Source organism: Columba livia, chromosome 5 (genome assembly GCF_036013475.1).
Source record: "Columba livia isolate bColLiv1 breed racing homer chromosome 5, bColLiv1.pat.W.v2, whole genome shotgun sequence".
NCBI classification, from domain to species: Eukaryota; Metazoa; Chordata; class Aves; order Columbiformes; family Columbidae; genus Columba; species Columba livia.
Window position 1 is genome coordinate 5,771,237 of NC_088606.1, and position 122,500 is coordinate 5,893,736.

Consider the following 122,500-nt stretch of genomic DNA (forward strand, 5'->3'; position numbering starts at 1 on the left):
TCTGCCTGAGAGATGGAGGGAGCCTTTTGTTGAAATACCTGCCTAGTGGTGACTGTGGGAGTTAGTTATCCACTGGTCACTGGGCTCACATTGAGATCCAGAAAAATCTTCTTTTCACTCGGAGTCTCCCAAGGAATTCTAATATTTTCTTGTTGGTTGAGTTAAATGGTTAATTGTTTTCATCCTTTGAAACTTTTTTTTTTTTTTTTTTTTTTTTTTACAAAAACAGAATTATATCTAAATTCTAGCTGCTGTTTCAGGTTTGTCACTTTACCTGACAATTTATTATAGGACAGGCTACTAAAAACCCCTCTTTTCCTTCCCAGGAGAATGAACTTCAGTAAGTCTCAGTGTGATATCTTTAGCTTGTGACAGAAGAGTAATTCACCTCAATTCTCTTTTATTTCTAGGGGGACCAGGCGCATGTGAACTGCTGTTGCATGGTAACATCTTGCCCAGCAGACCCTTGATTTGCTCTTAGCTCTTTATCTGTGAAATGAAATTGTGTCTGAAATCCATTTATGTGTTTAACTGGTGTTTGATGCCTCCTTTATGTTGAGGCATCCTAAGGCCATGGTACTGAGACTTCTGCCTGTGCCCATGCTTGAGACACCTGATGGCATAAATTTATAAAAAATAATGACAACAAAATTAAATATAAGGTTAACTTTCCGATATTTAGAGTGTCTATGTCTCAATATTTAGAGTATGTGTCTATATGTCTCTCAGTTTATGAAGCAAATGCAAAAGCAAGTATTTACTCGCAATCAGTTTAATGTTTTTTACTACCCCAACATTTGTCTTGCCAACATAATAATTTTCAGAAGTCAGTCTATTCCAGTAAGCTTGATTAATTATGCATTAACTCATCTGTCTGAAGCATCGTTCACTAAATGTGTGGTGGGGAATGCACTTTATCAGGCATGAGCTTTTTATTTGTGTGCATAGACACTATATTACTGGTCAATACGCAGAATTGTTTAAGGTTTGCTTTGTTACAGAAATACATGGTTATTTCATAGTTGTCTCCATGTGCCTTACCCTGATGCTAATCAGTGCTCCTAATGCTGTCTGTGGCAGGAAAATGCAGAGAGCCCTTGCTGTGCACCCTGTGGTGTCAGGACACGTCTCCTTGCCATACATCTCTGTGTGACCTTGGAGGATTGATTTGACATTAAATGTGTCCCTGTCAATATATGAAGATGAAAGTGGTGGCTGAAGGTGGTGAGATTTGCAGGGGAAGCAATCCTCTTTCCTTCTGAGATAAAAGGAAATATTGAGCTCCTGACTTTCACTTACATATCAAGTGTTTTGTACGTGCCATGGCACAGCCGGAATTTCGTTCCATGGTGGTATTGCCTGTCCTGCAGCCTTGTTGGTAAAGGAAATGTTCACCCCAGCTTTCACGGTGCTGGTGTAACTGTGAGAATGGTCAGGCTGCAGCCACTGACCCCAGTGCTGCCTTTCCGTCCCCTCTGCGGAGCCCTCAGACCGATGCAGCAGAGCTTAGAGAGCAAAATATTCTCCCATCATAGGTGGGAGAATGGGGAACTGGGATACAGTCAGGTTCTTTAAGAAGGTTATTCGGCTATTGAAGTGTCTGTATCTACCAGAAAACCCGTCTTCCATTCCCCTGATTCCCCAAAAGATTTTCATAATAGTGTAAGAACCTCTTCTCCTCATTTTATAAAGACCTGTATGCTGATGACAGCCTGAGTTTGGAACTGTGAAATCAGAAGTAAATGTTTCCTGGAAAACTGGCAAAAAGGTGGACTCTAAGGCTTAGTTCTTACTGCCTTCCAGGTATGTTTCCAGGATCTGGACATCCAACATGAGACAAAAACACCCAACATACTGTGGTCATGCCTGAAATATTTGAACAGGCATCTTGTGTGCATGTTGGCCTGAGCTTCAGCTCTTGGATTCCCCTTTGCCAATTCAGCCAGCTTGGAAGTAATGGTGTCATCCTGCTTTGGTGGGCTTACTCCATGCATGGTGGCTGGTGATTTGCTTCTGCTCTTCTCCCTCCTGCCTGAGTTAGTGACTCTTTTATCCCTTATACTGCTACACTAATTCCAGCCAAGAAATGCTGTCTGTCAAGGGAAGGAACAGAGCAGTCTCTGCATGTCCTGTAGAAATAGAGATAACATATCACTTTACCTTAATTATCTCACTCTTAGCTATTTCCAGCCATTAGTTTAAGAATTTAGATTAAATTCTTCATGAAACTCCTTATTATATGTCCTATGTACCAATAGCTGTTTGTGCAGTGTTGCCAGAGTACCCTTGATGTACAGACCTCATTGCTTGCAATGGCTCCAGCAGACTCCAGCTCTGGGGAATCTGAGAGCATAAACTCCAGTTTCCTTTCTTGTTTTTGCTGATAAGTAGTAAATGACCTATTCCAGCTTCTCAGACCTCCTGTTTGATAATGAGTTTGAAGGAGACCAGTGGCAGAGTTCTGCAGGTGGAGAAGCTTCTGTGCACTCAGAAAGTGTATAAAATGAAGAGCTCGTTCATCTAGGTGAGTGCCTTTTGAATTGTCCAGATCTTCCAGCTTTATAAAAGTTCAATCTTCAATGCCCTCTGGCTATCAAACAAGACAGAAGATAATTAACTCAACTAGTATTTCAAAAGTCCCTAAGTCTCCTGGACTGAATCTGCTCTTTTGTGCTGTATGATGTTGGCCTTAAGCATTTTCCAGTCGAGTAGAAAATGTCACTGTCTCACCTGCTGGCTATACTGTTAAACAAGCACTTTCTACCCAGGAACTTACACTGTCTTCCTTTTTCTCATTGGAATGAGCTTCCAGCAAAAGTATTTTGCTCTCCTGTTCCTAAATGTGTCTTCCAAATCCTCTCTGCTGTCACACTTAAGCATGGTGATAATTTCGTGACTTCCCATGGAGAAAGGGAAGGATGTCTGAATGTTGTGCAGCAAAATCTCTAATTTTATCTGACAGGTATGGAACACATTGTGGTTTTCATTTAACCTTGCAAGAGAATGACCTGTGTGAAAAACAGATTCAAGAGAAAGTTTTGCAAGTGGAAAGAACAGAGGTTGCCGTGTTCTGGCTTCATGTTGAGGCCATCTGGTTTCTGTGGCTAATAGGAAACGCTGTTGAGGGTAACAAAAGCACAGAGCTGGGGGTGTGGGACTGCAAAACCTCATGAGGTGTTGGGCAGGTAGCAAGTAACCCAAATAAACTCCATTCACTCTGTGCTCAGCATCAACCCAGCCAGCTGGGGAAGGTGCACTCGTACACTCGCCTCCTTTGGTTGCTCCAACAGTGTGAAAGGCCATAAAACTAATGGAATGTGACCACAAGACGTGGCCACATTGTGGGCTGCTTTTTTTTCCCTGTGTTGTGGAGCTCGTGCAGTGCGGACACCAGAAACAGACCCGTGACTGTTCCCCTCCCTTTTGAGGCTGAAACAGATGTTCTGAGCTGACACCGCAGACTTTGTACAGATCAGCACACTTTGCTGGGTCTCAAGCCACGGCTGAGCTCAGTTGCCATGCTTGTGCCATGACATACTTGTGTTTGCATCCTTTTGCTGTTTAATGCAGTGCTTGCAACTCCTTGGATCAAGTCCAGGAGCCCTGGACGTTGCTTTCTTCCCTCCCCTTGGAGCAAGAAGAGAAATCCCTGTGTCCAGGTAGTAACTGCAATGGGCGTTTGTGGCTGCTCATTCCCCATTGCAGATTTTTCTTGATGCTGAACTGAGAGTAAGAATTTAGTCTCTTGTCCTTGCTGCCTAGAGAAAACTCATAATTGAAAAAAAAAGAAGAAGAAAATGAGAGAGAAAAATATGGCGCTCTTGTGGGTGCTTCTTTGCTTCTTTTATTTAATTTTTATTTTGAAGATTTAGTTGGAAATGGAGGTTCTTTTAATACACTTGGCACTTAACTGGTGCCTGCCAGTTACATCTTTCCAATGCCGGCAGTCATTTTCCAAAACAAAAGCTTTTACCTTTTCCCTTATGGCTCTTCCCTGTTACAGTCAGTAAAAAATGAAATTGCAGAAAAGCTTTCTTGTCTTCCACACTGTGTTTGTTTTACATTTATATATAAGCTTATACAAACACATGCACTCAGAAACCGCCTAACGAAGCTGTTATCTGCATCTCTAGAATTTTAATCTTACAGCTACTGTGTAATTTGTAGCTGAGTATTATTTTATAATCCCCAAATCCCAGTGTATTGACTCTAATGTCATAAACATACCTATATTTTAGGTCATCGAGTGAAAAGCTACCAGCTTGTTACCCAACGACAACATTTTTATTCTGCACTGCTTCCCATCTGTTAATATCTGTTGTGAACTGACTGCTATAATAAACAAACTGTGCATTTTCTTAGGCCTGGCTTTATCTGCACCTCCCAAGGGATTTGAAGGAAGGATTCTGTACTGTAAACACTCATGGGCGATGGAGAGAAGAGGTGCTCCCCGGGCTGGGATCCCAGAGGTGGATAGCAACTGTAAAACTCCTAATGTCTCCAATAATTTCCAGAAAGGTGGCTGTTGCCCAGAGCTGATGTACCACACTAAGAAAATGCTGCTCCAAAAAGCCTTGCCAGCATCTGCTTAATTTTGGCACACTGTTGGATGCAACAACATCTCTGATTTATTCCTGGTGAAAAATACTTGACTCCCAGCAGGATGTGAGGGGACGAGCTGTGTGTGACCCCACTTCTCATGGGACATGGGCACCCAACGCCCAGAACAGCCCTGTGTTTGAGGTGCAGCACTCACCTAGTGCAATTCTTATTGAATAAATGATACTCATTGCACACGGACAGGCAGACAGCATGGCTCCAGACGGCAAATCTCTTCCAGGAGTCAAGCTCCCAGCCTCGTAAACATGGGATCTGTCAAGCCAGAGGACGTAAGACCTCCAGGCCATTATTAGCCAGTATGAAGCTTATAAAAGACTCTATAAACCAACCCATGATAAATAATTTCACAAGTAAAGCTGTGGCAGTGTAGAGCTTGTTTGGAGTTTGAAAGCTGCTGTAATGTGCTGCCAGGAGGATTAAATGCTATCACTGTATTTCAGGCGTTTTACAGTGTGCTGGGGAGTACATGTGTTTTTTGTTTGTTTGTTTGGTGAGGAGTTAGTGTAAGAACTTGGGAGAGCAGAGGAGGTCCCACATGTGCACAGTGTAAGGGGGAGCAGACTTTGGTGGCCCAGGGCTGACTGATGCTGTGGGACAACCTTGCAGAAAGTGACCTGGGCATGTTGTAATATCTACTTTATGTATATCTCTCAGCCAAAGCTTGAAGGCTGAAGATCTTTGGCATTGCATCAGGTGAAGGATTACCCATGGGGTGGTGAGCTGGGGAAACCTGCAGATGAGATTCGGAGTGGTGCTTGGCTGGTGGCTGACTCTACCATCCTTCTTCCTTCCCCAGCATGCAGAGGGTGATGTGATGCAGACCTTCATGCTGGGTTTTAACCTCTGGTTTCTAGCGATCCAGGGAGACTGAATGCAGCTTTATGGGACAGAGCTTAGCCCCATGGCTGGCAGCACACCTCTGACCGCACAGGTTAGCTGCAGAGATGACGGTGTCTTCAGTGGTGAGACCTGAGGTTTTATCACCACAGGCTCCTGGCAGCTGGAACCTGAGTTGGGTCCTAGAAGGAATAAGGGTAAGTTGTACTCCTTCTGTGACCCATCCCTCCTGGCTTTCTTCTTGTGGTGTTTTGCTGTGCTGCCTCCAAGGCAGTAAGTTATTGCCTTCCAGAACAGTCCTCAAAACAGTGTGAATCATTTTAGTATGACACGTGTTTTGTTTCCATGGTTGTTAGAGCTAGGTTCGCTTACATCCATCCTCCCCTGGCACAAAATGTTTCTGTTGTCTTTTCAACTTGTGTATTTATCTGGGCTCCTGCTACTGCTCAAAGATAAGAAGTGTTTTTAAAGGAAAATGTAACCAAGAGGTATGAAGCTCCCAGTTTAGAAACTAACAGGGCTATAAAATCAACATGTCATTCTTCAGAAAATGAGTAGATGTTTGAGTCAGGTGCAGTCCAGCTCATCATCCAAAGCTGTTGTCCTTGGCAATCAGATCACTTTCTCCATTTAAAATGCCAAACTGATTGGTTGGTTTGTTGCAAACACCCAACTCCTTGGGAGAAGACTCAGCTTGAAAAGCAGCAGTGGCAGATTCTGACCTACAGCTGGTGCAGAGGAGGAGGAGGCAATCTGGGAGAAGGCTGTTTCTCTTGATGAATAAAACCATTGCTTATTATACAGCTCTGCTTGGGCCTGTTCCAGATCCATTGAAGTAAATGGAAAATCTTCACTTGACACAAATGGGAGCTGGCCCAGGCTCCAGGGATTAAATAGTGTACAGGGTCTCAGGTGGATCTCTACACAGGAACAAATTCCGATCCTGTTGAGCCAGTTCCTGCTGAGATTATTTTACATTCTTGTAATTTGCTGACCTTGTGGTTTTACGTGTTGCCTTGTACTGTGTTGCTTGTGATCATCTGCCGTGGTCACAATGGACCTCATCCCACCATTAGTGACCCCCAAGTTGGTGCTGAGCTCTTAGGGCACCAGCTGTGACACCCATGGGGATGTGTTGGAGCCCTGCTCCAGAAGTGGAGAGAGTAACCTCATAGTTAAGAGCAGTGCAAGATGCCAACCTCTGGATAAGGCGATGTCTTTCTATGCGTTGCAGAAGATCCTGCTTCGCAACAACTGTGTCGCTGTGAGCAGCTCGCTGTGAAACACTGAGAGCTGGGACCAGGGAGAGACTGGGCTTTTTGCCTTTGCTTTTCTGCCTTTGCTGGGCCTGGCAGCTCTCCTAAGAGGCTCTACATAAACAGTAAATATCAAAAAGAGAGGTCACAGATATAGGAGAATATAGCTGGGAAATGGCTTCTGTCAAATGGAGCTGTCAAAAAAAAGCAGCTCATATTAGAGAAAATGGGCTGAAGAGCTTCTTGCTTTTCCCAATAGAAGTCCTTTCTGCAGGTTCTTCTTCCTGCTTCCCCATGTTTTCTTGACCTCTGGAATATTTTCCTTTTTTTCCTTCTGTTGGGAGGATTCCTTTTGCTTGACCCAGTACAACCAGCAGAGCCAAGATGATTTTTTCATTGTTCATCTTTCACTATAGCAGGGCTGAGGCTGGGGGCCAAACATGCTCCTGAGATCAGGACACCCTTCCCAAAGGCTCTGCCTTGAAGCACATTGTGACTTCAGCACCATATGAGGCATTTCCCCTTAGTCCCAAATATCTCTAGTTTCCAGCCTCCTGGGAGGAGCTCAGAAGAGCACCGGGTTGTCTGTCTGTCCAGGACAATCTGCATGACCTGCTATGCCATGTGCTGAGTAATCAACAGCCCTGCACACATGGTTGGTGCACAGGAGGAAGGTCTTTGGGGAGTTGTAAATACTGGTGACACCAGTTAGGAAACAGCTTTGTGGCAAGCATAGGTGGTTAAGGAGGTTCCCTATAAAGCAAACCTCACAGTGACTATAGAAGAGCATCAGCAGAAGACTAGAAGGAGCTACTTCAAGTCAGAGAAATCTCTGGTGGTTGGTGCTCCATGGAGAATTCCCAGAACATCTGTTGGCATGAGGAAGGGTGAGTGCCCTTCCCTGGACAGCGAGGGGTCATGAGAAGAGAAGAAAAACATCAGGATGTTATATTAAAAGCACATCTGTGCACAGTCTGGAATGGTAAATACATTTTCAGACTCCTCTCATAAAGCTGCAGTGTTTAAAAGTGCTGATAAAGTGCATTCCAATGTCCTTAAAGTATTGCAGTGCGCCACACACACTATGCAGTGTTTATACGAGGGACAGCCAGCTCTGCGAAGAACAGCGAGATGAATGGGCTTATACGTGTGAAGGGGAAAGATTTGTGGATTGTCACCAGAAAACAGGGTCCAGCTGGCTTGTGCTGTCCTGGCCCTGGAAACCCTTGGGCTCTGGATTGCACAGTGGCCAGGACAGGCTGTGAAGCTGCTGGCACAGCAGGGAGGGACAGAGCAGTGCTCAGCATCCTTCACTGCTGCCTCATGTTGTATGGGCCACTGTATGGTCCATAAGGTCAGCCCCTCTTTTTAATAGGGGGTATTCACAAATTTTTGTGACTGGTGCTGCTGCCATGTTTTTCTTGTAGGTTTATTAACCCTCTTTGTGCCACTGAATTTCTATCAGGGTCCCCTTCCTATTCCTCCAGGCTCTCTCTCCTTATGCAGTCATGAGCCTTGGATGGGGCGTTGTTGGTGTCAGAGGAGCTATTTTCTCTCCCCTGGCTCACAGAGAAACAGCCATTCTTCCCACCACATAAGAAAAGTTCCCCATTAATACTGTTCCTCAGAATAGAGAGCCTTTTTAGAGCAGTTTGAAAAAGCAGTTCGAAAACCCCGTTTGCAGCACAAAGCACGAGGTGAAGATGGATACTTGGGAAGGCAGCCGTGGAGTTGGTCCAACACCTTTCTGAGGCTGGGCCATGCTCTGGCTTTAGTGGAAATTGTGATTTATTACTAACCTCAACAATTTGCAGTACGGGGGCTGGGCAATGGCTGCTGAAGAGTTTATCACTTAAGAAAATATTTGAGATTTGAAATGCCTTGGACCGTGCAGTGTTGCAAAGTGTTTCTTACTGCTATTGTGCTATGACTGCCTAGTCAAGGTTCATCACATTAAATTGGTTGAAAATGACTGGAGCTGGAGGGAGAGAAAGCAATAGGAGAGGGGAATGAGCTGAATTCAAGAAGGTGATCGTGTTGGCAGGAGGGAGAGGAGAAAGCGCCAGGCATGAGGGGCAGCAGGAGGGATGGCCAAGGCTGGAGAGGGGAGAGGTTGCAGGAGAAATGGTGTAATGTCTTGGTCCTGCACAAGTGATGGTGTGGGAAGAAGTGAGAGAAGTGGTGAGGGCAGAGACTAGAGGCAAACAGAAGCCAAGAAGGGAGAAGTTTCAGACACAGGAGATGACGTGGACACAGTGGTTTCTTGTGACATAAGCTGCAAAAATGGCAGGCAAAAATGGCAGGCTTATGGTGCTCAGTTTCCCAGGTCTGACGTAAGTGGATAGAACTCCCTGGGGGCTTGTAACTCTTCATGTCTTGCACCTCTGGAACACACTTTCCTGGCTGCTGACATCTGTCATGCCACCTCGCGCTCATGGTGCCACCCCACCACCTGCCCAAATTCACTAACACGTCTGCTCCTGTGAAATGTATGAATCATAACTTCCACGCCATGGCTTTCTGCAAGATGGTGTTTCCAGAAATAGCATCCCACAAGCCAGGAGACGTGATATTGCCCTGATGGTGGTGGAGGCCCAAAGAGAGGGAGTAGAGAGGGAACGCAAAGAAAATAATCCACCCAACAGCACAGTGGGAGGAAAGAAAGCATTGTGCAGGATCCAGCCCTTCATTTGGATTTTTCTGGGCTCATAAGTTGAAACTATAAGAATTTCAGCGCATGATAAGGTTTGGAAATAGATCTTCTATTGGTGAAATAATCATTGAACTACAAAAACATATCCAGTGATGCTTCAGCCTAGAAGGGTTGTACCTGAAATGCTATTATATATTTCAACGTAACTTGCAGTGATTTCTAGTACGATACTTTTCTCCTGGTGTAGATTTCACCTTAGACCTTCCAGTAAGTACAGTATTCTTCTAACCAACTCTAACTCAATCAGATGTTTTATGGATTTATTTGTTATTTTAAATTATGTGAGAAGCAACTTCTGAGGTGTGGAAAAGCCATCACAACTGTGTAGATAGTGCCATATTTGTAATTTACTCTTAGTGTTTTGACTTCTTCCTCATCCACATGCTGTTGTTTATACTCCCTGTCCAGGTCTTCTAACACTTGCAAGCTATTTCCATGTGGAATGAACTTAGTTGAGTCCTAATGTACACTCTTATTTTTGGTTAATCAGTCTCACAGGTACCCATTAGAAGCAGAACTATGTTTACATTAATATTGTCACATATTAAAAAGGTCAGGACCTTAGAGTAAAATCTGAGCTGAGGTGAAATCAAAAGAGTGTACCCATCTAATCAGCTGCAATAAGTGTCTTGCATAAAACTGGTTCCGAAGATACTGTTTAGATGGTGCTGTATTATGCAGACAAAAGATCCTTTTTCACTGCAAGCAAAAAGTGTTATTTCATGAAGTCATTCTAATTTCCATAGGTTAAATACTCATCTAGGTTCTTTCATTTCACTGATTATATCCACTTTTCCAAGCAAGTCTTCACCTGATATGTTGCAGCAACACAGAAAAATATGTAATGTCACTGTGGCCTGTAACTAGGGCTTTACTGTCGAAACTTGCTCTTCTCCTGACATATAAATGCTGGTTTAGTATAGTACCACCAGGGATAGATTTAGTACATCAAATTCACCTGCCAAAACAATGAGGGAAAGAAAAAAAAAAGAGGTAGGAAAAAATGGAAAAGAGGTATGAAAGGGAAGATCATTTTTATTTTAATAGCTGCTATTTAACTCTCCTCACTCCCATCTACTTTTTGTTCTGCTGGCTTAAAAGCTGTATTATGTGAAATTAGCTAATAAAAGTTCCACATTTGCCAGATGTTCAGTTGAGTAAAGATTTTTGGAGGGTCACCCATTCACCCTCCCAAAGTCTCCTTCTTGGAGAAGCAGCCTTTCCCCTGCCATCCAAACCAAGGTCTTGGCTTGGTGCATCGTTTGATCAAATTCTAGCCTCAGTTTCTATAACTCTGATTTGACGGATGCATAGAGGATTGAAAGAACTGACCAGCCAGTGAGGCTGCAGCATTAGAAGTCTCTCTCATTTAATTCCTGCCAGATATTAATTAGTAGACTACCATCACATTAATTTCATAAAATGGACTCATAATAAACTGCAAGACAGTCTCTTTAGTGAAGGTCTGTGGTCAGATTGAAATGCTGGGAATTTCCGCAGCGTTTGCAAGTCTTTAGCAACAATGGGGAGACAGGGAAAGGGGCTGATAAAAACTCTTCTGGCTGTCATTATCAGGGATGTTTTGGCTGGCGGGGAAGCGGGGTGGTCCGAAGAAGCTGAGAGTTTCTTTCCTGCATGAAACATGGAGGTTTGGCTTTTGTGGTTTTGGTGTGAAATTAATCCACTTTTTCACAGCACATAGGTGACTTCAGAAGCCAGAGATGTAGTTTTGCCTTTCATCTAGTGCCTTTCGTGCTGTGCGGTGTCATTTGCAATAAGGCTGACTAAAGTTAGGATTACAATGTTAAATGTTTCCTGTATGATTTCAGAAATTCTGCTGCTTTGGTTTTGACTATTGCAAGAGAAATAATTTTCTATGTGCAGGAAGGGATTCAGATGCATAACGCAGAGGGAACTGGCTCACATAAAGGGGAAAGGGTGGACTAAGCACAGAATCACTTGAGAACCCAAGTCCAGCTTCCTGAAGTGGGTCTATCTCCTGTGAACATCCAAATTGTTGGAGGGGGACCAGAGGAGGCCACCAAGATGGTCGGAGGGATGGAACACCTCTGCTATGAGGACAGGCTGAGAAAGTTGGGATTGGAGAAGAGGAGGCTCTGGGGAGACCATATTGCTGCCATTCAGTGCCTAAAAGGGGTCAATAAAAAAGATGGGGATGGACTTTTTAGCAGGGCCTCTTGTGACAGGACAAGAGGTGAAGCTTTTAGACTAAAGGAGGGAACATTCAAGCCAGACATGAGGAAGAAATTTTTGACACTGAGGGTGGTGAGAGACTGTCCCAGGTTGGCCAGAGACATGGTGGATGCCCCATCCCTGGAGACATCCCAGGCCAGGCTGGATGGGGCTCTGAGCAACCTGATCTGGTGAAGATGTCCCTGCTCATGGCAGGGGTGGCACTGGATAAGCTTGGAAGGTCCCTTCCAACCTAAACTGTTCTATGATTCTACAACACAATTTTTGCATGGCTCTGATCCTTCGGCTTCCAGACTATCTGCCATTGACTTCAGCCAGGCAGGGACAATCAGGTGACTGTGGGGTGCAGGCAGTGCAAGTCATGTAACTACCTTTACACTATAATTTTGTAATGAAGTCTCAAAATGACAACAAAAGCCACCACAGATGTCCCTGAGCTAATCAGAGACCCATACAGCACATGTGGAGCTGCTTTGTTTGGAGTAACCTTGCTTGTTTTCTTGCTTAAGCCAATGATTTTGTGGGAGAGTGAGTGTTGTCTTCATCTGAAGCTCCTTCCCAGTATGCTGTCAGACATAGTTCTGACCATCTGACTTAAAAGGACCTGGAAGACAGAATGAAAATGCCCAGGAGGAAATAAATACTCCCCAGCATTACAAATGCCAAAGCAAAGTGTCAGCTCTACATGTGATAAAACCCACTTCTTTCATGCCATAATCTGTTGCTAATGGAAGTGGGGAAAACGTGCAAATTGTGTCCTCATCAAACATTTAGAAATAAAAATATAACAACTCTGAAGCTGGAGGAGACTTTCCGGATTATTCATCCTGTAGTGTTTGGTTCCTAAAAATGGCAAATGCCCGTGCTTTCTTGAGTACTAGGCAGTGGGCCATACTCCTAACTGGTATCAATCAGTAACAGCTCCATTCATGTGGATGGACCAGATTTAGCCCATCTGGACATTAATTTGTCTTTCTGACAAGATTTGAACACTCATTTTCACATGCTCAGGAGCTGAGGCTGCCAGCAGTTGTTTCTTTCCTTGGCAAACCTCTCCAGTGCTAGCAGAAACACTTTTTTTCCCTTTACGGCACTCACGTGCACAGCAGAAGGGCTTAGCTGCTGGTTGTAATGACCTCATATATTTTGGGAGCTCATCCTTTTATGAGGGTGGTGCCTGGGGTGCCGACAGATGGACTCTGCTCACCTCTCCTTTGAGAGATGTCCCAAGTCTTTCCCTACAGTGTCATTTTGAGCCATGTCTCTTTTATTTGTCTTTTTTCACTCCTCTTCATTACCTGCTGTTCACTCTGGGGTTCCCTGGGGCTTTCTTTTTATAAATTTGATTTGAAAGTAAAAATTGGAAATAGAAATCAGCGGTTCTGCGATTATAACAAGGAAGAAATTGTGTCCCAAAGGCTGGGTGGATGTGGTTTGACTCAAGCTCTTGATAAAAAGTTGGAAATTAAAACCATTCTCCCTGGATATCCCTTTGCAGGAGATGTCTACAAGGAAAAGGCTACCTGGCCCTCTTCCTGGAGGTAAGGCTCATCAGCAAAGCGGCACATGTGCTGATGGTCTGGAAAAATAGCAGGCATTGCTAGCAAGGTCACAGTGTACTCTTTTATTGAGAAAATTTAAACAAATATAGTTCTGTTCAACAGCCATATGGAAGGGAGCAACGTTTCCTTTGTAATGAGATTGAGGCTGATATTAAAGATAACCTTAAATGTGGCCTGAAAGCAAATCAAATCACTTGTCCCAGTTGTAAGGCAGCAAAGTGAACATTAGGGCAAAACCAGGTGGGAGAGTGATAATGGGGCTGTGGGTGCTGAAATTACCACATTCATGAGAGGAGCCAATTTCAGACTTGAGTGCACTCAGGCTGGCGGTGAGGGGATAGAAACAAGGTAGAAAATTCCAGATCAGAGCACAGAAAATGCCACATTGAACATCCAGTAGTAATGGCGGCTCTTGGGTGTATCAATCTGGGGAAGTGGCTGATGGCTGAAGGTAACAGGCAAGACAGGTCTGTATATAAGAAAGGGAGAGCCCATCAGTCTGACCCCAACTATGTGGACATAAATGAATGTTCAGGGAGAAAAATAAAGCGTGGTGATAAATAGGAAATCGGAGAGAAAGCAGCTTAGGTCTAGCAAAGGCGGGTTGTGTTGTATGAATCTGATATCTTTGATAAAATAATGTGTTTTTCTAGACATAGATTAGATCTATGTCATTTCCTAGCTGGATTCAGTGAAGTAATTGATAGACTGCCTTGTGAAAAAAGACTAGGTGAGCTGACAGGGTGAGAATAATACAGTTGGAGGTGAAGGGGTATAAAAAAATGTTTAAAAGAGAGAAATAGTGAATTTTGCTAAAAGGAGAATTTTGGAGTGTGGGAAGTAATTGCTGGGGAAGTCACTCAAGAGTTGGCCTTGAAATGAGCTCTAATTAGTTGCCAGTGAGCTTGTGACACCGTGGGCAGCATGAGGTGGGGAGATGTCCCTGACACAGAGTCCTGTGGGTGCAAAGTCACGGGACTTCCCATTGTAAAGGGACCGGCTCACTAGTTTGGATAGGCAAGGGGAAAAGAGATTAGTACAGTCCTGAAATATCAGGAATTCTGGTGTGAAAAACAGGTGGCTGGAGCTCTAGGATTCATAAGGGCAAAGAATGATGAAAAGAGCTGGGTTTGATTGGCTTGGAGAAGAGTTCAGACTGAGTGTGTGATAGGAAAGAAAAAACAGGGGCAGGAAAGGAATGACAGTGTTAATGAAGGACAATTGTGTCTACCTGGTCCGTAGTAACTTGTCCCTTGCTCAGTGAAGCAAACCAGCTGGGGAACCCGTGGTCCAGAGAAGACTGAAGTGTCCAGATAGTCTTCAAGTACCAAAAGTTGCTGCAGAAAGGAATTAATCAAAGTAGGCCTAACTTGCAACGCTGGAGATTTAGACTAAATGTTAGTCTCAACTTTCAATGTAAAGATCGTGAAATGGTGTGGTAGAACAGCAGAGAGGCTGTGGAATGTCCATCACTTGGGGTTCTTGAGACCTGTTTACACCACGTCAGAGAAGGCCTTACAGTAGTTTGGTGTTGCCAAAAAGGGTTTGGGGAGACATGTACTCACTCCACAAGTGTGTCTAGGCTTGAACACCAGCAAAGCAGGGTGAATATTAAAACTGTTGGACATAAGGAACAGGCAGACACAAATAGACCACCAGTATTTAAGGGGTTTTGCCCTTTAGAGAACTGAAACTGTTTTCTGGTGGAAGAGAATACCTGGGCTGGTTTTAAGTGGACCTTTTTAATGGATTTATATCCTGTGACTTGCTACAGCAACAGACAAGGAATGTGGTGTCTTGACTGGAGCTGGTGCACCTTGCTTGAGCCATTGCCTTCAGCAGTCATATTGTCAGGGCTGGATGTAGATTCTAAGACTATCTGAATAGTCTTGACTTTCATGCCACCTCTCAGAAGGCTTGGGCCATAAGAAGTCACTCCTGTCCTTTGGTAACAGTCCCCTGAGGGCTTTCCCCATAATGGAAGGCAATTAATTCAGTTGCCAGCCACAGTTCTGTTGTAGAGACTTCTTCACATCAAAGGTGTTTCTTCCAGTAGTTCTTCCTTTCCTGAGATGATTGGAATAAATTAAGAATTTTTAAACAGTATTTAGAATAATTTTTGTGGAGTTTTATTTGTTGTTTCAGGTATATTTTTTTTAATAGAAGTTCTTGATGTAGCAGAAAAGTAATATATGATCTTGGGCACACTAGGGAAAATCACTGCTGTGGTTCTCACTGCCTTTCAGGAAATCTGGATGGATGATTCCTGCCATTGCAGAGAATGCTTCCAGGCTATGAGTGCATATTTTCCTCTCAGATATTACAGGATTATTTTACACTTACATGACACTTTTATCCTGAAGGATGCTGGAGCATTTCACCAACTACATGCAGTGCTGCTGAAGAGACAGAAGGTGTTCTTGAGAGATCATCTTGTTTATGTGCCGGTCCCACAGATCCCCACTGAGATCCCTCCAGTGTGGTGTGCTCTCCAGATGGAGTGTCACCTAATAAGGGCTGAGCCCTGATGCAGCAAGCGCTGTGATATAATAAAAGGAAAGCTTTAAAATATTGCAGGTGATCACTATTGATCATTATCATTGAAGATTTTCAAAATTATGATGATCATTATAATTATCAAGGAAGATTTATGGTGATGATGTTCCCTCCAGACCATGAGAGGTGTCTCAGCTTAAGGCTTATGGGCTGCAAGTTCCTTGAAGCATCCTTCTTGTTTCCTTGAAGTATCCTTCTTTCTCAATGCTCATAGTTAAATTCACACCTAAGCCTGTTCTGTAATTTATGGCAATAGCCTCTTCTCTCCCCCTTGGATATTCCTGTGCTCAGTTATATCTTTGCCACCAAAGACACAACTTCCTTAATCTTTCTTCCTCTTTCATTAAATTCGCAGCTTTGGTAGATATTGTGGAATCTGGCCCTGTTTTCCACCCTGCAGACTTGCAAGGCAGCAACATCATTTAAGCACCATATGGTTCTCGACAAAGTCAGGTTTCACATCCAACCTAAACAATTTAATATTATCAAAAGCCCAAGCTCAGTGCAGCAATAACAACCCCTGCTTCCTCTCCCTGCATTGTATAACAAGAGGAAGAAAGCTCTCAAACCAAGCACTCTGCTATGATCTTGAACAGGGATGGCAGGGCTGGGGAAAAGCCTTTGTAGCACCCTCATTATGTTCACAGGACAACGAGCATCCACCTGGACCACAAAGGAAGTACAAACCCAGGTCTGTTTTCAATTACGATGCCTTAAAAATGCAGACCAGGTTTAGTTCCCATTGTTGCCATATATAATTAATTTATTTGATTTTTGAGTTTTAAAGAGGGAATGCTGCATGCCTCCAAGCTGCAGAACACTCTATTGTCTCTATTGTTTAATGTATATTTGGCTTTTTCTCTTTTAGGGGCTCGGATTCCAGTCCCCACTGAATTTGATGCACGCAAATATTTTCTGGCAGAGTTAATGAATTCAGCATGAGGACATGCTGGGTGGGGACAGGGAAGCTGGACTGAGTATTCATTCCTCAAGCCACACTGGTGATACAGTGATTAGAAAAGACCGAGGCTTCAACTTCCTTGCTTAATAGACTAAGAGGTCTCTGTAGATGATGAGTAATGCTGCATGGAGCCAAAATGGAACAGGAACCCTGAGACGGCTTTTGCTGCAGTACCTTGTAGCAATCAGAAATTATTATCCTTGTTGTGCTATGATGCTATCAGTTGGCTGTGGACTTTGCATTGAGTCACAGCACTCAGCATCCCAACAGGTCACAGACACTTGCATTGCATCTGAGGAACTGCAATTACGTGGCTGTGCTTGCATCCAGTGGGATCTCCATCGAGATCGGTACCATGAGGGCTCTTGCTATTCCCTCAGCCAAGAACAGGGCTTGCCTGGCCATGGGGATGCTCAGCCCAGGAGCTGAGTGTCCAGGTCATGTGCCGGCATCTCGGTACAAAATACATCCTGGTGAAGGGATGGGAGGGAGACATGTAGACCCGTCAGGTGCCATGTGTAGGTCTGTTCCATTTGCTTGTTGGGAGCATAGCTTTCTCCTCTTCATAGGAGAATAAGAAGAAAGAATAAATGCTGGTTTGATGTAAAAAAAAATATCCAGTTACAGATTAATTAGCATTTTAAAGAGCTGTGGGTGCTTTTTAGAAGAGAGAGAAATGTAGCTACCAGACCAGATTCAGACAGAAGTGATGATCTACAAGTGTTTTCTCAGTAACTGGAGGGCAAACATGTTGTTAGAGATGTTAGCAGTGGGGTGTCTGCTATCTGGGACTAAATAAATTATGTCTGCAAGCTGATGCTCCTTGTGAAGAGACAAAAGCACCCAGATGTAGCATTTCCTACCAAGATGCAACGTAGGATTTGCCGGGGAGAGGTTGTGTTCAGGTGAGATACAGCTCCTTAGCAAGAAAAGGATTACCCGTGCAGATTACAATCAGTTAACAAAACAGTCCTTTCTTACAAGGGCCTAACCCTGATATAGCAGGACAGGCACCGAGAAATAAGATGCAGGGGATGTTTTCTGTATTCTCTTTGTTGGAGTATGTGGATTGAATATGGGTTTTGTGATCTCAGCATCTCCATGTTGATATTGGGAAGGGCTCCCTGAGGAAATGGTGGAGAGCTTTTGGAGAAGACGTGAAGTCAAAACAGATTGCTACAGCCTGCAAAAAACGTAGCTCATTCATAACAAAATGCAAAATTCGGCCTCTGGGATGCAGGAGAAAATCAATAAAAAGTTCTTAATTCTGCTTGCTCAGCATCAATGTTTGTTTACTTTCTGCTGTGGAAAAAGGACTAACGAATGTTACTTTAAATGCAGCTAATTAGGTGTGGTCTTTCGAAAAATTCATATTGTGCCTTGATGAAATCTTCATACTGCCAACAATAAATCTGGTTGGACTATATCAGGAATATGTTGCTATCACATGGTTTACCAGCAATGTTTTTGTTAGTTGTAGCCTTTTGGCTGGAAAGCAGAAGGGACCTTTTACCCTGAAAACAACCACGGTCCTGTAACCCCAGCTGAACAGATCTGCTACTGATGTGCAACAGCACTGCTGAAGCCTTAGGAAATGCAGTATCGGATGATGAAAAGGAGCTGGTTGCCACACCAGATCCTGCCTTCCCCTCTGCCTTTGGCAGCTACAAAGAGGCAGGCACAGGGAATAACGTTTTTGCACTGGGCTGTGTTTGTGTTTGTGGTGAAAACGGAAACCGGTGAAGTTCAGTTGAGCTGGAGGATAGTCCTGCTAAATGCTTGGATTCAGAATCAGCAGAGGTGAGTGCACAGCAGACCAGATACCACAACTTCTCTTCCGGGTTGGGCAAAAAAAGCCCATTAAAGTGAATGGGAATAGCAATGAAGGGCTGAAACCTAAAAAAAAGTGCTCTATCCAATGTGGTTCCTGACCATGGCAGCTGTCAGAGGGGCTGAGGAGATGATGCCAGGAGGAGAGAGGTTTTGTGTCTGTGTGGAGCATGTGTGGAGCACAAGGGTAGTTGTGAGAGAGAGGGATGGGGCCAGAGGATCATAGAACAGTTTGGCTTGAAGGGACTTTCAGAGCTCATCCAGTGCCACCCCTGCCATGAGCAGGGACATCTTCACCAGCTCAGATTGCTCAGAGCCCCGTCCAGCCTGGCCTGGGATGTGTCCAGGGATGGTTCATCCACCACCTCTCTGGCCAACCTGGGCCAGAGTTTTACCAACCTCAGTGTAAAAAATTTCTTCCTCATGTCCAGCCTGAATCTCCGCTCCTTTAGCTTAACACCATTGTGCCTTGTCCTATCAAGAAAGAGGGAAATGTGACCCCGTACATTCATCCTTCCTGATTGCATCTACGATTTCCATTAATGGGAATGTAAGACATTTCATTACGTGGTTTGTTTGATCTAAACTTCACATTTAATCCCCCTTCTCGGAGACAGGGCAAGTGGTTTGTTTTCTCTGTTTCTCCCTACCCTGACGCCAGAGCCCACCTCAGAGATAACGCAGGGGCTGCTCACCTGCTGGAGCAGCTTGATGGCTCTTCCCAGGAAATGTGGCTGGAGACACAGTAGTAGTCCTCTTCCACCTCCTAACATCCTGCAGTGCTTGCTGCACCTCCTGCATCAGCCCTCAGCTGCTATTGGTGATGCCACATGTGCACAGCCTGGCTGTCCCTTCCCTGCATGCAGGGGAAAACCAGGAGGATGGGGGACCAGATTCCTAAATTATAAACAAGGAGGTAAAAGAATGATATAGGACGGCACAAAATCCAGTTTAAGCACACTAAAATGCATCTCATGGGAGCCAAAGATAAACTGGAACTGGACCTTGTCTGTGTTGGTGATAGAAACACCGGTGGGGATGTGGCTTCCCATGTTGGCCAAAAATTATGCAGAAAGTGATTCCACCTCAGCAGAAAATCTGCTGGAGATTGTAAAATAAAATAAAGAAAATAACTTCTTTGGGTAAGCACAGCTCAATTGAATGATCTGCTTCAGACATGCCAGCTTCTTGGAATGGAATGAAACGGCTTTTGTACTTTTAGATTTTGCTTTCCCAATTTAGATTAGGATCACATGTACCCCAAATTAGAGCTAGAAAGGAGAGTCTTGCATATAATTTTCTTTCTGAAATCAGGCTCCACTGAGGGTTTTTAGCATTTTGCTGATAATTCTTCTTTGCCAGCAGAACTAGACATGGAGCCTAAGCATGCCCTTATTAAACCCACTGGAAGTTTTGATGTGGATTTCAATGGCACCAGCATTTTTTCCCAAAGGGACCCTGAATTTTATTTTTCTTTATTTTTTTCTACAGCTCAGTCTTACAACTGTTTTCTGCTGGCTTTTGCTGATTTCCTTTGCAGGACCAGTAGCCCCAGAAATGGGCAAATAAACAGAAATGGTCCCCAAATCTTGCTGCCAACAGGGACAGTTAAAGAATCAGTTTAGTGCCTACATCTGGAATTTCTTTTACAGTAAATTGACTGGGATCAGGAAGCATTAGATACCAGCAAATTCCAGTTTGATTGCTAGCAGGTGCAAATGCAAATGACGAAAGCATCGTACCTGGACTTTGGCTCTGGATTTTGCCTTCCCAAAAATTCCTCATTAGGGTTTGACCCGTAGAAGAAAATTAGAAAATTACTGACTTTCAAGTTGGTTTCCTTTCTTGCTTTCAAAATGAAAGCGCTGGTTGGAAACATGTGTGCATGCAAGTCTGTTTGGAAGGAGGGCTGCGCCCCTTTAACCCAGCTCTTTTTTTTAACTCCTTGAAGGTGCCAAAAGACCCCCCAAGAGCTTTTGATCTTTGAAGCTGTTTTATTACAACACAAAAATTATAAGCACAAGGGAAAAAAAATATTTATTTAAAGAAGGGAAAATAGTGAACTCCTGGGTGAGACGGATAAATTAAAAGCTGGAAAATTAACCTCCAACCTGCTCTGTGAATTCTGGCAGACTGAATGTCTTCCTGTCCCATCCTGCTGGTCATTGTGTGCATCCAAACAAACCTACCTTGGCCCAAAGTGTCTCTTTTTTAGCCAGCCTTCCCTAGGTTTGGAGCTGGGTAAGCAAAGAGGCTCTGAATGTTTTTTTTGATCCAGTCTCACTGATTAGAAGTATGAGATCTGTTATGAACTGCCACACAGTGAAAGCCTGGGAAAGGGGTTGATGGAGATGTGTGGAGCATGGCTCTTGCTTGTGCTCCATCCCTCCTGGAGGACAGCCCAACAGGCGTCCAGGAGGATGTTGGGCAGCTGCAAAGCCACAAGGAAGTATCTCTTTACAGGGTGTGTCAGGAGGGGCACTTGCTGCACCATAAAACTATAGATGCCAAAGATTATAGATGGGTTTAAAGGGGATAGACATATTTACTGGAGACAAAACCACCAGTGTCCATCGTGGGGGGCCAGGTACAAACAGGGGTTTGGGAGATGGTCACCTGCCCAGCAGCAGACAGGTCCATGAGGCACACTGAAATACCCTGGAGAAGGGCTCTTTGTCCATACATTTCCCTAACACATCCTGGCTTCCCCTGAGATCCCTTGTCCTCCTTCCACAGGGACAAATAGGCATCTCTGTGAGATCGTCCTCCTTCCCTAATTTGATGTCTCTCTTTGAAGTATTGTTAGTGACAGAACTGGCTCCTCCTCAACCCTCTCTATGTCATTGCACGAAAAAAACCCTCTTTGCCAAGGGCTGTCCATGGTATTTCATCTTGCTCAGGGCAACAGATGAGAGAGTTTCCTTTACATGGCTTAGCTCTGATGCAGATCCCACAGTGTTCCCTGGCAAATTACTAAAGCATTAACCATGCTCATTTAATGCTATTGAGATGCAGATAAGATGTACTGTATTATGTATTGTATTCCCCTCTCAACCTCTCAGTGTTGCTGAGCATGTTTGTTAATGTCAAGGGCAGGTGTTTTTGTGTGATACCTGCTTAGTGGTATTTATGGTGGTATTTATACCAAAGCTGCAGTTAATGTCGTTGTCCTCTGTTTCGTTACACTCTTAGATTAAATTGCATGTCTGGCTCATCATTTATTCAATTATTAAAACATCTTAATGAAGGTTAACAGCACAGTGCAGCAGGGTTGTGCAGAACCAACACACATAAATCTGTCAGGTATTATGTCTGGAAAGGTGACTGAACTCCGCCTCCCAAAGTGCAGATGGGACGGATTGGAAGTGCATGCAAAATAGTGCCAGAAACACCGCTCTGAACATGATCCTTCTGAGAACCAGAGCTGGAGAAATGGAAAAAGGGTGATAACGGGTGTCCCTGGTTTCAGTTGCCAGGAAGCGCTGATCAGTAGCTTGGCATTTTGGATTTTTCTCTTGCTAATCTTGGGTGAACCCATCTGTGCTTTGAAACACCAACTCCAGAGCAGAAACTTCTCTGAATATGTCTGGTTAGGCTCTCCAGGGCTTTTTGGGAACACTGGGGCTCTGCATAGCCATGGAGAACTCTTTTCACGGACATGTAGACAGAGGAGAAGTTCTGCCTCTGCAAGGACGTGGAAGTGGTGAAGGTGGCATGGGTTGTTCTTAGCATGGACTCTGTGATGACATTGGGACTATTGCTGACCACCAGTAGAGAGAGACATCCCACAGCGCCTGTAGAGGAGCTCGGGGCTGCAGAAATTGTGTCCAAAGCCCTTATTCTCCTGGGGAAAAGGCTTCCAGTGCTGCAGGAAGGCCCTGGGCAGCAGCCTTGCCACAGCAGCTACTGTGATAGTGTTCATTTTGTTTTGTTCCCTTGCCAAATATGAGATAAAGCTTTGGAAAAAGCTAGAGGACTTCATTGTCATTTTACACAACATTGTTAAGTAGCGAGTTAAATTTCTAAATGGGTCTGGAGTCAGAGATATTCTGTAGCTTTCTCTGAGTTACCTACAGCTGACCTGTCACCTAATGCCTTGATCACAGGCTAAAGGGCCTGCTGGTTCAGTTCTGCTTCATCAAAACAAGGATGATATTTGTATTTCACAGCAAATATCCATGGCCATCACAAAACACTTAATTGACAGGTTTTCTCCCCCAGCCTTGGGTGAGAGCCATTAGATTCATGTGTCGTGCTGGAAGCAAACAGAAGTGTTTCTTGCTCAGCAGTCCATTGATGTGCTTGCCAATTGCAGCAACATTTATTGCCCAATAGTACAATAATTAATTGAATTGTTACCTTGTTAATTTTTTAATAAGCTCATTATGATCTATTAATGACTTTGGAGCCATAAAGGTTTTCCAGCCCAGGATATGCCAATATCTTGGGGAATTACTGCTGTATGAGCCGGTCTGAATGATCCTTAGTAAATCAAGCAATGCTACTCTACAATGTAGCTTGCACAGAGAAGGTTATTTAAGACTATACAGGTGTCTTAGACATGGAAGCACAAGTCAGCAGCAAAATTATTTCCTATCCTCTTCCAGAGGTGTTGCTGTGCCCTTTGTTCATTCCATTGGGTTTAATTATTTCATTCATTTCTCTTGAGATGAACTGATTTGTTCCAAAGCTCAAGTGCTCATAATGTCCTCATGCAGTTCAATAGCCATTCATTGATCTGCTTCATAGTTCTGCAAGCATTAGTCCTGCTAGTTCAAGGGTGGCCCTGCTGACATCATGAGTCCCCTCCCCAGAGGTAATTCATCACTCACTGCCTCATTCTCTACAGTTCATTTACACACTGCAGTGGCAGAGCCCAGGAAAAGGTCATGTGAAGAGAAAACACTCCCAAGTATAATGTTGGTATGGTTGTGAGGACACTTGCACTTATTTCTTCACTGCACATTTGCAGATCACTGGTTTTCCAATGATGCTGTCCCAGCTCAGACTGATGGAGAGGAAGACAGAGTCCTTCACCAGAAACTCTCTCACCTTTCACTGTGTTCAGTCAGGTTTGGGAAACCATAAAATAGACTTTTCAAGCATATACAGATCACTAGGGTAGAACGTTTACCCGGATTTAATGGGGAAGTAACACGAGTGTCATTGAGGCAAAGGAAAGCTCTACATCACCTCAGTTTAAGTCCCAAAGGCAATGCTCCATGACACTTCAAAAATATAAACAGTGTAGTGAGAATAAATAAAATATATGGGCTTTGCCGATGCAAATGAAAAGCAATTATCCCAAATCGCAGTCTTAATTTATAAGCAGTCAGTATAATTTGAGAAACTGAAATCTGATGTTGCTAAATCAAATTCCTGTAATTCCACTGGGCATTAAGCACATAATAAGATTACACTGTGCACTGAGCATGTCCTTGTTAAATCTGCTGGCTACTGCATTTTTATTGCTCTCCTGGGGGTTTATTGAGTTTACACTTCCATTAAAAGGTAATGTTTTCACAGTGTCTTTGGTACGTTGGCCACACAAGTTTGTTTGCAGCAGGCAGAATTGTTAAACCATATAATTTGCTTACATCCCTTGGTGGCTCAATTGGAAAAAAAAGGCAATTAAAAGACACCATGCAGTTGTATATAACCAATTTAAAAAAAAATAATAGTGAATCTACTGTACTGTAATCAGTAAGGAAAGGAAGCCATGCATAATGGTGAGGTTTAGCAGTGAGACAGCTAAATTGATGAGCTCTCCTGTTTAGATTTGGTTTTGAATGCCTGAATAGTGGTGCTAATAGATGATATCTGCGATTTATATACAAAAGTGACCTTGAGACTAGCTGGTCTCGAAATAATCAGGAAGAACGGGATTTCCTTGCAATAGGCTGTCTGTAATCTTGGAAAACGGATGAGAAGTCAGGGGATAAGGGGAGGACAACAGGTAACTTGGATATTGGCCAGTGAAAGTCCTGGGGAGCAGCACAGTATTTCCTAAGAAAGACTCAGAGACAAGATGTGTTATTCTAGAAGGAGTCAGAAAGCTAAGAAGAAATGTATTTCCTTCCAAAAAACCAATGCAAGACAAAATGAATGCAGCAGACACACCAAAGAGTTGCTGTTGCTGATGCACCCTGATTTGCACGCCTGCGAGCACTTGGCATGGGCATCATGGAGAACCACCTCAGCGTCCATCTACAGATGTGCTCTCCTGGCACTAAATTCCTTCCTGCTCTCCAACAGGGCTTGGTTTAAACTTTTGGGTGTAAAAGTCCCCAGGAAGATGCTTATCACTAATCAGGATAATGCTGGATAAGGTTAATAGACATCTTAATTTACATTTTAAATCTTTGCCATAGTGGCTGGGATGATTCCTGTGGCTGTGAATAGGAAGTGCAAAGCTGTGGGCTCAGATCTCTCCTAAGAAGTAACATCCTTTTATTCATTGGGAATTTACAGCATTGCTTAATGATCCTGTAATATTTAAATCTCAGTGATTTTGTAGGGACATCCTTTTTTCCCCTAGTAAGTTCACTTTCCAGAACACTTTTCTAGCCAAGGTTTCAAGAACTTCTCCAAGTCTGAATCAGGACACCTGGCTCTTGTAGCTGAATTTTGTCAGAAAAGAACTAGCCAAGTGTGCATTAATCTCTGGAATCAAGGAAATTCTGCTAAGCACGACTTATGATAGCTGCATGAGCAGAGTGGAGCCTGTGGAGACCTAGAAGGTCCCAAAATTTTGCTTTAGACCAGATCTGAACATTTCTCCAGCATGCTCTCACAGTTTCCAGCAGCTGACTCTTGGAAGATTTCTTGCCTTGCTTGGAAAAAAAACCCTATATAATTATATATGATTTCTGATGTGTATAGAAAGATTCCTGGAGTGAGTTTTTCCTGAATCTCTTCTTGCTTTGTACACCCACAGATACGGTGTTACAGGGCCAAGCACAGGTGAGGTCAGAGTCTGACTTGTGGGGTGTCCCGCAGCTCACTCCAAATTGTGTGGAAAACGTGATGGAGAGTCACTTATGCACTGAATGCTGCAGTTCTCTATGGGGACTCACTTTGCTCTGGATTTAATGGTTTGCAACCTGTAGGGTTTTCCTGTGTCTAAATCCAGGAGTGCTCTAGCCAGTCACCAGCTATTCCTTATATTTGAGAGTCAAAGCCAAGGTTTGCTTCAAGACTGGGCAAACCTGGAGGTTTCTGTTTGAAATGGTTGCAAACAGCCTGGTTTCTCAGTGCTAGGTGCACCAAGACTTTTACTAGAATTCTTCCATTATTTGAGATTTATTGCTGGCAATGGACAAGTTCCTTTGGGAGGGCCTCAACATGAGCTGTCAGTAATTCACCAGAAGTTTGGCATGGTTTTACCTGAGGGAACTCTAAACCAGCAAGCCTTCCCATGACAAATATCACAGAGGTCACGGAGCAATTAGGATTAGGGTTACAAATGTGTTTATCAGTGTCAGGATAATTATGTCTCCTAGATCTGTTAGATGGGCATCTTAAGACAGCTACTTTGGAAGACTTAGAGGGAGAGGGAAGAGCTTGAACCATAAACCACATGAGTGCTGTGTGTGCCACGCAGGCTCTCGCTTAACTGTTGATAACATATTGACATTGCCATGGTGGACTGAAAAAGGATTTTCGCTGTCTTTTTTGCTACAAAGACTAGAAAGTGTCTGAGGAAGCTAGGAGAAACTCAGAGCAAACAAAAGGAGGTGCATCTTCTCACAAGAGGCTCTTGTCTGTGGAACAGTCACAGTCCCTTGATCAGCTGTTGATACAGATGCTAAAAAACTGATGGAGGCTTCAGGGAATGCTAAACAAATTCATGCAAGAGAGATGCACCCAGAGTTGTTAACTGTACAGGAACTACATCTGCCTTGGGAAACCCTTCTGCTGAAAATGGCTGGAAGCTGGAGAAATATCAATAACGGCTTCCTTGAGCTTAGACTCTTTCCTAGCAACCGCCTCTTGGATTAGGCTGATCTTTATTCTGATGGTTGTGGCCAGCCTGATGGTTTGTTGTGCTACAGCTCCCTTTGCATATTTGTGCTTTGGGGGGTACAAAACAGGCCCTTGTTGTGTGCTCCTTTCCCCTCTGCCCCTTCACCCTGACATGCTGCATCTGATGTGTGGGATCAGAAGCAGGCAACCCTCTTGCATGGCCTTGTACACAGCACATCTCTCATCAGGAAAGAAGGTGCAAGGTGTGTGCTCAAAAAAACTGCCAGATAATTGTCCCAGAGGGAAGGTAGTTTTATTGATGACTCCAGTTCATCGTGTTAGCCATACCTCAGTTTATTCCTGCTCAGGGGCAGTGCTTTTCCTTTGAAAGAAAGAGACGTAGCCTTTCATGAGGACAGCACTTGTGCCTCTGTTCCATCAATGAAAGATTAGGATCTTGCATGTCTTTCAGTGCTGTAATCAATTTATTGCTTTATGGGAACCAGAGCTCCCCAGGAAAGTGTCATGGATTGTGTCATGGTGCACACTGCTTGCATGGAGACCTTTGATTCAGCTGGCAGACATAAAAAGAAGACAAAATGTGTTTAGCCAAAATATTCTGTAATGACTGCATGTGTGCAGCTGCAAAAAGAGCAACAGTAACTGAGCCAAGAGTGGAAATTACTGGCAGCAGGGTCTGCATTCATGTGTGCTTCATATTTTATTCCTGATTTATAATTTATTTAGCAGCTGTGCAATGTAGTTTGCTATGTCACTGTTACATTCCCACCTAACTGCTGTCCACCCTTCCCAGGGCTCACCTGACACCATGGCTGGTGACCTGCTCTTGACATTGACCTCTACTGCCCAAGAGTTTGGGAGGTGCATTTGATTATGCTCCAGGCATAAACATTTGGGATGATGTAGTGGCATAAGAACTTCCTTTCTATACCTTAGTCCTGATCTGGAGAAGCTGGAAACAGACTGGGAGCTCTGGAACACAGGCCAAAGCCAGAAAACCTCAAGGGAAGCTGTTTCAAGCTGCAGTCCAACTTGTACAACCCAGCCAGTAAATCCTTACCTCAAGGCTCAACAAAATTGTCCTGACAAGAGAGATATTCTCGTCAGTCTGTGTATTCCTCCTCCTCTCATCACCAGTGTGGCTGAGAACTTATTGACAGAGCTAAGGTCCATCACATGCTGGATTTCTACCTCTTTCACCCTCTCCTGCTGAGAGGGCTGGGGCAGGGCTACAGGCTGTGTTTTGCACTCAGGGCAGGTGGCATGGAAATGGTTAAAGCTGCTGGGGACACAGCCGCTTCTTTGCAGCTCAAATTATTTTTACAGAAACCATAAAAGCCGACTGGCCAGCAGAAGGACGAGGGAACACTTATATAAATATGTCCCTGGATTAAGTGGTGCTGCAGTCTGCTCTTCACATGCTGTGGACAGCTTGATATTAACACAGGAGCAGAGAGCAGTGAAGAAGCAGATCCTTGCTGTTTCCTAGTCTTCAAGTGGGTTTTTCCTTTATTTGTATAAGCAACTTTAATGACTGAGCTAATGTTCAGCTCCTGCTAGGCCAGAATGAATAGAATCATAGAATCACAGAATGCTTTGGGTTGGAAGGGACCTTCCAAGCTCATCTAGTTCAACCCCCTGCCATGAGCAGGGGCATCTTCACCAGCTCATGTTGCTCAGAGCCCCATCCAGCCTGGCCTGGGATGTCTCCAGGGATGGTTCATGCACCACCTCTCTGGCCAACCTGGGCCAGTATCAAAAATTTCTTCCTCAAGTCTGGCCTGAATCTCCCTCCTTTAGTTTAAAACCATCACCCCTTGTCCTATCATAACAAGCCCTGCTAAAAGGTATCTTCCCATCTATAAGCCCCTTTTAACTACTGTCCAAGCTTGGTCTCAGATTTTGCATCTCTGGAGGGTACACTGGTGAGAAATAAAGCCACAAGTGCAAGACACAAGACCTGGTCCTGTGCACTCTGAAGCCAAAGCTCCTTTTACTGTTTCCAGTGTGCATCTGCAGGAGCTCTGCACATTTATGACAGCATTTCACAGCATCCCTCTGCATCGTGTTTTCAATATTTTCTGCTTCTCCCTCTGCTCCTGCAAACTGCGGAGCTGCTGCCTCTTACACTGAGCTCTAGTGTTTAGGAAGGTGTGACTTCTGTGGAAGTTGCGAGTTTTTGTTGTTAAGTCTTTTTTCTCTCTTTCCTTTGTGATGACAGAGGGATTCTTGCAAATATAGTACAGGTTTATTTTAAAGGTTGAAACAGAAAAGTGCAGTAGTACATTGTACAAAGAATGAGAAGCAGATCCCAACTGTACTATTCATTTGCCTTATATATGGCTCTTTCTGGATACTTTTCTTGCCCTTTTCACAAGTTTTGCTTTAATATCCTCCCATGGAGAAATTCTTCCCCATAGATACAGACCATCAGGACATCACCTTTAAACCCCAGTAGATGGTTTTCAGGCCAATATATCCTGCTTCTATCCGAGGTTTTGTCCATGCTCTCCTATGTTCCACTGCTAGTAAGCATGAGGGGAAGGAGGATAACGTCTGGTATACCAATTACTAGTGCTCCAAATAACTTCTAGGAGAAGGATGTGCCTTCAGCATCAGGTGCCTGTGGGCTTTGTCTCTCCTGCTTGAGCCCAGCTGAGGAAAGTGTTTCCCTTTGTCTGCTTGCAGAGCTCTGAATTTGCACATTTGAAACCTCCTGGGCCCAACATTTGCAGCTTTGGTTCCTGTCCTGAGGGTAGGACCTGGCAGAGAGTCCTGGAGCTGTCACATTTCTTTCCAGGACTATAACTCAGAGCTGGACATGTAAAGATTTCCATATGCAGGAGACAGGGGACACTTCCAGTCTCCTTCAGAGGGAAGGACGCAGTTTGGAAGCCCTGAGCCACTTTGGTTAATAATAATCTTAACAATCCCTGTTCTGACAGTTTGGAAGAACAGATCTGTGCTGGGAATGGATGAGCCAGAGGTGCACTGGGGTGAGGGGACATTCAGGATCAGCTGGATGTGACAGCCCTTGCAGTCTCCCAGGTGTGTAGCTGACTCCCCATGTCCCTAAACATCAGTAGCTCCCCCGTCCCCACACATCCAGCCCCCAAAACCTTCTGATCTTCAAAAGAGTGAACTGGAATTAGCCACCAAGCAGGCACAAAATGGACTTGTTTTCTCAGCAGGATTTTCCACCGGTTCCTGGCTGGGGTCTAAAATCAGAGATGCTGCTGTGCCATCTGACCAGCAGGACAGCTGCAATTGATTTTTATTTCATGCCCATTGATAGAGATAGTGCGGGTGGGAAACTCTGAAACTTTTTAATGACATTATTTATTGCATAAATAATAAACTAAGAAAAGCTGTAGTGGTGGAGTGAATGAAAAGCAGTCTGGAATTTACTGGAAAGCAGAGTTTAGCAGGTAATTTTTCAACACAAAGACAGTTTTGCTACAGAAAATGTTGGGACTGCTTTTGCTGTTAGTTGTGCAAGTGGAATTTGGAAGTGGTCCTGGGCTGGTGGAGAAAGTGGGGTCAGAGTCAGCCTCACTGCTTGTGCTTGTGCCTTTCCTCATGTCACAGCAACAGTGCATGTCAGTCACCTCAGGGTAATGGTCTGGTGTCACTGCCAAACACCTGGGTTGACAACAGCTCTGCTGATCAATTAACAGCCCCAAACGATTGCTTAACAATTATTATTTTTTTAAATAACAACTTGTACTTTTGGAGAATGAACTAAATTATCTGCTGTCCTGGGCTGAACTTAGATGGTCCTTCTCTCCTGTCCAGCACCTTTTATTTGAGAGATACTGCACAGCACTGTGTGAGAACAAAGTTGTGTGCCAAGCAATGGGCAGGAAGAAGGGAGATGTAACTTCTGACAAGGGTGAATGCAGCATGTCCTCCTATGCATGGTCTGGGTCAGGACCCCACCAGAAGAACAACAAACTGTAGCTGTGTCTGTTGGTTTCTTCAAGAGGATCCATTTGAAATCAAAACAGGGTCATGAGAAGTTCCCCATGCATGTTTGCAACTGCACCATGCTGGAAACACCTCAGCAGTTTCCACCTTTATCCATTGATAACCTTCACCTTGGCGATGAACATAAAAGAATTATGTCTAAAGCTAAGCAGGCTGTGGACAGGATGGGGACAGTAGAAAAGAAGAGATGAACAGGAGGGAGAACTGGAACCCTCTCCCTCCTGGTGTGGCGGACTTTGGACTAGGTCATGTTTACACGTCAGAGTTCAGTTTCGCCCACCGCCCTGTGCAGATCCAGGGGTCTCTCCTCGCCTGCACAGATGATGGGGTCTGGAAAAGGTGTCCAGACCTCCTGCCCTCATGGAGCCACCTGCAGCATCAGGAGTCTCCTGTCCTTCCCCATTCACTTTCCCAGCAAGGAGCATTTATCAGCCAATTTGCCCACGGTGCAGGTGTCTGTCTGGAACCGTAATGACATTTACCAAAGGGGACTAGAAATTGTCACTGGGGGAATGCAAATAATGAAGCCAATGCCTTTTATTGACACACGTGGAAGCTGTTTAATTTGGGTTGTTGGCTGTCAGAAAATAGAGCTCTTTTGCGGTAGTTTTCTCAGTGAAGCAATATTGTGCTTAATTTCAAGGTTTGTGCCCGCATTTAAAAGTGAGCTCTTCTCAGCTTTTAGGTTTGGAGCTCCTTCATAGCAATAACATATCAATTCAGCACACATCTAATGGTCTGATCAGTCTCTGCTTGCAAGCTACAATGATTTCTGCCAAAGATTTATTGCTAAGAAAGAACATGAACATTTTCATTTTATTCCCCTTTCAAAAGCAGCTGTAAGCCAAGCACTCAAGCCTTTCAGCCCCCAACTATTGATTTAAGCATTCTGCTTCCCATTTAAGATATGAAATTTGGTCATCTTTGGATTTCTTATGTGTTTAAAAGGAGGTGTGCTCTGCCACCTTGTTGTGCAGACAGCCAAAGGACCAAGATCCCTTGGAGAGGGTGATACTTAAGGATGAGCATCGCAGGTTTAAAGACCAGGAAAACAGCTCCTGTTAGGAGAATGTACAGGCACAGGACTCCTTGTGCCACTAAGCTCTGCCAGCTGCGTTTAACTCAAGAGCATAGGAAGTCTACAGCACCCCAAAAACTGGTTGCTCATAGAATAGAATCATAGAACAGTTTGGGTTGGAAGGGACCTTTAAAGGTCATCTAGTTCAACCCCCCTGCAATGAGCAGGGACATCTTCACCCAGATCAGGTTGGTCAGAGCTCTGTGCAGAATGGTTGAAATAAGTGGGTCTTTTAAGGATTTTTTTTGGTCCAGATACCTTTAATTTTCTTAAATATGCAGATTTCATAAAAGGAAGTACTTGGTTTCACTGATTATATGATTTTTCAAGGAACACGTCAGACAATCACCTCATCTGTTGACTGGTGGATCACTTTGCAATGTTAATTTTTACGGGGTTTGCCGAGATCAGCTTTCCTCCCAGCTCTGGCTCCCACCAGGGCTGAGAGGTGCCACTTTGCATCCACATCCTCCCAGAGGGAAATGGATGTGTAATATGGGGGCAGGGAGGGAGAACAAGTGCATACTGATTTTTTGGAAGGGGGATCTTGTCAAAACCTCCCTGCTGTCTGGCAAAGCAGCCTGTTGGGCTGGTTCTGCAGCAGCTCTGCACATCGGGGCTGCCCAGAGCCTCAGCAGAGCCACCTCTGGGATTAAAGCCCTGGCAAGAGGCTTTAATAACAATCTCCCCTCCCAAAGATACGTATGCATTAGGGCTTATCTCGTTGCTTCATTAAGGAACAGGACGAGGGGCAACCTCGGGGGTCACCAAATCCTGCCATTGCAGGTAGACATGTCGTCTAATCCCTTTAATATTGTGTAAGGGAATAAATGAACATCAGCAGGGACATGAGCTCGTGCAGCCCATCAGCCCTGGAAATGTCCCTGAAAAAGGCCCACGGTCCTTTTATTTGACATCTGACAGGTTTACATCCATCTCAGGGCACGTCTGCCAGGATGTTGAAGCCCGGGAAGAGGCAGCCTGGCTTATTAATTTTAAGCGCACTTGAGATGCTGTAGTATGAAAAGCTATCATCATGAAAGTGCTCAGCAGCATGTAATCAGTGCCCGGCCCTACAAAGAGACCTCTGTTGTGCTCAAGCTTCTCCAAAGGCCAGTTACAATCTACATTATTTATGTGGAAAAGTGTTATTAGCTGAGTTTCCTTTATTTTCTTTTCTTCATGGCAGGATTTTAAGGGAGTTCTTTGTAAGGAGTGCTCTGGGACTTTCTCTCTGTTTCCTGGTGAGAGCAGATTTTTTATTTATTTACATTTTTTTTACTGAATATTTCAAATACCAGGAAGCGATATAATGTGAAAGCCAAGCCAGTCAATGCGTAATTGTGTCACCAGTCTAGCTGGTGTGAAGAATGATATTTTCTGTTTTATTACGAGAGCCTGGGAACTTTAAGAGTTTACCTTTTAACAGCCTCCATAAGAGGGCACACATTAATGCTTGGAACAGGCAATTAAAAGCAAAAATGGCTGATACCCTTGATGGCACAGGTTTGTAATGAATTAGACCTAGAAATAGATATTGGCAAAAAGGACCTCCCAAATTATTCATTAAAAAAAAATAAAGAAAATAAAAAAGGAAGATCTCTCCTGCAGCTAGATCATTCATTGCAGAAATTAGTGTGGATTTTCTCAGCCACTGCGGTAGCTGTGCCCGTGCATTGAGTTTGTGGAGTGCAGAGGTTTCAGGGACTTTCCCCTGCACAGTGGCTGATTGTCCTGGAAGTAACTAATTGAAGACAAAAGACAGAAAATGGGCCAACCCGACAGTTTTGGGGTAATTCGGAGCAGGTCCACAGTTGATCCACTTGGGCTCAGCAATCCCTTAAAGCATGTTTTCACACTAACACTGAATTACCTGCAAACGGTGTTCTATGGAAGTGGGACCTCAAGGAGCTGTGTGTGCTCCCACAGAAGCCAGAAGAGAAGGAAAGCATCTGCTAAAGATCTGCTGGACAGCACTGGACTTAATATTCATCAGGCATTTGGAATAAATGATGGTAAGAACCGGGCATTGGATTTACTGGGGGACTAATGCAGCCCTGTCACCGCAGGACAGTGGTGCTTTGCATCTCGAGGTGCAGCCCAGTGTCCTGCTGAACTGGACCCTGCACCAGGCCCAGTCTGGCTGTGGTCCGACATATCTCTGTACCATTTTCTCCAGCCCTGGCATACATCAGGATTTTTTTCTGCTGTGAATTTTACCCCTCATTTTCTGCAAATATTTACAGCATTAGTTCCAAATTAGCCTTTCTGTCTTTTGTAATGCATAGAATGAGCTTCTCATTGAATATTCAGAATTTTAAGCAAAAAGCTGTGTCCAGTATTTGCTGTAAATATGTATAAATGCTTATTGGATCTTCCCCAGTAGCACCTGTTTCTTCTGATGAGCCCTATGATACGGAAGAAAAATGCAAACAGGAGCCTTCTAAATGAAATGGCAAATTTAGCCCGTGTAACGTACAGAATACTAATGAGCAATCTGAGGGAGCGGTGGCGCGTTCATGCATTACTGACACCGAACAATGACCTTGCTCAAATGTGCGAGGGAAGGGAGTCCTTGCACTCGAGAACAAATAGATGACTCTGATTAAACTACAGCCACCTCACCTCCCTGGGGACCTTCATAGCCAAGCGTGTCAAGATTAAAGAGCTTTTGCTTCCAGCAAGCACCTGAATTCAGCTCACACCCTGCAGTGATTTTGTACCAAACCCTCCCTTTTCCTGCAACCCCCATCGAACCCCACCAATGCCTCCTTGTCACAGTACCTTGGGTGAGCTCTTGTATTAATAAAAATACCAGATTGGCACTCTGTGCGCTCCTGCAGCCTCAAGCTGGTCAATTATTCTGCTTTAATTACCCCCTTAAATGTGTTTTTTATAGGCGTGGGCTTTCGCTGTGTTTACGGTTAATAAAGCAATGAAGTGATGCAGTGATAAATTACTCTAGTGTTTAAGGTGGGGAATGGACATGACAAGTGCAGGTGGGGATTCTGAGAAGTTTAGTGCTGCACTTCAGAGAAAGAGTTTCCACTCCCCCACCCCCCTGAATGTCTTTGTCTCTCCTTTGGTTTTTCAGCAATTTTGATGTTTTAGCATAAGTTCGTCTTTTATTATGCGACTGAATATGAAAATGCTGAAATGTCTTTGTTCAGTAGGTTAATTTTCTTCCTGATGATTAAAAGGAGACAATCATTTAAGACAGCAGAATAAAAATCACACTTGGGAATTTCACTAGACCAAGAAAGAGAGTGGAGGGTTTTTAATAAGGGGCTGTCTAATTTGGATTTCTTTCTTTTTAAATAGAACATGGAAACTGCTTTCCATTATATAAGATCAATAATAGCATCTTTTAAATCTCATTTTCATATTTAATCATTTGCTTAATACCAGTGCTGGATCTTTCTGCAGTTCCAGCATGAGCCCAAAATCCAATACAGAGATATTTTCTGCAGTGGTGTCCTATGGAAAAAACAGCTATTACATCTTGTAGCCATGATTGCAGTTCCTCTGTACTGGGGAGAACAGAAAGCTGAAGAGCACAGGATATGCTGGCATGACAGAGGGTGGGGTAGGCAATGGGGTCTGAATCACATATGGACTTGAAGCATCTGCAAAACGACAGGTACCTCTGGGCCAGGGAGGGATTTCCCTCCACATGGAATCAGCAAACCCCTCTGTGACATGTTCACCACTGCAACAGTTCAGGGGACTCTTGCGCTTACCCTGAGGTCCCTCCACCTTGTTGCTGGTCACCTTTTAATTCAAGACAATATTCAGGCTAGCAATCATGCTGCATATGAAAAATAACTCCCAAAACACAGTTTTCTGGAGCCAAATGGACAAAAGCTTAGTGTAATATATTACAGATTTGTTTTAGTTGCTTCTCGCCTCCTTCTCTATACTCTTGGGTGCAGCCAGACCCTGTTTCTGTGGGTTTAGGGTTTTTTTAGTAATTTTATGGGGTTTTTTTGTTTACTTGTTTGTTTTTTTCTCCAGAGTGCTGAAGACCAGAAACATTCCTGCCCTGGAAAAAAGCAACATTCACTGTGCTTCAGTGGCTGAGAATCCTGCCCATGCTCATGAACATCTGCAAGACCTGAGATAAAACAGGTAAGGAGACTTTTGGGTGGTCTTATGGGGCAGACCAAGGAAGTTCAGGAGCAGGACCCTGTGGAGACCTTTCCCCTCTGGGTCTCCCAGTGCTGTCATGGTCCCATAGCCTGTCCTTGTATCTGAGTGATGTCCTCAGCTCCTGGTGGCAGCCTGGAGCCCTCCAGTCCTGATCAATCCCCAGAGTCTTGTGGCTGGGGTTTGTTGTGCTTTACTAGAGTTGGTATGGGATGGATGGATGGATGGATGGATGGATGGATGGATGCAGAGACATCTTCAGCACTGGTGGTGTGTGCCAGCCACCAGAGGCATTAACCCCTCATAGCCACACTCTGCATCTCCCTCTGTGCACAGCTGGAAACCCTCTTAGAAAACTTATTAGAGTAAGTGAAAGCCAGGCTACCCTGGAGCAAAGAGAGCTCCCTTAGAAACAACATTTGATTTGTAACCCCTCCCTCCCCCGAGCGCCGCTCAAAGCAGCCCTGTGTTATAGGTAAGGATGTGGCTGAGAAGCTAGTGAAAATATGTAAAGCTGCAGAAAATAAATGGGCTAGATCTGTAATAACTCTCAGTGCTGCTGCTGGCCTCTCAAAACAGCCATTTAATCACCACACACCGCCGTGCGCCTCCTGACATTTACATACACAGCTTTTCATGGTGTGCGGGGAGCGGTTGGGGTGCAAAAGAAGCCCTGAATGGGCAGGATGTGAAATACAGACAGCTTGCAGAGAAGGTGAAATATGTGAAATGGGGGTAAAAAACATTTCTCATACAAGCCTCGCCTTGCAAATGTGGGCAGGGTGTTTAAGCAGGTTATGACAGCAAGGAGAGCTACTCCCATGCCCACCATGGCCCCGTCCCCTCTCACCTTGGTTCTGTGGCATCCTGCTTCACACACCTGCATGTGATGATTAAGTGCATCCCATAAGGGTCACCTAGTCCAACTCTCTGCTCCTTGCAGGACTACCTAAAACTAAACCATATGACTAATAGTGTTGTCCAGACACTACTTGAACTCTGACAGGCTTGGTACCATTACCATGTCCCTGGGGAGCCTGTTCCAATGCTCAACCATCCACCTTTTCCTAATGCCCAATCTGTCTACTTGTCCGCTTCTCTCTGCAGTGACATTAGAAGCTGGTGTCTTCTCTCCTTCCAGCTCTATGTAGTTTGAGCCCTGGCAACTCCTTCTTGCCCCCACAATAGCACCTCAAACCTCTTGCTTTCCCCACTACAAATTAGGAAATTCAGATTTTTCCTGTGTGCTTTGCTCCTCACCTGCCTTTTGTACTCTGCAAGGTTTCCATGCGTTCATCTCCAGGGTCTCAGCTCAGCTTGGCATGTAGGAACAAGAGCTTCCCATCATGCGAGCTGCAGATATGCATGGTGACCTTCAAACAAAGACATGATGAATCCTTTAGCCTGTGTCCTCACTGCTTGGGAGGCTTTGAAGGGAGCAGACGCTAAACAGGCACTGGGCTGCTGGCCAGCCTGCACTTAACCATGCAAATGTAGTGATGGACCATGATTCTGGCTGTGGGAAGGCGCCACTTTTCCCAGAATAATGATGTCTCCTGCTGGATAGCACAAAATACTCTTGTCTGACAGTGTGTGTTGTCCTTGGTCCACCCCAAGAGATCAGCCTATGGTGGTTATTGATCCTACATAGCAAAGGCACTCAGGAGGGAGGCAGCAGAGCTGGAGAGTCATCACCTGGAAAACTGGAGGCCACATGGTGGGGCATGTGTAGGGAACTGGGGAATAGCCATTTTCCTTCACTTTTCCTCAGACTCCCAAGCAATGTCCTAAACTCTTGGAGGATGGACAGAGGCAGGAATATGATGTGGGTAGATTGGCCTTTCTGTCCCTGTCTGGTTTGGGACACAAGGTCCAGATCTGGTGGCAGCTCGATGCCCTTTCCTTGGAGGAAGCAGTCTCTTACCCAAGGCCACACTTCACTCCCCACGACTTCATAAGGATTTCTGGCATCTCCTCAAAGGGCAAAACAAAGCTCACCACCTGTCACTGCTGCTGTACCTTGTCACACACATCACTGTCTCTGTTCAGCCCCCCAGCACCTCTCCTCTCAGTGACACATCACCAGCCTTGTCTGCATGTGTCTGCACCAATTCAAACGCTCACGTCATGTCAGTAATGCCTAAATCCTCTGAATCTCTCCCTGCCTGGTTGCAGGCAGTCGTAGCAGCTGTATTGGGTTGGGTGAGAAGCACACAGAACTCTGGAAAAGTACACCTTGATTTACCTCCAATCACAGCCAGCAGCAGATGCCTGGGGAAAAGACAGCAGGACAAAACTTGCATATAGTGATAACTCTCCAATAGATTCTTCCACTGCTTTGCAATGCAGAGAATTCACAGGTCAAAGCTGGTGTCTTTGTATTTAACGGACCTTGAGGGCTTTGTCTCCTATGAAAATGGCTCAGATATTGTTTAAGCAAAGGACATTTCCAGCCATCGCTATGCCCCAGGGTGAGGAGCACCACAGTTAAACTCATAATGCCTGACAAAGCTACTTTTGTTTTTTTTGGTGACTATTTGTTGGTGCTGTTTTTATCTGCCACTGATAATTTCATGGTCTGACCCTCAGCTTTTGCAATATGTGGGGTAGTGAGTAAAACCTACCCATTCACCTCCATTGGGTCATTAGTAAAGTTTGATTTCTCCTTATTCTCCTGTTCTGGGGTTAACGGGGCCATGTCTCCATCTCCTGGTACTGAGCAGCTTCTGTACCTTCCAACCTGCTGGTCACCCCTCTCTGCACCATAACTGGTTTCCTGTTGTCTTGCTGAGATAGTGAAAGGCAAATAAATACAATATTCGAGATGGAGGCCTGTCATAGTCTTATGCTGCTTTCTAGTGAGGATTTCTGGCTTATTCTCTATTCCTGATCAAACATTTCTCAGTTCTTGCCAGGGGTTTTCTGACAGCTACCAGCCTCAGCGCTGATGTTTCTATCCTGCTGTCTGCTGTAGCTGCCTGTTTGCCTTTACAGTGTCTCTTACACATTAGTTTAATGTTTTATCTTTGCAGCTGAGATTTCTCATGCAGTCAGTTCCCCGAAATCTTCTGCTGAGTGGTAGTTCTTAGCTGAAGTAAGCGACAGGATCAGTTTAGGTGATGTGCCCATCTCCAAGCATCATTGGCAAAGAGTGTAGGAGATGCATAGCCCAAGTCTCAACAGTGTCAACCTGAAGTCCCTAAAGCACCAGGTTAACTGCCTGAGAATCAACTGCATACATTGTCCAAAGGCTTTGCAGAAAATTAGTTGAAGATTTAGACAAATGGACAATACCATGACTAATGTGAGGTTATGTTGGCTCCTGTCGAACTAACTGAAAGTGTTGCCAGCTGGATACAAGAAAGGAAAAGTAATACTGAATAATTTATTTTTAAATAAAACACACATATGTTGCAAAGTGACTGGATTAAAGCTTTTGGGACTTGGGGAATTTTGTGGAATGCGTGTGAAATTCAAAATGTGTAGTGTGCTGAGTTGAAGATTAGGTTGTTTGCAACTTTGATATTTCTTAGCTCTCCCTCACCTGCCTTCCCATGGCCCTGGGCAGTTTAAGCTGTGTTATCAGATGTGCGCTGGACATGTCTGATGAATGCCAAGATCTCACGGTTTGAGCAGACAGCTACTGCTCTGATCTGAATCACTGCAGACTTTGAACAGGCCGTGTTTGAGCTGAAAGTGGGTGGTCTGAGTTGTCTGCAGACAGTCTAACTCGAGAGGGATCTTATTGCTGGAGCATATCTAACACCATATATCAAAAGTTACTTTGATTCTTATCAATATTCTGGAGGCAAAACTTCAAAATATGCCATTAAAACAAAGAGGCATGACTGATCTTTGTAAGAACTCTTGGGAATTTATTGTTCTCCTAAAGTCAAACAACCTAGGAACAGAAAATATATTTTCTGAGTAGATATCTAGGTTAAAGCAACTTCCTCTGTAAAAAAAAACAAAACAAATCAAAAACCTTTGGCAAGTCTAATTCTTCAGACCTTCCTGACGTTTCTCTGGTTGCACTGAGCAGCATCCTTAATGCACATCTCACAGTTCAGTTGAAAATGACCTCCAGCAAGAGACAATTTCTTCAGTAAACAGCCAGCAAACACCCTATTAAAGAAAGTATCCTCATTCCTTAAATGACACACAATCTAAAATAATGGGTTTGTGCTGGCTTTGTTTCTAGATGATGTACGTTCTAAGCCTAAGGGCATTTTCCAGAAAGAGAGGGGAGCACGGATGGTCAGAGGGTAGATACCCAGCAATGTAAATCCACAAAGGTTGCTATTTTATGCTCATTTATATTAGCTGAAGATAATATAACTTCCTGACCCACCTACATCAGACACTTGTGTTGGGTTTGTAGCATTCTGATGCTTGAAATTGTCTGTGAAAAGGGATAGTTTTATCATGCAGGAAAGGGCAAGGAAAAGGAAAACTTTGCTGGGAGTTCTGTGCTCCCCTGAACTCTCACTTCTTTTGCTCAGGTCAGTTGGAAATCCCTCAGTGAAAACTCAACAGCCAGTAGGTTAAAGGCATTAATACTTAAACTTTTTGTTTGTTTATTTTATTGGAAGGAAAGGCGTAATCAATGGTGGTAGGGAAAATCCATAAAAGCTCTTTCAAAACTCACCAATCATGATGCAAAAACCTGGGGCACAGACTGGACATCACCACCCTTTTCTGGATTAGTCTTAAAATATTGATGGGGCAAAGTCTCTGCAAGTGCTTTGGAATGCAACCAGCAGCTCCCTGACTGCAGCTGTATAAACTGGTGTTTACATGTGCATGGCAGAGGGCAAAACGTGATTTAGTTCACTTTTCAACCCTCTGAATGTTTTTAAGGCATAATGCTTAAATATTTTTACACTGTCTTGTGTTGGAGACAAGCTTCTCAAAAAAAATTATTGTCCCTGTGTAATTACTCATTACAAAGCATAATGTAATTTTGCAGACAACAAGCACTTTTCTTTAGTTATTTTTTTTTCAATTTCACATTAATTCCATTGGCCAAAAGTCCAGGTCTGTGTTTTTGTAACTGGGCTTTTACCAGGAATAGAATATCTTCTGTAGAAATGTTGTTAACTTGCTGGCATTATAAGCATTTCCTTCTCCACAGTTTTGCTGTGAAAGAGCTGGTAGATTTACATGAGCTGAACACACTTTCCTACTGATACGGTTTTTCTGGAGATAGTATTTCCTAGAGGGTGCAGGCTTGTCTCTTTGGTTTACACAGTTTTCTGCCAGTGAGGAAAAACATATACATCTCTGTCCATCAACTTATACAAAGAACGGCTGTTTTAGCCCCTGTAGAGATATTTTCCCCTTGAACAGGATTGTTTGGTCTTGCCTTGACTGCTAAATTTTTTTAATATATTTTTTTTAACCCCAGGGGAATCAGTGCTCATCCAATATCCTGAGGTAAAAACACAAATGAGACAGTAAAACTAATGCACCCTGTGAGATAAATTTGCAGAGGTCAACTTCAAGGGGGAACACAGGGCTGACCTTGGTGAGTTTACCCACAGTAAAACTCAAGTTGTCTGTCTTGGCTGTGTTGTTTACCTAAAAAGAGCTGCTGGTCATTAGTTACCTTTCAGTAAAAAGAAACATAACTGGTTTTTAGTAGTGAAGAAAAGTATTTGGAGATCTGACAAAACCTCAGAGTTTGGGTGTATTGTCAGAATTTAAAATAAAGTGGAGATTCCACTGCCTTTAACTGAGAGCAACTTCAGCAGAAATGTGTTTGGTATATATTGTGCAGGCTGAACAATCCCTCCTTGGCCAAATCCGTTGCTTCTCTGCCCCACTTCACCACCCTTCCTTGAGCAACTTCACAGGTGGAACTGGACCTGGAGCTGGAGATCTTTAAGTCCACTGCCTATTGAATTCCCATGCATCCGAAGGACGTATCTGCTAAAATGAGACAATCTGGATTATTTCAGTAGTAGGATGTGAGTTGTCGTAGAACTGTAGAATAGTTTGGGTTAGAAGGAACCTTTAAGACATCTAGCCCAACCCCCTGCCATGAGAAGGGGCACCTTCACCAGCTCAGGTTGCTCAGAGCCCTGTGCAGCCTGGTCTGGGATGTCTCCAGGGATGGGGCATCCAACACCTCTCTGGCCAACCTGGTCCAGGCTCTCACCATCCTCAGTGTAAACAATTTCTTCCTCAAGTCTGGCCTGAATCTCCCCTCCTTTAGTTTAAAACCATCACCCCTTGTCCTATGGCAACAGGCCCTGCTGAAAAATCTGTCCCCATCTTTCTTACAGGCCCCTTTTAAGTACAGAAAGGCTGCAATAATGTCTCCTTGGAGCCTTCTCTTCTCCAGGCTGAGGAGAAGAGCTAGACATGGCATTTAGAGATCCAAAGGTGATGGTTGCTTGGGCTGGAAAAGAGCTGCGAGACTTAGCCACGGTTCACTCCAGTCAAACTTAGACCTGTCCTGTGAACAAAGCAGAGAATAGCTGCATTCTTTTTTTTCTTTCTTTCTTTCTTTTTTTCTGCCCTGGGGTCGGTAAAAGTGACACCGTCAATGGTTTTGCATTATTCTGAAGGGTTTAATTTTAAACCATTTGTGCAGGGTGTTTTGCTGCTCTCCTTTGAATTCAGCGGGGACAAGAGGGGGTCGGTGAGGTGCTGAGGCACTGATGGGGCTGTTAGCACGTCTGGGAGCGCAGTGCTGGGAGGGACGATGGAAAGCAAGTACCGATGGAGATTACTTTAAATAAAAAAGCAGAGTGGAGACAGGCCCGAAACCACACGGCAAAGGTCCTTGGGGAGCAGTAATAATTCCTCTTACTGGCCAAAGGCCACTTCCTGCTGGTCTGTGCAAACAGCCCCAGAACACTGGCAGGGTCCTCAGGCATCTGAGGAGAAGGGGGATTTGGCACTGGTCACACTGTGCTTGTGAGCAGGTCTAAAAAGGTGACCCATCCTCTGCAAAGGAGGGTTTACATGAGCCCTGTCTGCTTTATTTGCAAATCCCCAGTGTGGCTGCAGCTCTCAGCACCACACCCAGAAATTAGAAACTGGGCTGAACCCCAAGGTTTTTGTCTCCAACATTAAGGACGATTGGAAGACAGACTCTTAGCTGCGGAAGAGCTCTCTCCTTCCCATCCGGTCGCCCCACCAGTGTAAAAATCAAGACATGCTCAGCTGTTTTGTTTTGCAGTGATAATAATATTTCAAGCCAGAAGAAGAAGGGTTTGCTCTTGAAAAAAAAAATAAAAAAACAATAAAAAGAACTGTAGAAAATGAACTTGTGAAAGAATGAGCTTTTTCAAATTATATAAGTTGCTTCCTATAAACCTGGCCTGGAAAAAGTAACTGTTCCCCAAGGGAGTTAAGTGTTTGAGACGGTCCTGACCTCTCCCTACATGTAATGTGTGTGTAAGAAGGGCTTTCACCAGGTGTTGTTTGTTTAAATAGATTTCTGGTGACGGCATGGTTATGTATGACCTTTGGGGATGGGATTGATAAGGAAGGAGCAATTAAAACAAAACCCTGAAAGCAGATATGGAGACCCATCAGGAAGCCAGGGATGCAGATGAAAGGCCATTGGTCCCAAAGCTCTGACAAAAGCCAAGGGAAAGACTCATGTGGGCTGCGAGATGGCTGAAAGATTCTGGTACTTCTGGGAAAAGATAGACGTGTGAGTCAGTCCTGGGATTTCAGCTGCATGGTTTTGGTAAAAGTACAATGATATCAGGATACCTGCCTACATTTCCAGTTTTGTTGACTCATCAGAAACAACCCAAAGACATTAAGTGTGACCAAATCAGAAACAGCTATAGCAATTTATTGATGATTTTGAGGTAGGAAGGTTCAACAGATGGGAAATTGGCAGAGAACAGGCAACATGCACAAGGCAGCCTTGGAGATCTGTGACAGAGAGGCTGTTTATGTATATTTTAACCTACAAGTGAATGTCCTAGATGCTAGAACATCCTTTTACTCCAACATGAGGCCTCGAGCCTCTGTTTCTTCTGTACTAGGGCTGCTGCAAGAGCCGAACAGTTAATCTTCATCCATTCCTTATTTCATTTTGTTTAATTAGTTTACATGGTTTGCTGCCTCATTATGGGGTCAGTCATCCTTGAGGTCTCTCTAAGTATTGTCCCCTGGGATTTCAGGTCAGGCCCTTCCCCTCCCAGGCACCATTCCTCACCTAGTCACAAGCCCAGTGTACCAACACACTTCTGTTACCTCTGCTGTGAATCTGGTGGGTTTTGAGCTTGGGAAAAGGTTTTGCATTGAAGCCTAGGGCATCAACTGATGAAAAGTGACTCAGAAACCACTATGGCTCATAACTGTTCTGCCCTACGTGTCCCACGTGGGTGGGAGATAAGGGCAAGGTGATCTGCAAGTCAGTCAGGGGCCAACGGGAAGAGATAGAGACATTCCTCTTCTGTTTCCCTCTTCAGAGGTGCTTGGTTGGATTTCCCTCCTTTTTATGTAGGTGATGAATTTTTTTTTGTCTGTTCAGTGAGAAACAAATCAGTAGGAGCATTATCTTGGAGGCATCTACCCCTCTTTTGCATGTGGTTAAAACTGGCAAGCTGATTCAAAAGTTTGAGGGTGGAGAGGAACCAACAGCCTGTATCCTCATATAAACCTTGTTTCCTGAGATAGTAATGGGTCCTACACCTTCTGCATAAACTTAACCTTCTCTTGCTGTGTGTCAGGCAGCAAATTGCTTTCAGCAAGTAACAAACTCATATCTTCATGTCCTGCCCTAGTATGTTGAATGGACTCCTCCTTCACTCTCCATCTCTTTTTGCCACCCTCACCATTGCTCACCCAAGCATGCTGTGCATTTCAGGGTCTTGAAGGTCTGAGGTCTCCTTTGATCTGAGGCTTAGCTTGAGGAAGAATAGCTGACTTCACCTGGGATGTGTCCAGCCATTGTTATCTTCATGCCTTTGAAGCTGCCTATCTGCAGTGCACTTCTCCATACCCTTGTTTTTACTCCTCCAAGTCCTTTTAACAGCCCCTTCACAACTGCCTTTGCCTCCACCCCAGGCATTTGGCAGCACAAAATCAAACAGGGAAGTGGAGTTGCGCACAATGTTAATTAAATATTACCCCTCCATCCCATGGGTTGGAGACACTGGCTTTAGGAGGAAGAGTTGCTGGCTGTGCTGAAGGCTGCTTTCGTTTGCCCAGCATCCCACCAGCTCTTTCCCATGAGGCACGTTGCAGCCGCCTGCCATGACCCCAGGGCTGACAGTGTTGTACAAAACCAGAACAGCTATCATGATGATTGGAAACGAGCCCAGGTGAAATTCCCTGCTTCAAATAGCTCTGAGCTTTGGAGAGAAGTTTTAACGTTGGATCAAGAACTGACTAATAAGAGGTTTGTTGTTTTTTTTCCCTGAATGCCTTTATCCTCTGCTCATGGCCAGGCTACCTGGGCCTGTAGCAGTGATAAAAAAAGCAATACCTGTGAAACACTGAGGTATTCAAAAGCTGATCAGGATAATGTGGATGTTGAACCTGAATATTTAATTATCAACCCAACAACAGTCTTGGGATGATCTTTGCAGAAGGACAATCGTTTTAGAGGATTATGGTTCATTTTAAGGTCTAGGTGAAATTGCAAAGTGAGTGGTGTTTAGCTGGGAATAAGTAAATGAATTCTTCTTTCAATTTGGCCTTTGCTCAGGACAAGTGGTTGAGCCTCCCCTCTCTGACCTCACTTATTGAAAACATAGCATTGTTTAAAGCCATAGGGAGTTCATTAGAGTTGTCTGTCTCTGGGTGACTAAAGATTAAGGTGTGCATACATTAGCTGAAGCAAAATCCATCAGGCCAAGGAGAGAAAATAAAGTGGGCTGTATTCACTACAGCTGAGTACAATTGTGTGCTGCCACACACCAGTGAATATGGCCTGGATCTCTCACAGCTGATTCTGCACAGAAATAATTCAGGGATGAATATGGGATCTATTTGTATGTCAGCCTGTGGAACTCTTAAGCGTGACTCCCGGCAGAGGTTACTTGGAATGGAGCCCTCGAAGCCCCACTGAGATTCCCATTGAGATACATATAGACCATTGTGTATTGCACATTAATGCAGAGTAATTATGTCGTACTGGAAACCTTTCAAGTCAGCATTCATCATTCAGAAATCGTCTTAAACCAGTTTGTGCTGCTCTTGTGCTTGAAAGTGAATTGTGCGAAATTGGCAGCCATAACCACCACTGCAACTGAGCGTATAAAAGCCCTTTCATTGTGGAGTTAGTGGTTTTACTGTAACTTCCCTGTCTCATCAATAAGCACCATAATTCACTGCAAAAATCTATAAATCCTGGAACGTCCTGAGCCTTTGGCTTGCTGAGCATGAGTGACTCCAGCCTGAGCTGTGGTGGGATCATTTCCCCACGTCCCAAGGGTACCATCAGCAGGCAGAGAGCAAGCCTGGACAGAGAGTCCCCTGGAAGCTGGTCCAGACTGCACTTTCCAGGTGGTGCGGCTGCGCTTGCTGGGTGGGAGTGGGGCGGTAGGAGGAACGTCATCCTCAGCAGCAGTTCTCTAGCTGAGCTAATATAGAGGCAAGCAGGCATTTGCAAATATCATGCTGGGCAAATTCTCCAGGGCCTCTGTCACAGCTGCAACATGAGAGAGATGATAATGAATATCTTGTCTGTTCTGTGGCCTTTTGGGCTGTTCCTGAGTTTGCGGCAGGATTACAGTGTGCAAAGAGCAAGCCTCCAGCCTTGCGCACCAAATTAGGTGGTAAAAATAATTGTGAAGCAATTTGTGGCTCAGTTTCATTATGTTGTTTTTTCTTTCTTTAGGAGCTGCAGTATGCTGCCGGCACATGAGAATAGCATCGAAAATACTTTGGAAAAAAAATATTTAGAAATAAAGAACTTTGAAGATCTTGGTTGGTGAAGATCTTCCAGCTCAATCAGGTTTGAAATCCAGTTAGAATCATAGAATGTCCTGAGCTGGAAGGGACCCACAAGGATCATCGGTTCCAACTCCTGTCCCTGCACAGGACAACCCCACAGTTCACACCGTGTGTCTGAGGACGTTGTCCAGACTCTTCTTGAACACTGTCAGGCTTGGGGCTGTGACACCTCCCTGGGGAACCTGTTCCAGTGTCCAGCACGCTCTGCGTGAAGAACCTTTTCCTCATGTCCAACCTAATCCTCCCCTGGCACATCTTCCTGCCATTCCCTTGGTTTCTGTCACTGGTCACTAAAAAGAAGAGATCAACGGCTGCCCTTCTGTGTTCTGTGTTATTTCAACATCTGGCACAGCAAGAAAGAAGTACCCAGGTTGCTAGTGGTGGGAAGGAGCAAAATAAAAATAAAACCCTTTGAAACTTCTGGAGAAAACACCATCCCCCCTAAATTCAATGGCAAAACCTTCACAGATCTCATTATAGCCAGATTTTCATCAGCCTTCGATTTTAGTGGAGCTGCCCACATGCTTACAGCAGTGTCTTAACAAGCTTTTGCAAACTTGGAGCCTTAACTCATGGTCCCAGCTGCTGGAGGTGGGAAAGATATATTAGTGCAGCTTTTTGCCATGTGGAAGACTGTTCTCTACATGACATTAATTGCTCTCTGCCTAGCTTAATAAGAGTCTGCTTTCAGCAGCCGAATATAACCGTGTAATCGGAAGAATTTCTGTTTATTGTTAAAATGTTTTCATGCCTAGAAAATGAGGACTTCTGGAGTGTGTCTGATGGGAACACGATATGGGCGTTAGAAACAAGCGCAAATGTCTGGAGTGCTGAGCTGTGATTTGCTCTGCAGCTACCCCATGCCCTGCTCTGCGATCAGCTGCTGCTGATGTAGAATTTAATTTCAGATTAAGGAGCCTAAGGCAACAAGGACTTTTCATTATAAGTGAGGAAATAGCGTGCCAGTTATGCTGCCTGCTTGCATGTGCTTTGTGTGTGTGAGCACACAAGCATAACCATCCATCATGATGGGAAATGATGAGCAGCTGGGACGTGTCCTCAGCACATGCATAAGTCCTGCAGTGAGGGTGATTTGTCAGACATGTTACTGCTTTCCCACAGCAGGAATGGCACAGAAATGGCATCAGTAACGTCCTTCTTCCCAGGATAATCCCATGCCAGCTGTCCACATCACCCCCCACACCTACTGTCACGGCATGCCGTGCAAGGAAGGAAAGGACAGTCCGTCCTTCGGAGTAGCAGCTTTAGGATGCTGTCAGCTTTGGCCATGACTCTGGCACCCAGCATGCCCTCTGGTCCTCTTCCCCCCAGGAGGTTGACGATGTGTTTTGCACAGGGAGAGGGCTTCAGGGCAGTAGCATATCATTCTAGAGAGGGACTTTCTCCAGGAACCATATCACAGGTGCCTTCACATCTTGCAAGGAGCTGTGCTGGAGAAAGCTGAGCTCAACAAAAGACACCTTGCCCTCCCCCCTAAAACTCTACTGCTTATGTTTTTAAATTGGGCAGCACGTTCTCAGCCAAATTAACTGGTGCTCAGCTGGTTCATCTTGCCTAAACACTCCCACATCCCAAGCCCCAGACTAGGGTCCACTGGGTCTCACCTGGATCTAATTAGCGCTGGAAGAAAATGAAAACAATACGTTTGAGAAGCTGTGTCAGAAACAGGCAGTTTTCAAAGGTTCTTTTTGCCTAGGGGCGTTCAGTGAAGAAGGCCACCATGCTGGAACATCAGGCTGTGTGTCAGCGGACACATCTGCAGCGTGTCCCCACTCTAAGCATCACAATGAGTGGTTCCTACAGCACTTGGTGGCTGAGCTGCAGTGGCGGCAAGGACGTAAGTACTGCAGGCGTCCCGTGAACTGACCGGCCTTGGCTTTATTTATTTATTTTTCAGTAAGTGCATCTGAGCCAGGAAAGTTACTGGTTTGGCTGCTTCTCCCTTCACCCCTGAGTGTTTTTTTCATCTTCAGGCAGCCACCTGTGTGCGGGGCACAAGGGACTCAGTAAGGAGTAAAAAGCACTGATTTTTTTTTTCCATTGCATCCTGCACATTTCCAAGGGGAGACCTCTCCCCTCTGCAAAGGTTCAATGCAGCTCTTATGCACTGGATCTGCAAAAAAGCAGTAAATACAGCACAGAAGCATGCTTTGTGTGCTCTCCTGCCCCAGAAAAGTGTTGTAGAGCTACTAGAGTTTCAAAGCTTCCTCCTATAGGACGTTTCACTCCCCACGGGATTTTGGGCACCATGAAGCCTAGCTAACTCAGCAAATGTATTTACTTTTGTGAACCAGAGAGCCACAAGGCAGGAATTCACAGCAAGCCCAACTTCTTAGCACAGAACCAATAATGTTATGAGCAACTCAAGGCAGCTGTGAACAAGGGTTTCTTTTATAGGCAGGAAAGTGTAATGCAAAGTGATTCTCAGCCACAGGAAAAGGGAAAATCGCCCAGGTAAATGTGCAGTGGGAACTGCAAACTGGATTCTTTCTGAAAAGTTTAATAATTCTGTGTTATCCTGTGAAAGCTTTCCGGTATTATGAGTAATGACCCCCTCCCCTGTACCTCCATGTTAAAGTAATTCGATTGCAGAGATTACAGAATGCAAAGGCTGCAGAATGTATCTATAGCTTTTGTTATTTAGAGGTTTTCAGTGATGGTGTTTTTTTGTTTGTTTGTTTGTTTTGGGGACTTTTTCGTGACGAGTCTGAGCTGGATGCTCACCCTGGGTTTGCATCCCCACCGACACACATATTTTGTTCAAAAAATTCAAGCAAATATAAAGCCAAATTAGAAAGTTAGTATGCCAAAATGCTGCAGGAGATGTTTGGCTGTTCCTCAGGAACTGATTCTCCAGATCAGCTCTTTAAGTGTGAGGATTTTTCCTTCCAGCCAACCCAGCACAGTGGCATTGCTAAATGAAATTACACAGGGATCACCAGCACAAGGAAAAGAAAAAGAATATATACTGTTCCCTGAATAAAGAGCTGTAGCATACTGCCTTGTCAGACTGGAGTAAAAATCCACCTATCAAGGAAACAGCAACTTTAGGCTATTTTCTGAGTATTAAGTGACAACAGTGCTACCTTGAATTTAAATAAAAATACATGCAATTGTTTTATATTTTTTTCTAGCTGTTTGAGAAGAGTTTGGGTGTAAATCAAGTGTTTCCCAGAGACCTGAGAGACACCAGCAAAAGTCCTGGCGCTGCTTCCACCCTGCAGGGAGGGTAAAAGTGGAGGTCGCGTCCCGAAGGGCCGGTGCTGAGTTATCAGGAGGGGGAGCTCTGACCACACAACCCAGCTACAAGTCCCGGATTTCTGCCCGTATTTTCAGTTCCTGCTGGTCTGTATTGGCTTGTGCACTAGTGCATTAGTGCCCACTCCCATCTCACTCTGATTTATACACCTGCAATAAAGATCTTTGCATCACCGTCATTCATTCATGGAAATGAGATCCCCCACTATGGCACTTCTGGGGTTCCCCAGGAGACATCGCAGAATATGGTACCTGGTAGGGGGACCTTTCCCTGTCACAGCACAAAGCATCAGTCCCTGTGGCCCTCTCTGTGTTTATGGTGTACTGGTGAAGCTTTTCATAAGCAGTTGTTCTTGATGGAAGTTTTTAACACTTTGCATCTGTAATGCTGAACAAAATGTGTCTTGCAGAATGCTTTTGAGAAAAAAAAAAATAAAATCCAGTCGTTTAAGTTCTTATAAAAAGACTGCAATGAATATAGAAGCTTTTTTTAAATGCATGTTATAAAGGAATATTACAGAAAATCAGAATATTGAGGGCTAACTATCAGCTGCTAGGATCCTGCTGATCAATAGGTATCAATCTTCATGACAGGGCAGAAAATGGTCAATAGAGATTTTCAACATCATACTAATTTCTGCAGCACCTGATGGTTTTCCAGTGTCCTGATGAATTTAGCCTCATGGCTGCCTGAGGTGCCAAGTGCTCTGAAGGGGACAAAAGGCACAGCCTAATGTGTCACTTTAATCTTAGGCTTGAAGCGTCTTCCTTGGCTTAGATACCTTTAAAACTGATCCTCAGTGTTTGAGCAGGACAGTGTAGCCTCAAGATATTGGCCATCTCTATATGCATCTGTGTTAGAGGAAAGTGAGGCACTTTGGAGACTTCGTTGACATTCATTTACAGCAGATGATTTGAGAAATGTCAACAGCTCAACATATGTAGGCAACTGAGTTCCGTTTCTTCTGCCAGTGCTTCTTGTGTTCAGGGCCGTGGTGGTTCAGCACTTTCTGAGCAGAAAAACTATAGCAAAATTTGCCCAAACAGTGACACCTTCCCAAAGCAGGCTCCTCTAGGACCTGTCCATGCTGCCACAAAAAATACCTGCCCAAGAAAATGAATATAAAAGCGAACTGTATCAGGATTAGTTTCAGCCCATCCTCTTTAAGAATATACTTATATATCCCAGGGTATTTATTGTGAAGAGAAAGTGTCACAAGGTTCAAACCTCTAAGGGTTGGGTTGCAGGGAGAATGCCAAGGGAGAATGGATCCTGCCCTGTCCCAGACTGTCCTGATCCTGGCTGGGGCCACTATGCCCAGATGTGTTTCATTCCTTCTGCAAGCTGATGTGCAAATTAAACAGAGAGGCATGAGATAGATTCATCTCATAAAACTGCTGGGCTCTGAAATGAAGCCCAGCCGGTGAGGTGACTGTGAAAAGGAGTTAGAAATACGTTGCCTGTCCCTGCTCTAAAATATGCTTCCAGTTGCAAACTGTTTTGTTTCCTCAGCCTCTTTCTAGGCCACAACCTGGCTCATGTTTCCTTGTGCTGGGTTTTTCCTTTCCAAGTGATTCAGTCATTGTTTCCACTCCAGAAGTTTCTTTGATGGGGAGAAATTTCCCATTCTGAAGCATTTTTGCTCTCTGTTGATTAAGCACAGTCCCAGCTCCTTGTAAATTCCAGGTTTGTGGGTGAACCATGAACACTCCTAACCAAGATTTAATAAAAACGAAAAGTGCTGGAACCAGACAGCTCCCTTGCATTTCTAAATACTCTCTTAATGCTGAGGAGTGTTGCAAAAGTTGATGCTCTTTTTTTTGGAAATCAACAATGGCATTTCTCCACTTCTGGTTGCTCTCAAGAATATCCCCATAAGCACAGGAGCAAGGCCAGTCCCAGCACTTAGTTCCTGCTGGACGTGCTGGAGTTTACCTGCCTCCCAGTAGCAGCGATGACTGTTCACAGGGTTGCAAATTCCCCCTGGAAGCTTTTAAAAATCCAGTGTCAAATATTGTGCAAATACAAACCAAAGAGGTTTATTTGACATGGAATATCAATTTCTTTCCCCACAGCTGGCTTTGTGTGGTGGTCTGAAATATTACTTGCAATATTATGAGATCCAAAGGGATCTTCCAATTGATGATGTCCCTTTAAAATGACTTTCAAAAATCCTTTTAAAGTAGATGGCAGAATTTTAATACCGCCCGCAGAGTTCAGCATGTATCAGTGTCACTGTTCCCGCGCAGCTGTAAAAAACCCTCTCCATCTGGACTTCAAAAGATTTAACTTTAAAAAGGCAAAACAGCAAACCCCTCATCATTAACCAGGAACCATTTGTAATAGAGATCTATGAAATTAAAGAGCGCTCATGTTAAATGACTTCCATCCAATATGTATGGCACATTAGATTTGTTACACTTTGGGAAATCATGATATTACTAGGCAGAAATGTAAAAATCCCTCATAAAAGAACACACACGCATGAAAACCCAGATTCTTGTGGCATTTCTCTTTGAAGTTGCTCTGGCTCAGTGCCAATGAGATCTGTCACAGACCGATCTGCAGCCGCCGTACACTCTCGCCGCATTGCTGGACCTCATCTGCTAATAGAGCCGGGTGGACTTAATGCTGAGATTGGAATCAGTGTGCTTGTCTCTCTCATGCTGTTACGATTGGTAGGGCATTTTCAGGCTCAAAATTATTTTCTTTTATTTTTTTTTCTCTTCTTTTTATTCAATATCTTGCTTTTCAGAAAATGCAAATGGTTCCCATCTTGAGTGCAACAGGTGACAGCATTGAGAGAGCAGCAGCTCAACACCAAGGGACTTTGTGTGTCCGTGAGGGGAACGTCACCTCCTAGCATCTTCTCCAGCAGCAGTCCTACATCTCGTCCTCAGAGCCTGCTCACTCTAACAAATAGTTTGCCCTGGTTTTGATAGCCACCTGCCTCTCATTTTATGCAGGTTATCCAAGGATACAAAGCAGGAGGACTTATCGTAAGAGCTGTTAGCGTCAAAGACACGTGGGTTATCTGAGGCATGAGTTGAGAGTGTGAGAAATGGTGGATTTAAATCAAACTTGCAAAACTGTTGAGAAACGTGGTAAGCTCCTGTGAAGCCTTGTCTCCTCCTCATCCTCCCACATCCCAGTGTGTGTGAGCCCTGCCTCTGTTGGAAAATAGTACAAATAGCCAGGAACCCAGCCAGGGTGAGGTAAGGGAGAGAGGGAGTCTGCAAGAACATGAAGATGAAAATGAGGAGGAGTTGACTTTTCTTGACATCTTCCACCAGCTGACCTTTGTCTTCATTTTCTATTCTTATTTATCAGCTCTTTGCAAATTCCTTGTGACATGTACATAGAGAGGATGCCCAAGACATGGATGGATGGATTTATGGGTGGATGGATGGATGGACGGACACAAGTAGACACGCAACATATCGTCTCCTCTCTATTCTCCCACTTATCCAATTTTTCAGTACAAATATGGATCCCCCGTCATTTATCACTCCCTTCAATCCTGACAGCTGATGAGAAAGTGTTGTTTAGGACTCAGAGTCTTTATTTAGTTTCCTAATAAAATAATTTAAATGTATGAATTGACACAATAGATGAAGACCCGCAAATCCCACTGCTTTCTATTACGTGTAGTTCTTCTTTGAGCAAATATATAATCACAGCCCTAAGTTATAATAATTATGTAATATTTTTGATAGAAGCAATTGGAATCTATTGTGTAGGGAAGTAATTACAGCCTACTTTAGTTCCTTTGTTTCCAAGTGGGTGGCATTTATGGGCAAAAAATTATGCATGCTCAAAAATCTTTATAAAATGTTGGATTCTCAGAAAGTCTTGGCCCGCCTCAGATGTATGGGATTTTTAAGTGATGATAATCCCTCCTTATTTTCCACAATGCAAAAGTGTTTATTCAATTAAACAAGAAACATTTAGTTCTAAGGATGATAGAACAGCAAGGGAAACGTTTTCTTTAAAAAAAATAAAAAATAAAAAGAGAATTTATAAATTTACATGTTCAAATAGGCTTGATGGGTGTGTGCATGTTCTCCCTCACACACACAGAAGATATGAGCTGCTTTTAAGATGACACCTTAAATACTGATTTTTATCCTGTAGCAATTTCATGTTAGAGGGTTCTTTCTTTTTTTTGTAATTAAATTGTTGAGAAAATCTTCACCGTAGTGACAGTGCAAAAATTGGCTTAAAGGAATAAATTAACAGCAACAGCACAAAAGAAGGAATGTTAAGCAGACTGCTACAACACTGTCTAATTTGCTTTTCCGATCACATCAGTGAAGGTCTGGAAATAACCAGACTCATTAACATTTTTATAGAAATGATAAAAGTTGCCATCCTGTCAGACATTCAGTTGGTTTATTAATTACCAGCAGAAACTTGAGATGGGAGGTGTGTTGGTTCAACTACTTAACTGCTTACTGGAGAATGTTTTTAAAGGGATTTCCTGTAGAGGAATAAGAGATGTTTGGGAAATATTTTTGAAGCTTGAAAACAAAAATGTTAAGTTTCAGTTCCTGCCATGGTCTTTATAAGTCTTTCATCAAGTGTTTGGGGGGCTGGTAAAGTTTGCAGGAAGTGAGCTGAAGAGGAGAAAAGATCATAAAAACACAAATGTTTATCCTGGAGGCATGGGGTGGCTTTTTATACATAGCAAACTAAAGGGCTCCTCTTATAGCACAGTGTGCTCAATCACTCCTGCACCCGTTACAGTCATGCTGGGTGCCAAAATTAGCATTCAGGAAGCTGGAACTGGTGTTTTCCATGTCAGAAGTGGCACTTGCGTCACCTCCAGCCCTGGCAGTGTCCTTTCTTGCTATAACTTAGTGTTGACACTGGAGATTAGATGAGACCAAGCTGGGGGATGTCTGGTGACAGAATTTTCTTCAGGTCTGTGCTTTCTGCTTGGTTTCCATTTGCTCAGATAAAACAGCCCATCTTTGGTGTTTTTTTACGTTACCTTCTTTTTCTGTGATATTACCCTTTTAAAGGGTGCTTTTCCCATCTGCCTCAATCTACCTTTCTGTAGCCAGTTGCATCTCTTGAGGTTTGGACATGCAAGAACGTTTTTTGGGGTACCACTATGATATCTCCTCCATCTCTGTGTCCCTTGTTGAGGTCAGAGACAGAAGGGGCTTGTGGGACACCAGTGGCCAGTGTTTTGTGTCCCTGTCTCTGCCATCCTGTGGTCTGAACCAAGGGCAGTCTTGCCAAAAACATTTTCCAGGGGTTTGTCGAGCCATCATCTCAGAAAGGGGATTATTTGGTGCTAGTCTTCAATTCCTACCCTCAGTTTGAGTTACAGTAAAGCATAAGAACGCAGCTGGGAGTCTCTGTTATCGCTAATATTTAGTCACCAGCACCAGCTGAGAAACTGGCCCGTTTTCTCCTGAGTGACACGGAGGCTTAAAAACATCAGCTGCAAAGACACCTTCAGAGCCAGCACTCTGCTGATAGCCCTAAGTATTTATTCTGCTTAGATCAGCACATTTCATCTGCATATCTCCCTTCTCATGGCAGGGGGTTGGACTAGATGACCTTTGAAGGTCCCTTCCAGCCCAAACCATTCTATGATTCTATGATCGGTATGCTTCCTAAAGAAAGCTTTGCAAGTGGCTTCTGAAGATGAAAATTACTGTTATTTTCCTCCCATTGCACATAGACCCACATACTTTTGCTCCTTTTGACCTGATTCCCTGCCTCCTGATCAACAGGCCAACATTTTAACTAGTGGTCATTTCCAAAATGTTCTCCTGGCCACTAGAGATTCTTTAATTTACTTTTAACAATTGCCCTGGCAAGAGCAGAATTGGCAGAGTGGTCCCAAGCCCATGCAGTGCAGATGCACGAACTGTAACCCCTCATATATCATACACGTGGGTAAAGCTTTGCTGGGTGTATACCTATGTGTATCTGAGTTGCATTTAAGACTTTTTTTTTCATGTGTAAATCTTATTCTGGATGTCCACTGCTTAAAAAAGCCATGGCCTGATAGCAAGCCCACCTTCTTCCACATATTTTGACTAATTGCCTCAAAACATTCTGTGTTAAATTCAGGCTGTGCTTTACACCCACTTCATCAGCATTTTCTTGTACATTTTATTTCACTGGCAATCTGAAGTGAGGTTGCGAGCTGCCAAACTCCTTGGAGATAAATTAGAGGACAGAGTTTGCATCACAGCTCCCAAATTACATGGACGAGGAGAAAGACCTAACTGTTCCCCTGCCTGTGAAAAACTTTATTTTCCAGGATGGTAAGGAAACTTTGTATTGAATTAGATGGAAAACATAACTGATCGGTGTGGGAGACGGCTGAAAATTCCCCCTAAAGCTCTTTGTACAGGGTTTGGAGAGGCGGATCACTGTTGAGTGCTGTCATGCTCATCCCTGGCCACAAACTCTGGTTTCTCCCCAGACTTGAGGCTCACCTGAAGGGAGACTTTCAGGAACAGACACTTCAGGGATGTGCCAACTACATAGCTGCTTCTTACCCTATTGATATTTTGTATTGAGATTCAAATTCTTTTTGAAAGATTGCAATTTAACCATCAGTTTTATTGTAGCTGCGGAGATTTCTTAATAACTTCCTGTCAAGTAGAAAATGCAAGTTAATTTCTGATCCTAAAGAAGTGGTGTGACAAAGGCAGTTTTAATGGCAATGTTTGGTACAGCCAGCTCCAAACCAGTCTGCTCCCTCGGGTCAGTGTGTACAGCTCATGCTCCCATAACCAGTTCCCTGATGTCTTTCATCCCCTAAAAACAGCACTGTAATCCCCACTCAATTGGAAAAAAAAGTCAAAATAAGTTAATAAATAATTTGTTTTCACGTGAATCTTAGAATGACCTATTTTGGCCTATTAGTTTCAAAGAGTGAAAATGCGATCCCACCCCAGGTGGCAGATGTTAGGGGTATGCCTGAGAGATCCATAGTGGGACTTGCTTCAGCAGCCTGTTGCGATAGGACAAGGGGTGATGGTTTTAAACTAAAGGAGGGAGATTCAGGACAGACTTGAGGAAGAAATTTTTGACACTGGCCCAGGTTGCGAGCTTGACCTATTTTAGCAAGGCCTGTTGTGATAGGACAAGAGGTGATGGTTTTAAACTAAAGGAGGGGAGAGTCAGGTCAGACATGAGGAAAAAATTGTTGCCCCTGAGGGTGGTGAGAGCCTGGCCCAGGTTGTCCAGAGAGGTGGTGGCTGAACCATCCCTGGAGACATCCCAGGCCAGGCTGGACGGGGCTCTGAGCAACCTGAGCTGGTGAAGATGTCCCTGCTCATGGCAGGGGTGGCACTGGATGAGCTTTGAAGGTCCCTTACAACCCAAACTGTTCTATGATTCTATGACAATCCTCGTTTCTCCATGTACACGTTTGTATCTGCCTGCTGCACTGTTAATAAATAACACCTTCATTTCCATGGCCTGTATGCCAAGATAACAAGATGTTGTCCCAGAAGCCAAACACCTCTTATGATTCATAAAAGAGTTAACAGGCAATTCTGTGCCTCGCAGGGAGACCTTTGCTACACATTTTTAATGGCCTGGGCTCTTGGTAGGTGAAAGGAAAGTTCCAAGCAATAATTCAGGTTTAAAATACTGTCTCAGTGCCAAGTAATCAGACTAGTTTTAAGTGAAGCAATTAGCAAGCATTAGAAAGGCAGTTATTTCCTGCTTGAAGGTGGTAAACTCTGTGTCTCTTATTATAATTTCTCTGGGGATGTGAGTAATGAGCTATGGGTGTTTTTTTGGGGGGGTGGGTTTCTTTTGCATGTGTGGAAATACTGGCAATGTCCTAACTCCTTGCCAGTTTACTAGATACGAATGACGATGAGGGTGGAACAAAGTCCTTACTCTTTTCTGGTAGCTTAAGCAATATGTGTGCCAAAGCCAAATAGGTGGTTTTCTCATTAGTTACTTAAATACAGGTTTTTCATTGTTGGTTCAGGCTCACTGCCTCACCAGATCACCTTCTCCAGAAGCAGGTTAGCACTGGCAGCTGGAATGAGCAGACTGGGCAAAACCCCGTTGTTCTGCTGAATTTGCTAGATTTTGTTGGGGGATTGATGAAACACAGGCAGAGAACACATATCCCTGAAGGAGAGGTTTCTCTTTGAAACCTGTTTGATTTCCTGCCCAGGGGAGCTCTGAGACCCTGCATTTCCAAGGTCTGCAGCAGTGAAGTGGCCCCCAGTGCGTGCAGCTACAACAGCAGCCTGTTTTAACATAAGAAGGTACTTTTGGAACCAATCTGCCACTTGTCCTAATTTCTTGAACTTTACTTTGTACCAGAGAGCTGCCCTGGAGAGCTGGACCAGGTCTCTCCCCCATCTCCCTTATCATAGAAATGGAGAATCATAGAATTTCCCTGTGTTGGAAAGGACCTTCACAGCTCATCCAGTGCCACCCTGCCATGAGCTGGGACATCTTCACCAGCTCAGGTTGCTCAGAGCCCCGTCCAGCCTGGCCTGGGATGTCTCCAGGGATGGTTCATCCACCACCTCTCTGGCCAACCTGGGCCAGGCTCTCACCACCCTCAGTGGCAACAATTTCTTCCTCATGTCCGGCCTGTCCCTCCTTTAGTTTAAAACCATCACCCCTTGTCCTATCACAACAGGCCCTGCTAAGAAGTCTGATCCCATTTATTGGCCCCTTTCAAGTATGGGAACGCCACAATAAGGTCTCCCTGGAGCTTCTCTTCTCCAGCTGAACACCCCAGCTCTCTCAGCCTGTCCTCCCAGCAGAGCTGTTCCAGCCTCGGGTCATTCCTGTGGCTCCTCTGGCCCCTCTCCAGCAGGTCCATGTGTGTCCTGTGCTGAGGACTCCAGTGCTGAATGCAGGACTAGTGCCTTTCTCCTCCACCACAGCTTTGTAAACTGGCATCCACATCTAAGGCTCCTGAGATTAGTAAGAAATTCCCCTGTTGGCTTTGCTGGGTTTTGAAAAAGGCCTTGGGGGCTCCAACCAAAAGCACGTGCAGCCAAATAAAGGTGAGAAGTGAGGCTGACACCTATCAAAAATGCTGGAGGTGCAGGAACATGTCCCCAAAAGCTCAGCATCGCGTGAGGGCAAACCACTGCCCCAAGGGGAAACCTCTGCGGGAAAAGTGAAGACCAGAAACAGACACTCTGTAATTGTTTCATTGCAATTTATTCTACTGGTTTTGACTTTGGGGAAAAAAAATACCAACACATTTTCTAAGTGAAAAGTATGAATCTTAGGAAATATTAAAACCAGTTTGCTTTCTACGGTTTATGTTCCTTCCCCACCAAATTCAGGCAGGATGGCAAAAGACTGGAAAGCCTGAAAACCAAATTCTTCAACAGCGTTTCAGATTTGTGAGAGCATGTGCCCTTATCTAATACCGAGCTTGATGAGACTAGTTTTATTTTGGTAAACCTGGTTCATAAATTTGATCAAATGGCAGTTCATGCTAGCATCAGCCAAACCTGTTCTGGTAAAATTATTGCTCTGTATAAGCAAAAAAGAAAAACACACCAAAAAAAAGCTGGAATCTTAACCTCAGCTTAAAGAAACAGTGAGAAGTCTGGCAGGAAATGTGAAATTACATCCTTTTTTAAAAGTATTGGATTTTCGGGACACAGGAAGCAGAGGGGGAAGGTCTCCCTCTCATCCCCTGGATTTTCAGTCAATTTGTTCTTAATTCTTTCTCTGAACATAGAGGACAACTCAGGCTTTTCTGACAGGGTGTCTAGATACTGGAGATAACTACAACTGTGCTTAAACTAATGGATTTTCTGGCTGAGTGCTGGGATAAAGAGCAGGCAAGAGCAAGAAACAGTGTCCCAAACATGCAGGACCTCAACCCAGATAGGTATTGGCAAAATAAACTCCTGTTTTGGAAAAGAGTGAAGATAACTATCTCCTTTCCAGCTGATAACGCCGCTGATGAGTGTATCAGCTCATTGAGAAGCCAGTTGCCTGCTGTTTATTTATTATCATCATGGCATCTGTGCAAAATTTGGTGGTTTTCACAGCTTTGATTTTCACACTCAAGTTTTTCTGGTGGGCGCATGAACACCTTTACAGCAATCTAAGCACCTTCCTAGTAGGTTTGAATTCACAGAGGAGCAGGCCACAAGTTGAAAACTATTAGCCCGCAGCTGATAGCTAGATGTGATATTTTCCATCAGAAGATCCAGCATTTGTTTCTTTAGAGACTTTTCTGCTTCAGATGGGTATTTTTCTGTGTGTCTCTCGTCAGGTCAGACTCCTCAGAGATGGGTGCTAACTACATGCTGCTGGTTGCTTTAGTCCCCAGCTTGTGACCCCATTCTGCCAGACACAAGGGTGAAGCTCTCATGATTGCAGATGCAGTCAAAGGGAATCGGTACTGGGACCAAGTAAAGTGCAATGGAAATAAGTACTCCAAAAAGTCAACCCTTGTGCTTTCTCAAATTAGCAGATGCTTTTAACAATGTTGACCGTCCTACCTCAGCAACTCTGTTCCCTGTCTCCAAAAACGGGGATAATAGTACCATTTTGTGGCACAGAGCTCCGCTGAAGATGCATCCATTAGTGCTGGTGAGGTTTTCAGTCTCAAATAGAGAGCACTTCACTGGAAAGCTCAGCTCAGGGTTTGAAGATCTGCAAGTGAATGAGCATGAGAGGCTGTGTGACGAACAGGGAGAGAAATGCACAACAACTGCTTCATTTGGGGATGTGGATTGGTCTGATGGAGGGCAGAGGAATATGTCTCTGATCATGTCTTTCTAGACTGCATTATAATATACGCAGAGGTGACACGTGGATGGCGCTCTATGTGTGTGTGCACGCAGGCGTATACATGTACAGGATCTAATCTTAAATTAACAGCTCGGGTGAGGCAGTCATTTTTAACAGTGAGATTCACAGGAATGAGTGTGAAGTTGAGGGTGACTGTGAAATGTATATTTATCAAAAAAGAAGTAAAAAATAAAATAGAATAAAATAGAATAGAAAAATAAAATAAAATAAAATAAAATAAAATAAAATAAAATAAAATAAAATAAAATAAAATAAAATAAAATAAAATAAAATTAAATTAAAAAAAACAGGTATTTTTCTAATCCTGCTACAGAAGGGTCTTCTTCTGCCATAAAAATTATCAGAACAGCAAAAAAAATAACCCATGGTTGCACTGAAATCTTAGGGCATTGCATTAAGGCACAGAGCAGACTCCCAGGCATTTCAAGATGAGAACAACCAGGTCTGCTGAGGCAAACCTCAAAGGCTCAGGGCTTTACCAGGCATGAAGATCTTGGGTGTCCACTCCCTTGTCTGGAACAGGAAACCCTCCAGTGCTGGACCCTCTGCCTGCGTCTGGGGTCTCCACTCTTTCCTGCTCACAGCTGCCCCTGCCAGGACCTGCTCAACATTAAGGTGGTGTCTGCAGCCAGATCTCTTCAGGGTTGGGATGCGAAAGGCAGAGAAATGTCTGTGTTGTGCAGCTGGTGGGGCTGTAACCTCTGGCCGGCTGGATGTGGCAGCTGGGGCTGAGAGAGGGTTATAAACCTTGGATGGGGGGGACCAGTCCCTGCAGGAGGTGGGATGTGCAATTTGGACACTCCTGCAAGATCTCTTTGCTTCTGCATCAGTCCTCAGATGAGAAGCAGCAAGGTTTGTTTCTCACAGCTTACATCTTGCTAGCAACATCCCCCAAACCCTCCTCACTCCTACAACCCTGCCAAATAGAAATGTCTCTTTATATGTATTGTTTCCAATCTGAGCATCTGAACTTCTCTGAATATCCTGCTCAAATTTCCTCATTTGAAGACTGAATATTTTATATCCTCTATTTACTCCATTTTTCTTTCAGGTGGGCCTGATTGCTCCTTGAAATATTCCCATTACATCCAACTGATCAAGATTTTTCACAGTGTAGCACAGTGTGTTCACCCAGAGCGTATCCACCTGACTTCAGCAGTGCTGCATTATTAGCTTGGGAAGCAGTGACCTTGAAGGCTTTATATTTAATTTATTTCAGCATTCCAGCCATAGAGATGTTTGCTCTGATTAGACCCAGTAAATTACCCTCCACAAATGAATTATCAGCGGATTTTCTTCTATTTTTTTTCTGCCCATTCTCACACTAGTCAGAATAAGCCTGAGTACATAGCTGTGTGTGTCTGGATAGCTTAAACAACTCCTTTTCCATAACACAGGACTCTAAACTATCTACAGTGAATTTTCCTGAAAGACTGCTCATCATGGATGTGCCATTTGTGGTGTCACCCAATCTCCAATCTGATTATCAGAACTTCTCAATAATCAAATAAATCACAAACTATTTGCAGTTTCAGCCAGGGATTAGCAAATAGGTAGCAGATCCATGGGAATATCTGTATCTGCACCCCAAATGAGGCATAGCCAGACAATGTCTTGGCTTTATGGGAAGGAGAGCATCTTTCTTATCAGTTTAGGAAAGGAGATATACAAATAATGAAAGAACAACAGAAGGTCTGAATGAAAGTCCACAAATGCTCTCCTTCTAGAATTGTATTATATAGCCCACTATTGCAGTGACCATGGCTTCTCCAGGTGAATAACATTGCTTGCAGAAATGTTCAGTATTTTGGTAGCAGAAAAAGTGGGAATTTGGTCTTGGTATGGGAACTTCAGACACACTGGCTGGTCAGGAGCAGAGCTGAACCAAAACTTCAACATCTTCTGGTTCTGTATGAGGAAGAGTTGTGATTTTTCTGCAGCATATATAACAAGTACTTGCAAGCAATCGAGTTACAGAAGCTTAATTCTTTATCGCTTTTGCCCCAGCAAGAAGTCACGTGCAACTCTGAGCTAACTGCAAATGGAAAATAAAGCATATTAGTTCCAGTCACCCTGCAGGGACATTTTGTTTTGCACTTGCAGGAGGCTAAAAGTCTACACATTGGTAGTCACTGTAGTTTACTTTGTTCACAGTAACTTTTGCTGAGCTTCCGTAGCTTGATTACCTGCAGCTACATGAATATATCCCTAGGGAAGAGATGGTTATATCAGCATTTAGAAAACTACCTTTTCCAGAATGACTCATCTTAAAGACTAAAAATAAGCATAGATGCACGCTTGTGAAGGTGATTTTTATTCCTTGGGGGACATCTTTTCTTTGAGCAGAACCTGTAGCCTGTGCAGAGTCTGGGTTTATGCCAGCGTGCTCTTGATTCCCAGCAGAGCAACCAAAAAGCCTGCTAGGACAAGCATTTACCTTACAAGATCCAGGACTGTTTGCTACCTTACCTAACACCTGCGGAGCTTCCTGCAGGCTCCTAACCTTCATCTCACTTCTGGAACAGCGATGAATATTGCCTGCTCCCCTACACCTCTGTCCTGGTGTGCTTCCAGTGCTGGGCTTGGGGACTCCATTGGGAGCTAATTGCATTCACAGAACAAGCTATCATTACAAAAAGCACTGTTTGCTAATAATCTCTGCAGCTCCATGAGAAGGTTTTCCCCCACAAACTTGTTTTCTAGTTTGGATGGGGCTGGAATTGACGGGAGCTGGTGGTTCTGTGTACCCTGACATTTGTTTCCTTGCAGTAATTCTGATGATGCTTCTCAACTCCGGGGGAAGGAGGGTTGAGTTTTTTTGTTTGTTTTTGTACGGAGGATTGGAAACTGTGATTTAATCCTTGAACTGTGTAAATAAAATCCTAAATGCAGAATTACTGGAAAAGGCACGGGGGCTCCTTCAGCCAGGAAATAGCTTCATCAAATTTTTTTTGGATTGAAACTGCTCAAAGTGTATTTTACACTTTCCATGTCCAAAAAAAAGTGTTGCAATAAATGAGGATACATAATTATTTGAACTCTAGCATAAAATGCTAACATAACATTCTCGTGCACCATTAGCTCTGTTTCTTTGGGGTATGTATAGCTACAGGCAATTCAGAGCTTTGGCAGGTCAGGGTAACATTTGCTTAAAACATGTTTAAGCCTGGGCTCCAGTGACCTCACTAACCAAATAGATGAAGCTAAAAATAAATGCGAGATGTTGTAGACACACAGGAGCCCCTGTTCCCCCAACTGTTTGTAAAAGGAAGAGACTGATTCTCCTGGTTTCAGTTTGTCATTGGAGATAAGAGCTCACATCAGACAGTTTGGGTGGGGGGTCCTTTGGTCTCGTTTTCTCAGACAGCAAATTCTGCATAGAGATCCTCCAGAAATCCCTCCTGCTCTCTGCATTCCCATTCCCCAAATACTTTAGGCCCTTACATTTTTATGGCTAGATAACGAGACCAGACCAAATCTGTCATCTGATCCCTCTGCTAATGTAGCAGACACAGTTTTCCAATCCCAGCTTAAGCCGATTTTACTTAACTGTGACCCCTGCAGCTGATGGGAGCTGAAACGAAGCTTCTTCAGTTCAGGTCCCAGGTTTTGGACAACGTGTGACTGCTACTGTCTACAACTCCATTTGAAAATCCATATAACCAGCAAGTCAAGATGCTTAGTTCAGAGTAACAATAAATTACTCTAAGCATATAAATAGCCTTTATCACAGAAGTGGGTTTTCATTTTCGCAAACAATTTGAGAATCAAATGGAGCTGGCACAGAAAGATTTTGATAGACAACAGACAATTGTCAATTTTAGCATGTAACATGGACAAAAAATGGTCTCAGCAAAGGTTTGGATGTGTTGTGCTATGGGACACGAAGACGGTCCTCCACAGGTCTGGATGGATCTGATTCATCTGATGCTACAGAAAGCAGAAGGCAGCGATGGCAGCTCATCGTGAAGGTGAGAAACCTTTGTGTTGACATGACTCTGATGGCCAGGGCTGTTTCCTTCAGTCTTCATCCCAAGATGAGACTGTGAGGTATGTTTATGAAGGCTAGCAGAGCACTGGGAGAGTTCATGACAGGTGGTGCAGACAGACCCAGGCCAATCACAGCACCGAAGGTGTCACCGAGACACCTAAACAGACTGAATTTTCCCTAAGAAAAATGAATATACAACTGGACAAGTTGTGACAGTTAATGTTGGCGTGGTGATCTCTTCAATGTGGTGTGTTGTGGGAATAGCACGTACTTGTTGTTCCTTCCCCTCTTAATTAGATGTGGCCTTTTAATAATGAGGCTGTCAGACGCAAAGGGAGCTGGGCTGGGCAGGGACATTGGCCATTCCCACCACGGCACCGTTCCTCAGGCTGAGGCGATTTCCTCCTCATATTTGGAATGGGGTCTTGGCGGGGGGAGGCAGGGTTCTTTAGAGGATATTTTAAATGACTTTTCCTGCTGGCAGAAGATGAGGAAAAGCTTCCAGAATGAGACCTGACCTTTTGCATGGCACGGCACGGGCACGGGCTGCCAGCGAGGCCCGTCAAATTCCTCCCTAATGAGGAAGAACTTTGTTTTTGTGCCACAGCTGAGTTCACTGAGAATAGCCGCATTTTCTTGCCGATCAGCTGGAAAACTTCCTCTCTCGGGGCTTCTGTGGGCTCTTCTGGCCAACAGCTCATCCCGTCCACCTGTGTGTGGGACCCTAAAGCACACCACCCTATGGGACTTTCTGCCCAGAAGCAGCTTGGTCTCTCCAGTGCCTCTTCCCTGGGTGACCCCCGGGTCCTTCACAGCTGACAAGCAATTTGAGGAGGTCCAGGAGCTCTGAATAAACCCCAAAAACCCAGGGTAAATCTGATCTGCCTCTAATATTTCTTAAAAGAGCCAAGAAGGCCCAGATCATCCTAGTGTAGGGTGAGTCTGGGGTGTGCAGACAGGTCTTTTCCTCCAGGAAAGGCAGAGATGTCTCCTCCACTGCTTATTCCCTGTCCTGTGCCCCAATCCCAACTTTATGCAGTCAATTCCCTTTGCTCTCCACTGTACTCAACCTCCCTTCATCCCTCCATCCCTCTCTCCTTGCCCTGGAGCTGGTAGCTGCTGAGGAAGATGAAGGAGACTTGCACATTGCAGCAGAAGGGATAAACATGATTTCCCTTCCTCACTCCACGCTGAAATTCAACCTGGCTCATTTTCACCCTCTGCTCTCCTGTGATCATCTCCTGTGATAACCTACAGGCTAACCGCAGTGTCAGCTCAGCTCTGTACAAATTTGTAATACAGGTGTGTAAGGAAAACCCCCAAACTTATCCCTTTTTGCAAACAAATGAAAAAAAAAAGACTAGTGGGAATGTGCCAGCTGCAATAGCTGCAACAAGGGGAAAGGCAAACAGCTGGAACTGGGGTGTGAAGGATGAGAAGAGTTTCCACCAGGGTTACTCTGGGATGCAGGGAAGGTGAAAAGGGAGAGGAGAGGGCTGAAGACACTTGACAGAAGGGAGATGGGAGAGGGGCTTCATTGTCCCATTTGCTGCCTGCTGGTGGGGCTTGCTGAGGGTGGGCTGGAGTTTGAGATTTGCACTTAAAACTTTGCTTCCTTGGCCTCGAGTCTCATTTCTGCTTTTGGCCAAATCACCGAGCCTGGCTGCATCTCATCTGCAAGAAGGTATTTATTGCATGAATCTTACACAAATAGCTGCATTCTCAGCCCTGAAGGGTGTGAGCACAAAAGCACCAGGGACTGTGTGCGCAGCCCAAATCCACCATAAACCCTTTTCTTTCCTCTGTGAATAACAAGGCTGAACCATGTTTGCTATATTGCAACATGTCTGAGAGGGCTGACACGTTTCACCAAGCAGGTACAAATAATTGCGTTAGGCTGTAGAAAGGCAGCCGAGGGCCAGAGACTGGCTGTTAGAATGTTTGCAGTGACACTGTGCCGGGCTCTGTGACGGGAATTCACCTTCATGTAATTAATTCCGAGGCTCTGTCACTGAATCTAGTTCTCCTCAGATAAAGCCGGTGTTAAATAGGCTCAAAAACTTGCCATGTCAGTATGCTTTGTACTTGAGCGGAGACGTGTACCTCGGGGTAGGGGGAAGGGAGAGAAGGCAAATATGCTGATGACTGAGAGACACTAAGATATGCTGGTAATGGGGCCAGCCAAGAGCCAGAGAGAGAATAAATAAACATAATTTGCTAGTGACAGTCTGTCTGGCATTGTACTGTGGTCTGCTAAGATTTCTCATTTGTTTTTAAAGGATGAAGTAATTTAGCGAAAACAATTTGATGAAAGGGCTCTGGTATTATTGATTAGCTTTGATCTGTAAATTGCTGCTGAGCTCCTTGAAAATGCAAGAGATAAGGACAGTCATGCAGGACAGAGCGTGGTCAGATCCAGACTGATGCACAGGTCTCGATGGTGCTGGCATCACAAAATGTGACCTTAGAACCAACTTGAGCGGGAAGGGGCTTTTACTAGTCTGTGGTGGGTCTTGGCTGGCTATAAAGCTAATGAAACTAGCCCTACTCAAGGCCTTCAGGTTCTACTACAGTTTAGGGAGACCGTATTGGACTTCAGTGGCAGGGAAGCCTGTTTCAAGGTGTCTCAGGATGTGTGTGAAGTAAACCCTGTGGAGATGGCTTGCTGAGCTAGGAGATGGAGAGGAAGCAGAGAAAACCCAGACCAATGAACTAGCAGAGCATGATGCGAAATGTCCCATCGGGAACCACCATGAGTGCTGGGCTCCTCCAGCCTCCTGATGCACCCTTTCAACGACACATAGCTCTTGGATTTGGGTGAGTTACCACACCCATAAGTGGGTTGCAACCCCCTGTACTATGGGAAATATGCGAGTTGAAACCTCGTCCCTCATGATGCTCCCTCTGCGGGAGGTTTCTTTGCAAGCTTAGGTTGGTCAATGTTATGAGAAATGCTTATTCCCATGGACAAATTTGAGCATCTAAGCCTTTATTTGGAGGAAATTTTACCAGATTGCTTTCTGAGCAGTGAAACAGCTACATTTCATAGGGCCCTGACCCCTAAAGAGTGTAAAATATTCATCTTCTCTGTGCAAGGCTTGCTGGCCTGACTTCCCAAAATACTACTGTGTCTCAGCATTGCAAGGTTTATTGCATGTCTCCAAACGCACAGCTTGGATCCCTCAGGCACAGGCTTCCTATAGCCGTTATGTCACCGTCACCATGATCAAGGCTGGTAGCAAAGAGTGGACTAATGCAAGGACATTTTTGAGAAGGGTCAGGCTTCCACAGGGCCTGGAACTGGCAAATGAACTGCAAATTGCCAGCAAGTCTGCTGTCTTTGCCTTATGATCCTCCAGAAAAGCACATTCTCAACCTCTGGTGATTCAGGGCCAACATTTTGTTTCATCAGGGATCAGCTGTGGTTGGACATCTTGCCAGCTGTCAGATGAATGCTTCAAGGCTGGAGCTTCTTCAAAGAAGCTGTATAAGGAACAGCCTTTTTTTAAGCATCTGGTCTTGCAATGATCTCCAGAATGCTCCAAGGCTGACCAGGGAAGTCATGGTATTTTCTTTGGACCATCACTGCTTCCACCTGGGTTTTTAGGTATAGCACAGTTACTAAGCTCTTTCTCACAGCACCAGGTCTCTTTGCAGATGGTGTTGGAGCTCTTTTGACTCATCCTTCCACTGAAGTCTGTACCCACCTGGCTTCAAGTCAGTGACATGTTGCCCATTCAAACTGCCATTGTTTCTTTAGGATCAAGCCACGCATGCTGGTTTTCAAGGGCTTGGATCCAAATCCTAGAAGTGGCCATGGAGAAATTCCTATTTATTTCAGCTTTGGACCTCATGCCAAGTTCTTAGCACTGTGTCGAGTATGAGCCAGGATCCTGCTGGAGGCAATATCTGATGCAGCACCATTTCAACACTTTGGATTCCCTGTCTTCAGCTTTTAAAACCCAGAGTATTACACTCACCTCTGTATGGTTATTCAAGAACACAAGATAGAAAGACACTTGAATCATCAACGCTAATCCCCTGCTCCCTCTGGTGACCATGACACTCAAATCCTTGCATAAACCTCAGTTTTGGTGGTAATTAAACTGTTTGGCCCTTTAAACCATGGCAGGTCTCTCATGCATGTTGCATCCCTTTTCTGCTGAACACACAAGTGTGTTGTAGAATCTTTTCTAGCAGAGTTTGGCTGCTGTCATTATCTGCTCACACCTTCTACTCCCACCCCATCTGTGCCTGGCGCTATTTTCATGCATAATACATCGATCATCTGCAGCCTGGTAGGGGGGAAATCATCACTTCAAGTCACTTGTCTGAATTCAAGCCACATCCGAGCTGTATCCTTTTCTGAATCCCATATCTACAGTCTGATATACGGGGGGAGGAAAACCAACCAGAAGACCTCAGACTCCTCCCATCTGCAAGCATTCCAAAGCAAATATTTCTTGCATTTATGAGTCTTTGAGGGCCTTATGGGTCACAGTCAAAGCTGGTGGAAACCCACACAAGTCTGATGCATCTTTGCAGCAATGCCAGTTCACACGAGACAAAGGACAACGGCTGTGTGTCTTTGCAAATCTCGGCTTTCTGCAATGCGAAGGATCAGGCTCTCCTCTTTTGCAGGCTGCCTGCAACCCCATGAGTGTTTACTCATTTTCAAGCATGCTACTCTTGATTTACACCAACATAGCTGGGAAGAGCACTGGTGTTTCATTCTGGAAGACAGATCTTCAAAGAGTAATGTACACTTAACAAACTTGATTTTGAAGTCTCTCAGGAAGGCTTTGAAAACAAAGGCTCGAATTCCAGAGTAAGTAGAAAGTCCTTGGTTCCTAGTGGTGAAAGCTTCCTACCGGAATTATTCCCAGAGGCAGTATAGACTTTGCATCTTGCCTCATCTAAATGCATTAGGAGAAGTATTAAATTTCACATGTGCTGCATGTTGATGTAATTCTCCTGACATGTCTGTTTGCACCATTATGAAATAAGGGATTTCCTTTCCCTTTCTTTCCACATTTGCCCTGCTCTCTAGGGATCTCAAGGATGTGATCCATTGGCATACAAGGATTATGCCTTTTACACAGAGGACTTTAAAAAAGCTTCGTCATTGTGCTGAGGCCTCCGGACAACATCCTGCATTAGCAGTGCTTGACTTAACTGACAACCTATGGCTGGAAGAGATCCATTAATCTTCTGTGTCACGATCCCTCCAGGCACCCCAGCCCTGCTCAAACTTTGGTATGTGCAACTCTGCTCTTAGCATGAACACGGTGGTGGTGGAGGATCTTGAGGGTCTTTTCATGTAACAACAACACCCTTGTGCCCTGTAAGGGCTGGAGAATCTGACAATGTTAGGGGAGAGTATGTGGGAGTATATCTCACACCCCAGTTGCCTCAGTGCTTGGTGTCAGGGGCAGTGCTGCTGTACTTGTGACTTTATTCTGCATCACAGCTCCACACTGTGACAGGGACAATGGAAATGCCTGCTTTGAGGAGAATTTGGGGCCTATTCTCTCCCAATAAATTTTGGTGGTATTTAAATCTTGTGGGCTGAAATGAGAGGTCAGAGTCAAAGAGAAGAAGAGGTAGAGCTTGGATTTTTTTAAGCCTTTTTTTATTTTCTAATAGGCAAATTTACTTTGCTAAAAGAGTGGCATAAAATGAACCTAACAGGCCAAGAGGAATAGAGGAGACAACCAATTTCTTGATCAGCTAACACCAACCTTACTACACAGACTTCAAGACACACTGCTTTACACCAATGGGGGATGCGACCACTGCTCATGCTCTCAGATCCTTTATCCAGGGCTGTTCGCTGTGTTTCTCAGCCCATCAGCAACCTGGCACGCAGGAATGTGTGCTGGAAGAGAGGAATATGCATATGGTTAGAAAAGGTGCTGGACGACACGCCTTGATTTTGCTGTTGGCAAAGAGCCTTTTATTCCTAACACCAAAAGATTTATCTGTCTGTCTGTTTATCTGTCTATCTATCTATTTATCTATCTATCCATCCATCTACCTACCTACCTACCTACCTGTCTATCTCACATGTATATATATATATATACATACATATATATATAAAGGTGATGAGCACCTACATGCACAGAAGCGCACATCAGTATAATGTGCATGTAAAATGCTTTTGTGCACGGCTACAAACTACATCTCTTGGTTTTGTCTGTGAACTGAGGACTTTTTCCAGGTGAACTGTAAACCCTCCTGTCTGTCTGTTTGTCTGTACATCCCAGGCAGGAGAATGGGGACTGCAAGAGAGTGTTTCTGGAAGGCATACCCTGCAAGTGGGGTTTTTCTGCACCGTTTTATCAGGTTGCTGCTGACATCTGGAGGCTGTGCCGTGGCAGTGTGTCTGCACAGTTATTTCTATTATACATGGCTTTTTTTGCTCTTCTTCGTGGTTGCTTTTTGTAAGCAGCACCTTTTTGGCTATGCTGCTATGCCAGGGTGATTTGACCCTAGGGCGTGCCTAACTCTCTGGATATATTTGCTGAAATCCTGGTGCTGGTTTGGGTAACATTTAGCATGTTTGCTCTGGCTCCCTCTGTTAGTGACATCTGCTCATGACATGGTCAGTAGACACAAGATAAGCTTGAAATAAGGTAGATCTGAATACAAGACAAACTGTGATCTGACCAGGTTCAAAAGTCAGGGAGAGCTGAGTTAGGCTTTCAGACTATGGAAAACTGACTTATTGTCTCAGCTGACAGACGTCTGGAGCATCACTGATGTTCATTATGGGAGTTCACCTGCGATGCAGGCTGTCTTACACTGCTGACCACCAAAATGATGCACTGTACATAATCCCATAGGGAAGATTGTTTGACTCATCCTTCTTCTCCATGTCACCTCTCCTCACCATGCTGTCGCCACATATGATGTGTGGTCCAGGTGGTGGAGTGACAATGCTTCTGCAACTCACTTCTCTGCTTTTTGGCATCTGTGAGGTAGGTGAGGGTTTGGGGGGTTTTAGCATGAGGTTGCAGGTCTCTGCTTTTGCCCCTGAACTATATTAATTGAGAACACTGTGTGCCAAATCAAGGCTCTTTATAGGGAAATTTCCAGTCATGCTTTTAACTTCCCAGAAGTGTAGCTGAAAGGCACCCTGGCTGCTACACCAAAGCCCTACCCGCTTTGGTACGGTTTATTACTGTTTATTACTACAAATACCAGTATGCAAATAGTCATGCAGCAGGAATCGTGCTTCTCCCTTAACATTTGCATGCTAAGAGGATGTTTTCCACCTTCGCTGGTGGGTTTGCTGGGGCAAATCGAGTCCCCACAGAGGGCTGTGGGATGGTGACTGGGAAGTATTGTTACCAAAGCCCAGATCTATAAATGAGCCAGTTTTGAGCAAAGAGCCTGGGCAGCTTGTACTCAGACTATGGCACAGGGACCAACTGCAAGCAAGGAATAGACTTTTATAACCACTGCTGGGAATTCCTCTTTTTTGTTTCCTCCTGGCAATTTTTGGCTATTTGACATCGCCAAATTGTGCTACCACTGCTGCTATTACATTCAGCTTTTAAGCACTTTGTAAACCTTGCTGCTGGGTCATTTTTCTCTAGGAGCTGCTCAAGCATTTCTGAGACTGTAGTGAGTTCTGCTGCATCTATTCTTCATTCCATTACCAACTAGACGGCTGTAAGGAAGAAAGAAATACAGAAGGAAAGGAAGAAAGGAAAAAATAATCTTTCATGTTGAAATTTTATACTGGCCATTGGGAAACTGGCCAAAGTTCTGCAGAGATGGGCATTTAATCTCTACTTGATTTGTATCTACTTTTAGGCAATATATGTACCCTGACCCCAGCATTTCTGTTGCAACAGACTTGCACAAAAGAGATGCTGAATAGCTCCTGTGTATTTTGTGGAGAGGCAGATTGCTTGAATAGGCAGAATTGGTGTCTAGCAATTAGGAGGTGTATATACTGGGCTTCTTGCATCTTTCTCGTTCTGAGGAAGTGTGTATTACATTTTGAGATGAATGCCTGGACTTCCAAATTGAGAATAGACAGATCTCTGCTTGGGTTTCATCCTTGGTTTCCAGTAAATGTTTAAAGCCATTTTAAATTTAAGAACTTAATATTGTTATTAAGGCACTCAATGAGTCATTTAAATGAATGGAACTGTGAATTTTGGTGGATTTTCAACAAAAATTCTGATTTATGTTCTTTTCTGGTCTTGATACATGATTTTCTCCATGCCTTGTTATGATGAACAATTATCTTTTAGTTTAAGAAGCCGGATTGACTTAAAGCCACATTTGTTCTTTGAGAATATCAGCATCTTTCTGACCAAACCCTCTCAAGGAAGCCATTAACTTAAATTGTAAGTTGTACCTCCCTTCATTTTTCAGTGACACATGCTTGTTATTATTATCATCCTGCTTATCAGTATATCTCTCTTTCTGGGGGTATGTTATTTCATGCTTCGGCATCTCATCACAAAAGTACAGCTATGGTTTCCAAATGCGTATGTGAGAATAATTGAAAGAGAAATTTGGAAAGACTTTATTCAGGAGACCTGTCTCCTAAATCATGCTGAACTAGTAATTAAATTAATTCAATAACTAGCCTAACATTAACTCAGCAAAAAGAGCCTTTCCAAACCTCTGGTAGAGAATCACCCTGAACAACTCCAGAAGCCCTTGTGATAGAAAATGTTTGATTTTCTAAGCAGATTTGGAGTTGTCTGAGTACATGTCCTGAGGTGAGGACGGCTGTGGGGATGCAAGAGAACAGACAAGGTTCTCTGGAGGGCAGCATTTATGCTTCCCTCCCAACTTTTTAGCCCCAGAATAGCTAAATATTGACTTTGCTAACATGGAACCAGCAATATTGCCCAGGTCCTCAGCTGCATGTGTCGGGGATCCCAGAGCTCCCCTTTCCTTACAGTGAGAGCTGATATAAACCCTCGCAGGAAATCTTCAAGACCACTTTGAATCCTGCTCCAGTGGTACAAGGGGACTTGGCTGACACCAAAATCTGATTTTTTTTGTTTCTTGGGGTGTGATTATGAGGGATCAAGGACAGACCTTTGGAGAGTAATATTTGTTAAACCAGTTCTGAGCTGGATCCAGTGCCTTTTGGTCACGAGTCAGGAGAGAAAGCACATATCCAAGCGTGACAGAGTGGAAAACAGCATGTGTGTGGCCCACATTTAGTAATTCCTGTAAAAAAATTATCCCACTGGCTATATGATGTTACGTTAGCTAAGCTGTTCCACTGCTTTGAGTAGTCTTTCTGCTTCCAGAAAAAAACACTAATCTCTCCAAATGAACTGGTTATTAATCGAATGAGACCTCAAAAGATCTCTAAACAACCCCATATACTAATTAAATACAGATCAAAGTGGTTTCTTCTATTCTCTCTGGAGGCAATTGAATTTCTGAGGGACTTCTTTCTGAGGGAAAGATAATTCCTTGTGGCATTTCCTTGGTTTCAAGTGCAGAAATGCGCACTGTTTGCTAGCTGGCAGCAAAGACGTGGGTGATGTATGAGGAGCAGCCCAGACTGAATGCACGAACATGCTGCTGCCATTTAATCCAAGATAATATATTTCACGATCAGGCTCGTGGAGTTTTTCAGCAACTGACTTTTTTGCATGGGAAAGTGTTTGGCTTGCCTCGGAAATGTTTTCCATTTGAAAACAAGCTGCAGTGGGAGAGCTGGCAGTTGCACAGACGGCTGCTCTGTGAAAAGTGGATTTCCCTGAGCGGTGCGATGGGGCTGGGTCACAGCGAGGGCTTTTGAGCATCTCCTGGGACGGGCTCCAGGCTGAGCAGATCTGCTGATGGAGAACCCCTCTGCCTGGTCTCCAGGGGGCTGCTGCTGCTTGGCAGAACAAGGACTTCGGAATGGATTTTGTTCCTGTTTTCTGTCTCTTGGGCAAGGGAGATGTGCAGAAGAGGAGCTGGAGGGCTGGCTTACACTCATGAATTAAAAGTCTTGGGGGGATTTTAAATTTCCAGCTGTGGAGAAGCAGCTCTGTTCTAACTTTGCTCTCAGTTCAAGATTATTTTTCTTAACTTCAGCAACTGTAGAACTACTAGCTGGGTCTAATTTATTAGTAAGGAATACTAGGACACCTGGTCCTGGTTGAGAGAGGGCCAGACCAGGTGTTTGCCAAAGGTGTCATGCATGAGCTATGGGGACACAATTTTCTCTGGGGCCCCTACTATCTAGACGGAAAGCAACAAGTCCCCCTTGCAGGGGTGATGTGAGGACAAGATCTGCTGCAGTTGCGCCGTGCTCAGAGGATAATAATGCTGGAAGATGCTGTTTGCTCCAGGCCTGGAGAGATTTGTTGCTGTGCTTAAGCCCTTCTATAGACAGCTTTATTGTTCGGCATAAGCATGAGGAACAATAACAAATCTAAAAAAGTTCCTCTCCCACCCTGACTTGCAGCTTTCCTGGGCTTTTCCCATCTGAGAGGACCACACAGCCTTTGGTGCTGGTTCTTTCTTCCACCTACCTGCAACTTCTATCTCCAGCCCTCCTGAGCATTAGGCACTGCCTGCCCTCAAGCTCATCCTGGCCACAAACCTGCCATTTTTCAGGTTTTTTCTGGACAAATCCCTTTCCCCCTGGGGCAGAGGGTGTGAATGTGTGCCTTGGTCCTGCAGCAGAGGTTATGCAGGAGAAGGTGGTGCACAGGGCACATGGCAGGAGTATAACCCCTGTCATCAGCACCATGAGTGCTGCCAATGAGCATCCTTCTCATGATGGTTTGCTGACAGAAAGCAGTTGTATCCCGGGCTGACCTCCACAAAGCTGTTTTAGTGTGGGTACAAGGCAGTATCCCTTTCTGAGACAGTTTGGGGTATCAATCCTCATCTCTTTCTCGAGAACAAAGATTGTTTTAGCCCTTAGCGAGATCACATGAACTGCACAAAAATACACGATTACTTCCTCTGGTTCACACTGACAAAGATGCTGCCCTGGGCCAGGGTTATATCAGCAACATCAGCTGAGCTACACACTAGGAAATAGAGTAAAACTGCCTGAACTTGGTGGAAATACGAAGTGGGGTGGTGTGGTCTGCTGCACACAGCCACCAGAGGGCACAAGAAGCAAAGCTGAGACCCTCTTCAAAAGGCCTCCCTGTGGGTTGTTAGGATTTATGCATAGCTAGTTGTCTTCCTTAAGGCAGTTATCTGAATTTCTCCTGAGAGATATTATGATATTATGCTTGCGGCTGTATTTTCTGTCTTCCCAGGCTGGCATCTACAGCTGAAGAGACCCCTCAGTTCTTGGTGTCTGAAGGACGACAGCCCCGTGACGATCTTATCTGGCTTATGTTTCCCACATCTCCCAGTGCTGGGTGAGTTGTTCAGGCCCTCTGTGCCTTTTCTGGAGGACACATCCCTATCCGAGACTTGTGACAAGAAGGGATGAGTTAGAAGATGAATTGCCTGCTTTTGTGACAACAGCCGCAGAAGGCATACTGACTTTTGGAAATGGGAAGTGTTTGGTTTTCATGACTTGTTGCTAAACAGCCACCAGTGTGGAGGACAGAGAATTTGTCCTATTTTGCTCAAAGAGCCACTGCCTCAACTTGTGTTTGCTGTTTATGGTCAGAGTCCACAGGCCATCTCCCTTGCCCTTTCTGAAATGTCTAAATAAGCATCTTCAGTTGCTCTGTGCTGCAATGGGATATGACCAGCTTGTTTCAAGCATGGGTTGTGTTATTTGTCATGACAGTGAGCAAGCGGGACAGTGGGAACAAGCTGAAGAAAACCCTTGAGAGGTACATTGACTTCAAGATGTTCCTTGGAGGTTCTTCTTTCTCCCCAGCAACAAAGACAGCAAATAGACATGTTGTGCTGGCCCAGAGGGCCTGTCTGCCATCTTGGGCCTGGGGGACATCAAACACCAGGAACCGACCTGGAAGGAACTATGAGAGGCTGTGCAAAATGGTCATCACATCTCAGGGTAGGACCACATCTCCCTAAACCAGCCCTGACAGTACTTCTGTTATGTTGTGGATGGGGTTGATGGTCCTTGTAAGAAGGGCTAGAAGAAGACAGAAGAGAAAATCGATGCTTGGAAAATAACAATGAGTCAATGCTTGGTGAGAAGGGAACTCAAAGAGAGGTGAAGAGATCCCTGCCTGAGAACATCCAGCTGATTTCTCCACCTGGCTATGGTGTCACCTTGTGATAGCAGCAGGGTTGTGGCTTGCACAAGGACTACCGTGTCCCATGATATCCCTGCCACCTTGCTCCAGTTTTGGTCAGTTCTTGTTCCTGCTGCCTCAGAAAGGTTTACTGAGTGTGAGATAGATTAAGTGAGAAGTCAGCCTTGAGGGCAACACTGGAAAATAATTTGGGGAGGGAAAGAAAGTACATATTTGGTCAGGTCTACATGCCAGGTCTTGAACCAGCAGAGCTGTTTTGGCAAGAAGTGTGGTTTTGTTTGAGTGAAATAGTTATGAATCCAACTTCAAGGCTGATTGCATCTTTATGGCCTGAAATTGCTTTATAGCTGTAATTTATTCTCCCTTTCATACAGGAATAGCTCTGGCAAGGGCTGGTCTTGTTGTAACTAACACCTGGAGGCTGAGCTGAGAAAAATTATTCACTGCCTGACAAAACAGGAACTTGAGAATATCATGAAATCCTGTCAAGCTGCATGTTCAACACCATCAAAGGGAGGCACTTTGTGTGCTGAACCTATAGACTGCCTTGGGTGGGTCCTGTGGGTGCTGATGTGAGTTCAGCATTTGGGCAAGTTCATGGACTTTGGAGTACAGACACGCTATCTCTTGTTTGGGCAACCTTTGGGCCACTAACTACTGGAAGAGGGATTGCAGTCCAGTGCAGGAAGATGGCAGAGATGCCTCATTCTTACTCTATTTGGAGGCATATGCCGGTAGGCATGGTCAGAGACAGAACATGAGACTAGAAGGACTTCTAGTGTAACCATACACACCCATGGGACTTTTCACCACCGTTACTGTGTCCACCTCAGCTGCTTTGCCAGCACTTCAGGGCAGGACAGGGTTTTCTTGCACTATTGACACACACACACACAAGGCACTTGATGTGTAGATTGAACCTTTAAAGTCCAGGGTCTTCATCCACGGGATGGCCTGCATGCCAGGAGGTACAGCTGAAATTCGGTGCCCAGATTTGACATCCTTTTTTTACCCGGTTGAAGGTAAGGCTGCACTGTTCAGACAACACCAGCACTTGGAAAGCTACCTTAGCATAGAACAATAGAATTGGTTTTAAATGACCTTATAGTTCCCGTGGAATGCAAACGCAGCAGCAAGGCTCCAGTGCAGTGAGGACTCCTCCATTCAAACCAGTCTCTGTTCTTGTAAAATGTTTATAGAATAAAATTATTATAAAATTTGAATTATAGACATGGATTTATCTGTTTTTTATACACACCATCAGAAAGTTTTTTCAAAGACACAGAGATAAAAGGTAAAATTGCCTTTATTCATCTTAGTATAAAACAGGAAGAGGTAGAATTAATAATTTCTAACACTGCTAACCTTTTTCTAACCCTGTCTATTAGATGCTTCTCTGAACTAAGCCCAGGTCTTGTCTTTTAAACCTGTCTTTCAGATCACAAACGCTTATCCAATATGATGGCTCAAATCAGGCATCTATTAAGTTATATACCCCTATTTCTTCTTCTAAAGGTGCTATGCGATGCCTCAGAAAAGGTTGTGCATATCAGTTCCTGGAAGAGAGATGATTTCTTGCAAGCAGAAAAATCCATATAGAACCAGCAAGATATACCATGCCCCTCATCTGCATTTTTGTGAAAGCACCTTAAAAATACCTTGCAAAACAAGTGCACTTCTCAGGTTGTTAGCACAACCCAGCTGCAAACTGAGGAGGAAGTTTCTTACCATTAATATTTTGTCTTTGTGTAACTCTAAGTCTTGAGTTCTGAAAGGTCATATCTCAGGAAACAGTAGGAGAAATTTTATTTCCATGGGAATTTCTTTAGAACAATTCACTAACGACTCTCCAATGAAGAATTCAGTTCTCATATGTTATAGCAATAGTTTTGCTGTAAGAAAAAACTCTTTTTTCATTTTTTTTCTGCTCAGAATCTGCTGCTAATGAGTCAGTTTTCTCTGTATTCTCTCCAGCACATGGTGGTAGTAGGTCTTCTTCTGGAATAAATTGAGCAGGCCAGCATCTTCTTCGTTCACTTACTTCATTGTCTTTACTCACCTTTCCAATTTGATGGAGATCCTTGACAATTATTTTTTCAGTATCTTCTAGTACCATCGTCAATAAATTAAATAGAAGAGCAATCCAGGCAAGGCCAAAAAGAATCCAAATGGCTACCAGCATTCTGTAGTACCTAAAGTAATTCCTGCCAGGTTGTTTACCTGTAGGTGAAGAGGGGGAAAGAAGAAGAAAATGAACAAGTTCAAATTGTTTTGCCTGTGTAAAGTGGGTCAGCCTAATGGATTAATCAATGTATTGTACTTTAAAGTTACTTTTTAATTGTAATGGAGTCTCCATCCTCCCCAGCATTAGGTTAAGGACAGGCAAGTCTCTTGTTGTGGCAGCAAACTGATATATGCTAGCACAAACATGCTGGACTGTCAAAAAGATATACTGGGATTGAGGTGAATTACTATCAGACCAGGATATTTTTTTTCCCCTTATGACATACTAATCCCAATTCAACCTCCCCATGTACAGGTAAATGTGATGATGTGGGAAGTAGTGTAAAACTGAATCGGATTATGTTAAAAATATTCCCGAACTCCCAAAGCACAGTGGGCTGCTATAACCACATGACTATTGCCATCTAAGTTATTGTAATTCTGAGTATTTTTATAATGTGTCATTATAACCTAGCAAATATTTACTTTGAATTGTAGGTACCCTTGATCACACAAAGAAAGCAGCTGCGATTTGTACTTTAATTCTGAATGGCTTCAGGATCTTCCTCCACTAAAAAACTAGGTGACTGATGGGAACTCACTGACACATGCCAAGAACACAACTTTTATTGTTGGAAACCAGTGGACCGAAGCTTATTTCATGCAGTCCAAACCTCTTAGCATCAGCTGGTATCGCACACCCGCTTTTCTGCATGGGTCATTTTGTTTGTTCCTTCAGATGTCAGCCATCCACCACCAACATGCAGGGAGCATTTGCTCCTACTGCACTTAGTCCCGCACAACATTATCATCATAATACAGCTGATATGACCCTGGAATCTGCAGGAAAATTTGGTGATGTTGCTTCTTAAATGCTATAAGTTATTGTCAAGGGTGAGTCCACATAGTAGATACCACAGCAATGTGCATGGACAGGGAGATACCACAAACCTTGTGGATCATTTCCCATTGTGAAGCTGCCCAAAAGAAGCCAGGATGCTGGCAACTCTTTTCAAATCCTGCAGTGCACAGATTGATGTGCAGGATTTTTGTACTTCATCACAGAAGAGCTCTGGAAATGGGTCAGGAGTGGGCTGGTTTGTCCTCCTGGGTAGATATTCAACAGCTGTTCCTTTTTCTTCCGCTGTGGTTGAGTTGGCAGAGAGGATGCCAGCCTTGCTAAAAAGCATCTCCTTTTGTGCTGTTGTATGAAGTTCATGATGTGGGGTTAGCAAAGCAACTAGTAATATCTTTGTAATGTTAACTCAAAACTGGACTGCAGCAGGGCATAAATTCAGTTTACAGCCCAAGAGAAGTTTCACCCTAGAAGGATCACCTATGTGTACACGTATTACAGTTAAATCCAGACTCTGATATCTTCCTAGGATGTCTCCCTACACAAAACAGGCTTTATCTCATCCTTGGAGTACAACAGATTCAAACCAGTTTTGAATTACTAAAATGCAAATAAACTCAAGTTTATTATTTTCCGCTTGGCCAGTGCAAATCCATTTGCCACCTGTAATCGATTCTAAATGCATAATACTCAAAACAATCATTGATTCTGCTTGTTTCATTGTGAAGGTGTGAGGCATTAAATTTATCATAATTTTATTACCGTTGTTTAATGCCAATTGAGATAAACACTGCAGGGAACAATATTTCAGCTTAAGTTAATTGATCCTAATGAAAATGAAATCACAGATCCAGGAGTCTTGCCTAATTGTTAGTTTTTAACCATATTTGTAAACTACTGTGGCTGCAGAGTAGAAAAGTGCTATGGAGACAGTGGTTTTCAGGGTGTGACCCGCTATCATTATTGTAAAACAGACTTGCAATTTGGACAAGGAAAGAGAATGTACCAATCTCATGTCCACTTTTTTTTTCCTGTATGGCACCAGCTACTCTCCACCTTCCTGTATTCTATGTCACTGAAGTTCGAGGTGCTCAGTATTGCACAGACCAGCGTTATCAGTCCTACTGGTTAGGAAAGAAATGCCTGTTCCCTGTTGTTCTCCAGTGCAATGGCAAAGATTGGCCCAGGCTGGAGATAATGGTGAGCAAAAAGGTCACTGTTGTGTGACACAGATTCTTTGCTGATGCCTGAGTTCTGTGTTGTGTTCAGGGCAATACTGCTTAACTAGTGCTGGAGACAAAGCATCTATCTCTGGATTATGTTAAAAGGGAATTTTCAAGGGACACTTGTTTCCTATGCTTTGTAGCAAGAGGGAGCACCTAGCTGCCTGGGTTCACTTGAGGAAATATCAACTGATTGCCATTGCATGAATTGACCATCAGCTAGGTTACAAGATCATTATGATAGCTAAACTCATGCAAACAAGCAAGAAGTCAACTGAATAGTCAGAGCACCACCAGCCTCTTTAGCAGACTCAGAGAAATTAAGGTCAGCAGGGAATTTCAGATTGTATGGAAAAGCTTGTGGGCTCCCTCTGGGACCATCCTCGGCTTGATGTAAGAAATCTTTCAGAACCACAAGGTTGCCAGCCAGTCTCCAAGGCCCCTCTTGCATCTCTGCAAGACTTGAGAGCTTAGGGTTTGTTGTGTGGTGGATGTCTGTCCATCAGAAAGGGATGTTGGGCTTCCTGGTTCTCTGTAAGGACAGCACTGGTTCTCAAGTATTAGCTTCAGAGCTTCCTTCTCATATCCCTGCTGAAGAGAAGTTGAAGCTGGCAAGATGCTGGCAGGACAGGTTGCTCTAGAGAAATGTTTGATTCTCCATGGAGTCCAGGTGTTTGAATACTTCATTAGTGCAGACACTAATTTGACTTCTGGTCATCATTTTGGAGTTCCTCTAGAAGCTTATTCTATGGAGAGTGTATTTTGGGCAGCAGATCCACAGAAGTGTTTCAAGAAGCGCTCCAGCATGCTGGAGTGTAGCCTGAACAGTTCATCTTCAGGGCAAGAAGGTCAGTTTTCCAGTGATATATATGTTTAAGCCCCACTTCTGATAGAATGAGTAGAATTCCCCACTTAACCATGACTGGGATTTCCACCTCTCACTTTGTTGTGTTAAATCATGTGTTCTGAAAAATGACCACTTACTTCTTTATTCTGCACTTTGAAATGTAAGTCTTAGGTGGCTAAATCAGGGGATACATGTCTTATTTTGTATGACTGTAGCTGACTGTCCCCTTTTGGGATATGCAAAATTCTTAGGCTCCTTGAATTCTCCCTCCACACTTCCCCTTTCCTCCCCAAAATACATAGCTTCTTTGCACCCCAAAGCACCACATTTCACTATATTTAGATAATTTTGTGCTTTTGTCAGCACATGCAATCCCAGAGAAATTATCATTTCCCCCAGAAAAGTACAAGACAAAGACTAGTCAAAGAATCATAGAATTATTTTAGTTGGAAGAGACCTTCAAGATCATCAAGCCCAACCATTAACCTAACTCTGGCACTAAACCATGTCTCTAAGAACCTCATCTATATGTTGTTTAAACACCAAAGTCAAAGACTCAGACAGAAGATTTGTCTCTGCAGTACATAGGTGGTCTGTGCAGTCAACACATGGCAATTACAGTCATAACCCTGGCATTTTGCTGTGTATCCTCTCTGAAATCAGCCTTACCTACTACATAATCTCCAAAGCCAATGGTGCTGAGGGTGATAAATGCAAAGTAAATTCCTTCACTGTAGGACCAGCCCTCTGTTATCTGGAAGAAGAGTGATGGCAAGCACAAAAAAACTAGGATCCCCATTACCAGGAAGAACAAAAGGGTAAGAAATTTGATCTTCTTCTGAAAAAGAAAGAAACCAATTCAATTATAATAGTGATTTGACATACTAGCAAGCCATATGTACTGATGCCTATTAAAACTGGGTGTCTATCTAGGAATACATACTAGGACCACAGGAACTGAAGGATTTGTATTGAGTGCTCTTCCCTTAAGAGTACTTTAGCCTTGTTCTGGATCAGGGGGAAGCCATGTGTTATGGGTGTTGCATGTCAACAGTAGCCCTCGCAGATGTAGTCTTTTATCTGATTGTATCAGCCTCCAGTGACCATGAGTATAGGAGGAATTCTTATGCAATGACCTTTATTGGAGACAGACTATTTCCACTTTTCACCAGACAACTTCACTTTTAGCTTTTAGGTATTCAGGTGTGGCACCCAAAGAACATTCAAATTTGCCTGAGAAAAGAGACTTAAAATAAAAAAATACTAACACCCCCTCCAAGAGTGTAGATTGTTGACTTTATTTCTCATTGCATCAGTGCCACAACTTGGCTCCTACTCAGTGGATACCTTGCTAGAAGAAGACCTTTAACAAATGAGCTCCTGATGAAAAATTGCCTGGGCAGTGACTTTTGAATCATCCTGCTTCCCAGCAGTCATGAAGGAGCCTTGAATAGAAAGACTTGCTATATATTAAGATTTATCAGCTAAACACACATACAGATGCAGACAATTTTATGAGTCCAGATTGTATGGAAATTAATGGCAACTGATGGATAATTTTGCATGTGTTTGTGCATTGTGCAGGTGGTTGAGTCTGTGTCTTATCAAGCCTTATGTTCTATTTAATTTCTCCAGATATTGGGAGAAATTTAACAATTTAAAAGGTGTTGTCTGTAGCACCCATACCTTTTTCTGAAAGAGAATTAGAGTAGGAGACATGGAAAAGCTATTCTCACTTCCTCAGTAGTGGTGACAGAAGGGGAGGAGCTGCAAATAACTTGAGGCATAGCCAGGCAAGACACATCCTGCCTCTTGCCCTTTACAGGTGCCTCCTCACCTTGCAGCAACTGGGCTCAAACGGACAACTTCAGCCTGATGTTTCCTTTCTGTCAAAGTCAATGGAGGAGAGGGATTAAAGGACTGCATAATGAATGAGGAGGGCTGACATGCCAGGCATCGAGTCAGTACCCACTGAAACCCCTACAACTTACCTACTTTTTACAGCTTTTTACAGCTCACCTGTTTTTCACTGCCTCAAGATGAGATGCTTAATCATCTCTCTCTTTACGGGTTATAAAGGGTGATAGGTACTTCCCTAGAGCGTAAGCTCCTGAGATACATGTCAGGAGAAGTCTGATGAGGTGCCCACTCTCTCCATTGATTGCTGAAGGGTGTTGGATATCTGATATTTAGATGCGTAGACAAACTGTATCACTTTTTCTGAATAGCACCTCTATGGTTGCCTTGTCTGTTTAGCTCTGCAAGTGAAGAATGTCTCTTTCTCTCTCTGTCCTGGTTTTGTTAAAAAACAAGTTTCTCTTTTAGTGAATTTGCCTGTCAGCTAAAGCTTCATATGAGCTGCATGTTCCTGGAGAACCAGATATATGTTTTGGTAAACACAGCAATGGAATGCGAAGTTATTGATAAGCATGGATGGACATCTCATGAGAGGGGCAACGAGAAACAGGTGACCAAGAAACTGACCAACTGTGTACAACATTCCATTCACGTGATGCTTCATATAAAAGTGGGAAGTCACAAAGATCTCGTCCTTTGTCCTTCTTTTCCCTTCTGCTTATGGCCGACATTAGGAGAGAACCTTGCTAGTCATCCCTGCGAACTGAAGCCTAGTGACAGACTGAATCCAGCTCCGGTTGGCTGCAGAGTCCAGTCCAGGACTTCGGGTGCCAGCTCTGCAGTTGCTGAGACTTTCAAGATTGGTTTTGTATATTTTGCATGATTTTCTCTATTCTTATCAGTAACATTAGTAAAACATTTTTAATTTTTCCAACTCTCTTCTCTCTGTCCTTCTTTTCCTCCCGACCGCCTGTCCTTAGCAGGAAGCAGGGAGAGCGAGGGGCAAACGGGGGAAGTGGAGGGGAGGAGGTTAACAATACATCTGCCAGGGTTTTATTGTTACCCCACAATCTAAACCCTTGACACTCTCTTAGCACAATGTCCAACACAGCATGAGAACAGTTATAATAGAGGAAAACGCCAGAATACACTTTGAGGGGAAAACAAAAAAAAAAGAAATTAGCATATAACTGTGCCTAAGTAAAACAAATTACCTTTCTCATTCCTTTCTCGTACAGGAATTTCCCCAGCTTTTTACACAGCAGTGAGAGCATCTTACCGACACGGTGCAGAAAAACAATATTCAGAGGGATTCCAAACAGTGCAAAAAAGACACAGAAGATCTGACCCCCAGCAGTTTTAGGGTGCAGCGTGCCATAGCCTATGAGAAAAGACAAGTCACAGGAGACATTCCAGAGAACTGGAGCAGTCCACGATTACATTCGCACCTACCCCAACCTGGCCTGCTATTGACCCCAAAAGATGTGGCTAGCACTTCTCAGTCCACATTCTCTCTTTTTTTTTTGTTTTTCTCTGAAAAAAGCAATAAGAAGATGAAGTGGTTCACCTCACATGTTCTGGGGGATGCAGAGTACACTGTGTGCTCCCAGCCCAGCCCTAGTGGGAAAGAAAGCACAATCTAAAAGCAGTTATGGGAAACATGCACTGTCCTGTGACAAATACATAAAAAGACAGAAACCAGAAGTCTGGGGACCTGGAAGACATCAAGGTTGGAGTTCCAGACTGTTTGCCATGTCAGAAACACTTAGAGCCATTTCAAGCTTCTTGTTGATCTGCCTGTGTGTTAGTGACCTCCCTGGCCAAATGCCAGTACGCTGGTATGTTCAGACACTGGCTCCAGTCCTGCAGGCAGTACAGTGTGCATTAGAATAGATGGTGTTAATTAGTCCAGGCCTTACTGGTGTCTGATTTATTCATGCCAGAGTGACATCTGTCTCAAAGTCCTACTAAAAGAGGATTTATCCAAGTAGTGGAACGACGGCTGCAGAACTCCAAACATGTCCTTTAATGGACTGGAGACTTTGTTCCTCTTAGACTCTGTGAGGTACACCCCTGAGTGCAAGAGTCCTGTACTTTGTGTATGTCCTTATCAGTGACCTTGAGAAAAGGCTTTTTCCCGAGCACAGTTCATCTTAAGGCATCCATTACTTGGAAAATGTAATGTTTTCTTTGGGGAAAAGGCAAATAAAACAACCAAGTGATTTATTGCCTACTAGGCCCCCAAGTGCTTGAGCTGTCTAAGGGTCCCTGTTGCAGAAATATTCCATTTTCATGACTAAACCTGGTGAAGATGAGTGGAAGTAGCTGATGTACCTTCACAACAGACTTTTGTGGTGAAGGTGCACATAAAAAAAGTCGCACTTTTTCTGGGACAGCCTGTCTGCCTCACTAGGGAAAAAAAAATTAGGGAAAGCAACCAATTTGGTTTGCAGAGAAATGCTAAAATGAGAAAATACAGTAATACATATGGTGGAAAGGAATAGATCAGCTGGTAGCAGGGTGCTGACAAACCAGAGGAGCTTTATTGATAAGTGAATGTTGTTGTAAACATGGAACATTTGTCATTGATGTGATGGGTCAGGAGCCTCTCTTTCTTCTACAGCAGGGGGTCTCTGCCTGGGTTCATGCAGCATCTACACACCTGCCATGATGCTGGGACACCACCAGGACCCTTGTGACATGTCACACTCAACAGATCAGTGGAGCAGCTGTGCCTGAGGCGTAGTGGGAGTGAGGCCTCAGCTTCACTCTGCAAAACAACAGATTTGACTTTCACTGCCTAAGACCGCAAAGCAAGAGCCAAAAGTGTGGATTTCATGCTTAAATTGGGCAGGTCTGTGCTTTTTGGGATGCATCTTTGGGAGAATGGGAGAGAGAGGCAGGTCCAGGCAGCCCATGAAAAGGTCAGGACAACTTGAAGCAGAAGTGTGAAAGTCTAAGCATTTGCCTTGCCCCCTTCACATTTTTTTTTCCTCCAGCATATTACTAATTCAATATGTGCACTAACAGCTCATCACAGGTTGTTGAGACAGTGTCCATGCCCCAGCAGAGTTCACTTCTTTCCTACCATTCTTTTATGCTTTACAACAGTCCTGGATTTAAAGTCTATTTGATCCTAGAATAAATACCAGGGAAGCAAAGTTTATCTCCCACCACAAATGGCAGCAGAGCAAATATTTTAACAGATGGCTCAAAAAGAAGAAACAAGTGGGAAATCACAAGCCAAAATAATACACAAAGAGCTGTGCAGTGGTGAGGTCTCAGGACCAAGTCCCTTGCCAGTTACCATGAATGACAATGACAGGCTGGAGTTTTTATCCTTGAAAGTATTATCCATTCATGTCTTAATAACCAGACATAATAAACATCACACACACAGAAACACACATGTACGGAAAGGATTAGACCTACCTATCGTAGAGACAACCGTGCCTGCAAAGAAGAAGGAGTCACTGAAATCCCAGTTGCTGTCTTCAATCTGTGATTCATTTCCTACAGGGTATACTCCATTCTGAATGGCTTTAGTCAGGTTCTGGGAGGGAAATCAAAGTTTGGTATCAATGTGGCTGCTTTACTCAAGTGCTTGTTGCAATAATATTACAGTTTTAGCCAACTACTGCTCCCGTGCTGGTTTGACTGAAACTGAGTGATTCTTTTTCATGCAGCTAGAAACACTTCTCTTTTGTAGCTACCATGTTTGTTGTTTAGATTTAGTTTGAGAATAACAAGGTAACATCGTGGGACAGTATTAATGTTTTGCATCAACTAACTTCCCAGTGGTTTTGATTTGGAATGAAGAACGTGTAAGAACTTATTGTTATCTTAGCCATTGTCTGGGAGACCAAAGTCTTTCTGGGTTTTCTATGGGCAGGTGTGAGGCAGCTGGGAAGGGGGCCATGGATGGGACAGAACTTGACTGACACCAGGCCAATCAATGAGACTATTCCATGCCATTAGCATCATGCTTCATGTTTAATGGGATTTTTCTGGCTGGGGACACCCATTCCAGTTCCACTCCATTTTAGCCAAGTTCTGTTTGGAAGTTCCTTCAGTTTGGCCTTTGCTGTCCTGCCATTTCGCACTTGTCATTTTCTAGGCTTTTTCTGCCTTTCTCTTTGGGACCAGGGTGCTCTCTTCCTGGGTCTGGCTGCTCAGTGCAGGAGGAGTTTGTGAGGAGTTGCATTGAGTATCATTTATTTTCTATCTTTTTATATAGTAGTAGTAGTAGATTAGTATTAGTATTATTTTACTATTTTATTAAACTGTTTTTATCTCAGTCCATGAGTTTCCCCCTTCTCTCTTGATTCTCCCCCCTATTTGGGGGCAGAGAGGGGGGACCAAGCAAGTGGCTGTCGTGGATTGCTAGATTGCTAGCTGGCATTAAACCACGACAGCTCCTTTCCTGTGAATACTGTTCAGCTGCCCTTAGTGATACTCTGAGACTATTCACACTTCTACGCCCTAGGCTGGGTAGCAGCCAGCCAGTGTTTTTGAGTGTCAGTCTTTTGCCCTGTTTATGCTGACTGCTCTAGTGGATATTGGCACTTGTTTTCTTCAGCACGAGCAAGGACTGTGATCTTCTAGGTTAAGTACTTTGGAAAAAAATGATCCTATAGATGACTAGGATGTGGCAGAGCAAGACAGGCCATTGGCTTAAGCAATGGGGTGGCTGGTTGCTGCTTTTGAGCTTGCCCTTGAGACGGCAGTGGTGGATCCAGGATCTAATCACTGTATGCAGGCACTCTGAGCAGTGACTCTGATCCCTCCCAGGAAGGTATCAGTGAGTTATAGCAGGGTACACGTGACATACACAGGGAATTTCATTTTAAGGTTGTATTCTGATTAGTGTCACAGATTTAAATTGAGAGAAAGTCCATTGATTTGCAAAGCATTACTCTTCGTGTAACCACAGTCAGAATTCAATGTGATATACCCGCTCCTTTCCAAACCACATACATGAACACACATGCACATATTTGCAACGTGGCCTTTGAGATGAGTTTAGATGAACATCTGTCAGAGGTGGTTCATTTTGAGTTGAGACTGCCCTGCCACAGGGGGTTTGAATAGATGTTTCTCCTAAGCCCTTCCAGCCCTATTGTCTATCGTAGAATAGAATATCAGGTTGGAAGGGACCACAAAAATCATCTAACATCTGATAGATCATATGATCTATCATGTTATGCATTTTTCTGACTCTTCCTTTCTTCACTGCTTTTAATTCTAAGTGCTGTGAATTTTTTTGAGCTTGAAAAAATAATAATTAAAAACAAGAGAAACAACAAAAACACAGTATCCAGCTGTCTCTGCCTTTAGCAAACAGAGATTATTGCACCAGACATCCAGAAAGCAGTCTGGTTTGTAGTGAAACAGCCTCGATAAAATCCAGGTCTGAGTCCTACCAAAGGCAAGACACAAGCTGGAATAAACTGCACCAGAGAAGTCTCCCCCTACTTCCTCCCTCACTGTCTTTTTTTCTGGTGTCCCAGGAAACAAAGGCTAACAGCAAGCATTCCTCAGGCCTTGCACAAAGATTTCATTGTCTTGAAAATGTCCTTTTTTGTTGTTTGTTTTTGGTTTTTTTTTTCCCTCCCCTACCTGCAAAAAAAATCCAAGGTGAAGATGGCAAATGCATATGGGGGCTGGATCACTGGTTGTGTTGTTAGAAATGCCATTTCTTACCCTTCTTATCCTGAGAACTGGCCTGTTAAGAGCTCCATTATTTTCCCACACAAAAACGTTTACAGCAAGGCTTTTTGAGCTCCCCAGTTTTGTTTGCTTTGTAGCAGACAGAGGTAAGAAATACCAGAGATGAGGAGACAGCTGTGCTCATTCTGAGTTTCCTGTCCTGTGACCAGAAACACGTTTCCCTTGGCCAGGCTACCTGTTTAACTTCTGCCGCATCTTCAAAAATAAACCCTGACTATTCCACCCTTCTTGTAGTGATTTGGACTTATTTTTTTTTAAATTATGCTTTTTATTTCATCCAAGAGATTGTTTTGGACCTTGCCATATTGTTCCTCTGTGCTATCTGTGATACCACCTTAAGTGGCAACCATGCCTATCTATTTCAGACAGCCACATTTTTCCTGCTTTGCCATCCACTGTAGGTGAGCACAACCCCGCCAAAAGCCAAATCAACAGGAAGCAAAACCCCAAAGAATTGGGATATCATGGGATGAGGACTGTTAATAGCTAACACACAAGGTTTTGTCAAGCTACACAAGCTGTGTTTACCATAAGTGTGACCTGCCTGCTCAGGCCAGAGAGGACTTGGGGCTTGCTAAGATCACCCAAATGACTGCATCAGGAGGAAAGCAGTGAAAGTTATCTGCGTAGCAAGGCTGAGTAGGGAACAACAACTGATGGGGAAACAGGAGGGAAAAAGGGCTTCCTCAGGGCTGGCACTTACCTTCATAAACTGTTCTATCTCTGCTATCGTGAGGTGAGTGAAGTTCTGCAGAAAAGCCTCCTTCATCTGGGCAGCTGCTATTTTCTCCTGCTTCTCAGCAGTCCTCTCCAGTGCCTGGAACACGGCTGCACCCACCAGCAGGTAGACGAAGTAGCCCACCACCAGCAAACTTGTCTGCAGCTTGCCAGTGCACATGGCCTTTGGTGGGACACGTCAAGGGATGGGGAGTGAAAGGTGGCGATTGGTAAATCCCTTGCACTCCTGGGAAGCCTCTCCCAGGCAGGAGGAGCCCTCCCAGCTCCAGTTTCCGCTGGGATCCTGCACTGACAGGGACAGTGAGCTGTCAAATACGTTCTTGGGGAAGTTGGGAAAGAAAAATCAACCAGCAAACAAACCCAACCCCCTCAAAAAAAAAACTTTCCACTCTCTGAGCTGCATGCTGTTTAGGGATTTCCTCTTGTCTGTGAAACTCTGCCTTGCTGAGTTCTCAGGAAAAGTGGGTCAGGATGTAAGGAGCTGGCAGGTGGCCATCTCCTGCTCAAGAGGCTCTGGGGACAGGTGAGGATAGACTGAAAAGGGCCCACAGGGGATCTTGCTTGGATAAAAAACATCATTTTGCCTCCTCTGCCTCCTTCTAACAACAAGAACCGGACTCCAGGGCAAGCTCCGATAACCCCAGAAGCCCCTTCTTGCCCTATGTTCAGTGGCAGCTTCAGGGAAATGCAGCTGGGCTGCTCTTCTGGGCTTCACTTGTCTGCTTGCAGTGCAGGACAGGGACAAGAAGCCCTGCATATGGCCACAACAGCCCGCAGCAAAACCTTGACATAGGGGCAAACAGCTGCAGGTTGCATTTGTACCAGGCCTGGAGAGGTTCTTCTGCTGATATTTTGTATGAAGTGTATCCAAGGGAGGACATTACAGTGTGGTTGTGTGCAGAATTAGATGGATAAAAAAACCAGTCATACCATCAGATTGATAGAATCATGGAAGAATAGAATCGTTTAGTTTAGAAAAAACGTTAAACAACATTGAGGACAACTGAAAACCTGACAGTGCCAACACAACTAAAGAATATCCCTAAGCGCCATGTCTATACATCTTTTAAATACTTCCAGGGATGGTGACAACCACTTCCCTGGGTAGCCTGTTCTAATGCTTGATAACCCTTTCAATGTAAAACTTATTCCTAATATCCAATCTAAACCTCCCCTGGCCCAACTTGAAGTGGTTTACTCTTCCAGATCCATCTGTAGAGCCTTTCTACCCTTGAGAAGATCAGCACTCTTGCCCAACTTGGTGTTGTCTGCAAACTTATGGAGCGTGCACTTGATCCCCTCATCCACATCATTGATAAAGATTATAAAGATGTTCAGAGGTTAGTGGTTAATGGGTTGCACTTTGCTTAATGTACTGGAGTACTGCAGGAGTCTGTCCTGAGGTCTGTCCTGTTAAACATATTTATCAGTGACCTAGAGGAAGTGACGGATTGCACTGTCTTCAAATTTGCAGGTAACAGGAAATTGAGAGGAGCAGGTGATGTGTTTGCAGGCAGGCCTGTCGCCTACTAAGGCTGAAGGAATGGGCCAACAGGAACGTTATGAAATTCAACAAGGACTAATGCAAAGTCATGCCCCTGGGAACGCGGATCACCTTGCAAAGATACAGGCTGAGGACTGATTAACCGGGGAGCAGCACTTGGGAAAAGAAACTAAGGGTCTGAGAGGTTGTGCAATTTCCATCCTTGGAGATTTTCTAACACTCAGTTGGACAAAACCCTGAGCAACCTTGTCTGACCCCAGAGCTGATGCTGCTTTGAGCAAGAGGTTGAACCAGAAACCTGAGATCTCTTCCTACCTGACTTATTCTGTGACCTTGTGGTGTCATGAAAGATGCAGCACATACAAGATAAACAACTGATTAGGCCCACTAATGCTTCTGATTCTGAGTCTGCCTAGATTGGTTCCTTAATCATTCCCTGGAGAGTTTCCCATGCAACTCTTGGCTCCTCCTGAGGAGAGGTCTCCACTCAGTGGCTGAAAATTTCTGTGCTTCTCCAAGATTTTGATGACTTATCTGCCCACCACAAACATGCACATACCGAGAGACCTGCTCAAAAGCACATACTCATTGGTCTTGGCCTGAACTATGACTACTCCCTCCTTCTTCGTTGCATTTGTCAGTACTTCTTAGTTAGGTCCTGGCTTCTATGAGGTATTGGTATATCTCTTAAGTGGTGAACACACAGCTGTGCTTTCATCTCCCCAACAACCTAGGAGACCTCTGATAGACTTTCATAGTCCCTCTGTGTGCTGTTTATATGCCTTGGGACTCTTTATGTGGGGATCCTCAGACCAGGGCCCCCAGATGGCTTGGGGTGCCTGGTTTAAAAATGATGAGACGTTCATAATTTCCTATGTTCCAAAGAATATTATGTAAGATAGACGTAGCTTTTAATGAAGAAATGCTTGGCTGTATCCCTGTATGTTACCTACAGTAATGTAAGGTCTACTAATTTCAAAAGGATGGTTACCATGCATTGGGAACTCACTTATGTAAGTATCAGAGCTTCTTCCCATTGGCTTCAATGAGAATTTGACTGCCATTGAGAAGATTTTGTAGGGTGAGAGGCTGAAGCCCTTGAATGATTATAATGACTTTGAAACACATACCAGGCAGACCTTGATCTTGGCTGTACCATGGACACTCTTAACAATCAGATTAACTTTCTTGATGTTAGATTTTCCAGCATTTTCATTTGCTTTGTGCACAATTTCTTTGTTATTTCAGCAGATGCCCTGCTTTAGTAATGAGAAAACACTGAAGCAAATCAGCCTTTGAAGAATCATTTAAAATGTCCCACTTGTTCTGCTCTTCAAACCTTTGTGTTTCAACTGAGTTTGAAAACACAAGAAAAGGCAGAAACTCTGGGATGAGCTTTGCAGAACTGGTGTAAACAAGAAGTGGCATATGGCTTCACTCTGTCAAGTGCAGGTTGCCCTTTCACACATAAATCTGTTTTACCTCAGAGGAAAACAGGAAAACTATGAATGAAGGTAAGTGGCTTTGCAAACCCTTACAAGTTTAAAGATTTTCTTTAAAGTTACTTGAAAGGAGTTTGTAGAAACAGGATGTGTCATGTTTCCTTTCACTTCTTCTGAAGCTGCAGCGTACTGAAGGTGTGTTTCTTCCTCCATATAAATAATGGCACCTATGGCTTCACCCTTTTCTGCCACCTTTTCACACCTTTTCTCCCAGCTCTGTGAAACAAGATAAATCCCTTTGCATATGCAAATGCAGCATTCACTTGTGTGCGCAGCAGATATGAAGATAATACAGGTGGAGTATCTCTTCAATACGTCTGAGGGGAAAATTAATGTGAAAAACATAAAACTCATAGAAGATTGTGAGAATTTTAACATTGATTTCATTGCTGTGGTTTGATGAGGGTGGGTAAGGTGCCAGGAAACCTCACCTTTCTCATGCTGTGTGTATATACTAAGGTAGGTTTCTGTCTAGCCTCATCTCCAAGACAGCAGGTTTGCTATTCGTGGATGCATTTCAAGAAGACTCTGACTGCCAGGAAGCATTCAAAAGATTAATGACCTTTGTCTTCCTCCAGTTCTGGAACAAGGAATACACATAATCTTTTTTCTGTCTCTCTCTTCATACCTGCCTGCAAATCTTTAATAACCACTACAGGTTGTTCTGACATAAGTGTCGCATCGCACACCATCTTGTTCATGCTTGGGTTGACACTTGCAGAGGGAAAGAGGGACAGAAAGTACAGTATATGTTTAGTACTGGAATCTTCCCAAATAAGTTGCTTTAGGGAAGAAAGCAAGGGGGAATCCATATTCACATAGAGTCACAGTGATGAGGCAGGATGAGTTCAAGCTAGGAAGTCAATCTGCAGATGAGAGTCATGTCCAGAGATTGCCAGGAAGGGCTGTGGGGATGAGGCCAGGCTGAGGACAGGCTGGAATGTCGACCAACTGGTGAACCTGGCTCGTTGAGGTCCATGGCCAGGCTGGACAAAATTGGGAGAAGCTGGGAACTGACAACCTGAAGCATCTCTGGGACAGGGACTGACAGCCCTGATTTGGGGTGGAAGGGGAAGCTGGGCTATGGACAGGGTGGAGTAAAGCCCTGTGGGGCTGGTCAGGGCGTTGGCAATGATGGAGGTGGCATATCTGTTAAGGCAGTTAATTCTTTTTGTTCCTAAGCTAGCGGAGACCCATGACGCAGTTATAGGACTGGGGAAAGAGAAGTGATGCAGACTTCTCGCACCGGGATTATTTACTCAGCCCATTGCAGGGAAACACACGTACTGAGATCCGGTGGTAATGGAGGGTAGGGAGCATTTCCTGTCCATCACACGATGCGCTGGGACATGGTTTTCTTAAGCCAAGTCCTGCTCTCACTCCCTCACCCTCCCACTATACCCACAGTTCAGCCATTCCCTTTTTCTATATATGGCACTAGCTATCTGGCTGCATCCTTATGTGTTCTATGTCCTTAGGCAGATTATAGCCTGAAATTAATTCCAGTTTAATGGAAAATGTTATCAGTTGCCATGGAAATGCATTACCATGTAACTGTGATTGTACTTCCTGTTGTGCTTAGAGCTAAAACCATTAGATGACTGTCATTTTTACACTTTCTTACTGTTCTCCTATAAATATCTGTTATTCATAACTGTGGTCAGAACATTCAGTCTTCTAACATGGGTCATTTTGTTTTATATGCTGTGATCTTATGCCAGGTTATTAAACTCTTATGCCAAAGGTTTCTTCAACAGAGATCCTCAGACTTCCTGGTTTGTTATTCAAGAACCGCAAAGTCAAATTCCCGTAGTTAACTTTCCAATGTTGAGGAAATTGGCTGATTTCCATGAGTGAAGAAAATGCTGAAGCTGCTTACTTGCCTTTGCTAGCTGGCTGACTCTGGGATGAGAGCTCCAGTGTGCAGAAGGTGGGGGCTGCTGTGCCAGGTAGCCCAGCATAGAAAACTGCCCAAGTACGTAGAGTCTTGCAACTGGGCAGGAACAACCCCAGGTTCCAGTATAAGTTGGGGAGTGACCTACTAGAGAGCAGTGTAGGGGAAAGGGACCTGGGGGTCCTGGGTGACAGCAGGATGACCATGAGCCAGCACTGTGCCCTTGTGGCCAGGAAGGCCAATGGCATCCTGGGGTGTATTAGAAGGGGGGTGATCAGTAGGTTGAGAGAGGTTCTCCTTCCCCTCTGCCCTGGGGAGACCACACCTGGAATATTGTTTCCAGTTCTGGGCCCCTCAGTTCCAGAAGGACAGGGAACTGCTGGAGAGAGTCCAGTGCAGAGCCACAAAGATGCTGAAGGAAGTGGAGCATCTCCCGTGTGAGGAAAGGCTGAGGGAGCTGGGGCTCTTTAGCTTGGAGAAGAGGAGACTGAGGGGTGACCTTATTAATGTTTACAGATATATGAAGGGTGAGTGTCAGGAGGATGGAGCCAGGCTCTTCTCAATGACAACCAATGGTAGGACAAGGGTTAATGGGTACAAACTGGAACACAAAAGGTTCCACTTAAATTTGAGAAGAAACTTCTTCTCAGTGAGGGTGACAGACACTGGAACAGGCTGCCCAGGGAGGTTGTGGAGTCTCAACTCTGGAGGCATTCAAGACCTGCCTGGATGCCTTCCTGTGTAACCTCATCTGGGTGTTCCTGCTCTGGCGGGGGGATTGGACTGGATGAGCTTTCCAGGTCCCTTCCAATCCCTGACATTCTGGGATTCTGTGATTCTGTAACTCCTGGCCACAGTGTTGGCAACTTTAAACAGCACCTCCCTTTTTCTCAGTGATTTATCTGCCATCACCAACTGGGGATCTATGTTGGCTTTTTTCTTTGTTCATCATATACATTAGGGATTCAAGTAATGCAGTTGTGTACAAGCTCATCTCTGCTGTTGTCATCATCAAAGACTATCCACATCAGCAGCAGTGCCCACTCCAGCGATCTTTGGACAATGCTTTCATCACTGATAGCTACACCTGGAGGCCTCCAGAACAATGTAAACATCTGCACTATGAAGTCTTTCACCCACACAACAAGGTCACCAAGGCCATTTGATCCTCATTGTCACAATCAGAGTAACAGAGAATTTGAGTTGGGAGAGACCTCTGCAGGTATTTAGTCTAGCCCCCTAGTCAGAACAGGGCTAACACTGAAGTAAGGACATGTCATTCGGGGTTGTGTGCAGCTGAACTTTAATGGAGCTTTTCTTACAGTTGTAAGCTTGCAACATGAGCATCCCTTGTGTCTTTGGCCTGTTGACATTTAAAGGCCCTCACAGTTGCACAGAAAACCAGACAACAACCCTCATTCTTATGCAGCCTGCTCCTGGCAGCCCTGCTTCTTTGGCATCTAGGCACTCCTGGGAATTAGGAGGACTGTACTAATTCATTTCTTGAGAGGAATCATGTCTCTGTAGTGTGACAGCCAAGGGACTCAGGGAAAAGTGAAAATTGACAGCAAGCTACCAGTGCTGCCGGGTAGGTTCTGCAGCATGCTCTTGGGCAAGAGACAGCAGCTGGCTGGGACACTGCTGCGACCCAGGGGCTGTACAGTGGATGTTTAGTTGTGCCTGAACACAACCGGGTTGGAGATCCTGTATCATATGGATATATGTTCCAGTTATCCTCTGGGAGTGAGAAAACAGATTGCTCAAGAAAAGTTTTTAATAATGTTGCTGTGACCAGAGTTGCCAATGGCTCAGGAGTTTTACAGAATATAAAAAAAATATAGAAAATACAATCCAGGATACCACTTTTTGAGAAGATACTGCAGGAGGGTAAGCAGCTCAGAGGACTTGCCAAAGATTCTGGAATACCTGGAGCCTCTTAGTATGGGAACCAGTTAATGTGATGAAAGGGCTTTGGCCTAGGTCACTGGCAAGCCTGACTTTGTGGTAACAATCTGTTGGGATGCAGAGGGTTAAGCAGGTTGCATTGTCTTCATGGTCTCAGTCAGTGCTTTTCATTCTTTTTTGTCCCACAGATTATCAGCTTTGTCCTTGATCAAAAGAACTTGGCAAGATGACCCTGCTAGGTGAGCTTTTCCACTGGATCAAAAGCTCACAGGAACACACGAGACAAGCAAAGCCCCAAGAAACAAAAAACAGCTTCAAGAGGAGAAATCAGCAAACTGTCATTAGCTGTAACTCAGACACTGCTCTTTGAAGTTGGGTAGATGCAAAACACTAAAGAAGAAAATCATGGATGTATTTGAATGAAAAAAATATCACAGGAGATCTTCCTCAAGTAAAGTTTATTTTCTTGTCTTCATATACCAAAACGATAAAGTGCTTTAACTCTGAACCAGCAAAGATGCACAGTAAATGCAGTGTTATGGTCATTGTGCAGCAAAACCAACTTTTTTGGGGGAGAGGCTGGGCCACAGAGTGAAAGTCACTGCTATGAAAAATCCCAAGATAACATCTTATCTGAATTTTACCTTCATTTTCTAAAGATCCATCATTAGCTAAGGAAAGTTCTAGTAGCTTTATGCATCATGGAAGAACTGGCCAAGTTCTGTCATCTAACTGAAACAGAGAGAAGCCTGGGCTTCTGTAGCCCTCCAACATAGACAGCTCTTCTGACAGAACAATTGCAGAAGAGCTTGCAAACCTTCACCCTTATACCATCATTGGATTTCCACTGGACATGTCCTAAACAGAGGTATGAGTTCACCTCTTCTACCACAAAGCTACCCTCAGGCCACTGCTTCTCATAAATATGGCATGGACCACACAAGTGCATGTCTGAATTGGAGACATCTCAAAAGCTTTCTTTAACCTTGGTTAAGTCTCCCTTGTTAAAGTGACGGGAAGCTGAGCTTGCAGGCCATGGGTATGGTGGATGACTCTGGTGCTCATAGAGGGGCCACAGCAGCCAGAACCCCATTCTGCAGTCTTGGCACTTGTCCCCTCTGCAAAGGGTCCCCGCTTGGAAAGAGTGACACCCACTTCAATAGGGTCACCCAGGGGCAATGCTGTTTGGCTCCCAAGACTTGACCTGCATGTGGCTACCAAGGAAGCCACTCCAGGCTCCCTATGGCACAAATGAACTGTGTGCAGCAATGGGGGGGCGACAAATTATTCCCATTCCACCAACAGAGGAGCATGGACCCAGGGAAGCCCGAGTTACAGAACTTGAGAAACCAGAACCCACCGCAACAACTCTTCTGCAAAATACTCCCTGAATCTGTGGCAGCTGAACAGTCAGCACCCTATGCCTGCAATCCCCACAAAAGTGACGCAAACACTAGCAACACGACGTTTATTCAAACACAACTTTTATTGGAAACTGTGCATGTGGTAAAGCTCCCAGAAGAAATGGAATGGACACTGTCAAAGAGAGAGGCCAGTTGCTGTCCAGGTGGTAATGGAGTCCCTGTCACAAGCCTCCTTGCGACAGCCTCTTCAGACCTGTGTAACACAATTCTTTTCCTCAGGCCCCTCTCCAAGTCATTGTCCAATTCTTTCTACCAGGCCATCTGTTCTACAAGTCCCTGATGACGATCTTCAGGCAAATACTGTTCTTCAAACCGACTCTTACACCACCCTGTGGCTGAACATTGTCACACCCCAATAATCTCCTCAGCTGATACCCCAGTCTGTGTTTGATGTTGTTGGAGTGCTAAGTCATTTGTATAAAACCTGTCTCTAATCACTTCCTTTGCTATAGTTTTCTGGCTAGAATAAAGTGTGGCTTAGAACTTGTTTTCTGCCTAGACTGACTTTTGGGGTGCCTCCACGACATTCCTCAAAGGGGGCAGTGGAGGGGGAGGTACAGACCTCCTCTCTCTGGTGACCAGCAATAGGACACGAGGAAATCAAATGAAGCTGCGTTAGGGGAAATTCAGATGGGACATTACAAAAAGTTCTTCCCTAAGTGAGTGGAGGGCAGCTGCAGCTGGCTTCCCAGGGAAGGGGTCAAAGCACTGAGGCTGTTGGACTTCAAGAAGTGTCTGGATGACACTCTTAGACAAATGGTTTAATTTTAGGTAGTCCTATGAGAACCTGGGAGTTGGAATTGATGATTCTTCTGTGTCCCTTCCAAGTCGAGATATTCTATGATTCTATGATAATAACCAGAAAGCCATGCAAGGCCAGGATGTTTCCTGAAAGTGCAAGGTGCAAGGAGGAAGAACATTTCCTGAAAATGCAGGTCTTCCGGCAGACCAGGGCAAGAGTGAATGAATTATTGACTTTGCTACGCCGGGGCATGTAGCTCTACCTTGTAAGCTGTCTTAGCTCAACATGCACAAGTTTTCCCACTTTTAGCCCTCAGATTCTCTCCACCGTGCCATGGGAGGAAAGGGCTTGAGCAGCTGTGTGATGCCAAGCTGCCTGCTGGGATGAACCCGCAACACCTGGGAAGTCAAAGCCAAGTGAATCATGAAACCAGAGCCCGCCACATCAGCTCTTCTGCAAAATGCTCCCTGATTCTGCAGCAGCTCAGCACTTTATTGCCTTCGTGTGGCAAGCTTTTGGTAGCCAGGGATTACAGGGATGTCTTCTGTGAGAACCTGCACCCTATGCCAGTGTTCCTCAAAAAAATGATGCACAGACACTCACAGATGCAGCATTTGCTCAAACACAATTTGATTGGAAACTCTGCACAAAGCTCCCAGAAGGAATGGACACTCTCAAAGTCAGGGGTGGAGTCGCTGTGCGGGTGGTAACGGAGTCCCTGTCACAAGCCTCCTCATGACGGCCTCTTCAGCTGCATTGTTTCCCACTCCCCAGTGTGTGCTTTTGCTGGGCAGGAAAGGCACGGCACCAGTTCCCGCTGCCGACTGATCAGTGTGTTCCTCGTGTCCAGCGCGCTCGGTTCTGTGGCGCCAGCTCCCCAGGGAGTGTCTGGGGTGGGCAGAGTGTCCCCCAGACCCCAGAGGACAGACACATAGAGGCACATGGAGCGGTGCCTCTCGCTTGGTCCCTGCCCCACCAGAGCTCCCAGCAAGAGTATCTGGGCCAATGTGAAATCGCCACCAAGGCCCTGACAGTGAGAGGGGAAAACAGGATGACAATCCTCTTTGTCATCACTGGCTGCTGTGCTGGAGAGACCATCGAGAGGGGAACGCTGCCACTTTTGGCAGAGGGCTGCTGCGCAGGGTGTTCCCTTTCCTTTCTGTGCCCTGCATTCTCCTCTCTTTTTGCTTCCTGGAAGATACGTTCAGCTGCCAGCAGCTGTGACCTGCGCAAACACAGCTCTGTGCAGGAAGACCTCTTTCAGCGTCCGTGGAGAACCAGTCTCTGAAGCCGACTTCGCAACTCCTCAAACTCAAGCTGTGCGTGCTCATGGATGTCGGGATTCTGCGCCAGGTGCTGGAAGAGGTTGACTGGTTCAGCCACTCGCAATTCCAGGGGCAAGATGATCTCCTCAGGCACATTCTCATTGCCAATGAAGAAGTGGTTCAGTTGTTTCTTCTCCAGGCAGCTCTGCAGGTACTGCAGGATGTCGTTCAGCTGTTCCCAGAAATGCCTCCTGCGCCAGTCTGACAGGGGTATAGTGGTCAGCAGGTGCATCACAACGGTCTTCAATGTGTAGGTGGAAAAGTCTCTGCCCAGCAGGCAGCGGACGCAGACCTGCAGGCATCTGAGGTGGTAGGTGTCAGGCTGTGCATGTCTGGCGATATAACTGAAGAACTTAATCTCTGCCACAGCGTAGGTCTCTGGCCACATTGTGCTTGGGGTGTAGGCAGCCTCTGTATACTGGCTGCTCACGAAGATGTCCGAGGTGCCTTCTTGCACCCCAAAAAAAAACTCAATTAAAATCCTTTTCTCCCAGCCTCGTGTCACACAGAATTTGCAGGAGCGGTCGGCGGGCAGCACTGTTAGACGGTGTGCAGCTGAAATAGGCAGAGCCCTCCAGGAATGTCTCACAAACATCTGGAAATAGCGAGCAATTTTCTGCACATCTAGGTAGGAGTCAGTGCAGAGGTCGTCTAGGGTGCTGAAGCTTGCATTCCTCCTCTGGTCCTGCTCGAGGTCATGGAGAAAGCAACGTGTCTCTCCTACCGGCTGCTCCGTCTCACAGGTGCACACCAACTCCACGCGGATGCGAAAGTTCCTCGCCAGCCACACGGGGCCCGGCTCCAGGTGGAAGATGTGTCCACGGGGGGGTTTCAGGGGCACAAGCAGGCGGTAGGTGATGTCTTCCTCACGGGGACTCCACCCTTCAAAGGCACTGCCCACCTCGATGGCATTTTCCAGCACTGGGAAACTAGTATTTGACAAGATATACTGGAAGACAAGGATGAAAGTTTCCATAAGGTCCCTCACAGTCTGGCAATCTCTGTCCAGGTGCTGAACTGGCCACTGGATGTGCTCTTCAAAAAACATTCCCGGGTCATTTGCATCATCATTCTCTTCTTCAGCTTCATTTGCATTGTCATTCTCTTCTTCGTGTTCCTCCTCCTCCACGTCACTGTCGGAGCTCTCCTCTTCTCTCTCTGGCTCACGGCTCCGTTTCCTAAGCCACCAGCAGAGCCCAAAGAGCAGGACCAGGACTCCAGCAACCACCCAGAACTGCCAGTGCTGCAAGGCAGAGAGGAGCAGGGATGCCCAGGTAAAGCTGTTTGATTCCTGGTTCCTCTGCTCCTGCTTCATCTGCTCTTCCTCCTGCCACAGCCTAGTCGTCTCCCGTTTCAGCATCTCCGCACGCTGCTCCATGCGCTTGCGCGTCTCCTCATCCAGTTCTTCACCGACCAACTGCACATTGTGGATAAGAATTTGCAAAATCCCGAAGACAATGTCCAAGAGAGCCATGGCCTGCACGAGAAGGGAGAGAAGGGGCTCAGTGGGGCTGTGCGATAGGGAGAGGGCTGGTGGGGGGGGGAGCGGGGCTGGGGGCCACAGGGAGCTGGGGGCAGGTAGGAGAAGGGCTGAGGCAGCTGGGAGGCAGCAAGGGCTGCCCCGGCCCCAGTGGCGGCAGCTCCGTGCCCTGGCCAAGGTGCTCCCGCGAGCGGCCGGGCCCTCCATGCAGGGTGAGAACCCACCCCCGGGGGCCGCGTTTCTGCCCCGGCCCCGTCCAGCCCGGCCTCCCCCCGCCTGCGCACTCACCGCTGGCCCAGGCCAGACTGGGGCAGCGCTGCTGCTGGCGCCCCTGATAACCGCCCCGTGGGGACTCGTCCCCTGTGATGTCACAGGCGCCAGAGCACGTCACAGGCATGTCCGCTGGCCCTGCCCATCCGGCCCACTCACAGCTGCCCCATTGTCCCGGTGAAGGCTGGGCCAGAGTTCATGTTCTTCACGGGCCCTTGCATGGTGCTTTACGCTGGGTTTGTTATCCTCTGCCTGCCCATGGCAATCTCATAATCATAGAACATTTTGGGTTGGAAGGGGCCCACGAGGACCATCTAGGTCACCTGACTCTGCACCGGACAAGCTTCAAGTTAAATCAGACAGTCATAGAAGCATTTATGTTGGAGAAGAGCCTTAAGATCATTGAGTCTACGGGAGGCTGGAGAGCAGCCAAACAGAAAGAGATGTGGGGGTTTGGGTTGATGGGAAGTTGAAGACGAGTCACCAGTGTGTCCTGGTACCTCAAAGAGCCAACCGTGTTCTGGGACACACCAAGCATGGCATGGCCAGCTGGGCGAGGGAGGACATTGTCCCGCTCCACACTGCGCTGGTGTGGCCCCACCTGGAGCACTGTGTGCCGTTCTGGGCGCCACACGATAACAAGGACATCAAACTCTTGAAGTGTGTCCAGACGAGGGCAACCAGGATGGTGCAAGGCCTTGAGGGCAAGACTTCTGAGGAGCAGCTGAGGTCACTTGGTTCGTTCAGCTTGGAGAAGACAAGGCTGAGAGGTGACCTCATTGCAGTTCACAGCTTCCCTGTGGCAGTTGCACATCCCCTGAGGAGATCCGGAGACTTCAATAGGACACTAGATGACTCTTCAGCACCTGCTGTGCCCCTTTGTGCCCCACTGTGCCTGTGTCCACGTACACACCTCAGATGGTGCTGACAGTCCTGGGGACAGGGTGACTTCACCTCCCCCTTGCTGGGGGGGCAGGAGGGGTGGGACCCTTGGTCAATTGACAGGGTCCTCAACAAAGGGGGTTCCCAGAGAAGCTGAGAAGCTTCTGGACCATCTTGTAATACCCACAGCCAGATCTGACCAGGCAATAAGACGGGGTCCCTGTCAAAGCCCCACTTTGAGTGGCCTTCTCGGAGCAGCAGGTCTATATAAACTCAGGTTCCAGTATAAATTGGGGAACGACCTGTTGGAGGGCAGTGTAGGGGAAAGGGACCTGGGGGTCCTGGGTGACAGCAGGATGACTGTGAGCCAGCAGTGGGCCCTTGTGGCCAGGAAGGCCAATGGTACCTGGGGTGTATTAGAAGGGGGGTGGTCAGTAGGTCCAGAGAGGTTCTCCTGCCCCTCTACTCTGCCCTGGTGAGACCACACCTGGAATATTGTGTCCAGTTGTGGCCCCTCAGTTCCAGAAGGACATGGAACTGCTGGAGAGAGTCCAGTGCAGAGCCACGAAGATGCTGAAGGGAGTGGAGCACCTCCCTTATGAAGAAAGGCTGAGGGAGCTGGGGCTCTGGAGCTTGGAGAAGAGGAGGCTGAGGGGTGACCTCGTTAATGTTTATAAATATGTAAAGGGTGAATGTCACAAGGATGGAGCCAGGCTCTTCTCGGTGACAACCAATGATATGACAAGGGGCAATGGGTACAATGTGGAACACAGGAGGTTCCACTTAAATACGAGAAGAAACTTCTTCACAGTGAGGGTGACAGAGCCTGGAACAGGCTGCCCAGGGAGGTTGTGGAGTCTCCTTGAGACACTGAAAACCTGCCTGGACACCTTCCTGTGTAACTTCATCTGGGTGTTTCTGCTCCGGCAGGGGCATTGGATTAAATGATCTTTTGAGGTCTTTTTCAATCCCTAAATTTCTGTGATTCTACGATTCTGTTTCTAGTCTGTTTGTTGGCTACACATTCCAGCTAGAATAAAGTCTATTTTGGAACTTATTGTTGTCACGGTTGAGACGGAGAAACGACGTAGACCGAGTTCTTAAGTACAAACAGCAGTCTCCACTTATTGCCACAAACGCAGCTTTATACAGTCTTTATCAGTTCATGTGCCTTGTTGCTATTGGTTACAGGCTGCAATAGTACCATATCATTGGCTAATTTTGCTATGGTCAAAGTTGCTCCTTTACTCCCATCTTTCTCATGGGTAGTCCTTTATGTCTTCGAGGCTAATTTCTGTTCCCATACGCTCTGTCATGGAATCCATGGACCCAATGTAGTTTCCCACAATTCCCCCTAAGTTTTCAGCCTGCTTCTTGATGGCCTCTTGAGGATGGTCAATAAACTGCATGTAATTCTCATTGGGAGCCTGTTCAACAGTCGTAAATGAGTTGGCTGCTTTGTCGGTTTCAGGCACCTTTATCAGAGCTCGATAAGCAAGGTCTGCTGACTGCCTCAGGATTTCAGAAACTAATAGCACCTGTAGTTGCGGTATGCCAATTGGTGTCTCTTCCAAAAGTTGGGGGATACGCACCCCTTTCACCGAACCCCCATTGTTCCATCCTAAATGATCTATAGCTGTTACATGGCATAGGTCTAATTTTGCTTGAGTCTTTCATGGTTTCTATCTGGTCTCAGGGCAACACATACACATACTCCTTTTCTTTTCCTTTTAACTTTTCAAGAGAATGCTACTACCCTTATCCAAGCGACCAGATAACACAGACTTGAACAGTGCTGAAGAATCATTAGTAACAGGGGCATTTGGAACAGTGCACATGTTCATTTTTTATTCCAAATCTAGCCCAGAAAAGCCACCCCCCTCCACTGTCTCTGCCTGTTCCCATTGCTCTTTTAATCCTCTCAAAGTCTCTAGCAATGAGTGCCATGCCATTAACAGTTCAGCTGTTTCCGTGGATCTTTGGGTAGTGCTTTGCCCCATAGTAATGTCCTTTGCAAAGTCACTTTCAGAAGGCTAAGACCCTGTATTGTCTGCATAAAATTGACATTTGGAGTGCCTCCATGACACCGCATCAGGGGAAATTCAGATGGGACATTACAAAGAAGTTCTTCCCTATGTGAGTGGTTGGTGGCTGGAACTGGCTCCCCAGGGAAGGGGTCACGGCACCAGGGCTGTCCAAGTTCAAGGAGTGTCTGGAGGACAATCTTAGTTATATGGTTTAATTGTAGCTAGGACTGTGAGGACCTGGGGGTTGGAATTGGTGATCCTTGTGGGTCCCTTCCAACTTGAGATATTCTATGATACTACGATAGTAACGGGAGAGCCATGCAAGGCCGGGATGTTTCCTGGTAAGGCAAGGTGCAGGGTGGCAGAACAGGTCCCGAAAAGGCAGCTCTGCTGGCAGACCAGGGCAAGAGTGAATGAATTCTTAATCTTGCCCTGCCAGGGCATGTGGCTCTTGCTTTATGGACTAAGCTGCCTTAGCTCAAGGCACAAGTTTTCCCACTTTTACCCTTCAGATTCTCTCCACCGTGCCACTGGAGGAAAGGGCTTGAGCAGCTGTGTGATGCCAAGCTGCCTGCTGGGATGAACCCGCAACACCTGGGAAGCCAAAGCCAAGTGAATTATGAAACCAGAGCCCGCCACATCAGCCCCTCTGCAAAAGGTTCCCTAATTCTGCGGCAGCTCAGCAGCATATTGGCTTTGTGCGGCAATGTCTTAGTTGCCAGGGATTACAGGGGTATCTTCTGTGAGCACCTGCACCCTATGCCTGTGTTCCCCAAGAAAGTGATGCACAGACACTCCCGGATTCAGCATTTGTTCAAACACAACTTTTATGGGCAACTTTGCAGATGGTAAAGCTCCCAGAAGGAATGGACTTTCTCACAGTCAGGGGTACAGTCACTGTCCAGTTGGTAACGGAGTCCCTGTCACAAGCCTCCTCGCGATGGCCTCTTCAGCTGCATCAGGTCCCACTCCCCAGTGTGTGCTTTTGCTGGGCAGGAACATTTCCCACTGCCGACTGATCAGCATGTTCCTCGTGTCCAGCGCACTCGGTTCTGTGGCACCAGCTCCCCGGGGAGTGTCTGGGGTGGGCAGAGTGTCCCCCAGACCCCAGAGGACAGACACATAGAGGCACATGGAGCGGTGCCTCTCGCTTGGTCCCTGCCCCGCCAGAGCTCCCAGCAAGAGTATCTGGGCCAATGTGAAATCGCCACCATGGCCCTGACAGTGACAGGGGAAAGCAGGATGACAATCCTCTTTGTCATCACCGGCTGCTGCGCTGGGGAGACCATTGAGAGGGGAACGCTGCCAGTCTTGGTGGAGGGCTGCTGCGCAGGGTGTTCCCTTTCCTTTCCGTGCCCTGCATTCTCCTGTCTTTTTGCTTCCTGGAAGACACGGTCGTCTGCCAGCAGCTGTGACCTGCGCAAACACAGCTCTGTGCAGGAAGACCTCCTTCAGTGTCCGTACATCAAGAGTCCCCGAAGCTCACTTAGCACAAACTCAAAATCAATGCGTGCATTCTCATAGTCCAGGAGCTGGCAGAGGTTGAATGGTTCAGCCGTTCGCAATCCGAGGGGCAAGTTGATCTCCTCAGGCACGTTCGCATTGCCGATGAAGAAGTGGTTGAAGCATCTCTCCAGCAGGCTGCTCTGCAGGTGCTCCGCGATGTCCTCCATCCGCTCCAGGAAATTACGCTTGCGCCAGCGTGACAGGGGCATGGTGGTCAGCAGGTGCATCACAACCGTCTTCATGATATAGGTGTAAAACTCTCTGTCCAGCAGGTGGCGGGCGCAGAGCTTCAGGCATCTGAGGTGGCAGGTGTCACCCTGTGCCTGGCTGACAATATGCCTGAAGAACTTCATCTCTGCCACAGCATAGGTCTCTGGCCACAAGGTCCTTGGGGTGTAGGCAGCCTCTACACACTGGTTGCTCAGGAAGAGGTCTGAGTCGCCTTCCTGCACCCCAAACATCAACTCAACAAAGAACCTTTTCTCCCAGTCTTGTGTCAGCACCCGGAATTTGCAGGAGCGCTCCGAGTACACCGGCATCAGGCGGTGTGTGGCTGACTCAGGCAGATCCTTCCAGCAACGTCTCACCATCTTCTTGAACCATTCAGCAGTTTTCTGCACATCTAGGCAGGAGTCAGTGCAGAGGTCGTCTAGGATGTTGGGGCCCTCCTTCCTACTCTGCTCCTCCTCGGGGCCATGGAGGAAGCAACGTGTCTCTCCTGCCGGCTGCTCCACCTCACAAGTACACACCAGCTCCACATGGATGCAGAAGTTCCTCGCCGGCCACGAGGGGCGTGGCTCCAGGTGGAAGATGTGTCCACGGGGGGGCTTCAGAGGCACAAGCAGGCAGAAGGGGATGTCATGTTCATAGGGACTCCAACCTTCGAAGGCGCTGCCCACCTCGATGGCGTTTTCCAGCACAGGGTACCAAGTATTGAAGACATCACGGTTGAAGAGATCGATGAATTTTTGCACCAGGTTCTTCACAGCCTCGCGATCTCTGTCCCGCTTCCGAACTCGCCTCTGTCTGGGATGCTCAAAATGCCTTCCTGGGTCATTTGCGTCGTTATTCTCTTCTCCATGTTTCTCCTCCTCCACGTTGTTACAGGAGCTCTCCTCTTCTCTCTCTGGCTCATGGCTCCGTTTCCTGAGCCACCAGCAGAGCCCAAAGAGCAGGACCAGGACCGCAGCAACGGCCCAGAACTGCCAGTGCTGCAAGGCAGAGAGGAGCAGGGATGCCCAAGCAAAGCCGCTCTGCTCCTGGTTCCTCTGCTCCTGGTTCATCCGCTCTACCTCCTGCCACAGCCGAGTCATCTCCCGGTTCAGCATCTGCGCACGCTGCTCCATGCGCTCGCGCGTCTCCCCATCCAGTTCTTCACCGACCAACTGCACATTGTGGATAAGAATTTGCAAAATCCCGAAGACAATGTCCAAGAGAGCCATGGCCTGCACGAGAAGGGAGAGAAGGGGCTCAGTGGGGCTGTGCGAGAGGGAGGGGGCTGGTGGTGGGGGGAGCGGGGCTGGGGGCTGCAGGGAGCTGGGGGCAGGTTAGGAGCGGGGCCGAGGCAGCTGGGAGGCAGCAAGGGCTGCCCCGGCCCCAGCGGCGGCGGCTCCGTGCCCTGGCCAAGGTGCTCCCGCGAGCGGCCGGGCCCTCCATGCAGGGTGAGAACCCACCCCCGGGGGCCGCGTTTCTGCCCCGGCCCCATCCAGCCCGGCCTCCCCCCGCCTGCGCACTCACCGCTGGCCCAGGCCGGACTGGGTCAGCGCTGCTGCTGGTGCCCCTGACAACCACCCCGTGGGGACTCGTCCCCTGTGATGTCACAGGCGCCAGAGCACGTCACAGGCATGTCCGCCGGCCCTGCCCGTCCAGCCCCATCACAGCTGCCCCGCTGTCCCGGTGAAGGCTGGGCCAGAGTTCATGTTCTTCACGGGCCCTTGCGTGGTGCTTCACGCTGGGTTTGTTATCCTCTGCCTGCCCATGGCGATCTCATAATCATAGAACATCCTGTGGTTGGAAGGGGCCCACGTGGACCATCTAGGCCACCTGACTCTGCACAGTGCAAGCTTCAAGTTAAATCACACAATCATAGAAACAATCATACTTCGCCTGGACTGATGTTCTCTCTGGGTTCCCAAACACCTGCACTGTTCCCTGAAAACTTCCCTAAACCACAAGTGTTGAGCAGGAGTCTCCAGCAAGATGGTTGGATCTTTTTAGGCCCCCTCCATGCACCGTGCACCTTAATACAGCATAGAAATACCTTATAAAGAGAGCTCCTTTCAGGTCGGCAACATAGCCATGAATGGCCTCTAGCTGGAGCCAGAGAATTACATATTCCACTACAATTCTGAAGAAGCATAACAAGTGAATGGCCGAAGACGTAAAATCATAGAATAGCTGGGGTTGTAAGGGACCTTCAAAGCTCATCTGTTCCAATGCCCATGCCATAAGCAGGGACATCTTCACCAGCTCAGGTTGCTCAGAGCCCCGTCCAGCCTGTCCTGGGATGTTTCCAGAGATGGGGCATCCACCACCTCTCTGGGCAACTTGGGCCAGGCTCTCACCACCCTCAGTGTCAAAATTTTTTTCCTCACATCCAGCCTGAATCTCCCTCCTTTAGTTTAAAACCATCACCCCTTGTCTTATTGCAACAGGCCCTGATGAAAACTCTGCCTCCATCTTTCTCACAGGTCTATCTTTCTTTTAAGTCCTAGAGAAGGTACTGCTTGAAGCAGCAGTCTGGTCAGTGAAGGACCCTCCCCTGCCTCTGGCACATCGGTGCCTCACATGAGTTACTGCAGTGCCCTTGTGGATGCAATTGAGTGGCTGCACTCATCTTAGAATCATAGTATATCCTGAATTGGATCAACCCACACGGATGATGAAGTCCCACTCCTGTCCCTGCACAGGACAACCCCACAGTTCACACCATGTGTCTGAGGACGTTGTCCAGTCTCTTCTTGAACACTGTCAGGCTTGGGGCTGTGACACCTCCCTGGGGAGCCTGTTCCAGTGTTCAGCACCCTCTGGGTGAAGAACCTTTTCCTAATGCCCAACCCAAACCTCCCCCGGCACATGGAAAGCTGCCTGATGGAAAAGGATCTGGGGGTGTTGATTGCCAGACAGCTGAACATGAGCCAGAAGTGTGCCCAGGTGGCCAAAAAGGCCAACAGCATTCTGGCTTGTATCAGGAATAGTGTGACCAGCAGGACTAGAGAAGGGATTGTGCCACTGTACTGTGCACTGGTGAGGCCCCACCTTGAATCCTATGTTCAGTTTTGTGGCCCTCATCAGAAGAAGGATATTGAGGTACTGGAGACAGTTCAGAGGAGGCGATGAGGCTGGTGAGGAGCCTGGAGCACAAGTTTAATGGGGAGCGGTTGAGGGAGCTTGGACTGTTTAGCCTGGAGAAAAGGAGGCTGAGGGGAGACCTTATCACTGTCTACAACTACCTGAAAGGAGGCTGTGATGTGGAGGGTATTGGTCTCTTTTCCCGAGTAACAAGTGATAGGACAAGAGGAAATGGCCTCAAGTTGTGCCAGGGGAGGTTCTGATTGGATATAAGGAAGAAATTCTTCATGGAACAGATTGTCAGGCATTGGAACAGACTGCCCAGGGAAGTGGTGGCGCCACTATCCTTGGATGTGTTTAAAAGGCATTTAGATGAGGTTCTTAGGGACATGGTTTAGTGCTAGAGTTAGGTTATGGTTGGACCAAATGATCCTGAAGGTCTCTTCCAACCTTAATGATTCCATTATTCTATGATTCTATCTTCTTGCCATTCCCTCAGGTTCTGTCACTGGTTACCAGAGAGAAGAGATCAGCACCTGCCCCTTCTGCTCCCCTTGTGGGGAAGCTGTAGACCACGATGAGGTCTCCCCTCAGCCTCCTCCAAGCTGAACAGACCTTTAGCTGCTCAGCATACGGCTTCCCCTCCAAACCCTTCACCAACTTTGTAGCCTCTTCTGGACACTCTCTAGCAGCTCAATATCTTCTTTATCCTGTGGTGCCCAGATCTGCACACAGTGCTCCAGGTGAGGCTGTCCCAGTGCGGAGCAGAGTGAGACAATCTCCTCCCTGTCCAGCTGGCGATGCTGTGCTGGATGCACCCACGACACAGTTGGCCGTCTTGGCTTCCAGGACACACTGTTGGCTCATGTTCCGCTTGCTGTCAACCAGAACCCCTAGATTCCTCTTTGCAGAGCTGCTCTTCAGCATCTCATTCCCCAGTCTGTAGGTACAACCAGGTTTGCCATGTCCCAGGTGCAAAATCCAGCACTTGCTCTTGTTAAACTTCATGCAGTCAGTGCTTGACCAGTTCTCCAGTTTGTCTGGATCTCTCTGCATGGCCTCTCTGCCCTCGAGAGTGTGGACATCTCCTCCAATTTTGTGTCATCAGTGAACTTAACTTAGTATTCCCTAAAGTCTTGTGTCCAAGTCATTGATGAAGACATTGAAGAGTGCTGGCCCTAAGATGGATCCCTGTGAAACTCTGCTAGTGACTGGTTACCAATCCGACATCACACCATTTACTAGAACCCTTTAAGCCTGGCCCATCATCCAATTGCTCACTCACTGCATTGTGTGTTTATCCAGCTGTATGCTGGCCATCTTGTCCAGGAGGATACTGTGAGAGACAGTACCAAAGGCTCTACTGAAATCCAAAAAGATCACACCGAGAGGCTTCCCTTGGTCAACTAGGTGGGTAACATTTTCGTAGAAAGAAATTAAGTTTGTTAAGCAGGACTTTGCCCTCACGAACCCGTTCTGGCTGGGACCAATGACTGTGTTGTCATTGTAGTATTTTTCAATAACTCCCAAAATGATCTTCTCCATAATTTTGCCAGGCACAGAAGTGAGGTTGACAGGCCTGTAGTTCCCAGTGTCACCTCTGTTGCCCTTCTTGTAGATTGGGACAACGTTTGCCAGCTTTCAGTCATTTGGAACCTCTCCAGATTCGCAGGAGCATTGAAAAATCACAGAGAGAGGTCTCGCTATCACATCAGCCAGCTCTTTAAGTACCCTTGGACGAATCCCATCAGGTCCCATCGACTTGTAGTGATCTAGCTGGAATAGCAAATCCCATACAAGTTCCAGATTGATTGGGAGTTTATTGTCCTTGCAGCCATGGTTGTTTAGGCCAAAGCTGTGGGGGTCCGCAACTCCATCTTTGGTGTTGAAGACCAAGGTGAAGAAAGCATTAAACACCTCAGCTTTGTCTACATCCCTGTTTATAAGGTGACCACGCTCATCAAGTAACGGGCTCATGTTATTTCTGGTTTACCTTTTGCCATTAGCACGTTTAAAAAAGCCCTTTTTATTGTCCCTCACACTACTGGCTAGCTTCAATTCTAATTGAGCTTTGGCCCCATGAATTTCCTCCCTACATTACTGAGCAGCATCTCTGTAGTCCTCCCATGACACCTCACCTTGCTTCCACTGACCATAAATTTTCTTCTCTCATCATAGTTCAAGAAGAAGTCCTCTGCTCAACCAAGTTGGCTTTTTGCCTCACCTGCTAGATTTTCAGCATTTTGGAATTGCCTGGTTCTGTGCTTTCAGGACGTGGTACTTAAAAAGCAACCAACACTGATGAAAGCTAGCACCTTCAAAAGGTTCTTTCCAGGGAACCTTACTAAGTAGTTCTCTGAGCAACCTGAAGTCTGGTCTGCTCATATCCACAGTTGAGGTCTTGCTGTCAGTTTTCCTTCTTGCCCTCTCAAAAACATCGATCTTCCATCATCTATAGTTGGTCCCTAGTCTTGTTAAAGCAACATGATCTGGGGAAGAGAAACAACTATTTCCAAATATTTGGCTACCTCAAATCACCAAATCACACCTATCGTGGAACAAAGGATGGAAATTGCCTATAAAATACTTGCTGAGATTCTTTCCTCCTCTCCAGCAGCTGTTTCTTTTGTATGGTGAACCCTTCTCTTGTGTTGGTGATTCAAAATGCAAGAAAACAAGTAGAGCCATCAATCAAACTACAAGTTAGGTCACTGCAAAGATATAGGGTTAATCCATTAATCCATTACAAAGGACAGGGTAGAGTGAAACATGCCTGCGTCAAGCGTGGGGTGCTGTAAGAGGTCACGGCAGCAGTGGCATGAAAGGCCTGACCACCACGGCTCAAGGAAGGAGCTTTGGTTAATTTTGGCAGCAGTGCTCAGCATCTGCTGTGGTTCACAGCTGCCGCTGCTGGCATCACTCTGGTCCATGCTCCCATTGCTGCAAATGGGAAAGCTACTGTGGGTTTTTTTTAGATTCTTGCCTGTGCTGAGACCCCAGGTGAGACAAAACACCCACAGGATTGCCCTGTGCTGTTAGCAGGAGAGCTAACAGGGGCAAAAGGATGCTGGGGCAGGAATTAGCTGGGCTCATTTGGAGAGCTTTAAACTAGGCTCGAAGGGGGATGGGGTTGTAGCTGGGCTTGTCCCAGTGGGGCAGCATTCTAAAACTGATGAGGACCGGGTGGCCTCCTATGCCCCTAGGGAGAAATTGGTGTGCTCTGCTCGCTCCCTGAAATGCCTGTACACCAATGCGCGCAGCATGGGGAATAAGCAGGAGGAGTTAGAATCCTATGTTCAGTCGGGAGATTATGATCTGGTGGCAATTATGGAAACACGGTGGGACAGTTCACATGACTGGAATGTGGTCATGGATGGCTATGCCCTTTTCAGGAAAGACAGGCCAGCCAGGCGTGGTGGTGGAGTTGCTCTCTATGTGAGAGAGCAACTACAATGTACTAAATTCTGCCCAGGAGTGGATGACGAGCGAGTTGAGAGTGTATGGGTCAGGATCAAGGGGCAGGCTGGCAGGGGTGACACTGTTGTGGGTGTCTGTTACAGGCCACCAGATCAGGCTGAGGAAGTTGATGAGGCCTTCTATGGGCAGCTGAGAGTGGCCTCACAGTCACAGGCCCTGGTTGTTGTGGGGGATTTTAACTTCCCTGATGTTGCTGGAAGGACCATTCAGCCAGCCAGCCACAGTCCAGGAGGTTCCTCCAGTGCATTGATGATAACTTCCTCATGCAGATGGTGGAGGAGCCGACTAGGAGAGGTGCACTGCTGGATCTCATCCTCACTAACAAGGAGGGTCTGGTCAAAGCAGCAAAGGTTGAGGGCTGCCTGGGTTGCAGTGACCATGAGATGGTGGAGTTCAGCATCTTGGGTGGCAGGAACAGAATAGCAAGTAGAATTGCAACCCTGGACTTTAGCAGGGCTAACTTTGTCCTTTTCAAGCAATTGCTGGGGGAAATCCCATGGGCAAGACTGCTTGAAGGAAAAGGGGCCCAAGACAGCTGGATTGCATTCAGAGATTGCTTCTTCCACGCTCAGGATCAGAGCATCCCCACACGAAGGAAGTCAAGGAAGGGAGCCAGGAGGCCTGTGTGGTTGAATAGGGATCTGTTGGGTATGCTCAAGCAGAAGAGGAGAGTTTACAGGTCATGGAAGCAGGGGCTGGCCACTTGGGAAGAATATAAGGCTGCTGTTAGAGGATGTAGGAAGGCAGCTAGGATAGCCAAGGCCTCCTTAGAATTACAGCTGGCGAGAGGGGTCAAGGACAGCAAAAAGAACTTTTTCAAATACATAGCAGATAAAACTAATACCAGAGGCAATGTAGGCCCACTGATGAACGGGGTGGGTGCCCTGGTGGCAGAAGATACAGAGAAGGCAGAATTACTGAATGCCTTCTTTGTCTCTGTCTACTCTGCTGGAGGCTGTCCTGGGGAGCCCTGTACCCCTGAGACCCCGGATGAAGCCAGGTCAATGGAGGAGTTTGCTTTAGTTGATGAGGACTGGGTTAGGGAGCAATTAAATAGTCTGGACATCCATAAATCCATGGGTCCAGATGGGATGCATCCGCGGGTGCTGAGGGAGCTGGCTGAAGTCATTGCTGGACCACTCTCCATCATCTTTTCCAAGTCTTGGGAAACGGGGGAGGTGCCCGAGGATTGGAGGAAAGCAAATGTCACTCCAGTCTTCAAAAAGGGCAAGAAGGAGGACCCGGGTAATTACAGACCAGTCAGCCTCACCTCTGTCCCTGGGAAAGTAATGGAACAGCTTATCCTTGGTGCCATCTCAAGGCATATCAAGGATAAGAGGGTTATTAGGGGCAGTCAGCATGGCTTTGCCAAGGATAAGTCATGCTTGACCAACCTCATAGCCTTTTATGAGAATGTAACAAGGTGGATGGATGATGGCAGAGCGGTGGATGTGGTCTACCTTGACTTCAGTAAAGCCTTTGACACAGTCTCCCACAGCATCCTCACAGCTAAGTTGAGGAGGTGTGGTCTAGACAATAGACTAGTGAGGTGGGTTGCAAACTGGCTTAAGGAGAGAAGCCAGAGAGTGGTAGTCAATGGTGCGGAGTCTAGTTGGAGGCCAGTATCTAGTGGAGTGCCTCAGGGGTCAGTGCTGGGGCCAATATTATTCAATATATTCATTAACGATTTAGACGAGGGAATAGAGTGTACTATCAGCAAATTTTCTGATGACACTAAGCTGGGAGGTGTAGCTGACACACCAGAAGGCTGTGCTGCCATCCAGCGGGACCTGGACAGGCTGGAGAGTTGGGCGGGGAATAACGTGATGAAATTTAACAAGGGAAAGTGTAGAGTCCTGCATCTGGGCAGGAACAACCCCAGGTTCCAGTATAAGTTGGGAAATTACATATTAGAGAGCAGTGTAGAGGAAAGGGACCTGGGGGTCCTGGTGGACAACAGGATGACCATGAGCCAGCACTGTGCCATTGTGGCCAGGAAGGCCAATGGCATCCTGGGGTGTATTAGAAGGGGGGTGGCTAGTAGATCGAGAGAGGTTCTCCTTCCCCTCTACTCCGCCCTGGTGAGACCACATCTGGAATATTGTGTCCAGTTCTGGGCCCCTCAGTTCAAGGACAGGGAACTGCTGGAGAGGGTCCAGCGTAGGGCAACGAAGATGATTAAGGGAGTGGAGCACCTCCCTTATGAAGAAAGGCTGAGGGAGCTGGGTCTCTTTAGTTTGGAGAAGAGGAGACTAAGGGGGGACCTCATTAAAGTTTATAAATATATAAAGAGTGAGTGCCATCAGGATGGAGCCAGGCTCTTCTCGGTGGCCAACAATGATAGGACAAGGGGTAATGGGATCAAGCTGGAGCACAAGAGGTTCCGCTTAAATTTGAGAAAAAACTTCTTCTCAGTGAGGGTGACAGAGCACTGGAACAGGCTGCCCAGGGAGGTTGTGGAGTCTTCTTCTCTGCAGACATTCAAAACCCGCCTGGACATGTTCCTGTGCGACCTCACCTAGGCGTTCCTGCTCCAGCAGGGGGATTGGACTAGATGATCTTTTGAGGTCCCTTCCAATCCCAAACATACTGTGATACTGTGATACTGTGATACTGTGATACTGTGATACTGTGAGCTGGTGAAAGTCATGCCTGAGCCAACCCCTTCATAAGGCTCCAGCGATTCAAAGGCAGAAAGCTATAGCCTGAGCCGTATTGCATTAGCAGCTTGTTGAGCTTGCCTGTCTTCTGTCATGGTCCTTCATGCCAGTGTAAATCTGATGTGCTTTGATAGGGAATTCAAGGTTTGCCCAAACTGGGGCCTTGCTGAACGCAAAGACCGAAGAAGGGCTCTGACTTGCGCTGGCAGCTGGCAGTCCCACGGAGGGCAACAGTGCAAGTGGGGATTTCTTGGCTGCAAGGATTCCATCTGCAAAGTCCAGCTTTGCAGGTTAGTACTGACATTCTGGGACATTTCAGAACTTACTTTTATTCCACACCCTAAAATTTCGTACAAGGAAAATTCAGATTTTTCCTTCTGAGCTTACAGTGATGGATTCCTTTGTTTCATGTATGTAGTAGAAAGGTTCTCCTCAAATGGAAATGTTTTTGGCAGCCTGAATCTTGTCCCCACCACCTGCCTCATTTCACACGGGGTCATGCAAACTGTAGTCCAAGAGCATCACCTTCCCCTCCCCTGTGGTGACCTGGCTTCCCAGCCCAAACCTCCTCTCCCATCATACTCCAAAAGTCAGGCAGTTCCCATACTGCATCATGCAATTTTAGCAGTGTGATATTTTTAGGACATGTTAGCCTTCCAAAGTGTCGTGCCCCTAAGAAGAGGCTTAAACTCTGGAAGGTGTCTCTTCCAGGTCAGATGCATCATGGGGAAATACTATCAGATGAACTTAAGTTCTTTTAAAACTGAAACATGTCATGTTCAGTGGCGCATTCTGGTTTAGAACCAAATGACTGAAACAAAGCAACTAAGTGTGGCTTTCCTTAATATAAATGGGAAATATTTTAGCAAAAGTAAGATTCTTTTTGTGTGCGAGAACATCTTCCAGAGAGAACCCTTTTGATGGGATATACCTGACTTAATTCCAGCTTGCTCTGATTTCTTTTCCCCCCTTCTTCCTCCTCCTGTGCCATGCCAGTGGTGCAGCTGCCAAACTGGGATGAAGGTTGCTGTGCACTGCCATTTCTTCTGGATAAACCGTTTCCCAAAGATGGGAGGACCTTTGCACAACTGCAGTGACCCAGGACATCAGCGCCAGAGTTCAGCATTCTGTTCTTACTCTACCTTATATAAAAAAAACTGACCCCGGAGTGCCTGAAGCTCATTCCCAGCCAGCCTGAACTCGTGGCTTCTGAGGGTGGCTGCCCAGTTATGCCAGCCAGGAACTTGCTCCTCTGATTGTCACATTTCTCCATGTCTCAGAGGCACAACTCCTTCTAGACACATCGTTATACCATCTGTGGGTCAGACACGGACTCTACAGTATATGCCAATAAGCAAACGCTAAGCACAGGGTTGTAAGGTATTTAACTTTCAGTTAGACATAAATTAGCTTTATTAAATCCATGCTGAAAAAACATTAGTGTTTTTCTAACAAAATGTAATGTTCATTCCCCCAGACTCCATCCTCTAAATCAGGAGCTCCAGAGACCCAGTCCCGACTTTGTCGTTGCCTCCACATGCAGTGGATTTGGGTGGTGAGATAGGAGCCCCACTCCTCATTTCAGACAAATTCTCACTGCCAGAAAGATTTTCGGCTCCCTCCTTTGGCCCAAAGCATCTGCCTGTGTTTGTGTTTTGTGACTTTGAAGAGAATGTAAAAGGGTTTATTTTATTAACAGTTGATAGACACTTGAAAGCAAAAATGTGGTTGAGAAATGAATCATTCTGCACCTCCAAAGTGAGATTTATTATGGCTCTGAAACTAAGACAGAAATTAACCAAAAGCTAAATGTATGAATCACTCATTTAAAATAAAGTCAGCCCTCAATGACTATGGTATGTTTACTGGAAATAAATGAAAGGCAGGGCCATCTAATTTTCTTAATTTAAAGATAATGTTAAAGTAATGTGTTGGTCCTTAGCATCTCAATGGACTAGGGAAAGTGTTTCCCTTTAGCAGAAAAGGTCTTGTCTGATAATACCCAGATTACTGAAAAGATTTTGTTTCCCACTCTTCCTTTTTTTTTTTTTTTTGTCTAAAAATCCGAATTAACTTCCTCTGAGGAAATGTCTACTTTCTGTGTTTACCCGGGCAAAGAAGGCCATTGTCTGGGGAAAATGGCTCTGATGGGAATGTGAATGCATTTGCCGATCTGGGTTACAAGTGGGATGGAGTTTCACCTAAGAGATTACATTCATATAGAATTTTGGTGGATTCTTTTTTGCCACAGTTCCTCCCAATGCACAATTCACCAGCAGGAAAACGTGGCTGGCTCCAGCTGCCACATTGGAGATGCATGTGTTTTAAATAGCGGTCATCATCGGTTGCTGCCCTGGGAGCTGGTTCCCTGCAGCTCCTGGGAAGAGAACAAGATGCTCTCTGCCTGCTCTCGTGCCCATGGCCTCAGTGGTCACAAGCTGCCAGCAAGTAGAGCCCATTTCACAGGTGAGACTGTCACCAAAGGAGCCCCCACAACAGTCCTGATGTGTGTTCTCAGCCCATCTGCTTTGCTTCAGGGCCTGGTTGAGCAAGGACGCCGCTTTCCCAGCTGCATGGCCATGCAGCCTGCACTGTCCTCGGTCACCTTCAGCTCATTCTAGGTTATAGTCACTGTGTTATAACTCTGTTTCAACTCATGAGTATGTTCTGGTTTTTCCCCTCAAACTGTATAGCACCAAAAATCTCAGTAGGCAGAACAGCTCTGTATTTTTGCTAAATTATTTGTACACGAGATATGCTTTTCAAAATGGGTTGCAAAGGCTCAATTTCCCATAATAAACACTTCTCTAATGCACTAAAGTACTTTCATTCTCTGTCCTCCTTGGCTTTATTTTCAAAAGCACAAGATCTCTGACTAGAAATAAATGACAGCTTCACAGTGCCGGGATAAAGCGCCTGGACGAAAATGTTGCAGTGATATGAAAGGGAAATTCAGACGTCAACATCAAATCCTTAGACACCTTTGAAAGAGTTTCCTGTTTTTCCAGTCCTTTAGGGCCAGGCAGTGATTTCACGCAGAGCTTGCTCGGAGTTTACTTACATGAGTAGGTCAGCCCACGGTGGGGACAGCATGTCTGCTAATGGTGCCTCACTGCTGCGGACAACCAGCAGAATTTACAGCAGAAACCCACCCCAAAGAAGACTTTTCCTTTTGCTCCAAATCACGTGGCAAAAATGGGCAAGAGCTTCAAACATGCCGTCTTCCAGAAGATGGAGCTGCCCTGACTCTCAACATCATTCTGCCTGTTTCCGGGGCCATTTGCAGTGCACAGGGCTGGTAACCCATGATGATCAACAAAAGACTTTGGTATGGATCTTTGTTTTCACATGTTGGCCCTTCTCTAGCCCACAAAGCACTGTGGTGTGTTTGCATGTGTTGCTGCTGGTTTGGAGCTGAGCAAAGATGGTGGTGTCAGCCCGAAGAGAGATTAAGTGATTGCCGAGGAATTTCTTTATCACCATCCTGTGTAAACAGAGATTAGGGACAGAATGTTTTTTTCTTACAGCTGCAAGCCGCTTCTACAAACAGGAGGGAATACAGTGCTGGGCAGCATTACACAGCCAGCTCCAAGAGTGTTGTTGCAAAATGGGAGGATGTGGACTCATCGTAGCATCCAGGTAAAGTGGGAAGGGCAGCACAGCTCTGCTTGCAGCGCATTCCTCCACTGGCAATGCCTTGGGGACCAGCAAGGCACCAAGCCTGCATAGCTGGGTTTGTGTTCATCCCAGCTGAGCCTCACCCCAGAAGTGATGTGCTCCTCACTGGGAAGTGTTTGTCCCTTAGGTGAAGATCTCCATAGGCAGTGGGATTACAAAAGCCCTAGGGAGATCATAGAATCATAGAATATCAGGTTGGAAGGAATGTCAAGGATCATCTGGTCCAATCTTTCTTGGCAAAAGCACAGTCTAGACAAGATGGCCCAGCACCCCGTCCAGCTGCATCTTCTAAGTGTCCAATGATGGAGAATTCACCACTTCCCTGGGGAGATTATTCCAAAGGCTGATTGTCCTCATAATGAAAAATGTCCTTCTTGTGTCCAATCGGAATCTCCCCAGGAGTAACTTGTACCCATTAACCCCTGTCGTTCCCATAGGACTCCTTGTAAAAAGGGGGTCTCCACTTTCTTTGTAGCCAGCCTTTAAATATTGGAACATGGTAATGAGGTCTCCCCTAGACCTTCTGTTATCAAGGCTGAATAAGCCCAGTTCTCTCAGCCTTTCTTCATATGTCAGCTTTCGCAGTACTTTCGTCATCTTCGTGGCCATTCTATGGACCCTCTCCAGCCTGTTCACGTTTCTTTTTACAGCGGGGGTGAAAACTGAACACAGTATTCCAGGTGTGTCTTGAAAAATCCTGAGTTGTGTGAGATAATGACTTCTTTCCCTCTGCTGATGACACCCTTGTTGATGCAGCCCAGCATCCTGTTGGCCTTCTGTGCTGCAGCAGCACACTGGTCACTCATACTGAACTTGATAATATATGGTTTCTGACATGGGAGTTTCACTCTGAGATCAAGCAGCAGCTCAAGTTGTGCTGGAAGTTCAGTATATTTGAAGTGTCAATTCTGATTGCTTTCTGCGATAAATTACTTGTATTAGAGGGGATGGGTAATTCTGTGCACCAGGCCTTGAATTCTGATCAGAAGAGGTGAGTTGTGCGTGATACAGGAAAGTATATAGTGTAGCTTCCTACACTCCAGTGACTGCCTCCTTCCTTGCAAGCAGGCCTTGAAAAGCACAGAGAGCAGAGTAAAAATTAAATAGTATTCATCACTGGTAATGAAAAAACCACTTCTATCCCAAAAGAGAGAAGAGTAACATTTTCCACAATTTGAGGTGTGGGCATTCAACAGCAGATCCTGCTACGTTCTTGGATAGCACCCAGCCCATGTCTCATCGCTGTTTACTCTGTAAATATTGATTTCCCAATGAGAACAACTGTTGTACAGCACAGCCTGAGTTAAAGAGCTGCTCTGAAAAAAAACAACAAGAAAACAAACAAAAACCAAAAAATACCACACACGAGCCTCACTTCTGCAGCATTCCTGAGACAAGCCTGTATTTTTATCATCTGCAAAACCAGCTACATCTGCTGTGCCAAGCTATAACTGGAATCTCCACTCCCTCATTACAACCTCTGTCAGAGAAGCAAGTCAACTTCTCTGGGGTATAATTTAAATTCTACCCAGTTGCATGGCTTTCCCGAGAAAAAGATAACACCCTGGTGCATGAAGCTGGATGAAGGAGTAGCCCAGCCCAGCTGCTGCAAGAGAACCCGCTGTACGCCTAGCTTAACATTTCCTAAAAGCCTCTCTGGGCCATAGGCATCCATTGCTGCTCTGGATCATAGAATAGAATCATAGACTAGTTTGGGTTGGAATGGACCTCCAAAGTTCCCCCAGTGCCACCCCTGCCATGAGCAGGGACATCTTCACCAGCTCAGGTTGCTCAGAGCCCCGTCCAGCCTGGCCTGGGATGTCTCCAGGGATGGTTCATCCACCACCTCTCTGGCCAACCTGGGCCAGTGTTTCACCACCCTTCGGGTCAAAAATTTCTTCATCATGTCTGGCCTGAATTTCCTCTCCTTTATTTTAAAACCATCACCCCTTGTCTATCGCAACAGGCTCTGTTAAAAAGTCCATCCTTATCTTTCTTATCAGCCCGTTTTAAGCTCTGAAAGGCCACAATAAGGTCTTCCCGGAGTCTTCTCAGGCTGAACAGCCCCAACTGTCTCAACCTCTTTCCTTTAGGAAGATCATTTCTGCACACTCTGACTTCAAAGGGAAATACCTGAAAACAGGGAAATAATGCCAACACCGGGGTTTGCTGGCCCAATGAGGACTGCCAGCAGGAGAAATGTTTCTCAGTTTTGTTGCATCTGTTAACGGGATTCAATTAAGCTGCCAGAAATGATAAGCATTGAGAAGGACATCAGCCATCACTCCTCACTACCAAACAAAATCTTTGTCGTGTCAGCGGTCATAAATCACAGTGATTGTATTTGGGAAGTGTTATGCACTGTAACTCATCACCAGGGCTTAATTCAGCTTCTCTTGGGCACCACTGTACCTGGTAGGCCAAGGTAAATGTCTTGAGTTGTTAGTACACAAGAAAGAAGTATTTGGAAAGTATTCCAATTATGCCTGTTTTCACTAAAAACAAAACAACCCAAACAGCTTCCTTCTAAAACAGACTGA

General features: G+C 45.4%; 3 protein-coding genes and 2 long non-coding RNA genes across 5 annotated transcripts; 2 read left to right on the top strand and 3 right to left on the bottom strand.

Moving 5' to 3' along the window:
• The first annotated feature begins 15,853 nt into the window (after positions 1 to 15,853).
• On the top strand, positions 15,854 to 50,455 carry LOC110361583 (uncharacterized). The gene is made up of 5 exons (XR_010472708.1): positions 15,854 to 16,449; positions 16,627 to 18,519; positions 35,615 to 35,728; positions 46,563 to 48,536; positions 49,834 to 50,455. It is a non-coding gene; the product is annotated as an uncharacterized LOC110361583 (long non-coding RNA).
• Positions 50,456 to 69,797: 19,342 nt separating this feature from the next.
• LOC135579517 (uncharacterized) lies at positions 69,798 to 78,139 on the top strand. The gene is made up of 2 exons (XR_010472709.1): positions 69,798 to 69,999; positions 75,999 to 78,139. It is a non-coding gene; the product is annotated as an uncharacterized LOC135579517 (long non-coding RNA).
• Positions 78,140 to 78,207: 68 nt separating this feature from the next.
• On the bottom strand, positions 78,208 to 90,775 carry LOC102095522 (potassium channel subfamily K member 16). Its single transcript, XM_005506392.3, has 5 exons — positions 90,359 to 90,775; positions 87,358 to 87,478; positions 85,140 to 85,306; positions 82,738 to 82,906; positions 78,208 to 79,139 (listed from the first exon to the last, which is right to left on the bottom strand). Exons 1-5 carry the CDS (start codon positions 90,551 to 90,553, stop codon positions 78,781 to 78,783), a joined length of 1,011 nt encoding a protein of 336 aa, XP_005506449.2. The 5' UTR covers positions 90,554 to 90,775; the 3' UTR covers positions 78,208 to 78,780.
• An 8,045-nt stretch (positions 90,776 to 98,820) lies between these two features.
• On the bottom strand, positions 98,821 to 102,161 carry LOC102095772 (inositol 1,4,5-trisphosphate receptor-interacting protein-like 1). Its single transcript, XM_021292839.2, has one exon. It carries the CDS (start codon positions 102,065 to 102,067, stop codon positions 100,625 to 100,627), a length of 1,443 nt encoding a protein of 480 aa, XP_021148514.2. The 5' UTR covers positions 102,068 to 102,161; the 3' UTR covers positions 98,821 to 100,624.
• Positions 102,162 to 106,188: 4,027 nt separating this feature from the next.
• LOC102095959 (inositol 1,4,5-trisphosphate receptor-interacting protein-like 1) lies at positions 106,189 to 108,296 on the bottom strand. The gene has a single exon (XM_005506394.3). The coding sequence runs from the start codon at positions 108,294 to 108,296 to the stop codon at positions 106,800 to 106,802; it is 1,497 nt and encodes a 498-aa protein (XP_005506451.2). The 3' UTR covers positions 106,189 to 106,799.
• Positions 108,297 to 122,500: the final 14,204 nt, after the last annotated feature.

Coding starts and splice junctions, on each gene's coding strand:
- LOC102095522 (XM_005506392.3), bottom strand. CDS start 90,553: ATGTGCACTGGCAAGCTGCAGACAAGTTTGCTGGTGGTGGGCTACTTC. Junction 87,479..90,358: donor AGATAGAACAGTTTATGAAG/GTAAGTGCCAGC, acceptor TTTCCCTCCCAG/AACCTGACTAAAGCCATTCA. Junction 79,140..82,737: donor CTTTGGAGATTATGTAGTAG/GTAAGGCTGATT, acceptor CTTCACCTACAG/GTAAACAACCTGGCAGGAAT.
- LOC102095772 (XM_021292839.2), bottom strand. CDS start 102,067: ATGGAGCAGCGTGCGGAGATGCTGAAACGGGAGACGACTAGGCTGTGG.
- LOC102095959 (XM_005506394.3), bottom strand. CDS start 108,296: ATGGCTCTCTTGGACATTGTCTTCGGGATTTTGCAAATTCTTATCCAC.